Below are 124,230 nucleotides of genomic sequence, written 5' to 3'. Positions count from 1 at the left end.
TGACAGGTTTCAGAGTAACAGCCCTGTTAGTCTGTATTCGCAAAAAGAAAAGGAGGACTTGTGGCACCTTAGAGACTAACCAATTTATTTATAATGCAATTCAAAAAAGTTTGTGAAAACCTTGATTTATTTTCTGTCATACAACACTGATACAAATGCCCCACAGCAGTCTCCTCTTGCCCACAACTGATAAACTAGGTAACTGTCTAGATAAACACATACTTACAGCAGGCAGTTAACACTTCCCTCACCTGGGCAGCACTTACAGTAGCACCAATAATTGGTCTGGTCTCAGGCTGGTCAAAAGCCAGCACCTTTCCACCTGGTAATAGCATTTCCCCCTTGGCCTTGCAGATATTATGCAATACACAGCATGCAGCAACAGGAATGTGTTTTTTTTTGTTTGTTTGTTTTTTGCTGAGACCAAGCATGGTCATGAGACATATGCACCTGCTCTTCAGTTTTCCAAACACGCTCCACACCCACCTTGCACCTGCCCCGGCAATACTTAAAATCTTTCTTCTGTCCAGATACCCAGTCAATAACTTCATAAGCCAGGCAGGCAATGGGAAGTTGAGTTCCAGAGAATCACAACTGGCATTGCAATCTCATTATAGCATCGATAGGCTGGCCTGGGGAAGATGTCCCTACTTTCAGCTTGTCAAATGAAGGCCTATATTCCTACAAAAGAGCAGCCTTCTCTAACCAGCCAACTTTCATGTCAGTAAGTTACCCATGGGGAGACAGTGATTGCATATGCATGGAGAAGTCAGTCTTCAGTTTGTGTATTGAGAAGCAATGGGGTGTGTGAAAAGTTGGGGGAGAAGACAAACACCTGGGAGAAAATAGGGATATGTATCCCATATATCACCTTACCAGCTCTTTTCATTGAATCAATTTATTTCCTGCATGTTGTACAATATGACAATACTATGCAGCAGGATATACTTAGTCACCTTGCACACCTGCATAAGTGACCCCCCCCCATTGCAGATTTTCCAACACCAAACTGATTGTCCATAGCCCAACAGCAATTGCCACCCACTTCTCTACTGGCAGAGGCGCTCTCATCTTGGTGTCTGGGCACTGCAGGGTGAGCTTGGCACAGAACTCCAGAGCATGGCCTTGTGCATCCAAAAGTTCTGGAACCACTGCTGGTCATTCCAGATTTGGATCATGATCTAGTCCCACCCCTCTCCTCATTGTATAGATCCAAAGCCACCACTCCACTGTGTGCTCTCGGTCTGTGAATACCTGCAGCAGCTAGTCAGCTTCATTCGCAGTCTATCATCCATTCATCCTCAGTATCCCTGCTATATGTCCAACTACTGTGGTTCCACAAATAGAAGAGGATTACTGGCCCGGTCCCAAGATTTGTGCTCAATATATGTTTTAGCAACAAGATGGAAAAAATGTTGTGAAAAAGAACAGTACATTACTGGATGGAACAGACCTCAAAGTCTCAATTCCCTGAAAGCAATGGTAGCCCACAGTAGACAGCAGCACAATGAAGTGCCAGAGGGCAGTGCAGGGATAGGAGGATGTCTATCCACAGTGCTACAAAAAAAAAAAAGTCTGTAGGTGATACAATCAGCTGCTGTGAGGACACTGCAGTGGCAAAGGCAGCCAGATATGAACACACACTGCCAAAATAGCTGTCAGTAACAGTATGCCAGCAAAGCTTTCTAGTCAAAACATTTGTTCTCCAAGATCCTTCTGCCCCTTGCAGGAACATCTGTACTGCTATTTTTAGCCCCACAGCCCAAGCCTCATGAGCCTGAGTCAATTGACCTGGGCTCAGAGACTCTGAGAAAAATCCATGGTACAAACTATGATTTCCACCTGATTCGGGGTGCTCTGGCAATAAAGCACAGTTCAGGAATTTTGCCACAGCTGCCTACAGTTTTCCTCCAGTGTCACAGCAGGCTCCCTCAACCATCTACCACCACATAGGTTTTTGTTGTGGGGTTGTTGTTGGGTTGGTTTTTTTTGTTTTTTTTTGGGGGGGGGGCGGGAAGAGAGGAGAAGGAAGGTGCTAAATGAAGGTAGGAGCCTTAGGGAAGCTCCTCAAAGGCCAATGAATGGTATCTAATGTATTAGATGAAGCACTCTTCTTCACATTTCAACAGCCCTAAACTGCAGAATGTTAATTTTATTCTTTAAAATGTAAGAGGAAGTTTTTCACATATACCTAGATCCTTCATATAAAGAAGTGTACATCTGCAGGAATATTTTGCACACGTGTGTCAAAGTCAATACACGATTGTACCAAGATAATGTTTTTCAATTATTATATAATCCTTTCTTGCTGATTCAACACAACAGCTTTCAAAGATATCAGTATTATTTTCCACAATCTCTTATTCTGTTACCTGAGAAAAATTGTGACAGAAGTAGAATTCTTAATGAAATCTGTATAATGAACCATCAATTCAATTCTCCAGAACTAGATGCATCTGAAAATCCATTTCCTTGTTCCCTTTAAACAAAAAAGTGTTAAGAGTACAAAGTTTTCTAAATTCAAATTAAATTTCTACCTTGTTCCTGCATTTATGCTATAGATCTAGGGTGGGATTTTCAAAGGAATCCCAATCTAGATTTTAATTAATCTCAATATTGAAATATTTTCACAATCTCAAAACCTAAAGAGAGACAGAGGCAAACATTTTAATCTGAAAAGATATTTATTTTGAGAACTTTAACTTGCACATTGTACAAAAATTGACAAATTCAGCAAAAACCTATTAAAAAGTTTTTCCCCAACATATTAACATTATAATTTTAAAAGGGTAAAAGTTAAAAAACAGGCATATTTGTTCCAGTCTGTGTGCAGTAAAAAGTCCCTGGTATGCTGAGGTATTAAACTGCTAACTTTGGTACTGTTAGGAAAAGACATACTGTTCACAAAATTAAGGTTTCCTGGTCTCATGTACAATCATCATAAGATGTTCAATTAAAATTATTCAAAAAGCTTATCCTTCACTTCCAGGTAGAAATGCAGTGAAAAAGTAAATGCATGTTACGATAATACATCTAGCATCAGGAAAAAACCTTAAAATTTGCAACTCCACACTAATGACATACAGCTACAGTGTTACTTTTACCCAAAAGAAATCCGGCTGGCAATTTAAACATTACAGTGCTTAAAAAAATTGGCAATTCAGACCCCTGTCTTTCCCATAAAGGACCAAAGGCACTTAAAAATGGCTTTAGTATGTTCTACTATGGCATTCTGGATAGAAGACAGCACCTGGCTGAACAAATAGTTCCCTAAGTAAGAGAAAAGTCCAACTGAGGTAGTAGTTCTTATTGCCGCAACTACTTGGCTAATGCATGAAGGCTTTTTGTGGACAAAACTGGTAGGGAATGGCTTTTAATAAAATTTGATACAAGCACAAGGGGAAAAAAGGTTACCAAAAAACAACCTGGGTCACAGGTCATAAGCCAGGAACCATCTTGTACAACTGGAGCATCAAAATGCTGCCTTGGAGATACCAGATCTACTTTTATGGCCAAATCCATAGACTTCATAAAGATTGTTCTAAGCAAATAAGCCATTTTCTGAATTAAAAAAAAAAAGGGAACATTGAGAACTGTGTCATGAACTTTAGCAGCCTTACCGGAAGCAGTTTGTAATTCCATTAAAAAAAACAAAAAAAAAAACTGTGCTGATGAACGGCAGGTTTCAGGGGGGAAAAGGAATGCAAAATCCAACATTTAAACAAAAATAAAATACCCACAAACATACAAAAGATTTCGCAAAGTTTATAGATTTTATAACAAGGAAGACTTAAACTTTTTTGGGGAAGGGAGACTATTTCTTTAAATTAAGCCCACTGAAAACCCAATAACAAGTTTAAACAAAAGGAAGTTAGAAGTGCTTTACAGAATCACCGTCCATTGCCATAACCAGGGAAGAGCTGAGTTAGGAGGGCCTGCAGCGTTTCGTTCACCTGCATAGTATAGTTTTTGCCAAGATCATAGCGACAAGCTGGACAACTATACACATCTGCTCTGAAGGATCGATCCAAACAATCCTGGGAGAGGAAAGAAACAGAAAAGACATTAAGAGATTAAGTTGCAGAGCTTCGCTCATTTTACACAGCTCCTATTAGGCAGAGGAGAAGGTATGTGCAAAGTCCATTCATCACTTGACAAAAACCCAGATTGGATGAGGACAGCTCAGGAGTGGCCATGTGAGACAGTGGAAGTATTTGCATGTTTTCTTCTGTGAAGAGATTTGGTTAGGCACAAGGTTTAAATATACAATATGGATTGTTTAAATTTATGATTGCACTATTAAAGAGCAAGAACTGCACAGTTGCTAAGATCAGCCACTGTCTCTGCAGGAAATAATTCACAACAGTTCTCACAATCATATTTACAAGTCCGTCAATAGTTAAAAGTGGGGGGCACAAGGTGGGTGAGGCAGTATCTTTTATTACCTCACCCCTGTCTTGTTCCGCTAATATCCTGGTACCAACAACACTGCAAACAATAGTTAAGTGGGTTGAGTAAGCCTGCTAGCCAACAGTGATTAATCTTTTGAGGTCTCTTAATTGGATGCTGGCAGGACAGAACGGTGGATAGTCCATTACAGGCACTTCTGTGTCACAGAACATTCAAGTCACCATTATTCACATGACCTTAACCAAGATAGAAAGGCAAATCAAGGTGTCTGTGAGAAGAACTATTACATAATTGTCAAGCCATAATACAATTCTTAAAGGCTGTAGAGAACTTTTATTTTGGATAGGGAAATTCACAGCTTTCTTAATGAGCAACAACAGATATCCTGGCTACTCACCTTGCACACGTTATGCTGGCACACTGTTGTGACTGGCCGAAATACCACCTCCTGACAGCAAATACACAGGAAGGTTTCTTCTACTTTATTCAGGAATTTCTGCCAGAGAAAATAGAGTCATTCCATTTCTACTGCTCTTCAAATGTGCAGCACAATCCAAATGACTGAACACACCATTCATAAAACTGCAAAATGCTAGAGACTTTCTTTAATTGAAGATGAAAGCAGAATATTCTGTAGAATTCCGAAAAAGGAACCTAAATTACAACAGATTACTCCAACCAGAATATTTAGTATTCAATTTGAGTCATGCTGTGGATTTCCAGGTAGCAAAACAGCAGCTGACATAACTGAACAAAATTAGTTTCTGGAAGTTATTCTTGTCTGAAGAGCTTAGAACGTCTGAGGAAGCCAGAAACAGGATTCAATGCACAGCTGGAGCATTCTGAATGAAGACAGCCATCCCTTCAGCCTTGCTGACTCAAAGGAATGTTTCCCATGGAATTCAGCAAGGCTATTCCCCTGTAAGTAGTGAGGCCAAGAGGCACATGTCTGAAGACAAACAGGTAGCTATTGCTACTACAGTTCTGGGATGAGGAGTATCTGACATACCGGTCCATCCTTGAGAGCTTCTAGTACTTCATTCCATAGTTTTTCATTGGATTCATCATCTTTAATAAGGGCCTTTTGCTGGGATGTCAGCTTGTACGGCTCAACTTTAGTCTTCTTTGGAGTCCCTCTAGGAGAGGTGGGGAGCTTTATCTCATCACCTAAAAAGCATGTGGACCTTTTTAGAGACAAAATATTCAGCTTGCTAAAGCACTAAAAGAGCTACAGAAGGAGTTTGCCACCTTCACTTGCCTATTATACCAACCTGCTGATTTCCTTTTCCTCTTTCCCTTTCCTGGTGTTTCACACTCTTCATCACCTCTCTTGTTTTCTTTCTCCTTATCTTTGTTTGCAACAGCTTCCAAATACCCCTCAGGATACTATGGGCGGGGAGAAAAAATTCTAAAATATCAGATGCAAACATACTACTCATTGGTAGAACCTCTCAGATTAGGTTAAATCAAAATGATCTAAAGCCAGTTTAGAAAGATGTTCAAGTTTTCAACCCCCTGCCCCTCCTCCTTTCGAAAACAAGTCAGGCACAGGCTACAGAAAATGAGAAACGTCAAGCTTTCTGGCTTCCTATTCCAAAACTTTACAGAAGTGTAAAGTTACCTTTCAGTCCCTTACCACTCGAAGAAAGGGGGCTGAAACACTCATGCCAATCTAGTCACAGGCCTACTTTATACCAAGCACCACTGGACCAGAAGGATCCATAAAAACAAAAGCTGGCAAGGCTAGTTTCATGGGGATCTCTGAATAAATAATTCTACCCCCAAACATACAAATGGTAGGGAAAGTCTATGTAAACAAATGGAGCAACAAAATACCATGCTACAATTATGTCATTTAAGAACTTGAAGTTCAGTAATGGTACTTATCAGTAGATTAAAATAAACTCATTGCAAGGATTATCAGGCAGCAGCTTCACCTAGAAAACCCAAGACAAAGAATAAAATTGGCCGTCATTTGCTTGTAACCTGGGATTCTGTGAACCAGTCTCAAAAGAGATCCATTAAATAGCAGCTTCCTGGCTCCGAGAGTTCAGTTCTCCTACTGATAAATACACTGCTGACAAGTGACACTGGGAACTACTGTTAGCAAATAAATAAATAAAAATTGCAGTTCTACTCCAAAAAGTGACTAAAATTGGTACTGTGAGATTCCATGTTTATTATGCCTCAATGACGCCAGATCAAGTTCGCTTTACTAACTACCTGTTCAACAAGCTCAAACTGGCCTCTGGAAGTTAAGATTTATTCCTAATTTGTACATTGCCACCTGCAAGATTTCATGGGCCAAATTTTGCCCTGAATTACATACCTAAACAATCCCAGAATTTGGCCCTGCTATTAGAAATTAATTACCTTAAACTGTGCTGGTTCTGCAGCAATAGGAGTAAAAATGTAATGTAGTAAGGTGGACAGACAGAACTCTCAGCACTCAGATCACACTTGTGATTAAGAAGGTGCCAATTTCCACTGACCATAACCACTCACTATGACCAGCTCTGAGGGAAATAGGAAGGGGTGGCACCTTTGAGAGTTAGGAAGAGAAGATCTTCAGAGATACATTTGCTAGCAGAGTACAAGCAGCAAAACTCTATATTCCACAGAACACCAGTTTGGGATAGAAGAGTTCCAGAAGGACTAAGTACATTTTGCCTGTATTTTGGAGTAAACAGTGAACATATTCCACTGAACTAAGTTTAGTTTTCAGATACACTAATAGACTGGTAACAAGCAATTCACAGTAATAAAGGTGCAGTGCCCCTCAATCGAGGAAGTACTATACTAATTCTTAAGTTCCTCCTTCAGACAGACAAAGCAAAGAATCTTAACATCTGCCAAGGTAAAAGGACACTATAACAATCCTTGCTCTCCTCCTAGTTCTTTCAGCAGTTACTCAAGAAAAATCACATACCTGCATTGTTAGGCCAAGCTTTTTCATCCTGTCCTTCCCTTCCTTGGTCCAGGGGGCAGGCTCCTCATCATCCCTCCTAAGTAGGTAACGCCACACTAAAAAGCCAGATTTCCCCGTCTCGGGCCAATATTTCACAACCTAAAAAGGAAGGACATAAGGCCCTTAGAAGCTACGGAAACATTTCTGCCATAACCAAACATCAATCTTTATCATCCTCCTCTCCCAATTCATTCCAAGGCCTGCTTACCTTGTATATTCCATCATATCTGTTTCCCTCTCGGGGAGCATATTTGCTGTGTTTGCCTCCCTTTACATTCCTTACCACCCTGACTGGCTTCCCAGCTCTCCAATCCTTGGCCTCTGCTCCATCTTTATCATTGATGGGGGCACTGCAGTTCAGAGCCAGAGCTCTGCAAGAATAAACCAATTTCATGTATTTACTAGGGAAGAACTATCCAGAAGCAGACATGATGTAAGAAAAGCCTGGGAATAAGCCTATTAGGATATGAATATGAAGTACAGTAAGGTAGTATTAATGTTCAATACCCCTCTGAGCAGCACATATATCAAAGCCAAAGTAGGAAACACAACATGGAGTGGTATGAAGCAGAACAGAGATATACAGCCAAGAATCAACCGGTGCTAGTAGTTTCTCAGTCACTGTTACCATGCAGCCTGACATTATCAGTTTCGCTCAGACACTATTCCCTTTTCAGTAGTGGAATGTACTTATGATTGCCAGTCTATGCTTTTACTACTCTCTTCAGTAAGGAAGGTAGTCAAACTATGTTCTTCCAAAATTCCAGGTAACAGTGTGGAATCTTGCCCACCCATTTTGTTTGTTTATTCCTTTGCCCAGACAAAAAGTGAGAAATATTAACTTTCAGGGAAGGCCAAGCAATCACCTGGGTAGAAACATGATAATGGTCCTTATCACCAAATTTCCTTAGTGAGGACTATCTTTTAATAGAGTATTACATGGATTGCCTGTCCTGCCTTTCTCAGTTACCTCCCATTCACAAACATCTTCTTGCCAACAAGAGTACCTGATTATTTGGAAGAGTACTAACATAAAAGGATTTTAAAGATTTTTTAGTTGTTTTTATGTAATTTAGCAGCTAAAAATAAGGTGGGAAGAATAGTCCCATGTGACCAGTCATCTCCGCAGATCAGTACCAAGTGCTGTATGGATCATGAATGTACCACAGGCTACAGTTTGAAAACTTGTGCTCTAATTCATCCCTCTGTTCTTGGAGGTTGCAGCAAATATTAAATCTGGGGTCTAATCCCATTTCTAGTGTCCTACCGGAAATTTTCCCATTACACATTGGATGTATAACCATCATGCACAGCAAAGCCATAACTTTGAAGATCTCTCTTATTTTTGGTTTTCTGTGACAGACTTAATAGGAGAAATAGCTTTTATCAGTCTGTTATATTGCCAGCCACTAAGCAGAAAGTTTCATGAGGTACAGCGTGAATGTTTCCAACCTGTTCATGTTGGTGAGTTTTTGATCACAAGATTGTTCCGCCGTACGTTTGTTTCCAGAAAGATCACGACCTCCACTCCCCGTGTAAGTGAAAGAATTTCCATGATCCTGAAATACACATTGATTGTTTAGTCATTCATACTCACAAAAAATAGCTGGAACAAAGCAGTACAGATCTAGTGCAACAGTACAGAGCAATACACTGATCTAGTGGAGAGAACAGTGGATTCTGATTCCTAATCCCAGCTCTGCCAGATTCAGTTGTCCTGTGGGTCCTTGTGCTGGGGTAGCCAGTACAAAAGGAGCCACAGGACAGATGCAAGGCGACTCCTGGTGTACAGCACCAGTAAAAGGGGCTTGTAAAGGTGTTGGCAGTCCCTGTGCGCCCACTTGTGACCAGCTCTAGCACTGCAGGGGAGCCTCAACCTTACTTTTCCAAATGGGCATCGATAAATTCACTTTAACAGATCGGGGGGGGGGGGGGGGGGAGAAGAAGCCAACACATACTAACAAAACAGCATAACGACTTTCCATAGATTTCAGGAAAGGAGCAATTACAACAAACATGTCATACGGCCCTCACCTCAGGACTCAGAGCGCCAAAACTTAAAACTCTCAAAGAAAGTCAAGTTTGGTCAGGCTAGTCTCCTACCGCCAGAGAGAGAACCCACTTCCCACTGCACAGCTTCTGCTCCCCTCTCCTTTACCCAGCTTCCTTTTCCTATTTAAATAGCCCAGGGCAGGGCCAACAGCACAAGTTACAAGGTCTCCCCACTAGCCTGCAACAGGAACTCAAACCAGCCCTTGCAGCCCTGGAATTAGGTGGGTACAGTTTGCCTCCCCTTGGTCCTTGCAACCGTAAACCTAAATCTGCCAAAGTCTGACCTTGTGGCAAGAAAACTTAAGCCTTAGGCCATTGGGCAGTCCAGATATATTTTATGTTTTCAACTGACTATTTCATGGATTGTGGAAGCACGCATTGGGGGAAATAAGGCTGGGAAGAGGTGGAAGAATGAGAAGTATTTTTGGGCAAAGCCCGTGCCAGTTAAATCTATCCACCCCACAAAGCCAACAGGCAAATACTTAACAGTAGTGGTTCAATTGTACTTCCTAACTCTGTGCTGAACACTGTTGACACAGGGAGATATGGCAAGAGGGAAATAGGAGGTTTTCTGTGCAATTTTTGGAGTGGGAAATCGGTTTCCTAGGAAGAGGACAGTGTTTCCTGGAGAGGGGATAGGCTGCACGAGTGTCATATAAAGCTTACTTAACTTGTCCCTAACCCTCATTCCAAGCAAGAATAGCCTACTATTCAGGGTTACGGTTTTTCTTTGCCTGATTCTCCCTGTCTGAACTGGTGTTAAGTTCTTCAGATGAGAGATGGGTTGCTGAATGCAAAATATCAGATGACCTCAAGTTTTTGTTTTAAATGCACAAGTGTAATTCAGTACTCTGGGATCTTTGAGAGAGAAGATCAGTGAGTAAACAGCTCCAAGATTCACTTACTATATCGTCTTCATAACCTCCTGCCAGGACCAGGGAGTAAGCACCATCATTGCTCCTGCCATGTATACCTGCTACATGGGGCCTGTGAACACCAGATTCGCTCACCTAGAAGAGATCAGTAGAGTTTACTGGACAGCTGTTCCAACAGGCCACAAACAGCTGCAATTATTTAGCACCAACATGAATCAATGCATGTGCACAACTGAGTTGCTGATGGCCCACACAAAACTTCTTTGGTTTTTGTTTTCCCTATCCCTTTGAGAGATTTGTTCATATGTACAAAAATAGAATCTTTTCATGTGTTCCAATTTACCTGTATCAAGAAATATCTAATATTACACCTCTTACAACAGATAAGGGTCCTGACTTGTTGCCCTGCACAATGTACAGTCATTTACACCAGTGCAAAGTGAGGGTAAAATACCATCAAAACAGTCGCATTTTAAGCTTATGCTCAAATAAATTTGTTAGTCTCTAAGATGCCACAAGTACTCCTTTTCTTTTTGCTTTCCCAAGGTGTACAGAAAACAAATTGGGCCCTATAACTTCAGGTTGAAGAGAGGAGGAACAGATGAAGTCTTAAGAGTAACATATAAAGGACAAATCCACTTTTTTTCCCCTCTAACAATAGCTTGACTATGTGAGGATAAGCTGAATTTCTGATGGTTACATCTGAACGTTTGTGCTGGAAGAGTGCCAACTAAACAACTAGTAGGTATATATTACATTACAGATACCAAGGAAGTGAAACTGTTGAAAGGGAAAGTAATTTTATTCCAACTGTTCATAACACAACAGTGCGGGGTGGGGTGGGGGGGGGAACGCAAGAAAGCGTTCTGGTTAATTCAGTTCCCACTCCTCACTCCCCTCAATTATGGGGTGAGCACCCCCCCCCCGCTTTATATATCTAGGGCCTCAAGGCAAGTCTCCAGCAAGACTGTAGAAGGTTGCTTTTTCCGTCTGCTTGTGTTTGTATTTTTAAAATGTTCCATGCTGTCTTTTTACATCAAAGCATAAGACAAAACAATTCCCCACACTTTACGCTCACAATAGACAAAGCCAGTATTTTCTTCTCTGCACGTTGAAAACCTGTGGCAAGTGTGCCAACATAGCCTCTGTTTCAAATTCCTTGGGCAAGAGTTACATCATTCCCATTTCCCCCTCTGGAGGTTCACTCCAGCACTGCTATTTCATACCTGGACTCTGAATTTCCACATGGTGCCAACTGGAACCCCAGGAATTGGTCCATAGTGGTTAGAGGGGACAATGGTACATTCCCTCGTGCGACCCACACATGCCATACCCTGTTTCAGTGAGAAAGCCAGATCTAAGAACTGCCATCAACTATCATGCTTTACATATTAAGATACAAGACAAAACAAGTTTTACACCAACCTTGCCCCAGTCTCTCTGAGAGGATGAATTAGCAGATGCCATCTTTGCCTTCTTTTTACTTTCTTTTAATTTCTCTCCTGCTAAAACCACTTCACTTGCATCATTCCGACATTCAGGGCAATACCTAGAATTGCCAGTCAATAAAAATTAGCTTGTGGTAGCCCCTCAAGTTAAAAATGGTGTTTTTCTTAGAGTGTATTTGTGGATTATAAAGTAGAAATTTGGGAAGTTTATCTGAAGTTGTGTACACCCCTATACCGACAGCCTCTCAACAACAACAGAATTAAAATTGTTCTAACTACAGCTGTTCAGACAGGGTTCTTGCACAGCTTTCCTGGCCACCAAAGACAGGGCTGTGTCTGAGAAATATTATAAACCCAAGTTATGTACTATTGGAACAGAGCATGTGGAAGAGAAAAGCAGCATGTTTTAACTGACATGGTTCTCAAAAAAGGCCTGTTCGTGACGGGTAAGGCAAGACATACACAAACGGCAATGACTGTCCTACTAGCTGGCATCATTCGGACTCCACTACGGATAGGGTATGCAAGTGATTGCAACCTGTACTGAAACAAATTACCTCATTCCCATTCTGCCAAAAGGGCTACATTCTTTATCAATGAAGGCTACAAGTCAGATTAGCAACCGTAAAGATCACATTGACAAGAGAGCATTTATCAGATAAGATATCTATTTGCCCTAGTTTTAAAAAATACACCTCCACAACAATGTAGCACAGAGAGAAGATAGCCTACTACCCTGTCCCACCCCAATCTAGTTATTTGGCTTGCCCAAGTGGAGATGCCTTAAAAAGGGGCTTGATTCTCAGAGTACTGAAGACGCCTTTAAAGAGTCAGCTTAGGCAATCCCTTCCCCTCAAAAATCACTAATCACTCTAGAAAATTTAGTCCAAGGAGACCAGGAGAAAGTTTTAACTTTGAAATGTATGCGCTGCATATTTTCAAACTGGATTGGCTAGTGTTAACAGCAGCAAAGTGGCTGCTTATTTTGCTTTCCACAAATCAGCACTGTTCATAGAACTACCATCCAACAAACTTACCTATAAGAAGAGTAACAATCTGGCTGAAGAAACCCCATGCTGTAGACTTTGCTTTGTTACTAAATGTATTTTAGATTTTTAACTGAATCATAGACCTGGTTTTCATATATGTTTCTGTAAGAAGCCCAGCATATTTTTAGTACTATAAACAAATATATGTTTCAGCAAGTGATCCAAAGCTCAGAACAGTCTTAGGGCTGGTCTACACTTACCGGGGGATCAACGAGTGATTGATGCAGCGGCGGTCGATTTGGACCCGCTAAATCGACCGCCGATCGCTCTCTAGTCGACTCCTGTACTCCACCGGATCGAGAGAAGAATAGGGGGAGTCGATGGGAGAGCAACTCCAGTCAACACTGCATAGTCTGGACCCCATGGTAAGTAGATCTAAGCTACATTGATTTGAGTTATGCTATTCACGTAACTCAAATTGCGTAGCTTAGATAGAATTTCCCCTGTAGTGTAGACAAGGCTTCATTCACAGAGATCCATCCCAATTTAGAGAAGGCATAGCTTAACAGGGCTGGTAAAGTCTTACGCAGCTATGTCCCAATAGCCTCCATCAACGTACAGCCTCCATCAAAACAAATTTACATTTAGGCCTTGACTATACACAAAAAGGCCTGTCTACGCTACAGCTACTATAGCAGCGTGACGTTGTAGCGCTATAGTGTAAGCCAGTGGTTCTCAACAAGTGGCCCAATCAGCATACAGCTGCAGCCCATGTGACATCCTCAGTGCCATATGTCTAGAATATATAGTGTATGGATGCGGCCCACATAACAGAGCTGCATGTGTGTCCCACAATGGTAAAGAGGTTGAGAACCACTGGTGTAAACACTTTCTACATTGATAAAGGCTTTTCCCATCAATGTAGTTAAATCAATCTCTCCAACAGGCAGTGCTAGGTCAACAGAAAAATTCTGTAGACCTAGCCACATCTACACTGGGTGTTTGGGTGACCTAAGTACAGTGCTCAGAATGTGAAATTTTTCATAGCCTTAACCGACATAGTTAAATCAGTCTAATTTTTGAATACAGACAGGCCCAAGTTGCAGAAATGTCTCTGAAGGTGTGTTTTTAAATAAATTTTGTTAAACATGAGCAAAACCTCTTGGAATTAATTTAAAAAAAAAATTTAAACCTGAATTATAGTTATTAAATAAGGAAAAGAATTGACTTGAGCTAAAACTAAATAGCTACAATTCAGCTTTAAAATGATCTTAATATCATTCATGGGGTTTTGCTCTGGTATAACAAAATTGGTTTAAAAAAAAAACTACACCTTCAGAGACACCTGTTCAAGCGTGTGTGTGCGCACACATGCACAAGGCCTTACACTTTTTACCACCTAAAGCCTACATACAAATTACAATACTAAACAAGCATTTTCATGACTTACCAGTCCTCATCATCTGGTATGCTACTGAGGGGAGGGTTGAGGCAGTAGATGTGGAAAGCCATGTCACACTCATCACACATTAGCTGTTTATCTGGATCCTGTTTACCTCCACACACATAACAAGCACACATCCTGCAGGTCTTGTTTGGGTTGTCTTTACAATGTTTACATACTGGTCCACTCTGCCCTATGAACATACAGAAACCACAATTACTGCTGCTTCAAATTTCAGAAAATACTAGTTACGCTAAAATGGACAAAAAGCACCAACCACAAACACATTAAAAAGGTTAATTTTCTTGGGTATCCAATACGAACATAACAATAGGATGTAGTGTAAAGTTTAAGGGTTACATAAAAAAAAAAATCTCACTTTTTAATGGGCTGGAGCTAGCTGGACTAACACTACCAGGTTCTTCAATTTTGTAAATTTCATCCACAAAAATAATTCTGCAGTCATTCAAGGAATCACCAGCATCCCTAAGGGGAGAAATTCATAAAAAAAAGTCAACAAAAATCAGCCCTTAAAAAACAAAACCAAACAAACAAAAAAACCAAACAAACAAAACAAAACCTCTGCTGCACAGATATACCACAGGTATACCACCCAGTAATGCAGACTGGGAGGCAGGTACAATATATCCTGGATCACAAGAAATTTTAATGAAGCATTCTGGATCATATACAAGATGAGGCAACAGCACTGTAGCTACGTTGCTACAGTGCCCTTAGTATAGATATGGACTTAGTCTGCAGCTGGAGAGGAGCAACAGTACTAAGTCCTGGTCTATACCCGATTTTTGGGCAGCTATACGGATGTAGAAACAGATATAGTTAAAAGCAATATAAAACACCCTAGTATAGATGCAGTTATTCCTGTATAAAAGTGCTTTATAGTTATAGTGGTGCAAAACCTTTGTGTAGAGAAGCCTTAAAAAGATATGTTAAGTTCCCCAAGTCTTTGCAATGGAGCGTGAAATGGTGATTGGGTTCTGAGTGAAGTGCTAACTATACGGTTTTGTTTCTTTAAACAAACATGCCAGTAATGCCTATTTTTACAAAAGACAGGAGCTTTAATCAATTCATTCCAAGAAGCTATTTTAGTCAAGTTAGGGCTATTGTGTAACACAAAAGCTTTGTTTACCCAGCTGGTCATTTCTTCCCAGACTCTAGTGTCTGCTCCTCCACTACAACATGTCCACCCTCCCCAGCTGTCTTCTTCACACCTTCCTGGAACATGCCTGCCCTATGCCACTACCCCTCTGCCACTGGCCAACGAACACCTCTTTAACCCAGTTCCGCAGCAAATTCCTCTTCTATGAGCAGCCTCTTTATTCTAGCTGCACTTTGACTACTCCACTCCCACCAATTCACAGCTGTTTCCAGCACCTCTAGCCTGGTCTCCACCCTGTCCCACCATATTGTTCTTTGTTTTGAGGTAACATCCAGCAGCTCTAGTCATGGACCAGGACCAGGACCCGGACCCCACCTAGATTCCATACAGAGAACAAAAGACAGCCTCTGCCTGAAAGAGTTTACAATCTTTACCACCAACCTAAATTCCTTTTCACATTAAATAAATTCACCCATGAAGGGTTTAATATCCCTTAACATAGCAGACAAGATTGGTTGAAGTCAACACTGCCTCAGGTAGATTTAGGGGCTGAGCTGAACTTCGCAGAATTTGAACCTACAGCTCAAAAGAGTTAATAATTTAAGCATTGTTTTGCTGATAAAGATATCCTGTAAAGGTTGCAAACTTTTATTATGGAAACTGAGCACCTTGTGCACCACCCTCCGTTCCCCGCTCTCCTTTTTCAGGAACTCCCTGCATTTCCTCTCAATCTCTTCTGTGCCAAGGTCTTTATGTGCCCCCCATACCAGGGTCCCCCATTCTGCCCTCACACCAATGGCTCTGTGCCACTCTTATTTCCCCCCATGGCATGGGTTGTGTGTTCCCCATTCCCCCATACCAGGGATAGAGTGTATCCCCATTGCTCCCACACCTTCCATTCCCCCTTACCAGAATCTTCCAATCTCCCATCACCTACTAGGGATTCTGTGTGCTCCCCTATAACACAAAGGCCTGTTGGTGATTCACTGTTCTGTGTCAGTTAACTCTTGTCAGGCCTGACATACTCACTATACCTAACAGTGTCGTCAAGATACATACCCAAAGGTGGCATGTAACATCTCATTGGAAAAAACTAGTAGCTTACCGATGATTAATATTATTGAGTGATATGTATGTCGGTCATGTACAAAAGATAAGTATGTGCTAGAATTATATTCTTAAAGTGTGTTTGGCAAGGAATGCATAAGCACACTAAGCCTTAGTTAACGGAACATGTATTTGCCTGTTCATCAGGCAGAGACAAAGATACGTTAACACAAAGTAAACAAACCTATCAAGCTAACAAGCAGGAGAGAGAAGCTTAGCGGTGATTTACTTTTCAAAGAATACATTTTAAAGGTTGCCTGGACTATAAAAAGAAAGGGGAGAAAACTACAGTGGTCCATTACTTGGACGAGAGCTCTTGATATCACAGAACATTGGGTTCTTCAACCAAGGCAGTTGAAGTCTCTAGGGACTTAATATAGGTGAGAAACCTGCTCAGCAAAGATTGTAACTTGCTGAAGTTACATTTTCATCTTAAAAATGTATTTTCACTTATTTGTAACCCTTTCTATATTTACTCCTTATAGTTGGCATCAGTCAAGCCTCTGACTTGTTTAATAAGTGTTTTACATTTACTCTAAACCAATTCCGTGCTGTGATTGAAATGAGTGTTTGTCAAACTCATTAAATTAATGAGCTGCAGTATATTGACTCTTTAAAGGAGCAACAAACTTAATGATGTCTGTGAATGTTCCAGGAGAGGATTGGATGCTACAAAGGCAGACCGTTTTGGGAAAATTCAAGAGGAAGTGGGTGCTGGGATCACTCTTCAAAAAATAACTGGGTGGTGGAAACCAGGGTGTGACTTGCACATGGTCAGTTAGTGTCAGGGCTTTGAGCCACAACAGCATTAGCATTTAAGGCAACCACAGTTGCAGAGCAAGTCCTGACAACCCCTTATTGGCCATGGTTAAATCAGTCACCTCCCACCCCCATTCCAGCATGCTCCATTCTTCCCTCCCCATGGCAGGGCTCAGTATGAACCCTCATTACCCTCTTCCCTCACATGTAAGGGGCTGTGTGTGCCCACCTTTCCCCCCTCCCCCGACACCAGGGTCCCTTATGCTCCCTTCACATTCCAGGGACTGTGTGCACTTCCTCCTGCGCCATTCTTTTTTCTGTCTGGGAGAAAAATCAGTGTCAATATATTAAAACTATTGATATAAGCAGCAAGTTTATTATGCTAGAAGGTGTTAATGGATACCATCAAGCAGTTCTTTGATCTGTAGACAAATGCAGAGGTTCTAAATTCTAGAAATTATGGTTATGCTAAAGAGCTGGCAGAGGCTCCATTTGTCCCCCATTTTCAGTTTTCCAAATTCCCTAAAAATCAATAGGGACCATTGATGCCTAGAACATTCCCTGAAATGTTGGCATTGATTGAATGTGGCATTCAAAAAAAAAAAAAAAAAAAAAAACACACCACACACACTACTTCATTACACACAAACAAAAATGCCACTGAATTGAGTATAAGGCCTTTGAAAAAAAGTTTAACATTTATATGATGTAACAAACAAAGCAGACGATATCATGTATGCACAGAACACGGCCTCTGTTCTAGGTCAGGACTTGGTCAAAAGGAGCTTAACATGGCAACCTACACACAAAGGGATTTTTCTACACAGCATTTGTAAAGTGAAAACAATGAGTTCACTTTCTCTTTTTTTTTTTAAAAAGTTATTGAGAAAGATTTTTACCTGACTGTAGACCTTTCCTGACAATGTTCATAATCAAATCTGGGCTAGTGAATTAAAACTAGCAAGTGCCACTCACTGGTTTAATATATCTGTTGTCCAAATCAAAAATGATCCACAAAAGTAAAAAATGGCTAAGAGTTAGAATTTGATATTCCATTCAGTTTGCTAGTCTTATTAGCACCATAACCAAGTTTGCTTTTTTAAAAGTTGAAAGTAAGTGGTCTCTTTATCGAAGGTAATGACAACAAGCAAAACCTATTAAAGAAGAGCAATACTTGCAAACAGAACATTTTAAAGTAATTTTGGGACTCTACATCTCATTTTCATTCTTTTAGGATCAGGATTACTTACCCAAGCAGTATCTTTGCATACATCTCCTTGCTCATTCTGGTTTCCCGTTTTCGCAGAATCTCTGCATCATACCAAAAACCTCTCTCTTTTGGTTCATCAGGATTATAGTTGACCATCACCACTTGCCCTACTTCTAGTTGGTGCCACTCCAAAACAGTCCGTGCACGAGTACGTACATCTTTTGAACTCAGCTCTACAACTCCATTCTCTGGGTAGCTTTTTGGGGGGAAAAGAGTTAAACAAATTATTTAATATAATCTGATTTTCACATTATATTTAACCACCTGTTTTTAAGGACTGTCTATGCCAGCACGACATAAAATTGTTCAAAAGTGGATTCTCTTCTCTCCCCCCAGCACATCCATTGCTAGAATAGGGCACACCAAAATTCTCAGTGCTGCATCCCATTTAATATTTTGGCCATTTATTTAGTCTTCAACAAAAGTGACACTTATCCTCCACTCTGGTCCATTTATCCTGCAGTTTTAAAGTGCATACAAGCTGGCAGTGTTACATCCTGTCTGCACTTAAAATGGTTTAGTACTATAGATGGTCGAGCTATATTGGCAAAATACCCATAATGGAGAAGCAGCTTTATTAAAAAATTCTCCAAATGGAAGGCGCTATACCAGTAAAAGGGCTTTTTTGCCAGTAAAACTTTGTTATTTAGAGGTGTGAATTTTTTTTCCATACGCCTACCAATATAGCTATGGTGATAAAGCTTTCTAGTGCAAACCAGGCCAAAAATCTTGCTTCTCTACATGACCAAACTCTCCAGCATCACCAGGAACGTCTCTCATTCAAATGACCTTCATTAGCTACAACTCACTCTTCATATTTCACATGATATAGGATATCTTCTTCAGCAGCAGTTGATTGCAGTTCAGACTCTGTATCACTATCACTCGATTCATTTGTTGCCTTCTCTTTCCTGGTCACATTTACAATCTGGGCTTCAAACCATGCTCCCATGTTCATATCCCGAGCATCTACAAACTCGTTGATCTAAACAAAGCAAGACATGTAACTCTCCAAAATAAAATTTTCAGAGTAATCTTGAAACTCAATTAAGCTACTCTCTACTGGGCTAGTTTGTTGGAAAATATAACCGGCCACTTAACAACCTACATTTGGACTCTTGATGGTCTCACAGCACATCCTGACTTCTCTCTCTGGGTCAGGAATTGTCTTAACATTTGTCTTGTGCATCATCAAGCACATGATGGTGTTATTAAATAATTTAGGACAGCCTTACAAGATGGTCATAGTCTGTACTGGGTTGGTAAAAAACACTCATACCTTAAGTTCCACTGTAAAAAGGTACTTGTCCTGAGCATTTTACTGTTCATTTCTGTATAGTACTCTGTACCTGAGAAAGAAATCTAGTGTACACTCACCTTATAGAGTCCAAATCCCGGATCAACCCAGTCAGCCTGTGCTACTGTACTAGGCTGACACTCCAACTCTATTGCACCCTCTCCATTGTTGGAGTTCTTATCAGACTCACTCTGGCCTGAGCCACAGCCAGAGTCTGTATCTGAGAGTTCCAAGTCCTTCTCTTTATTAACAGTAGGAAGCATAGCAGGGCTCTGTCTTACAAGTAGCTGAACAATATCATTCAATCCAACATTGTAGTCAAAGAGAGAGTGCCCATCTTCCATCTACAGGATAAATTCAGAAAACAATCTCGTTAATTCCATTTATATTTTAAAGCCAACTCAGAACTACCTTTGATTACATTTGCAGGTATATGTAAAAAATATACTTGAAAAGCAGTAACAAGAATTAAGTGATATTTGTAATTTTCAAACATTTATGAGTGTCTAGTAGATTTTTATTCTTACTGTTTGGAAATTTTTGTTCATAGAACAAACTCAGATGCAAATACTGGAGGGAAAAAAAAGTGTCTATGCTATGGCAGAACTGCTTCACGGGCCAAGTTACTCCACTTCTCTCACTAGGTTCTGAATGGCAGAGTGAAACAGACCAGACTTAATTTCACTTTGCAGCTGTTCAGCAAAGCCAGCAGCAGTTGTAGTCACTGGAATCAGTCTACAGACTCAGAAGACTGAACTGTGTCAGATCACATTTTTAAAGATAAAGCTTACTTGAAGGAAAGTTAAATTAAAATTTGGAAAAGTTGCACTGCACAATGGCAGAACTCTGACCTTTGACTACATAAATAATAATAAAGATACGGATGACCAAATAAATCTGTATCTTTTAAAGTTCTTGAAGTTACTGAAGTACTACTATTCCAGATTTAAGGCACAAGACTTGATGTTGCAGCAAGTTTAGCAGTTTAAACAAGCTTCACCACATATTTAAGGTCTGACTAATAGAAATTCTACAGGAAGTCATCCCTCCTAGCCCAAACCACCAAAAAAAGTGATCCTCAGAGCTTTGTTCTCTATCAGCGGGAAACAAGTTAACCACAAAAACTTGCACTTCAGAAGAATCACTGAGAATTAATTATGATTTATGGTATAAAATAATTGTGGGGCTACTACTGGAAATAAGGATAACAGCAGCAAAGGTCAAGTTATTCTTGTGCAGAGATGAAGAATCACAGCACTAATCAAATCCATAAATCGAGAATCAGGTGAATCTTTTTATACTTACTACCAGAGTAATGGTATCACAAAAATCAGGTTCCCACTAGCAATTAATATCAGAAGAACAGCATAGAGAACATCAAAAGGATGAGGTCAAGAAAAGAGCAGCACTGGATGAGAGAACATACACAAGGAGCAGCCACAGGAGCTTAGAGTACCAGATGACATGCTGAAAGCAGCAGTATCAGCTGCAAATATTTTATTATTGGAGGTTCCCCCCCTTCCATCATTTTGCAATATGAATCAGATCACAAACTTGACAGACTTCAAATGAGGAAAGGTACTACACTGGGGAAAAATCTCACCCTAAACCCTACCCTCAAGCACTCTCTCCATCAGAGTTCATTATTCCCTCTCCGTGCCCTGAATGAGTCTTTTGTGGTCCAGTCCCTCCGATCTCATACTAGAGAATACTCCATTAAATACATAGCAAGCCAGTACTAGTATTACACTCCACAGCTCTCTTAAGTCTGCATTTTTTAAAGTCTTCTTTGGTTCCCTCATGCATTTGAGGCTGCTAAAGTCTGTGCAAGCTACATTCCCCGTCTCACCCTAAACAAGGTGAAACAAAATAAGATCCTTGGGTATTTAAAAAGCAGCACTAGTTTCTTCATAGCCAACAGTAACAATATGTTGCTTTATCTATGCTTTGCCAAAAGCACTGCAATTTGCAGTGGGAGTTTTAATACCTGTTAATAACGGTTCCCAATGCTCTTATTAATTCAAGGCCCCCAGCGTGTCAATGTCCAAGAGTCACTTATTTAAATAGGTTTCAGAGTAGCAGCTGTGTTAGTCTGTATTCGCAAAAAGAACAGGAGTACTTGTGGCACCTTAGAGACTAACCAATTTATTTGAGCATAAGCTTTCGTGAGCTACAGCTCGCTTCATCGGATGCATTCTGTAGCTCACAAAAGCTTATGCTCAAATAAATTTGTTAGTCTCTAAGGTGCCACAAGAACTCCTTTTCTTTTTATTTAAATAGAAGTATCTTGAGACACTTCACCTTTGGAAGAATTCTTGTTAACTGTCCCAACTATACTACTATCTTTTGCTCCAGTTAATATGTGGGTAATCTTGTATTTTACAAAAATCCTGCTTTGTTAAAGTTCAGCTCTTCAGGAAGCAAAATACCAGCAAGTTTCGCTAACAGACCATGCAGAAATGAGCTAAAGCAAGGGGGTAAGGAACTAAAGAGGTAGGAAGGAACCACCACCACTCCAGCCAAGAAAGCAGTGATGTTAATAATGGCTCTCACAGGAGTACCATTCAAGTTCTCTTTTTCAAGGATGATGGCAACCAAAGCTCAGACTCTCAAACCCCACCTACAATGAGAAAATTTAACAAAATATCCCTACTGGGTCATATATTCAAACCAGAGGGGATCCATAGCTCTGGTACACGTTTGATTAGGCTTGCTTTTTAGCAGGGTAAAGTTACATTAGTGGTTAAAACAATTCTGAGTGTGGGAACCTGGCCTGCATCAGGGCTACCAGTATTTGATCAGTAGGATTTTTTTTAAAATAACTTTCTCTTCTCCAGCGTGGACACTGTTCAGAGTATGTTACAATTTCTTTAGCAATCAATGCTTACTAAAAAAGCAAGGCTGGCCTGAAGCACAAGCAAAGCAAACAGCTGATTGAGCCCCAGGACCAACTCTGCAACTCGTCTTAATCTTCCTACTCTAGCAATAACATTAAAAGGGGAAGAAACAAACAGCCTGATTCCACCTACTACTCTGAAAGCTTGATTCCAAGATAAGGTTGGCCCCAATTTCTGAAATAGAACCCCAAATATTTTAGAACCACCATTATTTCTGTTAGTGTCTGTACATATTCAAATTACTTATAAAGGCACCGTGGTATTTAAGCACTGAATGAGAGCTAAAGTTCTGCATTTGTTTCAAATTTGTTCCAAAATATCTCCATCCTCTTGATTCCTTCAAAAGGAGAATCCTTCTTCATATGCTAAATATGTAGACAAACTTACAATCTCTGCAGAATCTCACTCAAACATGCTTCTGGCAGCTCACAAGGCATACAACTTGGTGCACAGTTCTGCCTGAACACAAGAAAATAACCTAACCTTTCAGCTTTCCAATGGCACCCCAATACATCAGTACTGCACTGAGAGTGCTCCACCACACACATTCTGAGAATTTAGCAACCAGCCAGCATGACAGGAGAAGTTCACATTGAACAAACCCAAGCTATTTCCCTCAGACAAGTGGTAAGTGTTCGCTTTACAACTGTGGGGTTTTTGTTTGTTAGAACAATTAACAGAAGGCAGTAACCATAATTGAGGGGAAAATTGTTTATACGTGCTGCTAAAGCAAAAACGTCAAGTAAAATAAATGGGGTTTCTTCTATCTCCAAGCACTCTAATTTCCAATTAACCCAGCTGAAGTTTGCATGAAGCTTTAGAATGTAATTTAATGATGCAAATCAGTGTAGGATACGAGCCTTGTATTTAAGAGCCTTTCAAGCTTATTCTACTACAAATTCAGCTAGTCATAGAAGTAGTAACATTCTTGTTACACAAATGTAATATCCTACACAATGTCAGGAATGTAATATTACTGAATCACTCGAGACTGTCAAGCCAAAGTTTAACTTGATCCCAGCTACCCATGATTTTTAAAAAGCTCTGTTATCAGGTTTTATGGAGACAGACTACTTCCTGTGAATCAAGATCTTTAAAACCCCTCAAAGCAGTAAAACTTCCAGAACTTGAAAAACTTAGTACTAAACCTAACAGTCTGAGATCACACAGATCCTAGTAAAAATCTGATTTTTGTGATTTTACAAACTTAGTAACTGTCTTTTTCTTACAAGTACCCTTTGACCAACTAAAATGGAGCCGTCCTACTTTGGATAAACACCAAGATGTTGAACCAGGATTAGGAATAAATCTGGTTTTTAGACAGCAGACAACTCCTAGATTTAATTTATTTATTAAGTCATCTACTTCACAGCAGTGGTCTAACTGTTTTCAGGTCTTTACACGAAGTACTTACACGCAACGTGTGCGCACAATTGCAGATACTGCAGACATTAAAACATGTATGTGACTCAGTAGACAGAGGTAGATATGAAAAATGAAAGATGACAGCCCCACTAGCTAAGTCCAGGAATGATGTCCTAGGGAGAAGCCCAGTTTCTAGAAGAGGTATTAGAATGTCTCCTAGGGTGCTCTCACTGAACGATGTTCAGGGGGCTCCATCCTTTTTATTTAAAATGTTAAGTTCTTAGCTCTCCCCAGACTACTATGATGGTGGTGAGATTCTCCACACTCCCACAGCCTCTGTTTTATATTCTATCACTAAATGAATTGAACACCACCACCTGACTTCATATCTTTTTCAAGCAAAGCAACAGGAAACTGATGAGTAACATTTTCACTACCACCCATCGGATTCTAATTAGCAGTAATGAAATTATCCAGAATTAACTGATGAAGCTCTGAACAACTAGAAGTACTGACCTGTCTGCCTGCAGACTCAGGAAAACACTACAGTTGGTTTACAGCCAATTAATTTTCTTCACAATCATCAAAAATCTTAGGACTTGCCCATACATGAACATTATTCCAGAATAAGATAAGGCGTGAATTTAAAACTGGGTATCTATTTCTGAATAACTCCATGTCTGGACACACTTATTCTAGAATAGCAAACTAAACCAGAAGAGGGCACTCTTATGCAGATATAAGAGTGTCCACACACTGAGCTGTTTCTGAATAGCTCAATATGTTGACAAGCCCTTGGATCAGTCTGTAAATCACGTCACCATGATACCTATGCAGTTAAACTGATTGAACATTAAGTTTAGGGGAGTTAAGACAAGTCATGCTCTAATTGGATAATGGTTCATATTGAGCAGACCACAACTATGTTCCCTTCCCTAAGTTCTTTGACCATGTGTGTACATATTATGTAGAAATAGCTGAACTAAAATTGAAAAACACATAGCTTGTGAAAATGACCATTAAAACCAACAATGACTGTACAAGGAAGTATCCCTTAAGTTTCGAGCAAGTACAGCCAAGCACCATCCCAAACACAAAGTATAGTAATGCGTAAGAAAATAAATAATCACTAGATGGCAGCATAATCCATAGTTTTAAAAACAAAATGATTCCAGCTGACACCAGACAAAACTTGCCACTGTACTTCTCCAGTCTGAATCACTACATTCTACTCAAATGCGCTGTTTAACTAGCCCCTTTGTCTTTACACTAATTCCTTGGTTTACTCTATTAACAGACATACCACCAAAATTAGTCACTTCTGCTAAGACAAAAACCCACCCTGTTAACACCCAATACCATGCGGTTCTCACTCATGAGAGCTAAAGAAAGGTAAATTCTTCCCTGCACCCAACCACCATCTCTTCAGTAGATCTTTGCCAGCACTGCATTTGAGCCACGAAGATAGTAAACAATAGGCGCAGGGGGGACCATACCCCTAATAGCAGGGAGGCTCTTTCATATACTAAGATATACTATTCCCTTACATTTTAATGCTCAAGGCTCACATAGGCTATGTCTTCACCACATAAATGTTGTGTTTGATTTACCCAGGGTACAATCTGCACTGATTAACAGCTTTGTCTCCTCAGTTCTCCAAACTGGGGTGCGTTTTACATGGCTTCACTGTGAGAGTTACCACTCCTGGTCTCCTCACACACAGCCTCCAGCATGTATGAGTGCTATAGCTAGTCACTTATGAATTACACTGCAGAGCAACACCAGCAAACTCCCAGTCCCAGATTTTCCCCCAGCTCTCTCCTGGACAATACAAGCTCATATAAAGTCCATAATTTTATTAATAGAAAATGATATGCACAAATCATGTTATCCCAACACTTCAATCTAAACACCCTGGTTTAGAAAAAACAAAACAAGTTTATTAACTACAAAAGATAGGTTTTAAGTGACAACAAGTAATGAAGCACAAAAGTCAGAACTGATTACAAGAAAATAGAAGTAAAACGCAACTAATGCCTAACTTAACAAGCTACATGAATTCAAAGCAAAGGTCTTTCTCACTACATGTTCTAGCAGTCTTACGAGCTGAATTCTTTCAGTCAGGATCCTTCCCCAGTCCAAAACTGTTTCCTTTGTTCTTCAGGTGTTGTGGATGCCACGGCTAGAGAAAGGGAGGAATAATTTGGGGCATCTCCCCTTTCTTCTTATAACTCTCTCTCTTCTTTGAAAAACATCTCCAGCTGAGGTTCAGGAGACAAAGTCTATCTGGACAGGAACCCCTAACTGTTTTGTCAAGATTTAGATTTTCGCCCACATCCTCTTCTCTGCCAAAGAATGGCCATGTAACCAGGTGATGGTCCATTTGACTTTGTTGGCACCTGATTTGTGGCTGCTCCTCTCAGACATGGAACATGTCTTAGTAACTCCATACGGAGGAATCCTGTAACTTTACATGCAACGTTGCCACAAGTTGTAACAGGACAACAATAATAATCAGCAAATTATGGGTTTTCAAATTATACCTCATGAGGTATACTTTGTACAAAATTTATTATAGTTCTGTAAAAGGGTGAATATGGGGTTAACATTGTGACAGCCTGTACACTATTTTTCAGGTTTCAGAGTAGCAACCGTGTTAGTCTGTATCCGCAAAAACAAAAGGAGTACTTGTGGCACCTTAGAGACTAACAAATTTATTTGAGCATAAGCTTTCATACATCTGATGAAGTGAGCTGTAACTCACGAAAGCTTATGCTCCAAATAAATTTGTTAGTCCCCAAGGTGCCACAAGTACTCCTTTTCTTTTTACTATTTTTTCAGTGAATTCAAAGCCACAGTACTTGGCCAACAAACATCAGGAGAGCAAGATGAGATGTGAATGAATGTTAAAGTAAAGTAATGACTTGTATTGTACTATTTGGTCACTCCAGTGGGGTGAGAACGTCTAATTAGTACTACCCTTAGACTTGTTACTTTCTTTGATGACAATTTAAGGCCAATTCCTTGTCTGATGTCATGCAGCCCAGGGGGTAGAGAAGGTGGGAGTTTCACCCCCCTTCGCTATGGGGAGGGAAATGTGAGGGTGTTTTTTTGGAGGCTGCCGGTTCATTACATTAATAAAGGGAACAGACCATGTACCTGTTTGCCCCGGTAGAAGAGCCTTTGCCTGTCGGGTTCCACGCCGTCGCCAAACACCTCGTGTATCCTCAGCCGCAGTTCTTCCACCTTGGTGAGTTTGGAGAGCGAGTCCACCCGGTGGGTCTCCTTGCCATCCATGGTGCGCACCTGGATCCACATGGCGGCGGCTCTGCCAAGGAAGAAGGGGGAGTGGGTGACACACCTAGCAACAGGGATGGGGGGGGGGGAAGGGGGGGCGCGAGGGCTGGTTCCACACCCAGAGCCTGCAGGCAGAGCCGCCTGGCACCAGGCCCCCCTGTTAGGGTGACCAGATAGCAAGTGTGAAAAACCGGGGGGGGGGGGGCTGATAGGCGCCTATATAAGAAAAAGCCCCCAACATCGGGACGTCTGGTCACCCGACCCCCTGCCCATCCTGGGGGGCAGGTCTCTGCGAGACCCCGCTCCAGGGAGACGTTTAACTGCCCCCCCCCGCGCCCCGCGCGCGCTTAGGGACCATCCCGCCTCAGCCCTTCCCACCCCGGCCGGCCGGGCACCCCCCGCGCCGGAAACAGCCCGGGACCAGCCCCCCGCCCCCGAGATCTCCCCAAGGCGGACATCCCCCGACCCCAGCCCTCACCCCGGGGCCATCCTCCCCTGCGCCGGCCGGACACCCCCTGAACCCACCCCGGCCCCTTCCCCCGGCCGCCCGCTCCGTTCCCAAACGCCCACCTCAGCCACAAGTTGGGGCCGAGCCAGCGGGGGCAACGCTCGGTCTTCAGCCACCGAATCAATGAGACCTCTCACCCTAACACTCCCTTCGCTCCGATCGGCCCGCCCTCTCCTCCCAAACTATTGGCTCGCAGCCGGCCGGCCTCAACGCCGATTGGCCCTGAACGCCCGCCCCTCCCCACAACCTAGCCGATTAGGCTGCGCCAGGCCGTCCCGTCTCCCTCCTCGCGGGCAGGCGCCGCGCGCCAACTGTATCTCGCGCCACAATTGAAACGCTCTCTTCAGTCTCGCGGAGTTTCCTCCCCCCTTACAAACATCTCGCGTGGTTATGTAAATAACAGGAGACAGCTGCCCGGCCTTTTAAAGAGGCAGTTCTAAAGGGTCAGAGAGAAGGGAGACAAGGGCGTAGCCCGTGGAATAAGCAACCAGAGATGCCACTGAAGGTGCAAAATCTGTCTCCCCCACTCTCCCTTTATATTTTGCAATGTTCCTTAGCCTTTATAGAGGGGCACATTCTTAGGGTGCATTTTATAGCCTGACAGGCAGAAGGACAGGTCACTCACCCACTCTTACTGCACTGCCTGCTGCCCCTGGAGGAAGGAGTCCCTTTTTTGGGCATTAGCTACAGCCTATCACAAATGAGAACTACCCAGTGCAAGCACAGACCAAGCCATTGCAAAGTAGCAGCACCCTTCTGCCAGGCTCTGAAATGCAAACCGGACCTCTCACGTTTTGGAGTTGGGGGTTTCCAAATTGCCATAGGCTGACAATTAGTGTGTCTTGCGCAAATCCGATTTCCTCCCCCCCCCCAAAAAAAACACCACCACCCCGCAGTACATAGTTTAAGAATAAAGGCAAGATTCGGAAGGCCTGTCCCACGTTTCCATCTCAGGGACCAGGGTGAGTGTCTAGGAACTCTGTGTCCGATTGTTGCTTGCACTTAGGATGAGGGGCAACTTGTCTCCATATTCAGTGGCAGCATATGGTGAATGTGGTCAGCAGATGGGTCTCCCAGCCCTCCAAGTGCATGCAGAGACCAAGTTACTACAGAAGCTGCGCTGCTGCCAGCCTCTATAATTCTTTTTCTAGCTGCAAGGGTGGCCTTTTAAAACAAACACCTGCAAACTTTCAGGGAGTCTTTGTGGGGGTGGGGACATGGGAATGGAAACTACACATTTGAGGGTAGTCTATGGCAGTTTGCAAATCCTCTTCAAGGAAGTAAGTAGGGAAGGAGGGAGAAAGAGGTGATTTGTACAGTTTAAATTTTAGAACTTGAGAACAGTAGGACATTTTTTTTTACAGTGAATTGGTCTGTGCCTGAACTTGGGAGGGAGTTCCTCGTTTGTCATACACTGCCAATGAACATGTAGACAGAGGGCTCTCTCCAAATACAACCAGAGCTCAAATCACAGGCAAGCTCTCAATGCCACCCGGGGAATAGGACATTTTAAACTTTCAATTTGTTTTTTCTCAGGGAGAGGTGTTTCCAAGTTGTGCGTGCAATGGCAACCCAATAAAAGCTGCAAACCCACCCTCCCCACCAGCCCCTAAAATGAATTTCACATACAACTGCAAGATTTCTAGTTTCCGCTTCAGCACCCAACAGCAGGAAAGGAGCGTTCACTTTCTGAAAGGGCCTGCTCCCTGCTGGCAACTGTGAGGGATTCAGGCGAAGACTCTGCCAGCTGATTACCTAAACCTATTATCCTCTCTAAAAATAGGCTTTAAAAATAAAAACCGATTGCAGTCTCCAGACTGCCTTCCCATTGCCTTTCAGGACTCGAGGCACAGAGAACTTTGTCTCTGCTTTGTACTTGGAGATGCGGAAAGGTAGAATCCGTTTATTATGCATACCTGGTAAATGTTGCACTCTATAAATAGGGGCACACAATTTACTCTGCTGATATACAACGAACTAGTTAGAGTTTGCGGGTAAGGGACAGAGCTGGGAAAAAGACAGACTGCTTAAAGACGGAGACTGTCTCTCTGAGGAGCTACTGTGTTCGTATCCCACGTTTGCAAAGCCCACAGCAGATGCTCCTTGTACGACCAAGATCCCATCTTCTAAACATCGACATTATAAACACTCTGCACGACTCAAAATGTCTCCCTGCCCGTTGGCATTTGCTCCTATGGCAAGACACTTTTTTGGCAGAGCCTTGCCCTCTCTCTGTTTGCCCTTGGGAGGCGGTCTCAGGGGATCCCCTGCTTCCTAGCTGCTGTCAGTGAAGAAGCAATCTGCAAATCGCTCCTCCCCACTTTCTACAATAAACTTTAAAAAATAAAAATGCAGAAAAACTTAAGTTGCTCCGTTCCGCGTTGGTATTTCATAAGGGGCAGGGGCACCAGGGCTTTTGCAGGGACTTGATCTCCAACTTGAGCAACTTCCCTAGAGGATACCACTTTTGACGAGATAACCCCCCGTCGCTATAAATAAACCCTTTACGAACAAAATGTAACAGTCACCCTACAACATCTGCCGCTTCCATCCCAGCTGGGACAGTTACAGGAGCCGCGATGTTTGCAGCCACTTGGTTTCTGCTGGGGAGGGGGGGGGGGGCAAAAGAGTCTCTCCCGTTTGCCGCGGGGGCTGCTCCCCGCTCTCGCTGCAAACCCCTTTCCTGCAAATAAGCCAGTGCAAATATTCACCCCCCACGGGAGACACTCACCTTTCGCAATCCCCGCAGCGGGACGGGAGCTTGGGGCAGGGCGGGCGCCTCCGTCCGCCGCTGGGGTCCCACGGCAGCGCTCCCCGGCGCTGCTGCTGCTGCCGCCACGTGCTGCAAAGCGGGCGCCCGCCGCCCCCGAGCCGCTCGCCGGGTGGCAACGGGCCGCCCCGGCTTCCCGGCCGCGACTGCTGCCGCCCGCGAACCCCGCGGCTGGCTTTGGAGTTTGGCGCGGGAAAGGCCGGGGTGGGGCGGGCCGCTGCCGATTGGTGGCTGGTGGCGGGAAGGAGGAAGACGGGGAGGAGCCCACGCCCGGCCCGAGGGATGCCGGCGTGCTGGGGAGGGGAGGGGAGGGGAGGGGAGGGGGGCTTGCTGCCGCGGCCCCCTGCCTGCAGCGAGGGGCGCCCCCCGCCGCATGCCCGGGTGCGGGGGGGTCCCGAAGCATTGCAGGGTGGGAGGTGCCGCGGCATCCCGCCTGGGGCTTGCTCCGTTCCCATCCTGGCCAGTCCCCTGAAAGAAGAATGAGGTGTCCCGTCCCCCCGGTGGTTGGGGGGCTCGTCCCAGCCTCGGGCTTGGGAAGCGGGGAGCGCTCTCCGGCGGGGGGTAAAATGCCGACAGCTCCTTTCACCTCAGCCCTGCTCAGCGCCCCCCTCCCGAGAGAAATCAGTGGGGAAATGCTGCCTCCTCTGGGGTGGAGCGGGGAGGAAGTTGAACAGCGCACAGCCACGGGGCAGGGGGTTTCTAGGAAATAAACCACAGGACGGGAGAGGGCTGGAGTTCACCCTCAGCAGGGCAGCCGGAGGTAAGGGCCTCTTGAGCACCCGTTTCCCCTCCATTCAACTTTCAGCTCCATCCCCCTTGCTTGCAGTGTATCCTGATGACAAATGCTGCAGACCTGTCCCCTCTGCCCTAAGCTACTGGCCTACCCTCCTGGGGAAACCAGCGGATTGAGTCCCTTTCCCCATTTCCGGTCTCTTCTGCAAGAACAGCCCGTCAGAGCTGCTGCCCCTGGCAAGCAGAACCCTCCACTTCCCCTCATTCATCCGATGAAGTAGGCCTAGCTCACCAAAGCTTATGCTCAAATAAATTTGTTAGTCTCTAAGGAGCCACAAGTCCTCCTGTTCTTTTTGCGAATACAGACTAACACGGCGGCTACTCTGAGACACTTCCCCTCTGGCACCACAGGAGATTTGGGGCAAGGAGCTGCTGGACACATATCATTTCCACAAAAAGGGGAAGGAGAAGAAAAAGCCCAGCAGCTCAGAGTGGGCTCTGTTCCTTCCATCCATGAAGATATCTCTGAAGCCACACCTTTGATATCATGCACTGTTTCCTTTACTCAGCTCATCTCCCAGGATTAATAGTTTAGCAAAAGAAATCAAGGCATCAAAAGCACTTAAACCTGTGCTGAACCTGAAGCACGTGCTTCATTGCTTTCCTGAATCAGGGCCAGTGCCTGCAAGAAAAGTTGGTCTGCAGGCAAGAGCCCAGCACTTCCCCTGTGGCTCATAAAAAGCACGAGAAATATGGAGCATTATTCAGTCTGAAACAAATGGTGGCAGAACAATGGACCTCTCAGCAAACAGATTCCTCATGACGCCTCATAAGACACTTGCTGACAAAAAGTAGCGCATGCAAACTCCAAGGAAACTTGGCAAAGATGAGCAAGTGCCCTCCCCTGATGGCCGTGACCCCTCAAACTGTCTTCCTGAAGTGTCCCCTCTCTCTAATCCCTAAAAGAGTCTCAGGAATCACAAGACTGGGGTTCTATTCTCTGTTTTCCCTCCCAGACTGTGTCTGTCTTGTCTATTTAGAATGTATATTTGGCCCCAGCACAATGGGTCACTGATCTCAGTAGGGGCCTTGAGGCACTACCATAATACAAGTACTAAATAATAAGGACCTCAAAAACATTACTGGGACAAATCCTGAAAGCTGGCACTGCTATCGAAGCCGAACAGAACCGCAGATGCTTAGCACTCACTGTAAATGCAGTGATGTCACAAACCTTTGACATCACAGACACACACAGATCCTTAGGAAGCACAGACAACAGCCGGCTTCTGTTCTTCCCTGATGTCGGTGGTGAAATCGATTAACCTGGTGCTGCCTGAAGATACGGTGTATTTGGCAGGCTCCAGCATAGATGGCCAAGTGATTCTGAGCCTTAACAAATCTTTGATCAATCCCATAGTGAAGGTAGAGCTCGTGGGAAGAGGCTATTTGGAGTGGAATGAAGAGATTAATGCTGACAAGGATTACAGCAGAGACATTGTCTGCAATAACAAGGCTGACTACATCAATAAAACAAAGACATTCAAAATAGCGGGTAAGGAATTGGAACCATAGAGTTCAAAGAACACAGAGTAAAACCTCACTAATTTTGCACTAGTGAACACAGAAATTGCCATATTGGATCAGATCAGTGATCAGTCTAGTCCTGTGTCCTGTCATTACCCCAACCACTTAAGAGAAAAATGCAAGAAACACTACATTAGACAGTTATGTGATAACCTGCCCACAGGAAGTATTTCTTCCTAACCTTATTGATTAGATATTGGCTTAAGCCCTGAAGCAGGAGGCTGAACTTTGGCACTTTTAAAAAAATATTTAATTTTAAACTCTGATCTGATTTTAATCTGAAACCCTGATAATGATCTCATTATCCATGTAACAGTCCAGTCCCTTTTATTTCCTCTGACCTCTTGGCTTCCATGAGGTCTTTAGTTATTTGGATTTATATTTTTTTAAAAGTGTAAATGAAAAATGGTGGCAATGGATGTCCCAACGTTAATTCTGTGTTTGTGCAGAAAAAGTATTTCCTTTTATCCGTTTTAAATGTGCTCCCTTTCAATTTCCGGGAATGTCCCCTTGTCCTTGTATTAGGAGAAAAGGAAACCAGGAGATGGTATTTTGCACATCAGAGCCAGTTTGAGATACACTTACTCTCACTTAGTAGTAGTTCACACCATGTATAGTCCCATTGAAATCTAAGGGTTTATTTGTGGGGTAAGGTACCACTCAATGTGAATAAAGGGATCACAATCTGGCCCATAGTAAGTGTGTGTACATATGTATACATATAGTTACAGTAATGCATCACTAAGACCTTGTCTAAACTAGGAGGGGTTTTCTGGTATAGTTATATCAGTATAGCTAGATGACGAAAATCCTTTAGAGTGAACACATTTATATTGGGATAAAAGTGATTATACCAGTATAACATATGTAAATCTCCCAGTCAGCATAATCTGTAATAGCATAAGCACAGTTATACCAGTATAACTCCATCTATTCTAGGACTTTTACTGGCATAGCTATGTAGGTAAAGAATCATACCCCTAAATGACATATTGCTATGCCAATAAAACCTCTAAGGCCTGGTCTACACTAGAAAATTAAGTCAATATAACTACATTGCTCAGGGCTGTGAAAAATCCACAGCGCTGAGTGACGTAGTTAAACCAACGAACCTAAATTCCCATGTAAACACCGCTAGGTCGACGGAAGAATTCTTCCACTGACCTAGCTACCACCTCTCTGGGACGTGGATTACCTATTTACCACTGAGCTGCATATGGCGCTCTCTGTGTGTTATGTGGGCCGCATCCACACAATATATATACTACCTGTATGGTCCTGAGGATTTCACATGGGCCACAGCTATGCTCTGATTGGGTTGCAAGCAGCCCCCAGGCCAGGGGTTGAGAACCACTGGTCTACACTGAAGAACTACGATGCAACTGTACCACTGTAGCGTTTTAAGTGCAGACAAGTCCTAAGTTTAGACCAGGTATCAATGTACTTTGTTCATTTATTTTGTCAACTGTCATTTTTAATTTTTTTATGTGGTGGTAAGTGTACCACAGTATATTTTGTAAAAATAATGAAATCTTGATAATATGAGACCTCGCTATGGCTTATGTTGTTATAGCCTTGCTGAGAGGCAGGGAGGTTATAAGTTACACAGAGGAGGTAAATGAAAATTAGTCAGGGTCTTACTGTGTTTTTACATACAGAATTAGCTAATCCCTGATGTTCACAGGAATATAAAAGCAGTGTGTTGTGAACTCCTCCTAGGTAGTTAAGAGTTGAAGGTTAGGCTGCATGTCAATGCATTAAATCTTGGATTTGACCTATGACCTCCAATGGTCAGACTGCAACTCCTCCTAGACTATTAGGGTTTAAAGGCTATGCCCCACCAGAAAAGTCATTTTTCCTACATGTGCAATCAAGTCTTGGATTTAGCCTATTACCCCTCACCGTGGCAAGTAAATTCCTCCTACAAGTTCAAAGTTGTGCCAGGTGTTGTTGTAAATCTAGGGTGAAATTATCTTTCTGATATTTAGCATAATAATAACAACAAGCAGTGCTTCTATGACACTTTTCAACTCTAGATCTTAAAGGCCAAATGTTTCAAAATTGGGTGCCTAAAGGCAGGCACGTAAATCCATATTTAGTCTCCTCAGTAAACAGCCTGATTTTCAGAGATACTAAGAAACCACAACTCTCAAGGTTTCTTTCACAAAATTTACCAGCAGTCCTATACCAGTGTAATTACACTACTTTAGCTATGCAGTATAACTCCCTATGTGCACATTCTCCTTTGGGATTTAGAGTGCCTTTTTCAGTTTAGCTTATGTCTCTTTAGAAGTGGTTTAAACTAAACTGAAAAAGAAAAAGGCATTCTAAATCCCAAAAGAGTACCGGTATGTGGGGAATTATATCAGAAAGATGGTCTTATCAGTTCAAAGTGAGACAAGGCCAACTTTAGCTTGGTGCGAGCAGGAAACCTCTTCATTAAATTCAGTGTAATTGCACCTGCTTACACTACAAACTGAATTTAAGAAAGAGGCAGAAGCAGAACACTAAAATGATTTTCCATGGCCTTGCATCTTGTGTCATTCACATTAATGCAAAGCGAAAGTAAAATATTATCAGTGGGGTGAGTGACCTGATAGCAATTTTACCCCCACTTTGCACGGGTGTAACTGAAAACACAAAAAGCCAGGCTGTGGAGACTTAGGCTCTGTGAGGGTTTGTTATGTCCAGTGACACCAATAAAGGAGAAGTAGGTATTCCATTGCCTGACTTCTGTAGGGCTTGAGAGCTGTTGAGCACCCTTCATGCCTAGTGACCACATTAAAAGTTGAGGGTGCTCAGCATTCGGCAGGAACAGACCCCTAAAAATAATTTGCAAGCAGCTGAGGGTTGCTACCCTCATTAAAAAAATTCCATCAAGAACGCAAGGCAGCCCATAAATAAGAGGTTATCTTTTAGCTCGGTAAGTGAGGGAGTGTCGTTTGGCTTTCAGATAACTGGCTAGGTTCGGGCACCCACACCTTTGACTTCCATTTCAACTTACCTGACAGACTTCCATCGACATTCACCAGCAACATAGCCCGTGTCTCCTACTTCGTCAAAGCCTCCTGCGCCAGTCGAGAGCTCATCTTAGCCAAGCAGAAGAAATATTTACTAGTGCAAGGGACCTCTGGCATCCTTAAAGATAAAATACAATCCCAGGTAAAGTAAATAGAGAATATTCTTCCTGTGACAGGAGGACAGAAAAAGAGTGTAAGAGTCCAGTGCTGCTCCCAATGAGGTTTAGCTAGCTATTTGTGCCAGGCCCATCCCTGTGGTATTGGAGCATCCTTACAAAACTACATAAGTCCAGACAGGTGGTCTACACACAGAACCTAGAATTGTCTCCTCGCTCCCCTTTTCCAAAGACATTTAGTTTGGCCTACGAGGCGCTTTGGCGATCAAGACCAGGACTTGGGAGCTGGTTCAAGCAAAGATGGGGACCCACAGTAAAGCCACCTGAATCAGGGCCGCGCACGCTAAGGGCATGGCTACATGCAAAAGTTGTACCATGTGCACTTTAAGTACACTGGTATACTTAAAGTGGTACACTCCAGCCCCACCCAACCCCACCCCAAAGTAGAAGCAGTTATACTGGTATAAAGATGCTTATACTGGTAACAATAAAATAAATGTCACACCCCTGATGGACATTGTTATCCTGGTACAAAAGCGGTGTGCAGGCCAAGCCTAAGAGTCAGTGCATGACCTTCTCCCACCTAATTGCTCGGCCTTGTCAGCTAAGGCGATGTAATTCCATGGAAGGTAAAGGGTAGCAATAGGATAGCATGTATGTTTGTGGAGGGCAGTTGGGGAATTAGTGGCTGGAGGTTTCCTATTAAAGAGGAGAATAGGGGAAATAGGAGATGTGCCCCAACAGGGCCATGGTGAAAGGAGGAGACACCTCGATTCCTCATGGCTCCATGGTAAGTGACACTGTAAGAGGAAAACGTCAACTTCACATTTCAGTCTGTCCCACAGGGACCCCCATGACTCTAGGCTTGGTAGCATCATCTGCCTCAGCCCCATCAGGGCTTTCTAGCCCAATCTGATATTCAACTGGCAGCCAGTGAAGAGATGGAACACTGGAGTAACGTGGTGTCATTAGCCCACATTGGTCAACAGATGTTCCCCGTGGCTTCTTTCTCAAGCATACAGGCTGAACTTTCCTGATATTTATAGGGAGGTTTAAAAAAAGAACAGGCATTGTAGGAAAAGAACTTCCAGGACTTCTCTCTATATCATAAAGCAGAAAAAATTTCATGCAACCATTATCTGTTTCCTTTGAAGATCATTGTTAAAATTACAATGATTTAAACAATGCAGCAGGTACAAGCAAAACAATATGTGCTTTAATGTAGCTAAATGTAATTGTATACATCTAGGAACAAAGAATACAGACCATACTTACAGGATGAGGGACTTTATGTTGGGAAGTAGTGACTTTGATAAAGATTTGGCGGCCCTGGTGGATAATCAGCTGAACACGAGCTCCTGGGTGCAATGCTGTGGCCAAAATAGCTAATGCAATTCTTGGATACATAAACAGGGGAATCTTAAGTAGGAGTATAGAGGTTATTTTACTCCTGACAATGGTGCAATTGCCACTAGAATACGCTGTCCAGATCTGGTGTCCACAATTCAAGAAGGATGTTGATAAACTGGAGAGAGTTCAGACAAGAGCCATGAGAATGAGCAAAGGATTAGGAAACATGCCTCATAATGATAAATAGATTGAGCTGCTTGAGTCTATCTTAACAAAGAGGAGTTTAAGGGGTGACTTGATTATACTTTATAAGTATCTACATGGGGAACAAATGCATGAGAATGGGATCTTCAATACAGCAGAAAAAGGTCTAACATGATCCAAGGGCTGGAAGTTGAAGCTAGACAAATTCAGACTGGAAATGAGGCATACATTTTTATCAGTGATGGTCAATATCCCTTGCAACAATGGTGGCGGATTCTCCATCACTGGCAAATTGTAAATAAAGATGGGACGTTTTTCTAAAAGATGTTCTCTAAGGATTATTCTGGGGAAGTTCTATGGCCTGTGTTCTACAGGAGGTCAGAGTAGGTGATCACAATGGTTCCTTCTGGCCTTGAAATCCATGCTCCATGCAGAGTCAGGAGAAATCTCCCCCTCAGCAACACTGGTTCCTGGGGCAACCAGAATCTGCAGAATCACTTGAGCCTAGTAGGATGAAACACCCAGCTCCTTTTCAGGAGTGTCAAGTGTCCCTAAGGATGTGGAGTAACAGCAGAAACTGGATTTAACACTAAAGAAGGGAAGAGCGTTGATAGTGAATTGAACCCTAAAAGGTGCAGAACATTAACATCCCAGCCAAAATGGTACAGGAAAAAAAAGGGACCCTGAATCATTCAGCATCTCAAGGCTTCCAGTACACAGCCTCCTCACACATCATTTTCCCTGAACAATAATTATGCATGTTCTTATTTCACGGCTACATTATTACATATTCCCAGAGATCAGTCTTGAAAATATTACTCACATGAGTAGTCCTATTGAACTCAATGGGTAAGTAGAGCTACTCACATGCATCAGGATTAGCCCCTTTGACTGCAAATTCATTAGGGTAGAGACACGGGGCCTGATTCCCATTTATGCTAAGGCCCCTTTGCACTGCCAGAGTGGTGTAAAAGGGCCTGAGCGTAAATGAGAATCTGGACCGTAGAGCCAAACTCTGCTCTCTCTCAGGTGTAAATCAGGATTAACTCTGTTGAAGTCAATGGAATTATGGTAGTGTAAGTGAGCTCTGATTCACGCCTATGGCCTTTTATTACTTGACTTGTATTATTGACAGCACCCAGCCCCATACACATTTATGGTGTCGTGTAAATAATACAGTGATTCCTAACCTTATTACTATCTTTAGTGTTCTGTTTTAAATGGCACCGTCAGCAAATTCTGCCATCTTCCTTCCTGACGCATGCACCAGGAGATAACTCTTCTCTACCCCACAGGGTGGATAACGAAGCTTCATTCATTCTTGTTTGTAACAAGCTCTGAGGTACATGGATGGAAGGGGCTAGAGAAGTGTGACTATTAATGTTATTCTTTTGCTTTGGGGTCTGAGCCCTTGAGTGAACTTTGCACAGCATACAATCTGCCAGCGTTACCGAAATCACCTACACTGAGACCTAATGCTAATCATTGCATCAAGATGGTGAGAAAATGCTACTTTTAATGGCCCGTTTGTGGCCTTCCCCTGAATTTGGTGTAGATATATATTGTGTGCATTTCCCTTGCTCTCTACTGGATGGAATCAGGACTGCTAAGCTGTGTGTCATATGCCCTGGACTGCTAACAAAAATTCTCCTTTAGCTCAAGTGACAGGGGCCTGTGGAGAAGAATGTGAGGTCTATTTCTCACTGCTTCTATGAAGTACAAAGGGCCACACATGCAGCATGAAGTTTTGGGTGTCTGCAGATTTCTTTCAGTGTGAAGCAGCCTCTGCTCCTGCATCTGCAGTTCCATGTGTGTAAGGAACCAAGGCAATCATATTGTATCCTGTGAAAGGCACTCACCATACTCTACCTTTCCCCCTTCCCCATGCAGTACCCTTTGGTGGTGGAAGTCGACAAGCACATAGCTTATCATTGCTGCTTCAAACACGGCCTCGTCATCCTCCGGATTTCCTTGGCAAAAAACACATTCGCCCCCGGTGAACACATCATCTTCACAACAGAGATTGACAACCAGACAGGAAGGTCCATCAGGAAGGTGGTTTTTGCCTTGTACTCCATCATCCTCTACCTGGGCTACACCGTCAGGGCAGAACGGCGCTTCTTGGAAGATCGAAACGAAGTGATGAGGCTGGAGTCCAAGACCAAGGCAGCCTCCTTTGAGGTCACAAAGATCACCAGCATATTCCCCCTGCCCAAGTTACTGTCTGTCAGCAGCATGTCCATAGCTAACGATATCATGGAAGTCCGGTATGAGCTGATAGGGACTGTTTATCTTCCCTGGTCCATGACCACAGTTGTGGCCAAAGTGCCTATCATCATAAGAACCACAGCTGTAGGCATTCCTGAGGACTAGCAGAAGGGTGCAGATCTGCACCAGATGCAAAGTGACCATGTGGATGCACCCAGCGTTTTCAGATGAATCTCTATACAGTGATCCAGGAACAAGTTTGCTGAGGTCCAGATAATAAAGGTTTGCTGTGAAACGTGTGTGCCAGCTGCCTGATTTCACAACAGGGCTTTGCACAAGAGGGTTCTGGATTGGGCCAAGGTGCCAGAATGAGTCAAAAAATGAGAGAGGGTGGGGCTAGCTAGGACCCAAGAGCAGGGTGAGAATACAAAGAGACGCTGCATACCTCCTAACTCAGGGCTGCAGTATGCTCTAGTTAGATCAGAGGAATGGTCATCAAGAGACCTGAGTTCTAAATCCAACTCCACTGCTGACTCGCTGGGTTAGTGACTTTGCTTCTCTGTGCTTCAGGTTCCCTTCCCGCCCTGTAGAATGGGGATGATACTAGAGCAGATCCACAGGTTCATTCCCCACCCACCCAAGTGTCTTGTGTCATGGTTTGTCTGGATGCGAGAAGGAAGACCCAGGTCAGTGGCCTGGACTCAGGAGGACAAATACCCTTTAAATAGCTGGCCCCAGAGACACACACACACACACACACACACACACACTGGGAGCAGAGACAACATTAGGAAAGTCTCTCCACCTAAAGGTGTGGAGCTGGCAAGTCCAGGGAAGAATGGAGGAGCAGGTCTGGGTGGAGAACTGGCAGGTGGAAAGCCAGCAGCAGAGAGAGCCAGAAGGCTGGGAAAGCAGGCAGGAACAAGCCAGCCTGCCTGCTGATTGGGCGGCATCAGGGGAGGCTGGGGAAAGAAACCAGGTTGCTGTGGGATTGCATATGGAGCCTGGGGAGGGGCAGAAGCTGGGAAGGCACTAACTCAGCCACCAGGGTGAGAAGGGGACCAGGCAGCAGGTATACAGGGAGCAAAAGATACATGAGACCCCTCTGTGTCTTCTAGTACAGAAAGGACGCTGCCAGGCATAGTAGCAATCCCCTAACCAGGAATACAATATAGGGCCTAGCTGGAGAGACTGGAGTTGGGCAAGGAGGGAATCTCAGAATTACCTTTGTTTTCAGTTTTTAACAATTTTTACCGACAAGTTCCCACATTTTACAAAAGCTATTATTGGGGTATTCCTGCTTTTCACCCAACTTTTGAACCAGTCAAGTACATGAAAAGACAGAGTAAGTTCAGAACATCCAATCCATTACAATAGGTAGATGTGTTTCTGTTAATAATACATTAGTCTTGGTGTAAATGTGACGCTGTCTGTTAAAGTCAGACAATGTAGTGGGGAAGATGCACACACACAGACATGTGCCTCCATGTGTACAACCGATGAAGTGAGCTGTAGCTCACGAAAGCTTACGCTCAAATAAATGGGTTAGTCTCTAAGGTGCCACGAGTCCTCCTGTTCTTTTTGCGGACACAGACTAACACGGCTGCTCCTCTGAAACCTGTTAACGTACAGTTCATGAAACAAACCAGAGCATTAAACTGCTTTTACTTTCAATATTCTTATTTTTCTCTATTTGTTGCTTTTTTTCCTATCCTCGCATCCCCAAATATTAACCCCGATATCTACCCAGAAAACTGTGAAGATAATTTTTTGCACCAGTTTTCACCCGTTTTTTTTTCTAATAAAAACTCATCAATTACCAGGAAATTTTAAACAAAATAAAACTTGAAAATTAAGACCCTTGTGTATCCCCCAGGCTTCTTAAGGGGCAACAGCACCTTTCTCCCTCAGGCAAAGAGAGCTTGCTGACACTAAGGCCACGTAGTGGCAAGGGCCCCCCCCCGCCAGACTTAATACGACTACTGCAAAAAAAGACTCCGGCAGCATGACTTATGCCCGTTCTTAGGGTGCATGGGCAGCTGTGGAGTGGAACTGCTACTTCCCCGGAGCCTAGAGAGGAGGGTTCCTCCCCACCATGCCCCTGAGGATTCCCAGCAGCGCCCAGCGCAGGGCTGGGAACTAGAAAGTACAGATGTAACCAGTGCCAAGTACAGTCTGTTCTCTCCACCAGGCCAGGCGGGATGACAAGCCCATGGCAGCTCCAGCACTATGTTTAAAGGCTACTGCTCCAGCAAAAATCTCCACCTACACCTCTTCCTTTGCTCTGCTCAGGGGTCTGCATACCCGACACGCTGGGGCTATCGGTCCGTTTCGGCACAAGGATGCGCCACGCTCCTTCCCCCACAGATGATGGCCTTGGCCCGTAGTCCCCAAAGGAGCGAAGATGCTGCGGAGAGGGTGGGGAATGTTTTTAATCAAGGCTGTCAGCTGAAAATATTTCTACAACCTTAGAACCTTTCTACAAAGGCGCCTCTGCAGGGGAGGGGAGAGGCGCATCAGGAGGTGGATTCTCAAGGCAGCAGGGGAAAGAAGGGTGCAGTGTTTTATTAACCCTTCGCCACCTGCAGGGGCTGGCAAAGAGCCAGGGACAGCCATGAAACTGATCAGAATGACAGCCAAGAACTGATGTAAATAATGCAATGTGTACATGGACACTGCGGCTCCCTAATTACACCGTCATAAGTGCTACGCCGCTCATGGAGCTGGAGTTATTATTTCGGGATAGCAGGCCACTGACTTTGGTGGAAGCAGCATTCTAGGGCAGACACTGACATAATGAGGTTGACGTAAACTGCCTTATGTTGACTTAACTCTGTAGCGTAGACCAAGCCTAAATGTTGGACTCAGGTGCCTAATGTAGCAACTAGACACCTAAGCCCCTTGCAGACCCCACCGTTAGCCTCTCTGTACCTTATCTCCCCATCCGTAAAGTGGGGATAATAGCAGGGGTGTTGTGCGGATAAATACATTAGATTGTGAGGCTTGGATCACCCACACTTAAGGCAATATATATATATAATTAATCATCATCATTGGGATATGCACACCCATTCCACCTGCCACTTAGACAGCCAATAGCCATTCCAATCCAGCCAGCCAACTGCTGTGCCACATTACAGTCCCACGTGCAGCACATTTAGATTGCTTCCAAGTTGCACTGCCTGTTTACACACCTTGAATGGCGTAACAGACACATGTCTGAAAAGGCTTTCACCGCCATTTCCAAAACTGGCCTACTTAGCCTCCCTTTCACACACTGACAGTGAACTTACTTCATTTACCACCTCACCTATGAATGTGACAAGTCACGTCCAGTCCAATTTTGAAAAGTGGCAACTGACTCTGGATGCCAACATTTTGGGCTACCTAACTTCAGATTTCCACAAGTGCCAGATACCCACAGATCCTCGTCATTTCAGTGCATCCTGTGGATCACATGAAAAATCAGACCCTAAGTTCTCACCCAAAAACTACGATACTCAGAATAATGGATCCACTTTAGAAAATGTTGGTCTTAACTCCTTGTTGTGACCCAGTTTTCCCCTCTGTGAAACGGGGATAATAACGAGTGCTGTGGAGGTCAGCTAACAATTGTTTGGAACAAGCTTTGAAATCTCAGGATGAAAGAGGCTACAGCAGAGAAAAGTATTCATTATGTTTATTATTTCTATCAAAGAAGCACCTAGACATGCCAATCAGGATCAGGGACCCATTATGCTGGACACTGTACAAACAAAAGTCCATGCCCCAAAGAGCTCACACTCCACCTGAGGCTCATGTCATTTCATCATTGTGCAGTCACAGGTATCAGCCCACTGCTGCTTGTGCCAATTAGGGTGACCAGATGTCCTGATTTTATAGGGACAGTCCCGATTTTGGGGTCTTTTTCTTATATAGGCTCCTATTACTCCCCACCCCATGTCCCGATTTTTCACACTTGCTGTCTGATCACCCTAGTGCCAATCTGTAGCCAGCTAAGATTTTAAAACAGGAGGGACTAGCCAACTCCTGTGTTAGCAATGGGACCTGCCCTCAGGGCAGGAGAGGACTGGAAGGTAAATATTCTGGCTTATTCAGACGATGCACTCCAGTCCTTTGAGGCACTTTGCACACATTGGATTGCTTTCATGTCTCTTTATTTATGGGGTACCGCATAACATTTGGGGTCTCTGGCTAATTTACCAGATTCTCTGAAGGAGCCAGGGTGCCCTCCTTCATACAGAGCAGCAAGGATGGGCATTGGGGTGGCATGAAATGAGCTGTAGGGTTTGGTGGCTCAGGGATTTAAGCAATGGCAGTACATGGGGGTAGAGAAGGCAGCATTTGGGGGATTGTAGCCAGGGTGGGTTTCATGGGGATTAAGCTAATTCTGGTAGTTCAGCAACAGACAGAGGAAACAGAGAGAGTGAGTTGGGAATTGCACAAATACCACCCCATGCCAGTCAATGGGGGGGGGGGGGAGAAAAGGACTCAGAAGCCCAGAAGCATCTCCTAAGACTCAGAAATACATAAAAAAGCACTGTGAAAATGAACACTGAATTGCCACAGTGCCCCAATGCCTGGTGAACGAACCTCGACATGCCGCACCGTCCCCAAGCCCTGCCGTGCCCAGGAATTCACCCCCAGCTCCCATGATGCATGATAAATGTGCCCCTGAGACGAGGCAGTTCCTGCCGCCAAATCACCCCTCAATCCCTTGCTATCATGGGGGCTTGCACCTAGAATCCCCACCATGCTTTGTGGGTGCTCTTCCTGACTAGCTCCTTCAGGACATGCCAACAGCAGCCCACCACCCATGTCCACCAGAGAGATGCTAAGAAGAACCAAAACAGCTAACTTTTGCAATTCCCCACCTTTGTTCAGACAGGCAGGGGCTGGGAGCCCTTTGAATCACTGGGCTGAGCTGGGCCTCTCCTACCTCCCGCTTCTGGAGAGCTGGAGAAATCTCCCCTCTCCTCCTGGCCCAGGGACCCCTTTGGAATCTTGCGTTGCCACTTCCCTCTCCCCCAGTTCACAGCATTCTAGCCCCACCTACATGCCACTTCTGATTGGCCAGGGTGAAGAATGCCGCTCCTGGATTGGCTTTCTCCAGCTGTCTGTCCCGGGCTTGGCAGGACCCACCCAGGCGCTGAACAGAACTTTGCCATTTGCACAGGAGGACAAAGATATCTCGGGCGCCGGAGCGAGCAGAAGACAACAGACCAGGTAAGGCCAGGCTGCAATTGTAGTATATTGTAGCCTTGGCTATACTTGGTAAGTTTGCATGTAAAATGCCAGGCTAACAGCAACCAGGAGGGAGATCAGGCAGCTCTCTTCAAGGGAAGATCACACTGTCGCCTGCCCCTACAATCTCTGCTCTGGGAGTCGCTGCTGCTGCTTTGGAGGGGAGGACCTGGAGATTTGGGGCCTGTCGGATTTGCCCTGCCCCTAGTGTAGTTATTTACACCAGTAGTGCAATGTGGGTGTGAAACGCGACCAAGTCAGAATGTCTGTCTTTTGCACTAGTGTAAAAACTACACCAACTGCAGGGGAAAGGAAGAATCGGGCCCCTGCTTTTGACCGTTTATCCCTGGTCTCTCCAAGACCATCTCCAAACTGAGAGGGCAGCAAGGCTGAAAAGTACCCAGTTAAGGCTACCCTTTTCTCATCCCTTCCCTGTGTGTCTGTGTGTGTGAGAGAGACTTTTTAAGACCTGTGGGGAGACCAGCGCTAACAAGACCTGCAATCACACACACAGACACCAATTACTTTGCTTTATGTGTATTCTTTTTGATCCCTATGGTCTGTGCATTTTTTTTTCCTTCCTACCCTGTAAGCTCTTCACAGGCAGACACATCTTCCTATGTCTGTAGAGTGCCCACTATATTTTGGATGCAACCATAATAGAAATTAGAAGAAGAGGCATGTGCTTTGCAGAAGCCCACTACTGGTAGTGAAGATGCTCCTGGAAGTTCAATTAATTCTTTGTATGATTGATTAATGCTGCAGTTCTTGAACTGTGGCCCATGGGCCACTAGCAGCCTGCAGAAGAAAACATTTTGAGAACCAAGTAATGGGGAACTGGGAGGCAATCCATGGGAGGGTTGATCTCTTATGAAGTGGGGCTATAGGCAAATAACTGACTTATTGAGTTCTGTTTACCTCTAATGTTAACACAGACTTTGTGGCTATCCAAGGGAGGTCAGCAATCCAATGACTAAGAGAAACTGATGAGTTAAACCTTAGGGTCTCTCTCCAGTTTCCAGGACCTTGAGACCTGCCTGTAACTTTTCTATAGTGGTGACCATCTGTCAGAGGCATGATAAAGACATTCAGTATTTCTGCAGTAGGATAATAGCAGGACCCGAAAAATGGTGGTAGCTATATATGCCTAGAGTTGGTGCTTTACGCACAACCTTCCAAGGGAAGAAAAAGCAACTAATAACACAAGGCTCTGCTAGAAACCTTACAGGGAATCCAACTATACTAATTATTAAACACTGACAACATGCTCTGTGCTGCACAAGATACAAATAGAGTCCCTGACCTAAAAGATTTCAGAGTAAACAAGATAGACAGTAGAATGAGAAGCCCAGAGCACAGTCTGACTCTCAACTCAACCCATACGGGTAGTTTATCTGAGGCCCCCTGGGGAGCCGTGAGCTGGTTTCAGGGGGTCCAAATTAAACCAGAAAGCAGGGCTGGCGTTAGAGTCACTGGAGCCCAGGGAAGAACGCCAAAGCCTGAGCCCCACTGCCTAGGGCCAAAGTTGAAGCCCGAACCCTGCCGCATGGGGATGAAGCCAACTTAGCTTTGCGGAGCCCCCTGTAGCGTGGAGCCTTGGACAGTTGCCCAGCTTGCTATCCCCTAATGCTGGCCCTGGCTTGTAATCTACTGGATATGCAGAAAAACACTTTTTGTGGCACAGGTGGGCCATGGAGTTTTTATAGCGGGGGGGTGAAGGGGGAGCTCAGAAAGGAAAAGGTTGAGAACCCCTGGTTTACATCATGCACAGCCTCACACCATGTTACCAAACTCCTTGGACCAACGTTTTCAAAGGCAGCCAGTGACATTTATGTTTTGTGGGTGCATCAGTCTTGGGGGGCCTCTTGGGTCTGATTGTGAGAAAAGCTGTGGAGCCCCCATCTCCCACCAATTCTGAAACTTAGGGCCCAAGGTGTCTCAAGTTGGGAATCACTGGCCACCCCGGAAAATGTTGGTCCTCTTCTTCTGATCACAACGCACTTAACAACCAGCTTCCCCAGGTGTAAAGTGCTGTCCGCGCCGCGTTCCGGAAAGGGAGTCTGAGGCACAGTGTTGCTTAGTCGCCCAGCAAGTCAGTGGTAGAACTGGGATGGGAACCCAGGACACCTGACCGAATCAGGTGCTTTAACCACAAGACCACACACCCATTCACATTCTTTCTAGTGTTCCTTCCTCCCATCCAAACTATTAACGCTAGCTGCCTCTCGTAAAAGAGTCATTAGCTATCCAGGTTTCAGAGGAGCAGCCATGTTAGTCTGTATCCGCAAAAAGAAAAGGAGGACTTGGGGCACCTTAGAGACTAACAAATTTATTTGAGCATAAGCTTTCGTGAGCTACAGCTCACTTCATCGGATGCATGCAGTGGAAAATACAGTGGGGAGATTTATATACATAGAGAACATGAAACAATGGGTGTTACCATACACACTGTAACGAGAGTGATCACTTAAGGTGAGGTTTCAGAGTAGCGGCCGTGTTAGTCTGTATTCGCAAAAAGAATAGGAGGACTTGTGGCACCTTAGAGACTAACCAATTTATTTGAGCATAAGCTTTTGTGAGCTACATCCGATGAACTGAGCTGTAGCTCACGAAAGCTCATGCTCAAATAAATTTGTTAGTCTCTAAGGTGCCACAAGTACTCCTTTCCTGTTAGCTATCCAGTCTGCCTAGTTTCATAGTTCCTATTGATCAATCAGTCCTTGCCTGTTGGAGGAGAGAGGCTGGACTTCACAGATTACTTGAATGTGGGAAGCAGATTTCCAGCCGGATGAGATCCCAGGTTCCTATTTGCATAAGAATGTAGCAAATAAAGCTGACTTAACCAACAGCAAATATGAGCAGAGCCTGTTTCCACATGTAGGTGAAAACTACTTTGCACTCAAGCCATCTCCTGGCTCACACAAGCAATTCCCAGCCAGGCGGATAAAGCAATGGTCCGTACCTTGATAAGCAGAACCTCCTGTGCTCTTGAGCAAACATCCAGCAATGTCTAGAATGTGCTGAACTGGGAAAGCATGCTGGGGTATTTCACAAGGGCAGTCTGGTCTGTCTGAAAGAGGCCCTCCTCCAGCTAGGATCAAACACTTTTTTTGCAACAGTAAGTCATTTCAAAGGGGTGCACCGGCTGCTGGTCTCCGCAGCCAGATGGGAGTTTCAATCACTGAGCACTATTGAGCTAGACAAGCAAAAAAAAAAAAAAAAAAAAAGTCTTGAGATACCAGTGGCCTGATCTTTTTCCCTCCCTAGTGGTGCTAAGCACCTGCAACATCCACCGATATCAATGAGAGTGTGTGGCTACTCAGCACCTCTGAAAAACCAGGCCGCAGGATTACAAGGGCCTGCCGCAGATACTGAAAAACCAGGCCACAGATGCTGGCACCGTAGCAAGGCCTGGTCCCACCTACGCAGGCACGTCAAACCATGTTTTAACACCCTCATGCCCTAAGCACTGTGTCACTCGCGCATTGAAAACTGTACCAAAACCAGGCCTGTAGTGTCTAGTTTAACATCAGCAGAGATCCTTTAGCTCCGAAGGAGCTGATCCTGATTTCCACCAGCGAGAGTGAGCGGAAACTCAGGCCCTGGGTTTTTCTCAGGCGGCCCAAGGAGTGAGGTGTTCTGTCCTGGCTTGTTGACACGCTAATTAGGAGACAATCTTACGGTGCAAGATTTTACCCCTAGACTAACCCGGACTCCAAGGCCAGTGAGATATAGTGCAAAAACAAAGTGCGTTTTCAGACTGGAAATGACAACTGCGGGCAGGAGCTGCCCTACATGGTGTTGCATCATATGTGTGGGGGGGTGGGGTCCCTTTGACAAATGCTGCAGGCTGACTCAGCCTAGCCTTTAACAACAAACCAGTCTCCTGAAAGTGTAAGAGGAACAACCAGTGGTTGCTAGCACGTCCTGTGAACAGCCAGTTGATTCTGGATACTGGGCCTCCACCACTCCCAGGCCCTGCCTATGTTAGGGAAACTTTCTACAAATTTCCCAGGCTGCCTAACACTGAGGTTTGTCTTCACAGCAACGTTAGCCCGGGCCCTCATGCAGATGTTGCCCCTAACCCCACTCCCGTCCACACACAATCTTCTAATCCGAGTGGGGTGTTATTTTCAACGCAGGCAAGCTGGCCTGCCTGGGTGGTGGTGGGTTACAGCCTGGGTGCTGCTTTCCCTAGGGCTGGTGACTAGCCACTTTGCAGTGAGGATGCGGGATAAACCACATGAGTGCCGACCGTCCTCCGGCACCTTCCCACTATTCCCCTCCGCCGTGTGCCCAGAAGGATAGTCAAGTTCTCCCACAATTCACTGGGAAAGCATCCTAGAGCGGCTCAGCTCAGTGGGGCACAAAGACCCATGCACACGGGGCAGCACAGCGCCAGGGAGGAGGACACAGGAACGGGGCTGGGCTTTGCTGGGATAGTGCCAATCACCAGGGCCAGCTCAGCAGTGCAGGCAGACCCTGATGCCATTTCCCCAGGGTAGGTGTTGTTTAGATTAGGGGGCCCACTAGGCACTGTCACATTCAGGCACCCTCTTGTGCAAGGTGCTGTACCCACATAAACGGAAAGCCCCACAGGGCTTACCAAGCAGCGCTGGCTGGGGCGGGTGGAGACAGCTCGCCAGACGCTGCCACCAGTGTTAACACTCTTATTATTTGTATGGCAGTGGGGCCGACCCAGGCCCAGTTCAGGATCAAGGCCCCGATCGTGTCAGGTGTTGTATGTACACAAAACACAGTCTGTAGCCCAGTGACCTCACCATGCCATGTAACTTGGCTCAGAGCCGGTCTAACTATGTGTGTTAGACTTAAATACCACAGCCCAGGGGCATGCACCGGGGGGGAGTGGGCAAGCAGGGGCACAGGCCCCCCCAATCAGCGGGGGCACAGAACTCCTCTGACCCCGGGGCTGCTGGAGAAGGTGGGGAGAGCCAGCTCCTCCAGCCACGGTGGGGGCAGGGAGGCAGCTTCTCCAGCCACAGGGGGCACAGAAAGTACCCCTCCAAAAGCAGCCAAATCATTATTCCTGTGCCTGCCGCTGCCACAGCCCCCGTCCCCCCAACAGCCCAGTCCACAAGCTCCAGGGTCCCAGTTCAGGGCAGCACTTAAGCACACTTGAGTCACCTTGACTTCAGTGAGACTTAAGGATGAGTCTAATTTGACAAAGTGCCCTTAAGTACTCTCCTGAACTGGGGCCTTGGTGCTCTAACAGTTGGTTACACACTGCTGCAATGGTTGCCATAAAACATCAACCAATAACAAGCATGTAGCTGGCTGGTAAGGACTGCTGATAGTGATATTGTGTATCTTCTTCAGTCTCCCCTAGCTGTGTGCATAGCTAGCCTAGCCGAACACATGCTGTCTTCAAGGATTCCCTTGTCCTTCTTTCCTCAGCTTCTTCCTACTGCTTACATCCAGTGGTGCACCTTGCCCTGAATTTGATTGTAAGCTCTTCGGGGCAGGGACCATCTGTCTACCCTGTAGGGTAGGTGCTACTGCAACAGAAGAACACATCACGCCCCCCCCCCGGCCCCCCCTCCCCACAAAATTCTAAGACTTCCAAAGTTGCTATTGCTGGTGGAGCTGAACAGTGATGGGAAATGTGAAAAAGAATCCCGAGTGTAGGCAGCGCTGCAGCGAGAGAGACTCCAAGATCAGAGGCCTTGCAGAGGACTGTGTTGAATGAGCCTTGACACAAAGATGGCCGTCACCGTCACTAGTTCATAAAATTGTTGATGGTGGAAGTGCCTGCCACTGTGTCAGCATCTCTGTTCGGCGATTGGCCCTTGTGTCTCTCTCTCATGGGAATTAAGGTTTTGCCAGGGTGCTCTGAGATGCTACATCCTGTTGGGAAATAGACCGAGACATGGGGAAACCCATCTTAACATCAGAATTAGTGGGGGAAATCTGAGCTTTTTCAAAGCTGTTGTTAAGCAAGTTCAGTTGTCTTAAAAATATAACTTCAAATACCATTGTCATAATGTGACAATGAGCTAACCAGGGTTCCAAAATTAGAACTCTGAAAACCTGCCTTCCCCACTCATTCCATGGCTACAATGGAATTTCTCTCTTGCAACAGTCACTGTCAAGATGGCATATTGGATTGTTAACTCTCGTCTTTACAGTTAGGCTTGGAAGGATTCTATTTTTATCAGCAAATGTCAATAAACGTCAATTCCACCGTACACACCCAAACCCATGAAAACATATTTCCATCAAGGCTGATCACAATTTACAGATTGGCAAAATAAGAAAAATGCCACTTGAGAATGTCTGAGTTTGATTTAAGGCTACTGACTTTGTATAGCTTGACATGTGATGTTGCCAGTGTGCGTTTGAACGGTTATAAGGCTTTAACTTTTTGAAGCTCAGGGTCTGCTGTCATTAAATAATTATTGTCTGAACCCCCCTAATTTCCCACAACTGTGAAAATTTAAATTGGTAAAAATAAAAAAGGCTTAAAAATAAAAATCTATATTATCCATCAAAATTCTAAAAAAAAATATATACCTCTAATTCTGGCAAGCTTAATTATAGTAAGATGAGAGACAACATGCTGTGACACAAGCCATCATCTTCTGCAGGGTGCAAGCTTTTATTCAGGTTTCAGAGTAGCAGCCGTGTTAGTCTGTATCCGCAAAAAGAACAGGAGGACTTGTGTTGTTAGTCTCTAAGGTGCCACAATTAGCTTTTATTCAAGCATCCTAGACTTTATAGCTGCAGAGAGGACATTCAGAACATGCGGCTGATGCCTGAGTGTCTCTGTCTTCTAGACAGATATAGCAGGCCTAATATGAGTAAGAACTGCGCCAGTTCGTCTCACTGGGGCGCTAACTCTGATGTCTAAGAAATTAATGTATCCACGCAATTTCAGTGCTGCTTATTTTAGTAGGAACATCCAGCTGACTTGGGATGGTGGAAGGAGGCTGGGTAGATTGATATTGCTTCCCTCCTACATGCACATTCTGATCCCTGGTAAATATTCACATTAACACATGAAATCTCTATGACTAGATGGAGCTATTAGAATATCTTCACATTCTTCTTGTAAGGAATAGGAAGAGGAGCTCTGAAGTTCCTAAGATGTGGTGGACAATAATCCAAGTGCATGTGGCATTATACTGTCCACCAGCTGTTACTGGTAATATCAGAAGGCTAACTCATAATGTTGTAACTGTTCTTTTTCTCTCCTTTCAGTTGCATCCAACTTCACAATGGCATCTGAAAACAAGACCACGAATACTGGCCCTCCAAAGGCTGAAGAAGAGCAGCAAGCGGTAGGTAAATCACGGGAAGCTATTATTATAAAGTGTAATCCTCAATTCACCTGCCAACAGGTGCTTCAGCGCGCTAACTTATGCCAGCATCCCAACATCCAGGCAAGAGAGGAGTCCAGCCACACAGAGTGCTTTGAGGCTCTAGTTTAATATGGAGAATGCAGTTTCCTCTTGCTCGGGAGAGGGCTGTAACTTCATGTGTGGGGGGGAGTTCCATAAGGCTGAAATTTGGGAGAACGATCTGCCATGGGTTCCAGTGCTAAATCCAGGGAGGGTGATGTTTAATCAATATGTGACTGACAAGAAGCATGGTCCTGAGTTCTAATCCCCGCTCTGTCACTGACTCCTGGTGTGGCCCTGAGAATCATAGAATATTAGGGTTGGAAGAGACCTCAGGAGGTCATCTAGTCCAACACCCTGCTCAAAGCAGGACCAACACCAACTAAATCATCCCAGCCAGGGCTTTGTCAAGCCGGGCCTTAAAAACCTCTAAGGATGGAGATTCTACCACCACCCTAGGTAACCCATTCCAGTGCTTCACCACCCTCCTAGTGAAATAGTGTTTCCTAATATCCAACCTAGACCTCCTCCACTGCAACTTGAGACCATTGCTTCTTGTTCTGTCATCTGCCACCACTGAGAACAGCCGAGCTCCATCCTCTTTCGAACCCCCCTTCAGGTAGTTGAAGGCTGCTATCAAATCCACCCTCATTCTTCTCTTCTGCAGACTAAATAAGCTCAGTTCCCTCAGCCTCTGCTCGTAAGTCACGTGCCCCAGCCCCGTAATCATTTTTGTTGCCCTCCGCTGGATTCTCTCCAATTTGTCCACATCCCTTCTGTAGTGGGGGGACCAAAACTGGATGCAGTACTCTAGGTGTGGCCTCACCAGTGCCGAATAGAGGGGAATAATCACTTCCCTCGATCTGCTGGCAACGCTCCTACTAATACAGCCCAATATGCCATTGGCCTTCTTGGCAACAAAGGCACACTGCTGACTCATATCCAGGTCCCTTCACCTCTCTGTCACTGCACTTGAGCAGAAAGAGGAAAGAGTGGTTTCCATAAAGAGCCTCTCTGGGAATATGCATAGCTCAGACTACAGTTTATATTCACCCACCAGCGACAGGATCTGCCGCTAATGTCACTTCTTCTTTCCCTTGCTCAGAACATAGTGAACAGGGTGGCCAGCTTGCCCTTTGTCAGCTCTGCCTACAACGTGGTCTCCTCTGCTTACAGCTACACCAAGGGGACGCATCCATATGTCAGCAACATCTGCAACGTGGCAGAGATCGTGGCTGCCATGGCAGTGGGCAGCGCAGTTGGTGGCATGCAGCCAATTCTCAGCCACCTGGAACCTCAGAGTGAGTAAACACCAAGACAGGTGATTCCTACCTTGTGCGGAGGTGTGAGAACCCTCATGGGACATCTCAGACTACACTGCGTGGCAGCAGAGCAAGAGGGCTCAGGACACAGACCAGCAGGGAAGACTTGTTTAACAGGAGAGCAGCATTAGATAGCTTTCTCATTCTCCCATCCCAGCACTTTAGTCCCATGGCGTGAACGCCCCAGCTGCTGAGAGTATTAGCGATGTGGTTACAGTCTGTTTGTGATGCCCAATATGGGGCATGAAAAGAAAAAACAGCTTCGGGTTTAACACCTTCCTACTGTAAATGCTCCTAAACTAGCATCTGAGTTATTTCCAAGTCATACAGGGATATTATAAAGAATAGCCAACAAAGATTTGTGAAGAACAAATCATGCCAAGGCAACCTTATTTCCTTCTTTGATGGGGTTACTGGCCTAGTGGATGGGGAGAAGCTGTAGGACTGATATATTGTGATTTTTAGTAAGGCTTTTGACACAATCCCACATGACGTTCTCGTAAGCAAAGTAGGGAACTGTGGACTAGATGAAATTATTACAAGGTGGGTGCAGAACTTGTTGAAAGATCATACTCAAAGAGTAGTTATCAATGGTCAAACTGGGAGGGCGTATCTAGTGGTCAGTCCTGGGTCCCGTACTATTCAATATTGTCATTAATGATGTGGAGAATGGAAATTATGCTTATAACATTTGTGGATGACACCAAGCTGGGAGGGGTTGCAAGCAATTTGGAGGACAGGAGTAGAATTTAAAACCACCGTGACAAATTTGAGAATTGCTCTGAAATCAACAAGATGAAATTCAATAAAGACAAGTGCAAAGTACTACACTTAAGAAGGAAATTCAAATGCAAAACTACAAAATGAGGGATAACAGGCTAGGCAGTAGCACTGCTGAAAAGGATCTGAGGATCACAAATTGATCACAAATTGAATGTGGATCACAAATTGAATGTGAATTGACATTGTGATGCAGTTGCAAAAATGTCTAATATTGTTCTGGGGTGTATTAATAGGAGTGTCATATGTTAGACACGGGAAGTAATTGTCCTGCTGTACCCCGCACTGGTGTAGCCTCAGGTGGATATTGTGTCCAATTCTGAGAGTCACACTTTAGGAAAGATGTGGACAAATTGGAGAGAATCCAGAGGGGAGCAAAAAAAAAGTGATAAAAGGCTTAGAAAACCTGACCTCTGAGGAAAGGTTAACAAAACTGCCATGTTTAGTCTTGAGAAAAGAAGACGGAGGGGGAACATAATCAGTCTTCTGTTATACAGAGGATGTTGATCAATTGTTCTCCACGTCCACTGAAGGCAGGACAAGAAGTCATGTGTTTAATCTGTAGCAAGGGAGAATTAGGTTAGATATTAGGAAAAACTTTTGAACTATACGAGTAGGTAAGCTCTGGAACAGGCTCCCAAAGGAGGTTGTGAAATCCCCGTCACTGGAGGTTTTAAGAACAGGTTGGACAAACCCCTGTCAGGGTTGGTCAAGGTTTACTTGGTCCTGCCTCAGCGCAGGGGACGAGACTTGATGACCTCTCGAGGTCCCTTCCAGCCCTACATTTCTATGATTCTATCTTTTCTCACAGCTGTATTTCCCATCCACCTTAGCTAACTCTTTCCAGCAATTGCTGGGCTTGCTTGGCACAGACCCAAGGAACCAACAGTTCCTCCATTTAACTTCTTTGCTTAACCAAAGCACTGCTGACTCCTTCACCCTGCTGCCCCATGTATTCAGCCAGATCCTGAGCCCAGTGAAATTAATGGAAGATTTTGCCATTGACTCCAGTGAGACTGGAATCTAGCCCTTTACAGCCACTCTGTTCTCTAACCTGCTTGACATGTTTGCCCTCCAGATCTTGGGAAGCCGTGTATTTCACCCAGGGGAGTACTGGAGCCTGGTATTAAATGGGAGTCCGTGCTGCCTACTGCTCACTATTCCATTCTTGGGCAAGAGGGGCTGTTTAGTCTTTTTTGCCCCATAGCTTGAGGCTTTCTTCCTACCCTCCAACCTTCTGGTGGAGGACCAAACAGGATTCCTTCCTCCCAGTTAATATGGCTCCCAAGTGGCTGCAACTGAGTAATAAAGATACCCCCTCTGATGGAGAAGTGTGCTACTTCCTGCCATTACAGGGAGTCGGGTTCCCAAAGGGCATGACCGCAAGGCTGCTTGAATCAGGCCGGCTGTGTTGCCTTTGTGCTGGTTCCCTCTGCCTAGCCTTGCCACTGCGAGCAGGAGTCAAACTGTAACAGATTCAGAGAACTAAGTCTGTGCATCTCCCGCTCTTTAGTCAGATCGGTAAACGAGTACGCCTGCAAGGGACTGGACAAACTGGAGGAGAGCCTGCCCTTCCTTCACCAACCAACGGAGAAGGTATCCAGCATCCTCCCCCAGGAGGGGAAGTTACAACTTGCTCGAGGGCCAATGCTATGGAGAGGGAGGCATAGGCCTGCCCTAGGGAAACAGATGGGTTGCAGCGCTTAGTCAAGAGGGAGCGACGGCGCAATGTGAACCCTGACTGAAGAGACATTTGCTTTGCAGATGTTTGGGCTAGAAAAGGAGCTGCCCGCTGACAGAGAGGCTAAGGGCCAGATCCTTGGCAGATGTAAGTGGTGCTGATGTCATGGAGCTACACCAATTCATGCTGCCTGTTGGCCCTACAGCGGTGGGAACTAATGGATGACATTACCGAGCCATGCCACTATTTATCTAGAGAAGGGCCATTTGGGAAGGAAGGGGTATCTGATGTCTCCCCACTGGAAAAAAACAACCTCAGTCTTTGAGTGAGTGTAATATAATCTTTCCTCTGGCTCTCCCCTCTAGGTCATTTCAGACACCAAGCAGATGGTGTCTACTAAAGTGATGAGTGCTGTGGATGCTGCCTATGGCGCAAAAGATGTGGTGGCCAGCAGCGTGGCCGGAGCTGTAGATGTAACCAAAGATGTTGTCCAGGACAGCGTTGAGCTGACCAAATCAGTGGTGTCCTCCACCGTCAATACTGCCAAGGAAGCTGCCTATGGTGCCAAGGACATTGTGACCAACAGGGTCACCGAAGCAGTGGACCTGACCAGAGGGACTGTCCAGGACAGCGTTGAGCTGACCAAATCAGTGGTGTCTTCCACCGTCAATACTGCCAAGGAAGCTGCCTGTGGTGCGAAGGACATTGTGACCAACAGAGTGACCGAAGCAGTGGACCTGACCAGAGGGACTGTCCAGGACAGCGTTGAGCTGACCAAATCAGTGGTGTCCTCCACCGTCAATACTGCCAAGGAAGCTGCTTGTGGTGCAAAGGACATTGTGACCAGCAAAGTGAATACAGTTGTAGGGCGGAGCAGAGAGGCTGTCCAGGACGGCGTGGAGATGACCAGTTCCGTGCTGACCAACAGCCTGAATAAAGCCAAGGCAGCGGGCCAGCTGGTAGCAAGTGGAGTGGATGCTGTTCTGGAGAAATCAGAGGTGCTGGTGGATCATTACCTCCCCATGACAAATGAGGAACTGGGTGAGAAAGTGCTTAGACATTCTACAGCAGTGGTTCTCAACCAAGGGTACACGTACCCCTAGGGGTGCACAGAGGTCTTCCAGGGGGTTCATCAACTCATCTAGCTATTTGCCTAGTTTTACAATAGGCTACATAAAAAGCATTGGCGAAGTCAGCATAAACTAAAATTTCATACAGACAATGACTTGTTTATACCGCTCTATGTACTATACGTTGAAATGTAAATACAAGATTTATATTCAGATTGATTTATTTTATAACTATATGGTAAAAATGAGAAAGTCAGCCATTTTTCAGTACTAGTGTGATGTGACACTTGTATTTTTATGTCTGATTTTGTCAGCAAGTCGTTTTTAAGTGAAGTGAAACTTGGGGGTACACGAGACAAATCAGACTCCTAAAAGGGGTACAGTAGTCTGGACAGGTTGAGAGCCACTACTGCATAGCATGTGCTAGCAATAGAAAATGCAGTCCCCGCTCCTCCATCCAAGCTCAGACACTATTGCTTCTGCTAGATGGCAGAGGCCTTCTCCTGTCTTGGACAGGTAAGTTGCGTTAGACTTGTCACCCCAATGACTTTCTCTCAACATTAGGAGCTGGCATGCGACACAGGGAAGAGGTTCCGACGTTCGCTAACTACTGTTTTGTCTTAGTTGCCTTGAAACTGGTGGGTAAAAGCAGGTGAGCTCTGTGGGGAAAGAAAAATCAGTTCATTCTTCATCCCTTCAGACAGCTGCTGTCCTCTCAAACCTTGTGTCTGAGCTCTCATAATAACCATTAGTTCTTTCTTCAGTTGATCTTGAAGTGCTTTATAAAGGCGGTCAGTATCATTATCCCCATTTTACAGTTAGGGAAACAGTGGCACAGAGACCAGGAGTGGGGCAGTTAGTGTGTCGACGACCTTGTGCAATGGGCCCAAAAGGACCATCGCTGGGGGCGGGCATTCCTGCTGATAACTTGACCCTTATACGATTGTTCCCTTCAGTTGAACTTGCCATAGCCGTCGAGGGCTTCAACATGGCCTCCGTGGAAGAGCAGAAACAGCGGCAGAGTTACTTCGTGCGCCTGGGTTCCCTCTCAAACAAAGTCCGCCACCGAGCCTACCAGCACTCCCTGAACAAGCTGCAGCTTGTCAAGCAAAACACCCAGGATACTCTTTCCCAACTCCAGCTGGCAATAAACCTAGTAAGAACACCCCCTTTCCCACCCTGGGGATGCAAAGCATTCCACCGCAGTGCTAAATCGCTCTGTTCCCAGGCTGCCCTCTGAGTCTCACATCTACCTACGCTCCCATCTCTGCTTGATGTGCAGCAGCTTCCTTGGTGTGGTACTGCCTGTTTCCTGTTCTCGGACCCCACTGTGTAAGAGGGACTTGGGCATTGCAGAGCTTCTTGCTGGTCACAGGTATCTGCAATGATCATTCTTGTCTCCCTGCCAGATCGAATACATAAAACAGAGCGTTGGTCAGAAGCTTCAGGATAGCCTGGAGAAGCTTCAACAGCTGGGGATGGAGTGGAGCCGGACCCAGCCGAGAGAAAACCCAGCTAAAGATGCTTCCCAGCCAGAGGTATCTCTAGTGGGAAGTACTTACATGGATGGATGGTGCACTAAATGCTGGTTTCACATTGTATGTCTTACCCACTACTCTCCTCTCAGCAGGTCGAGTCTCATACTCTAGCCATGGTGAGTATCATCACCCAGCAGCTGCACCCTGCCTACGTGAATCTGGTATCCAGCATCCAAGGCCTCCCCAGCAGCATCCAGGAAATGGTGCAGCAGGCCGTTAACAACATGCAGCAGCTCCACACTTCCTTTTCCAGAGCGGATTCCTTCCAGGACCTCTCCAGCAGCTCCCTGACGCAGAGCCGGGAGAAAGTGATAAAGACCCAGGAGTCTCTGGATGCTCTACTGGAGTATGTCGCACACAACACTCCCCTCAACTGGCTCGTGGGCCCCTTCACTCCGTCAGTCAGAGTGACCCAAGAAGCAGCAGAGGAGCCGAAAGAAATTATGACAGAGATGATATCACCTGCACGGCAAGAGGTGGCTTCGGCACAGAAGAAGGTGGCTGAGGTCCTCAAGGCACCAGAGAAGGAGATGGCTGTGGCACTGAAGGAGGAGGAGAAGATACCTAAAGCATCAAAGGAGGCAATGAAAGCACTGAAGAAGGCAGTAGAGGAGTTGACCAGGGCATCAGAGAAGATGGTGGCTGAAAAAAAAAAGGAAGATCCTTGAAATGTTCCAGCTATTGCAGCCAGCTTCCTTGGAAAGAACAGAACTTCCCTGTAGGTTTTAGTCACTCCTATACCTGCCAGACCCATCAAAGGGAGAGTGATTGCCTCTCTGCACCTACCCCTGACACACTATCCCATGCTCAGAGCTAACATACAGTCAGCTCATCTAGCTGTATCTTGCAGGAAACTCACTAACCAAAGTGGCTTGACTGTCTGCACCTACCGCTCTTGCCTTATTTCTGAAGAACACTGTACTGAGGTGGGGGAGGGGGAATTCTCCGTGTTGGCTGTAAGAGCTGCACATCTGTGGCAGTCCCTGTGTGGATTGCTACGCCTCACTGAGGACAGATGTAGAGGAGAGCAGCAGTCTTGCAAAAAGTCAAGCATCAAAACTAAATGCATCCAAACTGTGGACAGCTTAACACAACAAAATGATGCCCTTAACTTTTGATACTGTTTCCTCCTGTTACTTGTTATAGCTGTCCATCATATACACTAGAATATACTCCCTTTTTTCTGATTGTTCTGCTCCCTGCAGGGCTGAGACCATCCAAGCAGGACAGTCGGCAGCAGCTGTGGATGTCTCCAAACCTTTCTTTTGCACAGGAATAGTATCAAGGGGGGGGTGTTTTTTTTTTTTTTTTTAAGTGCCAGTGTTCAATGGGACTTGTGTTCACAACTTATTCAGTACTTTTAAAAATCCCACTCAAAAAACTAACTCTGTGCATATCAGATACACCCCAGGTCCCAAGCACTCTGCAGCCACTGAAAACAATGGCTAACGGCATCTTTTCCAGGAGTTGCTCAGGTGGATCCAACATTGCCATTGTGGTGGGATTGAGCTATAAAGTGGGAAGGATTGGTGCTGGTGTGTCTTGGTGATCAACTCCTAGTGACTCCTTTACTGCTGATGCTTATTCCAATAGTCCCTCCAGAAACAAAGTGCTGAGCTTGAATTTATGGAGAAATGGCAACATGGTCTTTAAAATAAATCTCAATTGCTTTCAAACCACGAGAACCATTTGCAGTATGTGTGTGTGTCTCTCTCTCTCGGCATATTTAAATCTGAAGGTGAAGCACTTCTGATTAGAAAAACAGAGAGCAACCCAGAGCATCCTCTTCTCACCCTAGCAAGAGTCCGGAGGAGCTCTGCTTTTAGTTCTTTCGAAGGAATCAAGCCATCTTCTCTAGGTAATGCTGAATTTACTTTTGGTCTTTCACGACCGGTTCCTTCCTGAACTCTTTCCCAAAAGCTGCCCCAGGCACATCTCAAACTCTACCTCCAACTTCTAGTGAAAGCATCCTCTACTCCACTGCTCCTGTGTGTTTTGCCCTGGCCACTCTGCACAGGGGACCCTTACGGTCAGTTCCAGCTCCGCCCATGACATTAACATTGTCACCTTAATCTCTTAGCCCTAGTTCCCATGCCTGTCAGCTGCAAACCACACCACCATGTATTTCTTACTCTAACGATGCACCTCAGTCCCTTCAATTCTCTGCTTGTGGCACATAATAGCTTAGTCCCCTGAGGGCTGCACTATTTTGGGCTAATTCTGGTTGTTGGGCTTGGTGTGCAGGTGCTGGTTGGGGGTTGATGGACTGGGAGATATGGGTCAGTAATTTGAAGGTCCCTTCTAGCCTTAAACTCTACGACTAATGTCTTAAAGACTGAAGTCCACCTCTTGATTAAATATATATACAGTCGAACCTCAGAGTTATGAACACCAGAGTTACCACAAACTCTCATTTGGAACCAGAAGTACGCACTCAGGCAGCAGAGACACCAAAAAAAGCAAATGCAGGACAGTGCCATGTTAAATGTAAACTACTAAAAAAAATTAAGGGAACGTTTAAAAAAAGATTTGAAAAGGTAAGGAAACTGTTTCTGTGCTCGTTACCTTTAAGTTAAGATGGTTAAAAGCAGCGGTTTTTTTTGTCTGCATCGCCGCGTTTCAAAGCTGTATTAAGTCAAGGTTCAGTTGTCAACTTTTGAAAGAACCACCCTAATGTTTTGTTCCGAGTTAGGTACAACCTCCATTCCCCCAGGGGTTCCTGACTCTGGGGTTCCACTGTACCCACACATCCTGTTTGGAACGGGCGAGGCCCACCATCTCCTGCAGGGTACCTGGTGCCCTGGCCGCAGGGAGCCCTCAGGGTAGCAGCCTGATGAAGGGGAGAAAGGGAGCGAAGCAGGTTCTGTGGCCCCCAGCGAACTGGGAGCCTTGTCCCAGGAAAAGAGCAGGCTGCAGGTTACCTTAACCCTTCTCTGCGCTTGGCACGGAAACCGCCACAATTGCTGCCCGACCCTCAGCTTGCCAGAGACAAACCTGGCGCCCCGGGAGAAGGTGAGAGTTACTCGTGGCAAGCGCGCCCCCTGCCTTTGGCTGGCGGGAACAGTGGGGCCTCACCTTGGACTCGAAGGCGCATCACTCCAGCCCTCTGGCTGGTGCGGGGAGGAGAAGGGGGATCCCCCATCGGAGCGCATGAGCCCCCTTCCCCGAGGCTGCACGTGGAAGGGCTCTGGATTGAATTCCCTTGAGCAGCCCTGGCCTGCTTAGGAGGGGGGCATGGGAGGGGGAGAGTCCTCTGAAGAACTTCTCCAGCTTCCCTCACCTGCTGGGAGCCAGTTTCCCGCACAGCTCCCCCCGCTGGGGCAGGGATTCCCCCAGAGCTCCCCCCGCCTCTAGCTGGCGCAGGGATTCCCCCAGAGCTCTCCCCACTGGGAGAGAGCCACGTCCACTCACCTCCCTTTGGGAGTGGGATTTCCCCACAGCCCCCCCCCCCGGGGGGGCGAGATCCCCCTCTCCTTCAGTGGAGGGGACACCCCCCATTAGCCCCCCCTTCTGCAGGGGGGTGAGAGCCTCATAGCCCCCGTAGGTGGAGTCCCCATGGGGCTCTCCGCACTCCAACTGGAGGGGGGGGACACCCCCCCCATCTCCTTCCTGCTGGGGGGCGAGATCCCGCCCCCAGCCGGGCCTCCTCCTCCAGGGGCTGAGTTCCCCCATAGCCCGCCCCACACCCCAGCAGAGGCCGCCACCCCACCCTCACCCCGGGGGGGGGGGGGGGCGAGTATCCCCCGCAGGGTCCTGGAAGCGCCCCGCCCCCCTGTGGAACGCGCTGTAGCCAGCCAGCGACATGTAGCCACTTCCCCGTGTTACGTCACCGCCGCCCCGCCCCCGCTGCTGGGCTCCGGCTGCTGCTGCCGCGGGCGGCGACAGGGCGACCCCGGGGCCGCGGCTCCTCCTCCGCCTGGGCCCATGTGAAACAGGGCCAGGCTACTTCCGCCTCCCCGCGGCCAGCTCGGAGCCGGGGGCCAGTGCGGCTCGGGACCTGGCTTTGGAAACGGGCGCAGAGCGGCTGAGGACTCGCACGCTCAGCGCACCCACGCGACCCAGGTACTGGCCCTCACGCCCCTGGTAAGGGCGCCTCTCCCTCCTGCGCCCGCCGCTGCTGGAAGAGGAAAGTGACAGGTGGAGCCAGCCAGCCATGCCCTTCCCAGGGGGCCAAGCAGGTCCAGGCAGCCAGGACTTCCCTGCCAGCAGATTTTGGGGTGCAGCTAAAAGCTGGATCCAGCCAGCGAGCCCGTTTCATTCATCCCATGGCTGCTGACAGCTGGGGCAACAAATTCCAGCTTGGCCTGCTCGGAATGAGGCGCCCGCAATCCTGTTTTGTCTCCTAAATACAAATTAATCAGATGCCTGGACTTTAGCCAGCAAAGTTGGGAAAAAAGTCTGGCCTTGGTACTTTTCCAGGCCTGGTAAAGAACAGCAGCAGAGGAATCTTGGTTCCAAATACCCTGGGAAGGAATTGGTAAACTGGTAGGGAGCAGATTTCAGAGTAACAGCCGTGTTAGTCTGTATTCGCAAAAAGAAAAGGAGTACTTGTGGCACCTTAGAGACTAACCAATTTATTAGAGCATAAGCTTTCGTGAGCTACAGCTCACTTCATCAGATGCATGCCGTGGAAACTGCAGCAGACTTTATATATACACAGAGAATATGAACCAATACCTCCTCCCACCCCACTGTCCTGCTGGTAATAGCTTATCTAAAGTGATCATCAGGTGGGAGCAGATTCTCAGCTGGTGTAAATTGGCTTGACCCCAGTGATGTCAGTGGACCTATGTCGATTTACGCCACAGGATAGTTGGGGGATAGGGGAGGATGGCAGGCAAGGGACTCCTAGGAGAAGCAGGATTTTACAATCCTTAACTTCTGGGCAGGTTTCCTGGCTCTGAACTTTACTTCCCAGTTCTAAAAGCTTCCACTGGAGGATGTTTAAAAATGCAAACAAAAAAATTGTAAGGGGGGGGGGGGAGAAATCCCAATTTTATATAAATTTGAAAGAGTGAATGAGGAAAGGATTAGCAACAGAGCCCTGCTCGCACACATCTTCTTTGCTTAAAGTGACATTTTTATTGAAGGACCCCCCCCCCCATGACAGAACAAAAAACCAACAGAAGAATAGAAAGGTAAAGTAAAGTAATGGGTGTAGAGGAACGGGGGGTATGGAGTGGAAGGAGACGGACATCTCCAGTTTCACCTGCAGGAAGTATTCAAAGGTTTCTAAAAAGTGAGACCAAATCTTTTAAAATTTGACTGAGGTCCCTCTTCTCCAAAACATCACATGCTCTTCAGCTGCTAGCTCAGCCACTGTTACTTCCCAAGCTTCTATCCCGGGAGGCAAATGATTATTTTTTAAAAAGTCATTTCATAGAGCACCATGAACGTGTTCAAAGTGCCAGTTCTCCCTTGCAAAAAGATAGTTTCACCTGGTGCCAAGTGCATAAACAGAGCAAACAGAACCTTGGATGACGAATGCAACCTCGATCTGACTCACCAAGGAAAAGGGTTACAGAGATGCACGTCAAAGTTCTGGACATTTGTTGGACCTGTTTTGAAAGGGAAGTTTCCGTTTTGTTTGTTTTTGTTTTTCAAGAAGTTTCGGTGAACCAGAATATTTCATGGAAGGGGAGGACAACTTCCTTAGATAGATGTCTGATCTCACACATGAAGCAATTGGAGGGTTTCTGTGAGATAGTAAAACTAGTAGCTAGGGTGAAATTGTAAATTTCCCCCCAAAAGCTAGATTGTTGTGGAGTTTTTGTTTTGAGTTTTTTAAAGGCACTCTTTTCAGATGCTCCTTTAAATACTGGAAGATTTTTCCAGAGGGTCAGATATTCTGTTGGTCCTCTATAGCCAGTATTCCTCCTGAATGACAGACACATCAACCTTCCACTACTGGTCTGGCCCTCTCCACCCTACTAGAGTGAGTTCTGATACTACATTAAACTTGCTGCCAGAAGACACTGGTAAGTCCCAAGATCTTAACAAGATTCAGAAGAGGGATTAGATATGGATATGGATAATGTGAACATCCACAATTTTATGAGATTGTATCTATGTAAGGGATATAAACCCTCATGCTTAAGGGCATAAACTAACTGAAAGGACATAAGCCTGGAGTTAGGAAGACGCTTTCCCTATGGACAACTTATTCCATAACTGCCCATTAAGAGGATTCGTGCACTTTCCATCTGGGATAGGTGACTGTTGGAGACAGGACGTTGGATGACATGGACCATTGTTCTGATCCACTCTGGCAATTTTTATGTTTCTAAATATGTCAATAACTTAGCACTGATTATACATTTACAATGCACACTTTAAAGTATAGTAAGTGTGTATAGCTTTGCCATTTGCTTAGAGTTATATATACTTGCAATAATGTGTGTAGTAAAGATGCATAATACCAAGCAAATGGCAAAGACTGTCTACATACCAAAGAGGAGTGACGTTCTTTAAAAAGGTGTGGTGTAGACACAATGCCAACAGCACAGTGACCTTAGGCCAACCTAGCACGGAGCGCCCAGACTCTGCCTGGCACGTTTCTGTAACTTCCCATTCTGTTTGATTGCAGATCCAGCTGGTGAGCTTTAAAGAGGATGAGGATGGCAGCACTACCCCCCGATCCTAAAAGTATTTGGGAGAAGAGCCGCTGAGCACAAGAGGATTTATGTATTACCAAAGTGTGCCCGGTGCTTTACAGAACACAGAAGGGACACAGGCCTTTGCTCCATCCCTGCATCCAGAGGCTGTAATATGCTCTTTTCATCACCTGCTTCTTCAGCAAACTGTCTGGATAACCAGTTGAAGAGATGGCAGAGGCTGGCGGGGCCCAGCCAAGCTTTGAGGGGGTCTTCAGCATTTTATCTAGGATCCCAAAAGAGAGACTCGTTAGCCTCAAACATAAGCTGAAGCACATGAGATCCTGCACGAGCAGCTGCAAGCTATTGCAAGCCATGGTCCTGCTGACTTTGGGACGAGAGGTAGATGCAAGGATATGCCTGGACGCTTTGGGTGATGAGGAAGGAGCCCTCTGTATCCGGAGGAGCAAATGGGGTACTGCAGGCAGCGAGAACCCGCTGACTCCCCAGCAGGAGGCAGGTGCCCTTCTGGCCCTGGCACGGATCTACTCGCTGCTGGTAGAGGAAAATCTGTGCACTTACCTGGCCAGGGACAATGCCTACAAAGCTGCCCTTGCGGCCTTCAGAGCCAGCGAGGATCCTAGGAGAGACAGACAGAGCAGCATCTTAGCCGAGGCTCAGGAAAAGTGTGGGATCGACTTCAGCCCCACAGAGACGGGTAATGGATTTAAGACACTGAGGTCCGACCCTGGGCATTTCCTGACTGCTAGCCTGGCTCCAGTGGTGAGGAGCCCCCGAGTACAGATCAGGAGCAGATCGGTTCCTTCGGGGCCTCAGACTTTGCGTTCCTCTGGCAGCCCGGCCTCCTTCATCAGCCACTTTGAGATCAGCCCGTCCCCCACAATGGAGTTTCACACCTGCTCGACTCACCATAACCACATCCCGCAGCCCAGCAAGCTTTGTGGGGGTGCCATGAGCTGCACCGTGCAGCCTGGCGGAGGGAGAGTCAGCCCTGGCCCACGGGACACCGGCCAGTTCAGCAGCTCCACTGCACTCCCTCTGCAAAGCCAAGTACGAAGCCACCCATCTGAGAATCCCCTGGCTGGTAGCTTCGTTCCCCCATCTCTTCCAGTTCCCGAAACCCCACTTCTGCATCAGAGTGCTGTGCACTGTCCTGTGGAATGCACTGACCCGCCCACCATGGTGACAGCAGAACTGCAGGAACTAGGAGAGCGCATGGTCCAAAAGCCAGAGCAAGAGTCACCTACTGAGCTCCCTCGCTTGTGTACCCCAGGGCCAGCCGCTGGTTCCATCCGAGTGCCAGTAGAGGATTCCTGTGTCCTAACAGAGAAAGCAGACACGGCATCCTTCTCCTCTTCAGGGGGCCGCCCTCCTCCTCAGGCAGCAGCCGCCCCCACACCGGAGCTGGACTGTGGCGAGAAAAGGTTCTTCAGTTTCGTTGTCCTGCACGCCAGCGAAGATGTGGCCATTGCCTGCCGGGTTAAGGAGATGCTGGAGAGCATGGGGGTGCCCGACGGTGCCACATTCTGCGAGGAGTTCCTCATCCCTGGCCAGTGCCAGCTGACTTGCTTCCAGGATGCCATAGAGAACTCTGCCTTCACCCTCCTGCTGCTGACCCAGAACTTCCAGTCCCGCTTCTGCGTGCACCAGATGAACATGGCCCTGATGGATTCCCTCCAGCGGCGGCCCAAGTACAACTCCGTCATCCCTTTCGTGCCCAAGGAGAACTCCTCGAAGAAGTGCCCGATCCCCAGCATGCTGGTGGGGGTGGTGCCTCTGGACGAGAGCTCCCCTGTGTTCTCCAGGACGGTGAAGAACACCTTCCACCTCAGGAGAATCAGTGAGCAGAAGGCAATGTGGAGCCAGTTACAGCACATCCAGGAGCACCACAGGAAACAGCAGCAGCATCAGGAACACCTCCAGATGCTGCAACAGAGCTTAGCTGGTCTGAACTGGGGGTCCCAGCCTGGCTATCCACCCCAAATGCCTTTGCCAGGACTGTTGCCATATCCTGCAGGAATTCAGCAACTTCTGGAGCTTGTGTCTAGTCTCCAACTCCACACACCCTCTCTTCCAACGTTTGCCCCCCCTGCCATGTACCAGCCTCACCCAGCTAGTCAGTTCATGCCCACCCAGTCGGCTCCCTCCCCTTCCCAGCACTTCATCCTCCCACCAAGCCACCAAAACATGATGCAGGGGCCAGGAGGCCCCCAGCCCCTCATCATTCAGAATGCTCAAATGGTGCAGATTGGGGACCACAATCAGATGCAGGTGGAGAGGACCAGGCTGCGGGCTGAGAGCTCCGATGAAGAGACCAGCGAGGGTCACTGATTGGAGGGGACGGAACTCAACATGGTCTGGAGAAAGTAGCACTTAGTTTCATAGCTAAATTGCAAGCTGTCTAGGGCAGGGGCTGTGGTCTTTGTTACTTGCCTGCCCAGTGAGGACAGGTCCCCCTCCTCGCCTCTGGTAGAGCACGGAGAGCGTGGAAGGAAGTGACCGTCCGTCTCTTCTGCTGGAGGAAAGAGAATGAGAATGAGGAAAAGAAAGCCTCAAATTCCTGGGAAAATATTTCCCACAACTCTTGAGGGACTCAAAGGTTTTTGAAATAAATTTTAGTTAATTTATTCCTCTTCCTCTACGTTCTCGCCTTCTTGCCAGGGTGGGAAGGGCAGTCATTGGTCTTATTCTTAATGCTTCCTCTCTAGGACCTGTCCTGGGTGCCAACAGCTATGGGGAGACAGTGTGGCCCAATGGATAGGGCCAGGGACTGGGACTCCTGGGTTCTATTCCTGGCTCTGCCACTGATTTGCTGCATCACCTTGGGTGAGTTACTTAGGCCAAAGTTTGTCCCCCCTCCAACTGAGATGCATGGTGATCCCTGCACTTCAATACCCAGCACCTTACCTGCTGCCAAGAGCTTGACCAGCACCCTCTGGTGAGAAGCCAGTATAAAATGTTGAAGTACCACTCTCTCGGTGGCTGTATTATCCCTGAGGCAAGGAGGGGAGCGGGTTATCAGAAGCGCCTGAACCTGGGAAGAGGTCCTCCCCCTGTGATAATGGTCAGTAAAAAACTTAGATAGGAGGTGCCCGTGTTTGTGTGCACGCCTACGTGTGTGTGTGCAGAAGTGGGTGTTGATGTGCAACTTCAGATGGAAAAAATCAAATCCCTGACTTGTCTACATCAACCCCACAACACAGAGCTGGGGAGCCCTTGGCAGGAAGGTAACAGAACAAGTCCAGTTGTGTGACAGCACTGGGCCCAGCACAAAGTCAAAGGGCAAGTGTCTTTCCTCCCCCTTGGAAGTGTGAATGTCCAGGCATTGCCTATGCACGATCAAAAGCAAAACAACGTGTCAGCACGGTTGACAAAACTGATATTGCACTACCGCTTGCATTTAGAAACGGGTATTAATCTCCCATTGTGCACTTGACTCCAGCTGTTACACCAGATTCTTTGTAGGGACCCTTAATCTGCAGTCAGCTATTCTGGTGATTAGGCACATTCAAGGGCCCGGCTCTGTCCTCAGTGAGACACACATCTCGCACTGAAGTCAGTGGGAGTGACACCTGTTTAACGCGGGCTGATTTGGCCCCAAGAAAATAGCGGGCGTGAGGTCTGTATTTCTGGACGAAAGGCGATTTAGCTGAAGTGCCTAAGCCCTGTGGAACTGGCTGGCCGTAGGTAAGCCAGCCAACTGCCCAACCAACTAGCAGGCTTTGAAAGACCTTTGTCTTGAAAATGTACCGGCCAAGGCACAAAACCTCTTTGCTCCAGATTCCAAACAGTGCTCACTCCCCTGCAAATAACACTTTGCACAGCTACGGGCACTCTAATGATCAGGCTCCCTGGAGCTCGATCATTAAAGTCCCCAGAGCTTGTACCCTTCAATATCCAAAGATTAGTGGTGTCCCAACAACCTTTGGGCAACTGAGATTGTACCATAGTTTTAAAGCACTCTGTGAAAGCTCAGAGCAACCTACAGCACAAGGGTCCAGACAAATTTACAGTTGTATTAAGCAACATCTGCTGTATGCGTCCACGGAATTAATCAATGTGTGTTAAACGGGGACTGAGATGCCACAGGGATGAATGCTTTAGAAATGCCGAGATAAAGGGCCATTCACAGCACCTGTGATGTAACTGTCTGTTAATTAAGATGGGATTTATCAATTTCCCTATTTGCAGAGGACATGTCTATTCTCCCCTATGTATATAACAATAAACACTCCCAACAGGACAAGCTAGGATTGTCATTGCACCCTTACATTTTGGATTCAACCTTCAAATTACGGTGAATGTAGTTTTTATATGTGTTCTTGCCCTTCATCCTCCCTGCAGCATGAGGAGAAACAAACCTGCAGCATCATCCCTCTGCAATCAAACATCATGAATCAGCCCCCCCCCCCCAAAAAAAGAGTTATGAGATTGGCTTAAAAGTCATGGGACTTGAATGTTGGGTTCTTTTTATCTCCCTTCTGGGCTTGAGTCTTGGGGGGGTGGAGTTTGCTGCAACCAGGAGGGCTAGAAACATAATTTTTTTAAAGGAAAGCTGAGATTCTTATATAATCACTTGACTCCAGGCGCTGGGATTTTAAGGCTAAATATTGCAAAGACCCCATGATAGGCCCAAAAACAGGCCAATACTCACAATGGTGGAGGCCATAAGGGAAATCTCCCATGTATGGCTCTATTCTGAAAAGCAACTTTATGAAAATGGCTGATGCGGGGGGGGGGAGGGAATTGCCCATTTATTATTACATCTCTTATAGTCGTGTTTAAAGGCCCTAAAGTGAGAACAGGGCCCCACTAGCTGCTGTGCAAACACAGATGCTCCTTGCCTATTGTGGCCCACCAACTGCCAGGGCAAATTTTGCCCGAAGAAAGAATGGGAATGGTGGTCATGGTGCAGTGTGTATGCAGTGGGGAGGCTGTTCCATCTATCAGTACTGCAAATTCATCGGGCTCAGCGAGAGACAGAGAAAATTGCCCCGGGGTTGAGCAAACCCAAGCGGCGGACTATTAGACAGCTGATACAAAAAGGCTCTTTCATCTCACTGAAGCTACATGAAAAGCCCGAGGGGGAAAGGTGGAACTGGAGAACGCAGTTGCAGAGCTGGCTTTTTTCTTCCTCCTTGAGTTACAAAAAGGAGAGAACCAGACACTTCCTTAGGGGAAAAGCTCTTTACCTGGCCGGAGCTTCCTGTACGCCCAGGTGAAGCCACCACTACATCCTTCCCAGTGGACCACTCCGTTGTCAAGTGGCTACTGTGAGCGCGGCTCTTTATACCCGCTCCCAGCACTGCCTGGGACTCAGACTGCACCACTGCAACTTCCTGTGAGGGGGTGGGAAAGCGCCCAGTATTCGGGAATGGTTTGTTCTAATTCATTCTGTTGGGAGACCCTCCCTGACACATTTCTGGCTGCAGGGAGCTAAAGAGGAAAACTGGTTTCATAATTCAAATAAAACAAAAACACACAGTAAATAGAAAGAAGGTGGAAAGGGCTGATTGGTTGAAACTAAAAGGGGATGAAGCTGGGGGATTGTAAATTTGCACTCCAGGAGCTGGAAGGTCAAATCCAGGTCAGGACCCAGTGCTGGTGGGGGCGGCTGGTTAGAACGGAGCCTGAGGCATGCACACGCCTATAACTGGCCTTTCTGAAAGGGTGACTGTTACCTGGTGTTAGGATACAGATATTCAGGCCTGTCTGTAAAGGCCTATACTCTAAGAATGTAGGTATATGTTTATCATTTAGCTAGTTATAGAGGTATAAAAGAAAGAATCAAAATCAGTCTGCCTGTGCAAGGGCCTTCTCTCACTGTGACAGTCTGAGGCCCTGTGCTTAGGCTAAGGTCTTTGGCTAAACAGTAGCGGCAGCCAACAGCTGGGAAGCGAACGGGCACCAGTCACACTGACATAAGGCAGTTTGAGGCTGTTAAAAAGGTGATCCAATCTATCACCTCCAGAGAAAGGGAAGAGTCTTGAAGATTTAAAGAAAACTTATGCTCTAATAAATTTGTTAGTCTCTAAGGTGCCACAAGTACTCCTTTTCTTTTTAAAGAAAACTTAGTTTGATACCATCCTGCCTGGCAAGAACTCACTTATCAATAGCTGGGGTGAGAAATCCCCATTTCTGTGTTGTTCTATCACTATAGTCCCCATTTTCCTATTGTTTGTCTGTATAATCTCTGTCTGGTTCTGTGATTGTTTCTGTCTGCAGTATAATTAATTTTGTTGGGTGTAAACCAATTAAGGTGGTGGGATATAATTGGTTAGATAATCATGTTACAATATGTTAGGATTGGTTATTTAAATTGAAGTAAAATGATTGGTTAAGGTATAGTTGAGAATATTACTATATAAATTAGGGGCAAACAGGAAGTAAGTTGGGATTTGAAAATAAGGAAAAAGGAACTTGGATTTAAGCTTACTAGAAGTTCAACCCAATAAACATTGAATTGTTTGCACCTTCGGACTTTGGGTATTGTTGCTCTCTGTTCATGCGAGAAGGACCAGGGAAGTGGGAGGGTGAAGGAATAAGCCCTCTAACACCTGAGACTTTCAAAATTCATTTTTTTTTTTACTGCTGCTCCAAATCAAAGTCCCCCGACTTCTGAAATGTACAGCAGGTTCCTGATTTCTTTCACTAACTTTGCATGTCTGGGATTTGCATCTTCCATACTACAGCTGTCATGCAGCAGAGTTGAGCTGGTTTCTGTCTGGCTCATGTCTTATCACCATGACTGGCTTCTGCTGGCCGAGGTGTGCTACGCCATGAAGTTGTGTGTGTGTCATTTGAAGAGAGTGGGGTTGAACAGGTGGCCCTGCCACTAGAACTCAGCCAACAATTTTGCAGATGATGCATGAGTCTGAAGAGACTCCAGCTCATTCCGCCAGAGCCTCAGGGTGGAGAGCAGTAACAGCAGTGTCTGAAGCCTGCAGCTCTGGTTCTCCCTATGCACAGTTCCGCCGAGTAACATTCTCACACAGTCAGAAAACCCTGCTTTGCCCACCGTCCATGCTTCCAAAGCTACCTGCTGGCTATTGAGAAAATAGTGCCAGTACTGTGTGAGGCCTGTTGGGAACCACCAGAATGGATTTATCAATGTCTGACACTGTAAGATCTAATTGCTGCCTGGGGCAGGCAGGTGGACCATGATCACAAGCAAAGTTCATAAAAAAAACAGTGCCAGGAGTGGTGCCTGGGTGGAGTTTCTATGGCTCTCTTGTCTCCATCGTTACCAGAGCTGCTGCTTCATGTGTTATGTGCACTGTCATCGAGCCTTTTTTTGGGTGTGAAATAGCAAGAGCCTTCCAAGGAGCTGACGTGCCCAACGTTCGCCGTGTCACATCTCTGGACACAAGCAGGAGAGCAAAATGAGAAGTGGCTGTGGCAGAGCCTCAATGTGGGGCCACTCAGCTCCATTAGCTTCCCCCAGGAAGAGCTGCCGGGCTGAGTCACAGCCAGAGAAACATATATTCGGTATTTAGGGGAAATGCTCAGCAGAAAGGAAGTTCCTGGCTGTGATGTAAAATATTTCAAAACGCTTGATACTTTGCTGCGGCTTCCACCTCCTCCAAGAGGGACTTTTGGGCCAAGCAGAACTGTCAGTTGCATAAGCAGATCCTGACTCCCACCTTCCCCCCATCAGTGTTTTTGCTCCCAAGGCTGGATTTTCAGAGGAGCTCCACACCACCCCCAGCTCCAAAGTCAATGAGAACTGGGGGGTGTTTAGCATCTTTGGAAGCAAGCTATTCAGACGGGAGGGGTGTTTTTGTGGTTAAGACGCTGGGAGGGGACTTGGGAGAACTGGGTTCAGTTCCTGTCTCCGTCACAGGCCACCTCTGGGACCTTGGGCAAGTCACTTTGGCCCAGATCCTCAAATGTATTTCAACTCCTACCTCCCACTGATGGGGGTTAGGAAGCTAAATATCCTGGAGGCTCTGGGCTTTCATCTCCTGGGGTGGGTCTCAATTCCACACCTGTAAAAGAGAGAGAACACTTCCTTTTGTCCGTCGTTTCTATTTCAATCGCAAGCTGTTTGGGGCACGGTCTGTCTCTTACCATATGTCTGTACAGCACCCAGCGCCACGTGGTCTGGACCTCAGTTGGAGCCCCTTGGTGCTACTGTAATACAAATAATAATGTGGGTGAAGAAGGCTTTCTCCCAGCCCAGTTTCTCTGCTTTGATCTTGCAGTGCTCAAATGGTGACAGTAGAATCATCGCCAGGGCAAGAGTTAGCACAGCATCAAATGAAAGTAACTGCACTGCAGGATGTAGGGGATGGTCTGGGAAGAAGCATGACCTTTCGTGTCTTCTGTAATAGCAAAGGGAACACGGTCAGGCATGGGCGGGCCAGGGCCATTTCTGTCCGGTCCAGGCCCTGCCTGGAAACAGTTTTAAATCAGTGTTGTTACCAGAAAGCGGAGCTAGAACCCAGCCTCCACCCATGCTTGGCCCTGGTAAGTTGTGTTAGTCCATGACAGGGTTTAGGCTAACCCACTTGGGGGGAAAAAAATACCCTGTGCCCACTGCTCCCGCCAACTGTCAGGGAGTCATGTGAATACCACTAGCCCTGGGGGTTGGAGGATGCAGCCCAAGCCAGACCCTCTGTGGATGGACAAAGCACTTTTCCTGGTCCCTCCGCTTTGGTTCCCAAACCCAGGGGCTGCAGAATGCGGGCTAGCACTCCATCCCTGCCCTCACAAGACCCTGAGCATGCCTAGGCTCCGTAAGAGCAGTGTGAGTTAAGGATGCAGTGGGAGGATTTCCATTGGTGGGCCTGTGGGAGTTGGAATCAGACCTTCACCTTAAGGGGGATTTACAATAGCACAGATATAGATACTTTTGAGTAAAATATCCATCACCTCTCTGGTCATTCGTCTCTTGACATTATCTCAAGCTGCAGCCATTCAGCAGGTCTGGCAGTAGGGGGCTCTCTAGTGCCATGAAGCCATCGAGTAATTAGATGGCTCACAACAGGGACAAGGGAGCCAGGGAACAACCCAGAGGCCCTTGCCTCTGTCCATCAAGCCACATGGCAGCACCTTGCCTGTCTTCAGAGGGGTCATGGTTATCCTGCAAAGGGGCACGGATCGAGAGAGCCGCTGAATCCCCGTTCAGATAAAGCTGCAGGGATCAACTATCTGATATGTAAGCAAAGGAACTGCCCTTAACGTGAGAGTCACAGCTCAGGGGGAGAAACATCTCCGTTTGCGGCATCCCGCCAGCTCCTTCTCACTGCATCACGCAGCCCCTTGCACTGTCATAGACACATAGCAGGAGGTGGTGCCTGCTGAGTTAGTCCAAGCCTGTATCAGACTAAGGGTGCATCCACACTTTGGGTTGGAGGTGTAATTTCCAGCTCGGGTAGGTGTAAAATCCCTTCATGAGGTTTCTAAAACAGCTTGTGGCAGGGTCCAGCTGGAAGACAAGCTGGGTTATAGAGCTCTGGGGTTTGGTGCAGTGTTGTTTGAAAACTCTCGGTGGGGCCTGGACAGCGCTGGACGTGGCCCTGGCTTTGATCAAGTGAAGGTGCTAAAAACCAAAGCCTAGCAGCCTGCAGAGGAAGCAGGATGGGCTAGCCGCCCTCACTTCAATCCCACCCAGCCCCACGGGACATATTTGGGCAGCAAACCTATCCCACCGCAGCTACACGTCCACGTTTAGTGCACTAGCTCAATCAGAGCTAGCGCAGGTATGTCCACCCGCCCTGGGAATCACCTCCAGCCCCAAGCCGATACCCCTTAAGAACACGTGGTCTAGTAGTTAAAGCACAGGACTGGGGGGCAGTAGCACTGAGCTCTGTCCAGCACACTGTGAGCTTGGACTAGGCACTTGCCCTCTTTGTTCCTGTCCGTGGAGGTAATTCCCTTCCCCTGAGGGATGGCGTGAGGCTTAGCTCACCTGGGAGCTCCTTGGATGAAAGAGGATGGGTGAGACAGCGAGCGCCAAATCACACACTCCGACCCCCTGCACAACCTGCCCCTCCCAGCCAGACCAGGGCCTGCACCCCACTGCTCCTTTATAACCAACCCCACAGGCTGTGGCTTCCACTGTCAGAACAGCTCAGCTTTTATTTTTAGCTGTGTAGCGGGACTTGGTAGTGGCAAGCGTGACTTGCTTTTTATAGCGCTTGCTCAGGGCTTCCAAAGGGAATGGCAGGAGCCAGGGGCCTGGATCCAAAGAGTTTCCTTCTCAGCATTTCCCCTCCCCTTACATAACCTTCCTTTGCCTAGGCATTGCGTTACCACTCCAGGCACACAGCTGTGGTGCCTGTTCTGATACCCAGGGCCACCTTTTCCTAGGGAATGGAATATGTAATACCTCCCCCCACCATGTTTTACATGACACATTTATGGAGAAGCAGAATGGACTGCTCAGGTGAAGGGGCTGACAACTCAACAACAGAGTGCAGCTGATGTAGTTTGTGCAGATGGGACCCTCTTACTGGGCTCAAATTGTTGGGATGAGGCACATTGGGAGGGGAGGCCTGGCCTATAGAGTTTTGATTGTGTTTTTTTACACTTTAAATGTACCAGGAACGTCAAGTCTTACCCATTTCTGCCATAAGTCTCCGGGCAGGACCAGAGAACTGGGAGAGCAGCTTTCTCAGCTCTCAAGTGAAAGACAGAGGAGGAACAGAACCTTTTACAAGACGCTTTTTCCTTCCCAACACTTTTGGCTTTGAAGCCAATGGGCGTTATTGTCAAGCAAGACCCCCAGCATTTTAACCAGAATGACTCAAAATCCCTTTGCCCTGTCAACCGCTCAGCTTTCACTTGGTACCAATGAGATCCTCATGTCCCTAGCTCTTCAGCCAACCAAAGACACAGCCAGGAAAAACAGGGCAGAGAAAGGGTAAAAATTACAAATAGGTGACTTTTGAGAATGGAATTTAGGTGCCTAACAACCACAGGTGCTTTTGACATTTATTTCCAAGTCCTGAATTTCTGGTGTAAAAACCAAGCATTTGTTTTTTAAACGCACACATACAACCCACCTGTCAGGAAAGCAAAAAGAGACTAAAGTCCCATTTTTGTCTTTTACAGTTCACTTTTAACACCTTTTGCCTGAGACTCCCACACTAAAGTCACGCACTCTCCCTTTGGGGTGGCAGATTTCCTTAACTAGGGAGCATACAGGCTGGTTGTGGAGGGCAGTCAGGACAGAGCTGCGTGTGTGTATATTTCAATGCACATTTTTAAGGGGAGGTACGTGTTGTTTTAAGACCCTCATTAAAATTTACCTACAAAACTCTCAACTATGCCATGCTAGGACACTGCTTATCACCAGGCTCTAACAGTCTGTTACCTTGTACTCCTCTAGTCTGTTCTATCTACATGTTTTCCTAGCTTATCCAGCTCTTTGTTGTGTGTTTGTACAGTGCTTAAGTCAAGGGACCCCACTCTCCTTGAGGCACTACCTCCATACATATAACAAACAATGACTATGGGGTCTGTATGCTTGTGGCCAAGCTACAGAACTGATCCTGCAAATGCTCTTTGTGCAAATAACCATGCTCACAGGAGTGGTCTCACTGGATTCAGTGGGACTCGTGCCACAAGCAAAGGAGAGGGGAGACGGATTGCTGAGGAGAGAGAGGAAAGGATTTTACTGTGTGAAGGGATTAGGAGTCAGGAAGAATTCTGCTGTGTGTTCCTCTCTCCCAACCCCCCCCAGGAAGAGAGAGGACTTTGCTGGGACATTTACAGTCTCACCCAGGCTTGTCTAAGCTCTAGCAGGGCTAGTTTTAAACAGGGGGTTTTCTCCATCATTTTGGCACCTGAGCAGTCTGTGTCATATCTCTCTAGTGCGATATACAGTATAATTCCAGTGATCCAAATGCCCTTTATCGAAAAATCCAACTTGACTGAATCCATGGTGCACCCCCTCCTCCCCCGTTAATTAACAGCACTTCCATTTCTCTGCACACCAGCTTCCCTGAAAGTTTCAGCTGTCCCCCAGGCCTGTTGAGTGTGCAGTAACAGGAAACCCCAATGTGAGCTGTGCCCTGTGACCGCCCAAGAGGAAGCGTATAACACTATCTCTGACACCCCCAAGGCTTTCCACACAGGTCCTGTCTTCACCAGAGATATTTTTGAGCATTTGTGACCCTCTAAGTGCTCCTGCTATGCCCTGTGAGCCAGGGAAACACTGATGCTATCCCTATCTTTAAACTCCAGGCTCTGCCCTTTGTAAACACTGATCATATAACATGAGCATGGGATGATCCAGGGAGCCTAAAAGATCTCCATAGAAGGGCACTAGCAATTGGCCCCAGCAAAGCCTCAGGTGAATCTTTCCCTCTTTGCATTTCTACAGAGACCCGCACAGTAGCCATTTATTGGTCCGGGGAGCTGAGTGTGGGAATCAGAGCTGGCATTTAAAAAATAAAGTGAGAACCAAAAAGAAAGAGAAATCTGTGAAGGGAGAATTTGCAGGATCATTTCAGGAGAGCGACATAAGCCAGGGTTCATGACTGTCCTCGTAAAAAATCTCTACCCTCCGCCCCAGCTAATCATCCAGTTAGTAACACAGTCCCTAAACATTTCACGGCGCCAGGCAACTACCTGTTCTACCTTGCACAGCAGTCAGCCCAGCCAACACCTACAGTAAATAATGGCTGTTATGTGGTAATTATACTTCAATTCACACAGTGATTTCACTTACCCAGTAATTACCATTAACATGTAATTGTAAGGTGCAAAATAAATATGGCCTTTCTGCCATGTGAAGCTTCCCCTTTCATGAGGCTCCAATCAATGGCCAGATTCCACAGTTACCTGATCACATGGTCACAGCTTCAGATTTCTTACTGCCCTTTAACGGCTCTCTTTATTACTAGCCTCATGACTGCTCTGGGTACAAGAGGGGAACTAATCAAAGGATGTCCTGAAGGGGCCCATGGCAGTTATAATGTCCCAGTATGAATGGGGCCCTTTCAAAAACAAAAACACATACCACATCCAAGATTTCTAAGTGGCTATTAATTTGGATATCCAACCTGAGACACCTTAAAGCAGCCTGTCTTTCAGAATGCACCGAGCACCTGCCCTATGAAAGTCAGGGCACCTTTAAGGTCACTTAAGTTGGCCATCCAGCAACCGAAGCATCCAAGATCTGTAGGCACTTAGGACAATCTTCCCAGAGCCTATATTTTTAAAATCAGCACCCATAGCTCCACTGACACAGATGGAGTTACACTGATTTACAGCACCTGAGGATCTGACCCAAAAGCTGTGACTGACGAACTCCATAAACTCAGGGTGCAGGGACAGTCAGCTAGTTTAGGCCTGAAGTTTACAACTTATTGAAATACACTTAAGAAGTTTTACAGAATCTCCCAACAGCGAATGTTTTCATTCATTTTAAATGCTGATTAAAATAATGCATTTGCATTTAAACCTTCCCCTGCAATTTTTCCATCCCAATGACAACAGCATGGTGCTAATGCAGGAAAGCCAGAAAGTGAGCCTCACTAGAAACAGAAGGGAAACTATTTTCAGTGACAAAACAGAGAAATGTAGGTAGATGGGTAAACAGACAATGTAGGCAGCTAATCTGTTTTTTTGCTAAATTAAGATCCCTAAATCCAGCAACACACGATGATAGCATGGCCCACTGCGCTCTTGTGGAGATCCACTGACTTCATGGAGGATAGGCCCAACAATGGCTATTAGCCAGGATGGTGTCCCTAGCCTCTGTTTGCCAGAAGCTAGGAATGGGCAACAGGGGATGGATCACTTGATTACCTGTTCTGTTCATTCCCTCTGGGGCACCTGGCATTGGCCACTGTTGAAAGACAGGACATTGGGCTAGATGGACCTTTGGTCTGACCCAGTATGGCCATTCTTATGAGCAATTCCTCCCATTTATTGCTCAAAGAATTTCACTCTCTCCTCCTCTGCCCCCCGACCCCAATGAAACTGAGATCCTAAAAACACAGTCCTAGCATCAAAGAATTCCAAGGCATTTGCATTCCATCAGCATTTGTTTTGTTTTATTATTTAAAGTTAGGAGCACTCATCAGCTCACAAAGTGAAGTCATTTGTGCAGTTTAATCCGTATCAGCCACAAGGAGGAAAACATTGTACCTAAATTAACCCTGCACTTTACACCTTGATAAGAGTTAAACCTTCTTGCCTCATAAATAAAACATTTAATAGTTAACACTGCAAAACTAAATGGCAGCTCTACAATATCCTTACCGGGCAGAGAACACTGGATTATTGAGGTTTATGGTTCAGCTGGCCTGTAAATACTAGTAGAGCAGCTTCGTTAGATCACAGTGCATGGGCATTTATCAAGAGTTCTGCTCTCCTGAAAGCTCAGAGGGGCAGCTGTTTCACCTACAGCTATGCATTTCGCTCCAACTGCTAAAGCAGTCATTCCTGCTGAGACAAAATAAAATGCAGGGACTGCATCATGTTTGCCAGCACCAATTGCTCAACACAAAGCAGGGCTCTGCTGAGGTGGACAAATATCTGCCCTGAGGCAATGGGTAACAAACTTCTGTCCAGGTCCTAATTAAACAAAACCAGCTCACCCCAAGAGTAGCCAGATGAAGTCAGATTTTTATTTCAAACTTTAAACTAGCACCATACTTAGTATAGCTGCAGAAAGAACCAAAAGCCAAAAACAGCAAGAGTCAGTGGCCCTTTCAAAGGAGGTTCGCAGAACAGGACACTTCAAAGCCCAGTGGATCAGTGCCATTCAACTTTAAAAATAAAAAAAATTATCCTTCATTAACATTCCTTGTCTGCTCTTTCCTCCAACCCTGGGTCACCCCACACTGCAACAAATGCTCACCTGCTTTAAAGAAACCTCCAAGCTCTGTCCACCCTGCAAACATTCTCTGATCCTGGAATGGCTTGAAAGAGGGGATCTCAAGCACCAGCTTAAGTAACATGGTTTTGGCCTGCAGACCATTCTAGATGGGCCAACCCCCACTGAGTCCATGAAGAGCTAAGTCTACGTAGGCACAGGGGCTGGCCCCTGCAAAACTGGTAAGATCGAGGCTCTTGCCAGCCACAAAGCCATATTGATTAAAAAAAAAAAAAAAAAATCAGAAGTCCCCTCCTTCATATAAGCCAGTGTTTGCTGACAAAACCATGTTATTAAGGTTGGCCTTGAAATGGAAGTACAGGATTGGAGAAACCTTGCAGAGCGACCAGGGCCTGGCTCTGGCAGGGAAAAAGAAAACCCAGCTTTGCAAACAGCAGTCAAAAATCTCACAATTTTGCACCACTTGTTACATGGGTATTTTTCTTGGGGAGGGGGAGAGGGGGGGTAATCACCACCCCCAGCTGGGAAGTTGTGCAAATGGTAACTAGCCCTGCTGGGCACTAGCCACCCAGCTTTTAGGCTTATGTGCCAAATGTGGGAAGGAAAAAGGGACTAGATTAAATTGAAGATGTGGATATTTTATTCCTTTGCTTGCATTACTATTGGTTCAGTCCTTTGGGGTGGGGTGCACAGAAGAGGTGCACATATGCGAATTTGTAGCAACCCTAAAGCATAATGACCGAATTAATTCAGCACTTATGGGAAGGGGACAGGTGGAAGGATACAGGGGAATCTCCTGCAAAATCTCCCAATTGCCTTCTCCCTTGAGGATGAGATGGTTAGCGAAGGGGAAAGGCAGCAGCTGCAGCCTCCTCTTGGTTCGGTTCAGTGAAGGCTTCAGGCACCTGGGGATGAAGAGGAAGCAAGACAGCCACAGTGACAAGCTCTTGAGTTTCCTTCCCCTATAGGATAAGCTCAGTGATGGGAAAGAACAATAGCTACAGCCTGTCTCAATGCAACGAAGGCTTCCAGCACCCAGGGAGAGGATCTGCCCCCAGACCTTGGATTTCCCTCCCTCTTAGGGATGATGAGCGGGTCTGTGGGAAAGGCTGCTGACTTCAGTCCTCCCACCCTAATGAAGTTCAATGAAGGCCTCCAGCTCCTCAGGGATGAAGCCCTTGTAAGGGATCTTGTGCTTGTCCAGGGCACGGGCAGCAAGGCACTGGAGGGTAATGTAGTTAAAGGGCTGCATCATGCTCTTGGTAAGCAGCTTCTCATCCAGCAGCTCGTAAGCTGTCTGCTTGAAGGCGTTGGTGGCGTCCATGTGGGCCCCGGCCTCCATCAGGGCACTCATGATCAGCGGGCAGTTGTTCTGGGCAGCAATGTGCAGCGGGGTGTTGTTGTCATAGTCACGGCTGTCTGGGTCAGCCCCACACTCCAGCAGCAGGTTCACAACATGGAGTGATGGGAACTTGCCCACTGGGTAGCGCCCCACTGTGGTGGTGTCCTTGTCCACTGCCATGTGCAAGGGAGTGAACCCGTTCTTGGCCCTGGGACTGCACTTGAGCAAGCAGTAGATGGTCTGGCGCTTCTGGTGCTCCTGCTCAGGGGTGCATTCCACCTTCTCCAGCAGAAAGACCAGATGGAGGATGATGGCTAGTGCCTTGGTGAACTGTGCAGAGTCAGCCACCGGGTCCTTGTGAAGCAGAAGCGCCCGCTCTACCTCCCGGACCCCTTTGCTCAGCACTCCCATGAGGTCGGAGAAGCCCAGCTGAGTAGCTAAGGTGCCCTTGGAGCGGTCCTGAAGCACATAGGAGAAGAGCTCAGCAAAAGAAAGGAAGCTGCTGGCAGTCATGGGGCTGAGGGGCTCCAGATTGCCTTGCTGCATGTCCAGGGCATACTTCCACAGGTTAATACAGCGTTCAAAGTTGCCCGAGTCAGCATAGACTGCCCCCCGGTAACGGATGTAATACGAGGTGTCTGGATGAGAGGGGCCCAGGATGCGCTCTCGGATCAGAAGTGCCTGCATGCGCATCTCATCCGGGTCAGTGATCAGGGCTTCTAGTTCCTCCAGGGTGCTCACCTCCCGAGAGTAGTCATAAGCCAGCACCAGCTGCCGGGGCTCAGGCTTGCTCAGGTACTGCCCCCCCTGGTGCCGAAGCTCCATGGCTCTTCGCCAGTACTTGAGAGCCCCCAGCAGGTCACGCTTCTTATCCACAAAGGTGGCTCCTAGCAGCTCCAGGGCTTCTACAGCAGCCCCCCGACTGCAGCACTCAAAAGGGCCCTGCTGCTCATCCTGGCTAGTGGCACAGCATCCCTTCCGGCCCTCTTGCTGCCCTTCCTCGGGGCAGCACTGATGCGTTTCCTGGCCACTACCACAACCCCTCTGCTGCCGCCCCCTGGCGGTGCAGACCCCGCCCTCATTCCCCAACATCTCATCCCCCTCCTCGTTTTGCAGCCCTCCTTGGATGAGGTACTCCACGATGTTGGTGTGCCCGGTGACGCTGGCAGCCAGCAGCGGGGTCATGCCGTAACCATCCCGCTCCATGCGGGCCTTGGCGCGGAGCAGCAGCTGCAGGATCTCCAGGCTCCCGGACTCGGCGCAGTCGTGCAGGGCGGTGTTGCCCTTCACGCTGCGGCGGTTGACGTCCGCCCCCTTCTCCAGCAGGTAGCCGGCGATCTCGCGGTGCCCCTTGTAGCAGGAGATCATCAGGCAGGTGTGCCCGTGGCGGTTGGCCACCTCCAGGTCGGCCCCCCGCTCCCCCACCAGGTAGCGCACGATCTCCAGGTGCCCGTCGAAGCAGGCGGCCCGCAGCGGGGTGGAGTTGGTCAGCGTGGTCTGGTTCACCGAGGCCCCCCGCTCCAGCAGGCAGCGCACCACGGCCAGGTGGCCGGCGGCCGAGGCGGCCCACAGCGGCGGCGCCCCCTCGATGGTCTCGCCGTCGAAGCTGACCGAGCCCCCCTCCTCCACCCGGGCGCCGCAGTGGTCCAGCAGGTACTCCACCACCTCCCGGTGCCCGTGGCGGGCGGCGATCAGCAGCGGGGTCCCCCCTCCGCCCGGCCCGGCCGTCAGGGCCTCCAGCTCCTCCCGGCTCCGGCTGCCCAGCACCTTCTGCAGCAGCTTCAGCTTCCCGTCGCGGGCCGCGTTGTAGACGGCCGTGCGCAGGTCCATGGCCACGGCGAGCGGCCCAGGCCCCCCCTGGCCATGGGGCGGCTGCTCCGCCGGGCCCGGGGCAGGGGCGCGAGAGAGGGACGGGGACCGCCCAACGGAGACCCCGGCCTCGGGCGGCGGCGGCGCGGCAACCTTCAGTGCCGCTCCCCCGCCGCCATCTTAGGGTCTTAATACAAAACAAAATGGCGTCCCCGAGCGTCTGAGGGGAGAGCGGGGAATTCTGGGACGCGTAGTTTATCCGGCGCCGCCCTTCCGTGGCCTGCAAGGAGGAGCCAGGCGGCCAGGAGACCGCCTTTCCCAGCAGGCAACGGGAAGGAGCTTCCGCTGTCGGAGCCCGCGGGCGACGCCGGGCGTGTGCGAGGTGGAGTTTGGGAAATGGAGTTCTGCCGTCGCCGCCCTGTCGCCGCCAGTATCGGGGAGCCTGGCCCGCGGGAGACTACATTTCCCAGCAGTGCAATGGGGAACGTCGCCTCTCCGAGAGCCGGCCGGGCCGCTCGTGGGCGTAGGGGGTTCTGGGAAATGTAGTTGTCTAACCTCAGCGTGGCGTGAGCGTCTACAGAGGTCCCAGTTCAGCCCTCCCGCTCCGGGGCGGGTTCCCAGCATTTAGTGCACATGAACACCTGCTGGGGGATAGGTGGTTTGGGTTGCCAACCCTCCAGGATTGTCCTGGAGTCTCCAGGAATTGACGATTAATCTTTAATTAAAGATTATGTCATGTGAGGTAAACCTCCAGGGATTCCTCCAACCAAAGATGGCAACCGCACCCAGCATGCAACGGGCTCTGGTCAGTGGATGTAACAATGCAACCTCCCCGTCTTCCTCCATCACCCATCCACCCCATTCCATAGGCGCTGGTCCTGGGGGGGCTGCCGCATCCCCTGGCTTGAAGGGGTTTCCGTCATATACAGGGTTTATAGTTGGGTTCAGTGGCTCACAGCACCCCTGCACCGTTCCCCCATCCCTCTCCCGCACTATCCATCCAGCATCCACTCTCTACCCATCCCATCCCATCCCACTGTCTCTCCATCCATCTCTCCTCCCAGCTTAGATGTGCCTATAGCACCTATCGCTTTGTGTAGTGACATCAAACAGGACTCTGTGGAAGGAAATGCAGCCACTTCGGGTCAGTCAACTGGTCCCAATGCACATCGGGGTAGAGAAGGCAAATGTTTTCCCAAAGACACGGTGGCTTTCCACGAGCCTTGCAAAAAGTGTTTTGTATCTTCATTCAAAGCAGACAGGACCTTGGCTTTTTGAGATTTCTGCTGTGACTTCATCATAATATGTATAAATTGAATCCGATATCTTTATTTTTAAAAATGTCTTGAACTGGTTAAACTCCAAATACAGTAGTTACAAGGAGCAGCATCACAAAAACACAGCTGTGCCATGCACTGTGCTTTGCACAGCCCTAACTCGGTATATTTTACAAATGTAAATGCAGCAGCTGTAATAGATCTATGACACTTTTTTGTTTTTCAGGAGGGTCCCATGAACTCCTGGCTGGGACAATGTGGTCTAGAGATAATAAACATCAGAATGTGTGTAACAGTAGCCACTGGGACCAGTGTGTGCTGACTCCTGCCACGAGACAAGGAGCATAATCTTTTGTAACCCTGACTTATATTGTGTGACTGGAGTCAGGAATACATAATTCAGCCCTTGGTGAAAGTAGCTACAACTGCACTGACTTCAGCATAGCGGCACCTGCTTGCACCAGGGTTGAATTGGGCACTGCGAGCTTGGCCTCTGAAGATCTTCTCAGTCTCTGGTGAGCAGAGAAGCACATGGGTGACAGCAGAGATCATCCCCAACTTGTATTCTTTGTGCAGAGGCACAATTCCCTGCTTGTAAAGTTCTCTTAGAGTGTTTCATTAATGTTATAAAAGCAGGCTGGCCTTCCTCAACTGAACCATTCATTTCCACGACTTTGTCCTGGCTGCATTGCTGATGAGTGGCAGAATGGATCACAAGTAGGTAACCAGCTGCCACCCCAGTGGACTGGGCGATTAAGGAGATTGGCCAAAGGACGTTTCATCTGCAGAAGTTGAAGTTCAAGGCGTTTAAGTTCAGCCCAGGTGCATAGTGACCTCAGCTCCCTACTCTCTGACGGCCTCTCTGAAGTGAGTTGCTGGGTCTCAGTCCTAATGGGCAAGTGTCCACAACTCAGAAACCACCATCTTAATTGGCTCATTTGAAATCCATGGGAGTTAGATGCTTAAGTACTTTTGAGGATCTGGGTCAAAAATACTGTCAAACCAAATGAGAGCAAAGCAATTAAATTAAATCTCACCCATACATGAGCATCTGCAGGATGCTCATGTATGGGTGAGATTCAGCCCTGCTCAGAGGGCCAGCACAGTTAATGAGACCTATTTTGAGGGCTCAGATGCCTCGTGCTGGGCATCTGCACGGGGTGAATTTTACTCGTTCTGTTTTATTTATAGCTGCCCCCATTAGCCTGATGTTGTTTTGTCTTGTCTGGAATTACCTGGGATTATCCTGCTAACGGGTGTTGCCTTTACAGAGAATATGATTTTAGTTGCTAAGAAACTGCTTTTTGCATAACAAACAGCATTAGCTGGATTTCCACCTCAAGTCAGTGGGGGCAGCAGGTGCTCCACGTCTCTGAGAATCAGGGCTGGGGGGGAGGGGGGTCTGTGCCTTAACTCCCACGTGAGGTGGTGATTGCGCATGTGAGACAGCAGGATTTGTGTGTGGCAGGTGCCAAAGTTCTGAGTGGCTTAGTGCGCAAGAGTACGTGGATGTTTGTAAGTGAGCACGAGTGTCCATGCATCCTTGGCATGGGTTGGCGTGCACCAGTACAGTTCTGGGCTGAACGTGGGTGTGCAGGATACAGTGGCTGTGTAGGGGTGTTTATGTGAGTGTGCCCGTGTCTCTTGTGCACACAGGAGAGAATGCATGTGCCTGTGCACCTGTGTTTGTATATGTCTGAGAACAGTGGGTGTGCATTAGCGTCTGTGTGTGCACGAGTGAATACATGCCGGAAGTCAGTGTGCGCAGGTGTGGGATGGGGTCACTGTATTCCCTTAAGGGTTGGGGAGTCTCCATCTGCGTGCACGTCTGTACGTACACGAGCAGATGTGTGACAGCATGGTCTGTGTGGGCATGCCTGGAGGCGTGTGCATACAAGTGAGAATATTCTGTGTGAACACGTGTCCTTGTGTGTGAGCATCCACACGGGAAAGCTGGGGTACTTAAAAGCCTGGATGAGTTGCAATTTCAAGGTAAAGACATTGGGGGAAGCACATTTCCTCTCCTCCCTGCCTCTTCATGTTGCTATAGTGATCAGATGCACTGACACTTTAATCTGAAGTGTCCATTAATTTATACTCCGTCATAACGCCCTTCCGACGAGAGGCAGGTGGCATCTAGGGGAGCACCCTACAGGCTCCTTCAGGCCCACAACTGGGTACTTACACCAAAGCCTTACTCCAGCTGCTCCATCAAAGGCGTCTGGCACCTTCCATTCATCTTAGGGCAGTCGCAGCCTCTAGAAACATCTGTGCTATGAATAAAGAAATTGGCTTAGTGGCGATGCTGAGAACAAGCGAAGATATAATGAGGGACCAACGCGGGGGGTGCTCCAACTTCTTTCCATCCAAATCCCTCCATGTCCTCACTCCTTGCTCTCAGAAGCTCCTTCCACTGACAGCATCAGAAGTGCAACAACTGCCCAACGCAAGGACAATAAAGTTGCTCCCTGCAGGCATCACATGTGGGAAGCGTGTATAGTCCCTGTCTCCTTTAACTGACTGACTGTAGACAGATGCCATTGAGGGCACCCCCTTGTGGCCCGAGGTGGTCCTGCTTGCACGCTGCCTCAATTTTCTTCTGAGCCCCAAAAGAATTCTCATATACTCAGAGTCTTTAAAACAATATTCCCCTTCCCCTAGGGGAAGGTGGGGTATAATTTATTCAAATTACTCACTTCCCCTTTTATTTTTAAGGTTTCACAGCACACCCCCATGGGGCCTGTGCATTCCCAGTCCATGCCTTCCTAGCCTGTACACTCTTCCCTCAGGGGCAGTCCTGCCTCCCCATCGTGCGGCTCAACCCCTCACATCTAGGGTGCCACAGTTCTGATTCTTGGGACCGTGGCTTTAAGTTCTGGCCTCACTGGACTGTAGCTGAACCCCTCAAAATCAGGGGTTGTTTGCACAGTCTTCCTTCCTGAGGCTGTTTCTCCCCCCTGAGCATCTCCCTATGTGGGGGCTTGGAGCCTCCCATGCCTACTCATCTAATCAGTCTCTTAATCCTTCCCAGGTGGGTCTAATAACCCCAAACACTTGTCTGTGCTTGACTGGGAGAGAGGGGAGCCTTGACCTGCTCACACCTAGATTCCTAGACCTTAAAGGACCATCATGATAATCTAGTCTGACCTCCTGCATGCTGCAGGCTACAGAACTGCACCCACCCACTCCTGTAACCTCTGGCTGAGCTACTGAAGTCTACAGGGCTCCTGGTTCTGGGCCCTTGAAGGAACAGTGATCTGGGGTTTTCCTACATCTTTCCTCTGCCAGACACTGACTCATCCCCAGGACCAACTTCCTCTCTCTAAATGACTGCTGTGAGGCCATCATCCACTTTCCCAGGACCCAGGAACTGGGTGATTATTCCTCTGGCCATAAGAGGCCACTACCTTGTTACACTGACAAAGGGCATTTCTTCCCTCCGGTCATTGGAGATGATTCTGAATGCCGCAGCTCCCACTTCTGCTGGGCTGGAACCCTGCAATGAGGGAAGGGGACAGCCAGTGAATAGCACCTGGCCCAGGAAAGTGTGAGCAAATCTCCTTGGGATAGGCACAGGGAGCCACCTCCGCAGCTTCTGATTCCAGGACCAGCAGCCACGGGTCAAATTTGGCTGTGGTGTAAGCAGGTGCAATGCCTTTGGCTTTCGGAAATGAGCCGCCTCTTTAGCCTAGCTATGGTTCAGGGCAGAGGGCTTTCTTGGTGGGCGTACTTCGTGTTGTGGAGGTCTGTTGTCAATGAACTCTGTACCTCCTGGATAACTTGGACAAGCATCCCTTCTTCAAAGAGATTCGGGACGAATCAGTGCTGACCTTGCCCATGTCTCAGTGGCCAAGGTCACAGGAAGTAACCAGATTTGCTGGATGTGATGGAAAAGCTCCAAGTGTTGGGACTTGGTCCATGAGGAGGAGTCACTGCCCTTACAGAGGAGGGGTACGTGCGCCTGTCCTCCCTTGGAATGTGATCAACTCATATATAGGGCAAACTGCTCTCTTATCTCAGCTGTGTGAGCAGTGCTTCATTTGTAATGAAACAGGTCCTGGGGCTCAAGCAGTTTTTTTACTTTCATACAGAGGTGCCAAGGCTATGAACTGCCAAGCCCAGAGGTCCCAGGGCTCTGCCCTGGCACAAATTAAGCGCCATATGTGGGCTGAAGCTTTACGTACAGTTTGTAACTTCCTAGGACAGGTCTGTTGCCTGATCATCTCATTTCTGCCAGGCTACCAAACAACGTTCAGAAGCAACTTTCGTCCATGGCTGGCAAGGGGCGGATTTGAACCACTGACTTAACAGAAGGCTCTGCGGTCTGAGCTGTCATGCCCCTGGCAGGTAGGATGCTTGCAAAGTGCTGCCTAAGAGATGGTCACTATGGTGCAGATAAAACCCTCTGCAGTGCTCTGCAAATATACCGGGAACTCAAATACCAGAGGGGATGAAGAGAAGGTGAAAATGAGACAGTTCGACAGGGCTGTGTGCCCGGGGGGAGTTAATTTCTCTATATTGCCGTTTCATGTTCCCTTTCAGACAAGCTGAATTACACAGTACCAACTGCGGGAGTGGTTATGCAAGCGCCTTCACTGGAATAAAGACAGTGCTCTGAAAAGCAAATGGAGGGCTGTCCTTGTGGTTAAGGCACTGAAGTGGCACTTAGGAGGTCTGTGTTCAGTTCCCATCTCTGCCATAGAGTCCGTGTGCAATCTTGGGAACTTCACTTAATCCCACTGGGCATCGGTTCCCCACCTGTAAAATGGGGATAATAATCTATGCCTTCTCTATTAAGACTTCCAGCTCTCTGGGGGTACAGCCTATGTCTCACTCTTTGTCTGTAGACAAGACAAAGAGTGTGCTGGGGTCTGGATCCATGGTGGGGCCTCTGGGTGCTACCATAAATAGATAATAAAAGGGGTTGGATGTCTGATTCAGAACCACGGTGACATGGTGCGATCATGGGTCTGGAACCCCTCATTTCCACTCCACTTTCCCCAAAGTGTGGAGGGGTTTGGATCTGGGGTCAAATTTCCAAAAGCTTCTAAATGATTTAGGCGCCTAAGTCCTTTGGCTTTCAGTTAGGCTTGTTAAGTGCCTAAATCACTTTTGAAAAGGGACTCCTATGTCACTTGGGATAAAATTGCCAAACGTGTCCAAGTCTTTGTATTCAGCTGGTTCTAGTGTGAACGGTTGAGGCTGATGACTGGGTCTGGCTGAGAACTTTCCCGCAGTTTGGCTGTGGGGTTGCAGTCAGGTTTCTCTTTAGTTCATAATCTCAGTCTCCAAGCAGCTTTCACGGCCATGGCCAATTTCCAGGAGCCAGTGGAAGCCAGCCTGTTGCTACTAGGCTGTTAAAGGACAACATCCCCTGTGCTTTTAAGCAGCTGAAGAATAAATTTGCTCGACAAAGGGGAGAATTCTAAAAATACCAAGAAATGGCAGTGTGACATTAGCAGGGAGAGTGACCCAATATCCAACTCACCGCAGGGGCTTTTGTCCTATAACTACTTTAATCATTAAGGCTTGCGATGACATTATTCCCTCTGCTTAAATAGGGCACTGAGGCCACAGCTACCTGTGAAGAAGGGTTTTTGATCAGCCAGTGGCAGACAAGGGAGGTGGAGAGGCACGTTGGCTAACGGTAAATGAATGTTATTTCCTTTCCATTAGGCACAAGCCTGGCAATTTTGAACATTAGCGGCTGAATTTTTGCAGACTTAATTTCTCATGACTGGAGTGAGAGTTGCACGCAGCGGGTGGGCACGGGGGAACAGGCCTGTCCTTTGGTGCATCATCACAGGCTGCTGTGTTATGGAGCTGTTGAATTTCTTTGGCACTGGGTTTCCTGGTGTAAACGTTGCTTCAGCTTCCATCTCACTGCCCTTCCAGAACAATAACAGCAATGGGTAAGAAGCCTTCCAGCTGAGGATCAGAGAACCCAACCCTCCACAAACAGGAAGGACCGATTAGTGGGTGGAAGGAAGAATGGTGTTGTGGACAGTGTACCAGACTGAGATGCAAGGAGTCCCTGGTTCAGCTACCATCTTCCTGTGTATCCTTAGGCGAAGCACTCAGTCTACCCTGTGCTGTTATCTGTCTGTAGATACCACTCTTGGGACTGTGGGGATCAATATATTAATGATTGTGAGGTGCTCAGGTACTACAGTGATGGGGGACAGAGACATATTTAGCTAGATAGCAGCATATGTGACATCATTACTGTAAGAGGTGGAAATTGTTATCTTTAGTTTACAGATAGGGAAATAGAAACACAGGCAAAGGGAGAGACTTTCTCTCCAAGGTCACACAGCAAGTCAGTGTCAGAACTGGAAATAGGACCCAGGAGTCCTGAGTTCCAATCTTGTGTTCTAAGGGCTAAAGAATGCTTTCCATTCAGTACCAACCGCAAACAAAGAAACATGGGAACCCCCGACAGCCTGGAGTTATGGACTATGTGGCTGCTGGGAGTGCAGTCTATGTTTGTAACCTTAAAGACAGGGATTAGGAGATCAATGGACTTCTTTTGTCCTTTCATACATGCTGTATCGGTTCCCTATAAAGTCTGCATAGGTATCTATATTTGTAGGGTAACATTTTCAATAGCCCTTAAGTCTCAACAAAAGTCAATGGGACTTAGGCTCCTAAGTCACTTAGGTGCTATTAAAATTCTTACCCTCTATCTTTTAGGTTTTCAAAACCCCAATAAAAATTAAGGGCCAGCGTAATGGGGTCTGCCAGGCCTTCTCTGCCCATGACTGGAGGAGTCAGCATCTGGCATTAGCAAGCAGAGAGAGACCCTATCACAGCCAGAGCTCAGTGTCCAGTCAGGCACCTAGATAAGACCCAGATTTTCCAAAGACTTCAGCACCCAGAAGCTCTTATTGTTCTTAAGGGTTCTAGTCCCAGCTGTGTCACTGACTTGCTATGAGGCCTTGGCCAAATCACTTTGCCTTTCTCCATCTGCAAGTGGGGATGAGGAAACTGCCCTTCCTTTTCCAAATGCTGTGAATGGTAGGGATGGAAGGTGGGAGTGAAATGTTATTAGCAATAACAGGAACAGAACTCCTTAGTGCAGAGAAGTAAATGTACATGGCGCTTTACCAAGATACTCCTGCTATCATTGACAAAACTCCCACTGACTTCCCAGGGAACAGGAGCGGGGTCTTAGAACAACTCACAATGCCTGCCCTGGAGAGTTACAGTCTAAAGCCCAGATCCGCTGAAGCACTTAAACCTAAGGTTAATTTTCAGCATGAGAGTTAACATGGGACTGGGACTGTATGGCGGCGTGTTCTGCTAATGGGTGGTCGGGGTCCGGTCCGTATGGTGGCTAGAGTTTGGGCAGTACAGTGGCGTGTCCTGTCGGTGGGCAGCTGGAGTCCGGGCCGTATGGTGGTTAGATTTGTGCTGTATGGAGACGTGTCCTGTCGGTGGGTGGCTGTGGTCCGTGCTGTTTGGCAGGCTATGATTTGTTGTCACTTTTATAAGTCAGAACAACAAAATCACTAGTCTTCCACACAGAGCCAGACCTTGAGTGTCAGTGCTTCTTCCTTACGCCTTAGGAAAAGCTCTTTAGTTTTTTTGTCTGTCACCTTTCCCCACCTCCTGCAGGCCCTTGCTTGTCATTCTGGGGACAGATCCTGCCCCCCGTGGGCCAATACCCTCTCCACAGTGCTCTCCATGGGTCAGTCCCACATCTCATTGTAACCTGTCCTACGTCAGGGGGTTGTTCACTAAAACTTCCCGCTCCGTTCTCGCAGCAAGGGGCCCACACCCCCTAGGAGGATGCAGATCACATTGTTTCAAGCGCACGGGGGCTCGGCAGGACCTCCTGCTCACGTAGCCCCTCCACCCCCAGCTTCTCCTGGTGGTGCGCTGCTGTGCAAAGCACTGTCAACTTGCCCAGCTCCCGGTTGTGTCCCAGGCTGACCGAAGTGAGTCAATGGAATACGTATTTGGGAACGCTAGAAGGAAGCAGTCACGTAGAGAAGAGAAAAACAAGATAATAGGACCACTGGAGTTTCTTGGCGTCTCCTTGAATCCAGCCTAAGCCTACTGAGTGAGTGAAATTATTGTGGTTTGCTTACTAGTGATGCTCTTTCCTCCCCTTCGTCTTCCCTGGATCTTCTGGGCATGATCATACTTTCTCTCCTGGTTCAGCTTCGCTTCCACCTTCCAGCTCTCTTCTCTTAATGTCTTGCACATCTCTTGGACAGCATATGATGGGGCAGTGACAACTCATAAGGCAAGGCCTACAGCTATTCTGTGCCAATGCTACCCTTGGGGTGAGGCTGAGGCGGACGTACCTGAGCCGTGGAAAGGTCAGGTGGGGGCATCTACCCTGCATCGTTCTTCCCTTCGGTCTGATCTTCAACTGTCCCTGTGTGAACACAGTTAACAAGAGCAGGTTCATATTTTTTGTCATCTCCCCTCATCCAGAAACCCAGGCTGCTCTGGCCTTAGCTTTGCAAAGCCGTGTCTGTTACAAACTCTCCCTGGGGGAGGAGGAAATGTTCTCTCAGTGAAGAGTCAGATTGCTGGTGCTGAGAAAGGTCACGCCCTTAAACAAGCAAACAACCCAGTCACTGAACTCAGTTTTTCCTGGTGGGCTCTCTATGGACTTTTGAGTCTGACTCCAGATGGGCATTTTAATCTGGGAGTTTGTGCTGCTTAGGAGATAAGTCCATTGTACTAGCCCGGGTAGTGCAAGTGTTTGCAATGGCTAGAGCTGATAAAGATATCAGGCGATGCCCAGGTGGTCTTATTTAATAGTGAGAATAGTCCTGCCTGCATTGTCCAGGTGACGGGCTGGAGCTGCTGTCCAGGTGTTACTCGACACCAGGTTGATGTAAGGACCTCACCCGATGCTGGTTATTACCTGGATTTTGCGACTGAAACGACCTTTCTTTGTTTCATATGCTGCTACTGAAGACTGGGAAATAGGCTCAATTCTGCCCTGACATACGCAGGTGACTTCAAAGGGAGTAGCTGGCTAGTGCCTGAGAGACAGACATGAACTAGACAGCAGGGAGTGCATGGCTGAATGCCTATTCTATGGCTAAAAAGGCCAATTTCTCTCAACCGCCTAAAGTCCCTTGGGAGGCGGCAGTCAATGAGCACTACACTAGTGTGAAATGGAGCATTGAGGCAAAGCCAGAGGGCTTCCTTAAGGCCAGAGCGACCACCCACACTCACATCATGTAGCACCTTCCTCTGCAAAATGCTCCATCAATTTCATATCCACTTGTTGTCTTTTGTCTTACACAAAGGGTATGTTTATGGTGCGATCACCGGGTGTGGCTGCAGCTCGGGCAGGCATCCTGAGCTAGCTTTAAGCGTGCCAGCTCGGGCCCCAGGGCAGTGAAGCCCAGGAGCGTGTCCTTCAGTGAGAGCTGTACAAATTCAGCTGCCGTGGCTTCGTTGCTCAGGTACCCAAACTAGCTAGACGAAAGCTAGCTTGGCTGTATCTACGTGAGCTGTAACCACACCCTGCGATGACAGGATAGGCAGGCCCTTAGATTGTGAGCTCTTTGGGGCATCTTTTTGTTCGGTGTTTGTACAGTGCCTAGCACAGTGGGATCCAGGTCCACGACTGGGATTTCCTAGACACTGGAGCAATACAGATAAAAAATAATTATCGTGAAGGAGTAAAGTACTATTCATAGAACATAACGGCCAGACTGGGTCAGACCAAAGGTCCGTCTAGCCCAGTATCCTGTCTTCCGACAGTGGCCAATGCCAGGTGCCCCAGAGGGAATGAACAGAACAGGGAATCACCAAGTGATCCTTTCCCTGTTGTTCATTTCCAGCTTCTGGCAAACAGAGGCTAGGGACACCCTCCCTGCCCATGCTGGCTAATAGCCATTCAGCATAAGATCATCAGAATCTGGCCTTTTTTTTTTTTAAAACACAAATTCCCTTTTAAATCAACGGGTGTTTGACAGAATAAGGACAAAACACACAGCCATGTGTGGGCTAGGCTTGTGCCTAGCTTTCAAGCCAAGTGACTTTAAGAGGGGAAGAGAAAACTCTTTGAAGACGCTCTCAAACTTCAGGGCTGTGCTTTTCAACTGGCTGGGGGTGGCGGGGGGATGGGAAGGGGGCTCCATAATTAAAGCGGGTCAGGAATCTTTTGACCAAAAGTGTTCTTGTTTAAAAAAAAAAAATGCAGATTTGTCAAAACGGAAACTGTTTGTGAAATAGGGTCAGTTTTAAGGCTCTTCCAACTTCAAAAAATGATGGAATTTAAATTGTTTTTTTATCAGGATGCTTTGTTTTGGCATTTTCAAAACAAAAAAATGTCCGGTTTGTCCATTCCAAACTGCCATTGTTTGGAAATTTAGTCTAATTACATTTTAAAAAGTTGAACAAAAGTCAAAAATCAAAACAAAACATTGCAATGGCCCTAAAACAATTTTTTCCCCAGTTCACAAAAAAAAATTGAGATTTCCACCTTGCGCTCTGATTTGGGATGTTTTCAGACTCTTGAAAATATTGGCAAAACTCAGGAAAAACCACCTGAGGCAGGGGAATCCCCCTTCAGGTCAGAGACTGGGAACCAATCAGAAATCCCACTTTAATTTGATCCCCAAAGGAATCAGTGCTGGCCTATCAGGTTGCTAAATTCATGCACATGTTTAGGGGAAAAAAAGGTCAAATTGCAAGCAGTCAGAAGCCAGCTTATTCAGAATTTAATAGGGTGGGGGGAAATCAGAGTGCAGTAAGTAAATACTAATTTGGGAACAATTGCCTCTCTACAGCTGTTGCAAGCAATGGCGCTGGAGTCCACCATAGCTTCCCTTGAAACTTGCCACAGATATAGACAGGATCTAAACTGGGCTGCGAGCACGTTGGAAATGGCCCAGTCAGAGAGAATGGGGATTGAGGTGCTTAGCTGCAAGCGATCATGGAGGAGGCTGGCTTTTCCTGGAGAGATCCCCAGCTGCGCTTCCAGGCTGTAAATTAAACAAACCGTATTTCCTATATAGCAGACCCCGGGGGTGGTGGAACAAACAGCATGGCCTTACTGCTGTTATTTCCTCTGAGTTAACTCTTCCCCCCCCCCCACTTCAGACTGATGGTCTCCACTTCACCTGATCTGTTATTTATTAAAATGATTTAAGGAGAGACGGGGGGGTGGGGGTGGGGGGACATGCTCAGTGCAAATTATATTTTTAGCTGTTGTGCTTCGCCAGTGTGACAGAAAATAAATCTCTCTGGCACCGCGTCTCCGTACGGGAGTTGTCATTAAATGCAATTAAACAGACCCTGCAGGTGGCCTGGGTCAGGCCTGCAGCAGCCCATTCACCGCAGCAATGTTATTATCATCCTGACAGCAAAACACCAGATATTTCCTGAGCTGTTGTAATCAATGAGATTTGCCTGGTTTGGAGCTGGGTGGTGGGGAGCAGGGAGACCGACCTTGTTCAAACCTGCTCTTTAGAGTTACTGATGGAAAAGTCAAAGAGCTGCTCCGCTGCCAGGAGGATGGAGGGACATGGGATCTGGGAGGAGGGGAAGAGAGGGATGTTTGGGGAACAAAAGAAGAGGGAGAAATGGAGGGGGTACAACATCATTTCACAAAGTCTCAGGGAACCTTAAAGCAGAAGGCTGGGCTTGAGGACCAGGCACTGCCCTAGTACTCGGGAGATGAGGGTTTGATTCTGCCACGGACTCCCTGTGTGTCCTCAGGCAAGTACCATAGGGTCAGAGTTTTCACAAAAGCTTAGTTCCCTTTTAGGCACTAAAATAAGCAGCCTGATGTCTGAAGGAACTGCACATTGGATACTGAGATATTTTACAATCTGACCCTTGTTTCCTTCCCACCTCTTTGTCTGTCTCATCTATTTAGCCCAGAAGTCCCCAAAGGGTGGGGTGCACTCCCTTAGAGGGGCACAGCGGGAACTTCAGAAGGGTGCAATGGGTCTGGACCAGCTCCATGGGGGATGGGGAGGGAGCACCACCCAGCCCCTCCCCGCACCAAGCTCTGCTCCAGCCCCACCCCCAGCCACAGGCCCAGCTGCCAGCCCCCACCGCAGCCCGGTTGCGACTCCACTCCTGACTCCATCTCCATCCCTGTAGTCCCAGCCTCGGCCCCCTTACCCCATCTGCACCCCTCCCACAGCTGTGCCCTGCTCCCAGCTCCAGGGGTGTGTAGGGGGGTGCACAGACAGGGGTAAGGGGAGACGCAGCCCTAAGAAGTTTGGGGGCCACTGATGTAACCTATGAACACGTTGAGGCTGGATCTGTCTCTGTGCAGCACCCAGCACAATGGGTCCCTGACTTCAGCTCGGGACTCTGGACACTGTAATTACTACGACTAATAAACTGGAGTGACTCCTGATTTACACCAGTATAAATGAAGAATCAGGATCCAATTCCCCTACTGAAAAAATAATCATACTATAGCAAGCTCTCCACCACTATGGTGTCCATTCACAGACTGATCCTGCAACCATTGAAACCCCCAAAGCTCTCCAGTATCAGACCCTAACTAGCATAGTTACTCGACTGACTCTGGTTCCATGGTGGCCACACTTCTTATTCCCCTTCCCCACCCCCACTGCTAATTGCAAACCCTGGGTCTGCTCTCACACCAACATGAATCCAGAGTGAGTGCACTTTTAGTCAGTGGAGTCATCCTGGGGTGAAAGCCATGTAGGATCAGAATCAGACTCCTAGGGAACAACCGACTGGGCCAGACTCACTTTCATTTACACCACTGTCAATCCAGAGCAACTCCACTTGAATCAATGGAGCGGCTTTTGTTTTTCATGGGTTTAATGGAAAGCAGAAGTTCATTCAATGGGTATTTCAGCCTCTATTCTCCCTTTCAGATCCTTCTCCCTTCTGTGCTCCCTGCTAAGGCCCAGGAGCATTGGAGGGTAGGGAGGCACAGCAGATCTGTGCCCATGTCTCTAGCCCCTGGCTTTCTCCTGTGGTTATGGTGCAGTTTTTAGGGGAAGATATACACCCCACAACTCCCTTCTGGAGCAGCTAAAGGACAGAAATCTGGAAGAGAAAGGGGGAGAAGTCTATGAGAATTAGAGCTGAGTGAATGACAGGATTTTTGGTTCAGGGCCCGAACCAAAAAATCCCCCCCAAATTCTGGTTTGATTTGAACCAAAATGACTTCAAAATTTGTCAACAAATTGAAAAACACAAAAAGGATTTCCTTTTGAATTGACCAACATGAATTGAATTGACTTGATATGAGGGGTGTGTGTTTCATTTCAATGCAGATTTTTGCAGTGTTTTCATCCTGTTTTTTTTTTTAAACCTGGCCAAATATGAAATTGAAACGCCATTTCGAATAAAAAAGTCTACACGAAACATTTTGAGTTTTTAAAAAAAAAGTATTTTCATCCAACACTATTTGCTGAATATCACCCAAATTCAATTAATAGCTCCCCCCCCCATGCATTTTTCAATGAAAAACAATTTGCCAAAAAAAAATATCCCCCAGCTCTAATGGGAATCCTGTTTCCATAGTGGTGATGTCTCTGCCTGCAACTGGGCAGAGACAAATATCCACCCACATTCTTAAAGGACTTTGTTTCAGCTACCCTCAACTCTCTAGCGCTCACCTCCCGTGAACGTACACAGGGCCAAGAGTCCTGGCATGGACGTTGGTGGGGAGCAGGATTCAGAAGCACAGGGGCCAGCATTTGCAGAAAGCAAATGTGACAACATTCACACCGGGCGCACTTGCATGCGCTGACAACCAGGGATCAGGAACAATATCACGTGGCTTAACTCATGGATCCCAGCCAGCTGCCCCTGTAAGAAGGTTGGGTACTCGCAGCAGGCTCTTTGCTATCAAAACCACCGAGACAGAAACATTTGCAAGAACTATCTGAATTATTGGCTCAGCTCAGCCTCGGGCTGCTTGGAGAATGAATCACTCCAGTCCCAGGGAATCCCAGCCTGTAGCACAGTGTGGTTTCCAACCCGTGGTCCGCAGTCCCCTGGGGTTCACAGACTGTCTCTAAGATTTCCAAAGAAATCTGCACCTCCATTTGAAATTTAGTAGGGTCTGCAAACAAAAAAAGGCTGAAAGCCTCTGCTGTAGCACGTGGAGGATTGCAGTGCTAATAGCTTACGCTTCTAGAGTGCTTTTTACATATATACACACGCAGCCCCACTGACATGCAGCCACCTCTGGGGTGGAAGGCGGTAGCCAGTTAGGCATGCATCAGTAGTGTGTGGGGGGTGGGGAGTCAATTGTTGGCAAAACGCACAGGGAATCATCACCCCCATCCCCGTTGTTACAAGAAGTATCAGGAGCGTCTGTAATCTCCATTTGGAGCAGACAGGAGTTCTTGTCTGAAACTCCCACACAGAGCAGACTGCATGGCCCTCTGTTTATCAATGTCCGGGGATGAAGGGCAGACTTGACCCTATGACAATGGGACTCAGGATTTCTAGACCTCCCCTGCTCCTGCCTCCATTCCTTGATGCCTCTCAGGAAGGCAAATCCACTTGAGCATGGACCTGGCTAACTACCCAGTGCTGTTCCTTGCCCTGGGGTGGCAGGGCCAGTAGTCCTGAATTCTACACCGAAGGGGCTCTTCTCTCTCTTGCCCTCCTACCCCACTCAGAGGTCTGGAGTTCTCACTGCCATCTAGGGTATCCTTCTGCTGTTCTGTCTGATGATCGAATTCTGGCCTCACCCCGTTCTCCATAAGCAGCACAGGTCTATTGGCGTCCGTAGAACTGCCACCAGTTTATACAGCGCAGAATTTGGTCGTAAAGGCCTTGGCATTCTCAGCTGGCTAAGGAACATCTAGTTCCTAGGCAAAATGTTTTATCAAAATACAGATCTCTTTTTGGTTCATAGGTTAGATTCTACTCTCACTAAAGTGGGTGTAAATCCAGAATAACTCTGTCTTCAACTGAGATGCTCTGGATTTCCAGGGGTGTAACTAACAGAGGAGAACGTGCCCCTTTGTGTCTGTTTCACAGACAGACAAACCAGAGGACAAGAAACTGCACGTTACAGCTGCAAGTGTGAAGAGCCCAGCGGCTGATAATAAGTGTCATGGAGACAGAGCCTCAGCGGATGTAAATTGGCATAGCTCAGCATAACACCACATGGACTTTAATGAAGCAACGCCAATTTATACCAGCTGAGCACCTGATCCGGTGTCTGGAGTGCTTAGGGACACCCCCTGGAGTTTCCATCAGTGGGTGAGAGAGTGCAGGAGCGACTGGCCACATGTGAGCACCGGGGTCAGGAGAGGAGATAGAACAGATCCAAAAGGAAGCACGTTTCCCAATTTTCCCTGTGCCTGCTTTCTGTTTCTCATAGGAGCGCCTCTCTCTTTTCCCTCTTCCTCCTTCTCTTCTTCCCGCCTCCCCACTCACTACTCCTTTCTTTCTCTGCTGCCCCATCCCTCTTTGCTCCCTGCCCCTGAAACGTATCAGTTAGACTTACCAGCATACTCCCTTCTAAACAGGTGCAGTCACCACTCAATGCATTTTAATTACCCCTTCAAGGGCCCTTGTCACAGTGCGTTGGGAGTTCCAAGATGAATTTTCCTGAGGATTATGCGTGCGTCTGAGCTCTAGTTAGTCAGATTGTAGCATCCTTGTCAGGAACGGTCAGTTTGTCTGTCTCTTTGGAGCAGCTGTCTCATTCACTTCCCATCTCTCTGCTTGCGCTAATAGAAAACAAACCTGTTGATAAAGAAAACATGGCCATTAGGTAGCTTGGCTGTTGGGCGGAAGAAAAAAAATGAAGGCCAAGATTTGCAACCATAGGAGACTAAAGTTAGGCTCCTAAATCATGATTTCAGTTCCTAAATCAGAAGTGCAGAGAACCCAGCAACATCAATTGACTTCCCTGGGAGGTGCTGGGAGTGGGATTTTCAAAAGACACGTAAGTGACTTAGGCGCAAAAATTCCACAGGGACTTGTGCTTCCAAATCATTTAGGCACCTTTGAAAATCCTGCCTTATGTGCTCAGGGCTTGTGAAAATCAGGTCACCCATTTAGGAGCCGAAATGTGGACCTAGTAGTGTAACTTTTAGACTCTTATTTTTGAAATCCTTGGCCTAAGAGAGAGAGATTTTCAAAAGGCATACATGGCAGGTGCCTAGTTCCCATTGCAAGTCAACAGAAGTCAGGCTCCTCACTTACCATTGTCACTGCAAATCTCCCCATAATGGGGGAAGTATCTGTGTCCAGGTCTGGAAAGCACCTTCATGCCGACAGTTGGCTGGAAAACAAACCTCCATAGTCACAAAACAGCTCAAACATTTTTATTACCATTTTCCCCCTCAAAAAATATTTTTCTGTCGACAGTTTCTGACCAGCTGCACTCAACAGGCTGGAGCCCAGTGCGGTCCATGTAGACCTACTGGCTTCACTGGGTGGTGGATCTGCCTCTGTGTGCAGTTATAGAGGGTGAGAAAGCTGCTTTTAACCATTTTGCCTTCTATTTTGCATTGTGCGCCTCCTGTCACATCTCAAATTTCCCGTTAACAAATCCTTCTGGTCCTGCAGGGGATTCCTCAGAAGGTTCATTGATCCATCTCTTCAGACTCGCTTGCCGGGTTATTCCCGATGTTTAGCTCGTCAGATTGTTTTTATTATAAATATTCTTTTCAAGAGAATCTGCAGTCACCAGGGTTTGGGTCTCTCGGATTGTTTTGCAAAGCATGTGTGGATACATGCCTGCGTACCCACCCACAAACCTGTGAAACATAAGAATAACGTGTAGCTACGTGTTAAGGGTTTAAAAGCATTGCACTGTCTCTCAGGGCCAAAGCTCGGGTTGCCAAGTAGCTTTGAATGGTTATCCTTGCATGGCTCTAAACAGAGCTGGGTCTGGGCATATTCACCCTCTGTGTGTGTTACAGCACTGTGCCTGCGTGCTTCCATTAATGTTCACGTGGGTGGGGCACGCCCTTTGGCATGGATCCTCGTGGATACCTTAGCTCCATGCCCCAGGACATGCCCTCTTCACTGGGCCCTTGCATTTAGTGTGCATGCAACCAGGGCCAGTGTGCACGGCGCCCTGGCACATGCATTCATGTCCTTGCAACGCAGCAGTCTACATTGGGTCCTTGCACGTCAGGTCCATGGCACGATCTGCACTGGGCCCTCCTGCTTGTGTTTGTGCCCAGCTGATGAGGCACGGTATGCACGGGGCATTATTATCCATGCAGCTGGACCCAAGCATTCCACTGGGGTTTCATATGTGCCTTAATGCAGCATGCTGGTGTTAGTGTCCCTTTCAGCAATAGACCCTCTTCCATGCATTACTGTCCATGAGGGAACTCTCCTAGTCTCCCTATCCCAGGGCACCTCCACACCGTGAGACCCAGCACTGCAGGCCCTCTGCTTCTCCCTCCTCCAGACTTCAGGGGCCTGTACAGTGACTTGGCCCTGCAACCACTTCAGTGTCTCAGCCCTTCCAGGGTAACAGTGTCCAAGCTGACAGGAATCAAAACTCCCCCAGAGCACTTCTGGGGCTCAGTCCCCCACCTACTCTCCATCCCTCTTGCCAGTTCTGGTGAATTTCTCCTCACTCTGTTCCAGAGGGTTCCCTCCCAGGGCATTCTCCCTGCACCCCCGGCTCCTCCTGAGCCACTGACCTACAGGACTTCTTCCCTAGAGTCTCTCTTCTCCTTAGGAGTCTTCTTCTGCCCTTTCCCTTCAGGGACAGTCCCAGCATACAAGCTCACTCCAGCAGGCTGTCAGGAACCAGAGAGAAGAAATTCCCATCTCCCTCTCTCCTAGGTCTCTTCCCCCTCTTGTCCTTCCTTTATAGGAACCACCCAGTCTGCTTCTCCCCAGCTGGGTTTAATTCTTAATTACCCACCCCTCCTCCAGGTGCCACAGAATAGGCTAATTGGTCTCTCTGCTTCCCCAGGACCCTGTCACTGCCAGTGTGGGGTTTATACATGATCACAGGCACACGCTCAGCGCTGGGCTTGTATAAGTGTGTAGCCAATCATTTTAGTTTATTATTTATTGATTGTGTGATGTTATAATTAATTAATACGTTATAGGATGTATATTTATTGTATGTTAATTAAAGTTAATTTGTAGGATTATAAAAGTATAAGGTTGATCAATATTTAAAGGAACCAAGTAATAGACATAAGTAAGACAAGCTGAAATGTAAGAACCTGTAGGTTGAGGTCTGCAAGACTTTAGCTTAGCTATTTTAGGCCTTGGAGACAAGAAATGATGACATAAGTAACCGGAAAATAACCCGATGCCCTTAAAGTATGGGAAAAGAGGTACAAAATGGTAATATTGTGCAAAATTGCCCAGAAGATTAATATTAGATCATAAAAATACTGTAAAGGTGCATTTGTCTCCCACGTGTGTCTTAACCACAGGATACAGGTTGTGTGTCAATGCTAATGAAAATAAAGGGAACTTACACAGTTTATAGAAAGTTGGGGTCCTTAAGTTTCCAGGGGACACAGACCAATCAGAGAAAAGAGGGTTGACACTTTTTATGGACATGCGCAGAATGTAGCTACAGACAGAATCACAGTATAAAAAGGGGGTGCCCAGAACAGGAAAATTGAGCTCCCTAGGGGAGGCTCCAGCATGAACCATCCCTCTACTGATGATCAAACCATGAGAGACCCATCAGACCCTAACCCTGCTATTAAGGATGTGAGTAGAACTATATTTGTAACTTCTGAATAGGTCTGTATAGAATTTCGATATGCTTGGGTAATTATAACTTTCATTGTAACTTTAATAAAACTTGTAAAACAGACGAGACTTTGTACTGGTGAGTGTCTGTGTGGTCACTACCCTTGATCTGTCTGTGTTCCTAGAGACTCTAACTCTAAAACAAGTAGCAGGGGTGACTTTCCCTCTGCTAAGATTGAAACTGTAGCCACCAGAGCCGAACCCAGGGTGGTGTAATACCACATTCCAAAATTCACTTTAAATAAACTAAAAGGCCACAAGCGTCAGTGGGGTGGAGATGCCACACCGATAGCAAGGGAGACAGGGATGGAAGCCGCCCCGATGAGACAAGCAGGTAAAAAGCAAACTAGCCTTCATTGCCTGTCACACTGCTGAGAGGCTTTATTTCAGGCTCCAAGTGGGATCATCATAATCTTCCCTTTCTCCTGGGCTGTTTCAAAGTGATTGCAACCCAGGGTTATCTTGTAAGGCAGTGCCACCCACTGATACTTTGTCAGCCCAGGGAAAGAGAGAGACAAGGTGAAATGGCACCAGTATAGACTCCTGTCCATGCAAACCCCACAAATGTATCCCAGCTTCCCTGGGTTGGCGAGCAGGAAGTGCTCGGGTGGATGTCCCACTCCTGCGGACAGATACACGTGTCCGCATGCAGACGAACACGCATGTCTACCCACCCACACATGTACGTGCCCATGATTTCATTGTAAGGGAATTTCTAGCATGTGTTTTGGAACTAGATATTGATTATTATTATTATTATCATAATGACCATGATTTATCAGTTAGGGCTGGTTGAAATGTTTTCTCAAAAAATTTTTAAATTGAAAAATGGCACATTTTCCCCATGGGAAATTAATGTTTTGGTCAACAATTCCTTTTTTTTTTTTTTGGACAAAAGACTGAAACCCACAAAATTTTTACATTTATCTGCCCGCCCCTGCTTCTCTCCATTCAAAGGGAAAAAAGGGAAGAGGCACTTAGGATAAAACTGAAAAACAAAATGTTCATTTTTTGTTGAGTGGAAAAACTGAAAAATTCAGAGAAGGTTTTAAACAAAATGAAAATCTGTTGTTTCATTTGATTTTTTTGCAGAAAATATGTAGCATTTATAATCTGCTCTTCTATTACGAATGATCAATCATCACTTATTAATTAGAGTCCAATTCCTTAAGAAAGGGGCAATTGATTAGGATTTTCCCGCTCTCTTACTGTTACAGATTCATTCATTCAAGAGAAGTTATCAATGATTTGCTGTCAAACTGGGGGTGTACCTAGCGGGGCCATGCAGGAGTCAGTCCTGGGTCTGGGACTATTCAATATTTTCATTAATGACTTGGATAATGGAGTGGAGAGTATGCCTATAAAATTTGCAGATGAAACCAAGCTAGGAGGGGTTGCAAGCTCTTTGGAGGGCAGGATTAGAATTCAAAATGACCTTGACAAATTGGAGAATTGGTCTGAATTCAACATGATGAAATTCAGTAAAGACAAGTGCAAAGTACCACACATAGGAAGGAAAAATCAAACGCTCACCTACAACACGGGAATTACTGGCTAGGTGGTCGTACTGCTGAAAAGGATCTGGGAGTTACACTGCATCACAAATTGAATGTGAGCCAACAATGTGATGCAGTTGCGAAAAACACTATTATCATTCTAAGGTGTATTAACAGGAGCGTCGTATGTAAGACACGGGAGGTAATTGTCCTGCTCTACTCAGCCCTGGTGAGGCTTCAGCTGGAGCATTGTGTCCAATTCGGGGTGCCCCACTTTAGGAAAGATGTGGACAAGCTGGACAGAGTCCAGAGGAGTGAAACAAAAATGATAGGTTTAGAAAACCTGACCTCCGAGGAAAGGTTAAAAACACTAGACATGTTTAGTCTGGAGAAAAGAAGACTGAGGGGGGAACCAATAACAGTCTTCAAATTCGTTAAGGGCCGTTATTGAGAAGACGGGGATCAGTTGTTCTCCATGTCTACTGAAGGTAGGACAAGAAGCAATGGGCTTAATCTGAAGCAAGAGAGATTTAGGTTAGATATTAGGAAAAGCTTTCGAACTACATTTCTATGATTACATGGTAACACAGGACTGCACCTTGGATGCACAAAGGTGAAAGGGGAGCGTAGATGAAAAAGGCATCTGGGAAAGTCCTGGCTCCATTGAAGTAAATGGCTAAATTCCCATGAATTTTAGTGGGGTCAGGATTTCACCCACTGAATTTACCGAGCCATTGACAAGCAACACAGATGAGGAAGAGACTGGAGGCAATCAGGGTTTTTCTAGGTGAGGGAAATTTGCACCCATGCAAATCTCTAACAGACCCACTTCTCTGCCGCAAAACGGGACTTACACTGGTGCAGTTTACCCTGCAGTCTGACTGCCCTGCACTGACACTGTGTAGGCCCCATCTTACCCCAATGCAGGGTGTTTACCCTGGACACTCACACTCGTATAACTACAATGGTGCAACATGTCCCAGGATACACAAGGCCTTAGAAGGAGAGATTACAAGAACTGAAGATGTAAGTGAATGGTGGGGCAGGACAACGGTCCCCAAGTACATAAGAACATAGGAACGGTCATACTGGGTCAGACCAAAAGTCCATCAAGCCCAGTATCCTGTCCTCTGACAGTGGCCAATGGCAGATGCCCCAAAGGGAATGAACAGACAGGTTAGCATCAAGTGATCCATCCCCTGTCACCCAATCCCAGCTTCTGGCAAACAGAGGCAAGGGACACCATTCCTGCCCATCCTGGCTAATAGCCATTGATGGACCTATCTTCCATGAGTCTCTCTAGCTCCCTTTTGAACCCCGTCATAGTACTGGCCTTCACAACTCCCTCTGGCAAAGAGTTCCAGAGGTTGACAGTGCGTTGCGTGAAAAAATACTTTCTTGTGTTTGTTTTAAGACTGCTATCTATTAATTTCATTTGGTGGCCCCTTGTTCTTGTGTTATGAGAAGGAGTAAATAACACTTCCTTATTTCCTTTCTCTATATGACTCATGATTTTATAGACCTCTATCATGTCCCTCCTTCGCCATCTCTTTTCCAAGCTGAAAAGTCCCAATTTTATTAATCTCTCCTCGTACGGAAGCCGTTCTATATCCCTAATCATTTTTGTTGCCCTTTTATGAACCTTTTCCAATTCCAATATATCTCTTTTGAGATGGGGCAACCACATCTGCCCGCAGTATTCAAGGTGTGGGCGTACCATGGATTTATATTGAGGAGAGGGAGGAAGAGCGATTGTGTTATATGCAGGGATCTGGGTGCAATTAGGGTGAAATCTCAGGAGCAGCTCCCTGACAGCGAGAGCTGAGGGCTGTGGCGCGCCTCCCAGGGGAATCAGAGGAAGGCCCATCACTAGCTGAGACATTTACACTCAGACTGGACAAAATACTGGCTATTATTCTGTAGGGAGGATACTATTTTAGCTGGGGGAAATGAGCCAAATCACCTCAAGGGGCCTTTCTTTTGCTGAGCTTTTTGACTTCCAGTAATGTCCAATCTCCCAGGAATTTGCCCCAGGGTGATGTTTAAGATGGAGAAGGGCCTGGAGCAGGACACCAAGTCTAAGCACCTCAATGTGTTGGGGGGTTCAAAATCTGGAGGTGACTCGGAGCCAGCTGGGGGTTTATTAAAACCACAACAATGTATGTCTGCACCTGCAGTGAAAGTCATCAGCCAAGATTACTTCCTCTGGGTGAGGGGAAGATGATGCCTCTCTTTCTTCAAACCTGGGCAGTGCGTCAATGTTAGGTGGGAGGTATCCATTTCCAAGCATGGAAACAAAACAGCCAGGGGCACCTGTGAGTGGTAAGGAAGCAAGAATGGGCATTCAAAGCTGGAGCTGGGGCGGACATGGTTGTCCCATCCTGTGATCATCGAAAAATGTTCCTGTCCCAAATAGGAGGAAAAGTCGAAGGGGTGAACATTTTCCCAGAACAAAAATTTGAAAAACATTTTCAGTCTGGATCAATTGAAACATTTTGTGTAGATCATTTTGAAACATTTCATGCCCATCTCTTGTCTTTAAAAAAAAAAATCCAAACATTTTAGTCCAAATTTACTAAAATTTCAAAACAAAAATCTGCGTCAACTTGAAAAATCAAAACTTACCAGTTCAATAATGTCAACACTTGATGTTTTGACAATTCCAAACCCTTTTCCCCGCTCCCCCCACAACATTTCCGAGTCGGGAGATTGGTCAACATCAACCCTGTTTTGCAAACAGTTTCCGTTTCAGCAATTCAGTATTTTCCATCAAAAACAGGTTGATTGAAAAATTCCCGACCAGCTTTGTTCGGAGCGTCTGGTGAGAATCAGGACAACAGAGCAGCGCTGGAGAACTATGTTAATTTAGGGTGCAGGGGATCAGAGAGATGGAATCCATGCCCTAGCCTGGGATCAGTGCACGGGTCTGCAATGCCAACACACAACTCACCCACCGGCCACATCCCCTGCTCTGTGTACTGGCTGGAGTAGCAGCTATAGTCCCTCCTCACCATTTTGCAGTGTGTTGGGGCCACGCTTCTGCAGCTGATCTGGATAAAACTGGGTGCTGTCCAGTCTCCATTACCTGACTCAGAGGGCCGTTTGGATGTTGAATTGCTGCCTGGTTAAAGGACCCCGCAGCCCCACTGAGCCTGTACTATTCTCCAGGCACAGGCTTTCCTATCCAGTCCACCTCCCCTTGTGATCTCCCTGTGGAACATCTCTCTCCTTTCTGCAGCTGCCCTGAAAATAAACGTACCCTGGTCACTTTTCGGGGCATGCTCATAAGTAGCGTACAAAGGGCTGCTACATGATTGCGAGCTGTTGTCATCAACGAATAATCAATTGTTATAGAGTCCAGCAGGTCAAAAGGATGCTTATAACTCTCTCTGACACCTGCTACTGATGTACAGAGCCATCTTGAAGTATACCACTCCTGTCTGCAACATGCTTATAACGTTGGTCAATCCTTCGGTCATTGCTTATGAACTCATTATAGGTGGGCCCTTCATATAAAGTCTGACCAGCTCCCTCTTCTCCCCAGTCCCTCCGGGGCCCCACTCAGTGACTTAGGAGTGGGCCAAAGGGTTTCTCCCCAATACATTGTTTGGGGACTGAGCGTCTTTACTAGAGGGCTGAGAATACAATTTGCTTTATTGCCCCCGGGCTCTGATTTGTAAAAATGGAAAGTCTCCCCTCCCTGATACCTTTCATCCCCACTTGAGATCTGCCCTAGGGATCCTCCAACCAGCCCCTCTTCCGTCCTCAGGAAATCTCCAGTCCCCCACTCTGCCCCTCCCACTCCCTCAGAGATCCATCATTCTCCTGATCTGCCCCGCCCTCCCGGGATCTTTCAACCCTCCAATCAGCCCCTTCCTCTCCCTCAGGGATCTTCCAATCCCCGAATCTGGCCTTCCCACAGGATCCTCCATTCCCCTCCCTAATGGATTATCCAACTCCAACCTCCCCCGCCCCCCCCCCCCGTTTTCCCTGGCCTCTGGAGACCTGCTAGCCTCCTGATCAGCCACTCCCATTCCAGTCCTCCCAGATAGTCTCCTCCAGTAACTGATGGCTCTCTGAGCCTGTTTCCTTAGGCCTCTAGTTTGCTTGCTTTTTGCAGTCCTCATCCTTGTTCCCTCCCCTCCTCCTCTCTTCTTTCCTCTCCTCCTGAGTATCTCTCCCCTGGCCCATCTGCAGCCTGCAGTCCTGCCACTCTTATGCAGGCCTGGGCTGTATGTTGCTCTCAGTCATCTCAGTGCTCCCGCCTTCCCAAGGAGCCAGTGGAAATGTCACTGGTGGGATAATCAGCATGTTGCTCACGTCCCTTAATTGCTCTCCAAGTGCCCGGCAGCAGATGCGATGCCTGTTTGAAAGGAAGGTTTTGGCCTTTGGCACATTATTGATGGGCTGCTGATAGGCCCCTTTGTTGACAAGCAATTTTATCCCCTTTGCTGTACAATTTTCTTTTTTAAGACAGCCCTTTTGGAGACAGTCGATTTTAAAAATGGAGCTGAGCTAGGTGAATAAATAGACTCCAGGCTTAATCCTCAAAGGCATGCATGGGGGGCTAAGAGTGAGCAGCATTCTTCACTACATTTAACAAGACTACACACAAGAAACAAAAGCTTGCGGGATGAATGGGTTGGGGGTGGGGGTGGGGGGAGTCCTTTTGTTGCCCTTCTTCCTAGTCCCAGCAATGAGATGTTGACTTGCAGTACATTGCAGTACTTGCAGTCAGCCACTAAGCATCTCTGTGTGTGCTGTAGAGCTCCAGACAAGATGTGGTCCCTGGTTAACAAGTAAGAGAAAGCTGGGACTCAAGCTGTGTGGAAGTCCGCTTGTATCGATCGTTTGTAGTTCTTTTATTTAATAAATAACTCCTGTTTGAGATGGACTATGATTTCCTGCATCGTAGCAGTCCCCATTCACCGTCTCAAAGGCAATACAATAATAAAATGTGGTTGCTTCTTGCTGTCCTGTGTGCCAGCTGAAAGGAATGTCTAAGAAGAGAGTGAAGCACTTCCTTGCTGCCCACCAGTGCCAGAGGTAGAGATTCTTAGAGCCCTGCGTGGATACAAAATTTATGTCCGCATCCGATGCACAAAAATGGTGCCTGGATATCCACGGATTTGAAGGGCTCTAGAGATTCTCCATGAATAATATAGGGCCTCTGATGCACAGATGAGCAGTTTTCACTCCCTCCAGTAGAGGGCAGTGGTGCACATGCACACGGAGTCAGATCCCTAAAACAGAATTGAGACCCGTACGGTCTAATTATTTATACTATGGGTCGTGTCTTGAGGCTTCAATCACGTTGTGCCAGATACTGCACATACACATAGTAAGAGATCGATCCTACCCCAAAGAACCTGCAATACAAATCTGACTTGTTTTTGGCAAAAATAGCTGGGTTTCTATACTCTGGTGTCAAAACATAACCAAGCCTTCAACCGAACCCTATCCAAACCCTCAGTCTCTCTATGACCAATGACCAAGCATGCTGCTGAAAAGGAATGAATTTCTTTCCTCTCTGAAACAGTGTCCCCTGGAATGGTTTTGTGATTTAATGAACCCCAGCCAAGCTGCTTTGCTCAAGAGCTGGGGGTGTGCTCTTTCCTTGTGGGTAGGTGGGCACCAATATAGCTGGCTAGCCCCCCTAATGGATGCCCGTTCAGCATTGTAACTCCTGCATTAGGCAGAGACTGCACCTGTGAGAGCCCAGGGAAGTTCTCCTGCAATGGTCTGAATGTAATGATCTCCGCCAGGCTCCTAGCCAGCCCTAGGTGAGGACGGTTTGCAGATCTGTGCTGGGGGGCTGCTCTGAGGAGCACAGGGAAAAGCTTAGACTCCGAGCTTAAGGGGGAGGGATAGCTCAGTGGTTTGAGCATTGGCCTGCTAAACCCAGAGTTGTGAGCTCAATCCTTGAGGGGACCATTTAGGGATCTGGGGCAAAAATTGGGGATTGGTCCTGCTTTGAGCAGGGGGTTGGACTACATGACCTCCTGAGGTCCCTTCCAACCCTGATATTCTATGATGCGTTCACCAGCACCGAAAGGGAAAATGGACACAGTTTGATTGCAGAGGAAAAGTAAAAATCCAAGGGGGGCTGATCTCCAGAATACTCCCAACCTCCAGTGACTTGATTGTTCGGCTCTGCAAAAGGGGCTTGCGGGGTGGGGGGGAGGTCCTCAAATTTCATAGTGCTCTCTGAGCCAGTACGGCAAAACCATAAGCCTCACTTGAAAAAGCTACTACACCTGTTATATTCATTTTCACAGTGTCCTGCATGATCACAACTATGCAACTAGGTCTGTCACACCATTGAAACTTATTACATACATTGCATCCACGTAACTCCCTGGAGCTGTGTGTCACATCCCCGTATTCCTCATGCGGTGGAGTATACATGCACCATATTGATCCATGTATGTTACACACAATGGGGTCCATTCTCTCGCTGACAGCAGGACTCTGATGCACTACAATTCTCATAAAAGGTAACAGGAGTTGTATCCAATGCCTTCCTTCACTTATATACTGGCAGAGGAATAAACGCCCTGGTATGTACAAGAGTTAGGTGAACGGAGGCGGGAAAATCATATAATTTATTTTTATAAGTCATGAAATTAATCAAATAAATTATTCAGCAAATATTATCCAATCAGCTCCAGTGTGAACTATCCCGGGTGGCATGAAAAAAAAAGTGTGAATAAATAGGCCTATATCTGAAATCTAATCAGCATGTCATGGTGAGGAGTGCGATAAAAAAAAATTCCAAGCTAGATTAGATTTAATATATTAGGAAGATAAAATAAGATAATAAATAGATCAGGTAAGATAGAGATAGATAGATGGGTGTGTATAGATAGATAGATGTGTAGGAGGGTGATAGATTGATAGATAGATAGATAATCTTCCTTTCAAACCAGACATGACAAGATAATAACAGTTTGAACTTCTCTGGTCCCATTCACCCCAGGATTTCAAGAGCTTTACAAGTGTCAGCTAATTAAGTCTCCCAATCCCCCGGGGTCTGGGAACCGGATAAATTTAGCTATGCCCATTTGACGGTAGGGAACGGAGGCACAGAGATATGATCCACTGCCAGGATTAAGATTAAAAACAGCATTGGAAAACTCTATCAAGCAGTTCTGCTTTCTTGGGTTAGTTTTCTGCTGCCCTGCATCTGGGCCATAATTTACACCAGCGAAAAACTCTGATAAAATCTAAAGAGCCACGACCTTATGCTCCTTCAAATCCCTTTTCATGGCACATCTCTGCTGTGTTACCTTCGCAACTCAGCCTGATGATCATGGCTCAGAAACTGGCAAGCTGCAGCTCTCCCTTTTCTTCTTTTCTCTTCATACTCCCTACCTCCACACCCAGTGGAATAAAACAAATAAACTGCAATACATGTAACTAACAAAGCTGGGCCAATTCTTTCCAGGCTAGTATGGTGTATTTCCATCCCCCACACCATTCCTTATGTCTTTATATCATAATCCCTTTGGGGGGGGCAGCATTTCTGTTTTCTGTTTATGCAGTGCCTGGCACAATAGAACCCCAATGTTCAGGATTACAATACGTCCCCCTGAATTCAGGGTATCTTTCTGGTCGGAACTCTGTGGTTCCTCAGGAAAACTTCCCATTGATTTCCTTGAATTCAGTGGGAGTTCTGAGCGCAAATGCAGAACTGGGCCCCTAACTGGGATTTTTACTTCCCAGGTCTCAGGATTATACTGAACAGGGGGCTCTTAAATAAAGCTTGGTCCCTGGGTTTACATTGCTTTGTGTCACTGATTCTCAGCCTACCTTTAGCTGGCAACACAGAGTGACGGAATAGTTGATTAGCTAGAATTACAGACCACAGCATTCATAATTTTGGGTGTTTAACTGAAAAGCCTTGGAATTGCCCTCCCCAAGGACTGTGCAATTTTATCCTTTCTTTTAAGGGAACTCTCTAGTTTAATGGCAGGGTGCATTGTCACCTCTGGGTAGCAAGGGAGAGCTGATGCTGCATACTGCTTCTGGCTTGGAAAGTCGGAATCCATGCAATGTTGATTTGTGTTGGGTTCTTGCAAGTGAGTCATAAACCATGCCTCAAGATTTTCAACAGACGTTCATAATTTGGGGTGCCTTAGATTTGTGGGTACCACCCCTGATTTTCAGAGGGGTAGGTTCTCAGCACTTTCTGAAAATCAAGGCCCTATAAGGTGTCATGTTGGGGACCCAAAATCACAAGTCACTTTTGAAAGTCACAATCCATATTTCTTATATGAATTGGCCATACTGTACTGCCTGGAGAAATGCTTGATAAGAGAGAGGGGCTTCTGCAAAGCATTATGGGACAAATCCAGCCTGCAGCCCTGATTCAGGAAAGCACCCAGCTGCGTGTTTAACTTTAAACACTTACTTAGCTCCCACTGAAGTCACTGAGTACAGGCTTAAAGTTATGCACATGCTTAATTGCTCTTCTGAATCAGGGCCCTAATGCAGCGTGGGGAATAGGATTTAGGCCTCATGTGTGAAACCTCCAGGGTCCATTAAAAAAAAGAAAAAAAGAGAGAGAGAAAGGAAGGATTGAAAGTTATTTATGGCATAAATTTGCCCCTTTGCCAAAGGCCCTGTGCTGTACTCAAGTCCTGCTAATAAGGGGTTAAGTGGTGCATGGAGTTAGTGCTGGCTTTCTGAGCAGGGATGAGTTTCACCCTCTGAGAGCCAGGCAGTGCCATTAATTGTTGTTATTTATTATTTGTTTTTCCATAGCAGCTAAGAGCCCCAGTGATGGGCCTGGACCCCAACATGCCAGGTGCTGTACAAACACAGAACAAAGAGTCTCCAAAGAGCCTGCTGTCTCCCACTGCCAGGCTACCCGCAGTGATGACATGGAGACCACAGAGTGGAGATCAGGGCAGGATTTAGGTAGCAGAACATCTGCTCCATTTTTTCCGAAAGCAAAAAACCCAAAAGATCATTCATTAAACAATCCACTCTAAAAATTCTTGTTCAGCAGCATTGTTTTGGCCCTCCTGAATGAAAAGACATTAAAGGGGACAATCCCTTTTATCTATGAACATTCCATGCAGTCACACGCAATGATATACCAACCGGTGAGATCCTCAGTGGTCTCTATTCGTTTTATACAGGCTGTTTCCTGAGTGGGGATGGAGCCTGAGCCTATCATCAAGACTCACGGGACACCTTTCTCTGCCAGTGATGTCAGGGTCCGATCCTGCCAAGACTCAAGCATGTGGATAGCGCTGCTTGTCTCACAGGAGCAAAATTACTCCCATGCTTAAGTCTTTGCTAGCTCAGACCCTGAGTGAGACTGCTTGTGTGAGTAAGGATTGCCCCTGTGACTAAAGGCTGTAGAATCACACCCGTGGCTGCGGGGCTGAGATTCATTTATTTTTCCTTTTCTTTTGTGTTTGTCCAGCATCCATCATCATAAGGTCTCCATCCCGCTCAGGCTTTTAGGCATTCTAACGACAATTTCTGGAGCTGCCTGGATACTGATTCCCATTCATTTTAATGGCAGCCAAGCCCTGCAGATCTCCTCTACAGCTTTGAAAATCTCAGTCATTAAAGTGAATACTTAATAATGTATTCTCTGTTCTTTAGTTGTTATTTTTTCCTTTTACTCCTTTTGTCTATGTGCTTAGATTAGCCTAAGTTATACATTAAAAGAAAGAATCTGTGTGGCACCCAAAATTACTAAGGGTCAGATTTACAAAGGAATTTCAGCAGGTAAAGATGCAATAGGCACCTAGCGTAATTTACACAAGTGCCTGAATGAATGAGGTGCCTAACTCCCATTGACTTTAATGGGAGGTTGGCACCTAACCCACGTAGGCACTTTTGAGAATCCCACTAGGTGCCAATCTGGATCTTTTGGCCCTGAAGACCTTTGTAAATTTGGCCCTAAGTTCATTCAGTTTTAAGGACAGGACTTAAATAATGCTTCACCTGCAGATTTCACTACTAGATGATCAAAACAAGTAGAAAATCATTCCGGGGAAGGTAAAGCTAACTCCCACGACATTTTCACCGCTTGCCTTTTAATCTGTTCTGTGCCTTTTAGCAAGATCCTAGCATAATTCAACAAGATTATTATTATTTTTGCTTCCTTAGCAACAGAGTTCTCTGGAAAGGCCTGATTTACCTGTCCGAACTCAGGGCAAACTCCCATTAACGTCAGTGAATAGGAAAGCAAGAGAGGGCTTTTTCTTTATTCAGTATTATTCCTCCAGCCCATAAGGATCTAATTCCTGCCCTGATTCAGCAAAACACTTAAGTGTGTGCTTAAGTCCTGTTGAAATGCTTTGCAGAACAGGGGTGGACTTACTCACATGCTTAAAGTGAAGTGTGCAGTTAAGTGCTTTGCTGAGAATGGGGAGAATCGGGGTGCCTAGGGCTGTTTCGCAGTGCGGCATGTGCATTCTGTGGTCCACCACGTGTGTCTAGTGCATGTGAATGCAGATACTGGAGATGCACCTGGAGTTAAAACAGGGCCCTGTTCATCTCTTGCATGTGAATGCAGGTGTCTGTAACAAGGCCGGTGCCCAGGTCCGCATGTCAAGTTCAGGTGTCTGGGGTTGAACAAGCCTGCATAAAGGGGAGAGGATCGTAGACCTGCTTATCCAGGACATTGAAACTGTTGCAGACCTGGTGTCTGCAATCTACTCCCTCTTTCCTGCTGAGATTCCCAGCCACCTACCCGTTACCCAGCTACACACAGCCTGAAACCCCTCCAGATGCCATGATTGCAGTGGAAAAGAAGCGACGCACAGACAAATATTTGTGCAACGCACACAGAGATTGGAACAAGCTGTCTCTCTGGTGTGTGTAGATTTTGTCTGTAACAAAATTAAATAGCATAAAGGCATAGAATGATTCTCCGCCTAAGGAAACTTACATGAATTCTCTCCCTTGAAGGCTATATTGTAATATCACAGCTGGGCTTGATTTTCAGCTTACACCTTTTGCTAAATATTTTAGGGGAAGAAATCAGGAAACATTCAAGTTCAGATCTTACCCTGGATCCCCTGCTCTTCAGAGAGCTCTCTGCCTGAGCTTCTTCAGAAGAAAGGCAGGACTGAATCCCTCTGTGAGATGCATTTGGTTTGAGAACTAAAGAAAATTGCTTGTCAAGAAATAGCTGAAGGAAAAATGTTCCAAATGAATTGTAAGTCCACTTTGGTTTAACAATGCACTGCATACAATAAAATATACAGTTGAGCAGCGGGGTGTTATAGCATCTCTCCTTATAGTTTTCTTATTAAATCTCAGATTTGCTTAGACACTTACGCAGAGGATAAGAAAACAATCCCCAAAAATGCAGAAAAGGGGATCTGATGCAATATAATTTTCTAACTTCCCTCTTCTTGACTGTGTGCGTGCGTGTGTGTGTGTGCGAGCACACTCACTCATGCTTGTGGTTGGCTGTGTGGGGGGGATTGGTGAACAGATTTCTTGCCCCCGTTTATGCAGCCAGGCTTCTGCTGCAGGAAGAGAAACTGCAATGATGTGATAGATTAAATGGCTCATTAGGATAAGTGAACCCCAAGACTGTGCCATATCAAAGCAAGAACACTCAGAGGATCCAGGCACTATGTGAAAGTGGAACTGATGGGGAACAGCACTGGTGAGATGCTAAAGGGCTTTAGCAGGGAGACATTTCCCTATTCATGTTCTAGAGAAAGAAATCCCTGCAATTGTTTGTTCAACGTGCATATAGCTGCACTTACAGGAAGGCTGCAAGGCCATAACTGAAGTGCCATTCATTTTCTTTTCCAGAGGCTATTGTTGTTTTCAGGTATGTCATTCAGAAATAGAAATGTCCCAGCAATGGAGGCTAGTGAGTTGGTTTCTCAGTAAAGGTGCCCTGTCCCGCCTTTAAGAAACAATATTAAAAAAATACACTGGGGGTCTAGATGTAATGATTCAACAAAGTGACATGCTGAGCCTTGGGTTATTCTGCAGGTTGGGCCTCTGTTCAGCAAGGTATTTAAGCATGTGCTTAAATCCATCCCTAATCAACAAAATGCTTAAGCACATTAAGCACTGAAGACAATGGGACTTAAGCCCGAGCTTAAATAGAAGCACGATTTTAAGGGCTTAGCTGAATAGGGATGAGCTACCGAATATATGTTTTAGCTCAGGGGCCAGTGAGGAATTCATTCTCCGCACCAGCTCAGGAGTGACAGATTCCTGAAATATACAACATCCCCAATGGAGGGCAAGCACAGATCAACTTTAAAAGCAACTTCACAGATAGAAATTGACATCAAAACACCCGAGACCCCATGTAAGCTACATTTTTAAAAAAAGAATTATTTTAACTAACTCAGTATAAAGTTTTCAGCTCCGGGTATTCGGATGGGTTAGGTGAAGATCACAGAAAGCAATGCCTTTCTTTTCAGCTTCATAACATGCTTTCATATTTCCTGCACCCGGCCAGATCACACTGAGAAGACCCAATAGCTGGGAACGCTTCTTACCTTGACTGGTTAGGCATATTCGGCAAAACACAGCCCACATTTTCACTCTCTCCTTGCACCGGGCGAGCCCCTGAGTCCCAGCCAGATCCCAATTCAGCTAATTACCTTCTACTTCTCCCGCGTCCCTTCTAGTTTCAGCTCGATCATTTTCTCACCACTTCCCCTATTTACTTTTTGTAAAGACTGTCGCTGGACCTCGAAACGTTCATGGCAGCTGCATTTCTGAGCCCAGTAAGGGTGCAAAAACATATAGAAGAAAAAGAAAAAGAAAAAGAAAAAGAAAGAAAGAGGCACACTTTCGTATCACTTGCACGGGGAGGTGCTGCATAAAGCATATTGCTAATGAATCATCATTTCCCTTATTAACACACCCTCCCCGCCATCTCGGAGCTATCCCTCCAGCCCCAGGGGTTAGTCCACAGCCCCCCTCTAGTGGCCCATTCGGACCAATCCGTGTCAGCCCCAGACCCGGAGCTCCAGCCCTGACCTCCCCGCATCCCAGCGCCCGCCCCGAGGACACTCCCCGCCCGACACTCGCTCCAGCTCCCTCCCGGAGTCGCAGGGAAGAACCGGGGCGCTCGGGGAACTTTCCCCCGTCCCGCGGGGAGCGAGCAAATCCGCCCCACCGCCCCCGGACCCGCCTTCGCCCCCACCGGCGCTGCCAGGAGCTGTCCAGCCCCGCTGGTTCTGCCTCGGGGGCTCTGTCCAGGGTGCTGATCGGCTCCCAGCGCCTTCTTGCGGCTCCCGGGAAGCTGCCCGCCCCCGACGGCTGGAGGAGGAGAGCAGCCCCCCGCCCCCCACTTCTCGCCCCCCCCCCGGGACAGGTAAGTCCCAGCAGCGCCCTTTACCCCAAGCAAAAGGAAACAGGATTTAGCCAGTGTCTCTGCCCCACAGCAAACCCAGCAGAGTCCCTCCCTCCCTCCTTCCTTCCTTCCAATTGTCTAATGTTAGTGGACTTCATCTCCCCTTCTCCCCCCTCCTCACTGGGGGCCGGGGGAAGGAGTCAGCGACAGAACTACACGCTACAGGTGGCTGGGGCTGCACCCCCCCCCATGGCTTCCCTAGCCTGGCCCTGCAGACGACTCGCCCAGCAGCTCCCACCCCTGCCCCGGGCTCTCCCAGGAGGGCGTTAGAACCCCGCGGAAGCACTCACCTGTCCCTTAGGTCACCTGTGCAAGCCCGGGGTCCAGGAAAGCTGCCCTGCATCTGGCTGTGGGCTTTTATAGCCCGTTGGGGAGGCAGCTGGGCGGAGTGCCCGGGTGGGGGGGCTCTTTATTCTGGCCAATGAGATCTTGCTTTTTATTGCAAATGCACAGATTACATCATAGATAGTAGCCTCTGGCTTCGGCATAATAGTCTCCTCCCAGGGTGAGGGGCGGGGAGGTTGGAATGATTGCAGATAGCAACAGGTCTGTCTGTCTCTCTCTCAGGGAGGCTGAGTCTGGAGCCTCTTGCCATTGGTACAGGCTGGGCTGTGATCAGGAGCAATCTCCTCTCCAGGAAACTCGGGTGTGTGCAGGGAAAGATACACATGCAGGTAGTGCCAGGGAAGTCACTGAGGCTGTCCCTGTGTTTCAATTAAAGCAAGTGCTTAAGTGTTTTGCTGGATTGGACCAAAGTGCTCAGCACCTGGCAGGATCAAGCCATAGACAGCTAGATGAATTGATAATCCCTGTTTCTTCCACTGGGCCACCACACTTCCCAGACATGTGCCCTTCCTCCCTCCAGCATCGCGGAGTCTATGCCCCCCCCCCCCATTCATCACTGTGGCCTACTCTCATTCTAACACCCTAATCTGTAGACATAACACTGTCTGTGCTTATAAACTTATCCATCCCTCCATCTCCTCCCAGAGCCACTGGGCAGGCTTGCAAAATCAAAGCTGAGGGTATCTAATCCATTTGGTTCTCTTATAAACCTCATGCAAAAAGGCAAGACAGCTGTTTCTTAGAGTCTAGCTGCAGGACAAATCACCCCTCCAGACAAAATCCTTCCAACATGTAGCACGCACACCTCTCAGATGGTGCCTGTCCACGTTTTTCTGTATTAAGAATAATAATTAATAGTAAAAATAAATGGTTATTGATCAAGATGGTCCTAAGCCAAAACCCCAGGTTTGGTCAACCCCAAACTTTTGGAGGCATTTGAAATCCAAATCCAGATCTGAATTTTGCAACTGGCACCCTTGCTAACAATGGACTGAATGAAACTCCTGGAGTAAAAATTGTGCTCTTCTGATCTGGGTCTAGTGCAATGAGCTCATTTCTGAGTCGGAATAAATGCTATTAATCCTGATTAGAATAAAGCCAGCCACTCTGTCTCCTGCTTCTCTGTTCTGGCCTTCAGTGCAATCAAGGACTAAGGGCCAAAGCCTCAGGCTGATTTTACACCTCAGAATGTGGGTTTTGTTGCTCCCTGAAATAACAGATGGCTTTGTGAAGCGTGTGCCCTTGCTCAGACATGATGCCGTTGGTGCCCTAAGAGGCACAGACACTGATTTTCTGAAAGAAGACACGGAGGCTGAGCAGTACCTGGTCCCTGCCTATGCATCAGTCATAGCACAAAGAGTGGAGACTTGTGTGCTGGGTGAAGAAGAGGTCACAGCCTTGTCACTGTGTGTGTCCGGGAGTGATTCTCATTCAGAGGGAGCCGAATCCTGATGGCCATGACCAGTCTTCACCCAGGCAAAACCACCACACGTTTCAGGGGAAGCGGCTCAAGCTGGGATTTTCAAAAGGCACCTACAGGAGTTAGGAGCATTTCCAAAAGCACCTAAATGATTTAGGAGCATAAGTCCATTCCCTTAGGTGGCTATGCAAATCCAAGCCCGAGTATCATATGGAGTAAGAATCTCAGGATTTGGTCCAGAGTCCATGGCTATTGCTAGCCTAGTCTGGCCCTTTTTAACCTTCCCTTTGTTCCTCTCATTGCACTCCTACTCACCAGCACCTCCTGACAACCCAGCGTGGTATCGGCCTTCGCACTCTAATTCTGAGCTATAGCTAAGAGTTCTGCTCTGATTCCCCTCCAGCTTCTGGCATGCAGTGTTCTGCTCCTGACTCAGCAGGAAAAGGACCCTGCTGGGGGCGGTGTGAAGAAATGGACCATTAGGAAGCACTAGGAATAAACCCACCAGCTCTGTGTCTGTGAATGATGGCTATAGCACACAAGCGGCTGGGCCCCCAGAACGAATAAGGGATGTGGTAGCCTAGCAGGTGCTTCCCTGCCGGCTCATTTGGTAGAAACCTGAGCTGTTGGATCAGGGTTCTAGTTGTGGGTCCCCAGCAAGCAATTTAATTAGTGATTCTGGCCAGTGATTCTGGGTGCTAAACCTGAGACAGCAGGGGCCTGATTTTCAAAGGGGCTGATTCATGGGTGCTCGATATCTCTGAAAATCGAGACCAAGGTGTCTCAAGCCAGGTAACCAAAACCTGAGGATGACAAATCAGAGGTCACTTTTGAAAACGTTGACCTATGTTTTGCAACAGGCAGGACTTGTTGCAAACAGAGACCTGGAAATTCATTGCATCAGTGGCTTGAATTAATTTCCTCTGGGCTTTCTTGCTTCTCACCCAATGTTTGCTCTGGGTGAAGTTTCCTTGGCTCATTTGCATTCAGGGTCTGTCTCCATGAGGGTGAGGATGGGACAGATTTGGTTTCTGAAGGGAAAGTCTGGCGTGGACCAGCAAAGCCACAACAGGAAAGGTCGCTGTTTTACTGAATTATTTCAAGTTGTTTTCCACTCCCCGCTCAGAACAGCCGTGGAGGTAATTCAGGTAATTAGCAACCAAAACTGGGGGCGGGGGGAAGATGGGGAGAGAGAGCAAGCTGGACTTTGGCCCCAGCTGACCTGATTCATACAACATGTCTGATTAATGCACCTGGTCACATGGCAGCTGCCAGCGACTTGTTGCTGGGCATCCAGAGGTTTCCAAGGGAACCGCTCCTTCTCCCGCAGAAGCTCCTCAACAAGTGAGGGAGAGCAGCAGTTCAGAGGGCCCTGTAAACCCAGCCGAGTAGGAGAGCGGGGAGCAAAGGAGACATTCCCTACTACACAGAGATACCCCCAATGGAGAGACCCTGTGCATGGAGGTCCCCAATGCAGGGAGACTCTGACACACATAGACCCTGGACACAGAGAAGCTCCCAGACACACACAGACATCCCTACACATATACACTGACCTCCACCCCCCCACTCCCTCCCTGTACACTCACAGAATCTTTCCCTGCACACACACACACACACAAATATAAGAACGGCCATACTGGGTCAGACCAATGGTCCATCTCGCCCAATATCCTGTCTTCTGACAGTAGCCCGTGCCAGAGTGAGTGAACACAATAGGGCAATTTATCGAGTGATCCAGTCCCTGTCATCCTGTCAGCTTCTGGAAGTCAGAGGTTTAGGGAAACCCAGAGCATGGGGTTGCATCTCTGACCATCCTGGCTAATAGCCATGGATGGACCTACCCTCCAGGAACTTATCTAATTTGTTTTCGAACACAGTTATTCTTTTGGCCTTCACAACCTCTCCTGGCAAGGAGTTCCACAGGATGACTGAGTGTTGTGTGAAGTCGCACTTCCTTATGTTTGTTTTAAATCTGCTGCCTATTAATTTCATTGGGCAACCCCTGGTTCTTTTGTATTATATGAAGGGGTAAATAAGACTTCCCTATTCACTTGCTCGACACACCATTCATGATTTTTTACCTCCATCATATCCCCCCCTTAGACGTTCCTTTTCCAAGTTGAACAGTCCCACTCTTTTCAATCTCTCCTCGTATGCAGGCTGTTCCATCCTCCTCCTCATTTTTGTTGCCCTTCTCTGGACTTTTTCCAATTCTAATATATGCTTTTTGTGATGGGGCAAGCAGAACTGCATGCAGTATTCAAGGTGTGGGAATACCGTTCACTCACACATACACACACCCCTTCCCTGCATGTGCTCCCAGGTCTCCCCCGCCCCAGACCCTACACACTGAGAGACCCACAGAGACAGAGACAAGCAGAAACCCCACAAGCTTCATCCACTCACAGAAGCCATCTCCTCCTCCCTCACACACATGCTCGGAAACCCCCCTCCCTGCACTCACCCACTCAGAGCCCCCTCCATTGCATGCCCGCACACAAACACATACGCAGAGACGCCCCTCTGTACACACACACACCTGGAAACTTCACTCAATGCGCGTGTGCGCACACACACACACACACACAGATCCCCTTCCCTGACATACAGGTAAAGACTCCCTACCTCCCACACAGACCCTCCCCTCCAGAGAACTCCCTCCCCTCCTCCACAGACACAGAGTCCCCCTCCTCCACAAACTGGCACAGAGAGCTCCCCCACAGACGTATACCCTGGCCACCCAGAGGCCCTCTTCTCTCCTCCCACATGCTGATACTGAGATTTCCACATCACAGCCATCCTCCCGTACAACTGTGCACTCTTGCAAGACACCCTTGACTCCACCATCCCCCACACAGACCCTCCCATAGAGAGGCCTCCCCCCACTGTAAACACACACACACTCTCCTATGCACTGAGACCTCCATTGCACGCATGCACACGCATGTGTATACACTAGGGCTGTCAAGCAATTAAAAAAATTAATCGGGATTAATTGCATGATTCATCACACAGTTAAACAATAATGGAATACCATTTATTTAAATATTTTTGGATGTTTTCTACATTTTCAAATATATTGATTTCGATTACAACACAGAATACAGAGTGTACAGTGATCACTTTATATTTATTTTTTATTACAAATATTTGCACGGTAAAAAACAAAATAAATAGTATTTTTCAGTTCACTTAAACAAATACTGTACTGCAATCTCTTTATCATGAAAGTTGAACTTACAAATGTAGAATTATGTACAAAAAATAACTGCATTCAAAAATAAAACAATGTAAAAACTTTAGGGCCTACTAGTCCACTCAGTCCTACTTCAGCCAATCGCTCAGACAAACAAGTTTGTTTACAATTTTCAGGAGATAATGCTGCCTGCTTCTTATTTACAATGTCACCTGAAAGTGAGAACAGGTGTTCGCCTGGCACTTTTGTAGCCAGTGTTGCAAGGTGTTTACATGCCAGGTATGCTAAACATTTGCATGCCCCTTCATGCTTCGGCCACCATTCCAGAGGACATGCTTCCATGCTGATGATGCATGTTAATTAAATTTGTGACTGAACTCCTTGGGGGAGAACTGTATGTCTCCTGTTCTGTTTTACCTGCATTCTGCCATATATTTCATGTTACAGCAGTCTCAAATGATGACCCAGCACATGTTCGTTTTAAGAACACTTCCCTGCAGATTTGACAAAACGCAAAGAAGGTACCAATGTGAGATTTCTAAAAATCTCCACAGCACTCGACCCAAGGTTTAAGAATCTGAAGTGCTGTCCAAAATCTGAGAGGGACGAGGCGTGGAGTATGCTTTCAGAAGTCGTAAAAAAGCAACACTCAGATGCAGAAACCACCAAAAAGAAAATCAACCTTCTGCTGGTGACTTCTGACTCAGATGATGAAAATGAACATGCGTCGGTCCGCCCTGCTTTGGATCGTTATTGAGCAGAACCCATCATCAGCATGGACGAATGTCCTCTGGAATGGTGGCTGAAGCATGAAGGGACATACGAATCTTTAGCACATCTGGCACGTAAATATCTTGCAGCACGAGCTACAACAGTGTCTTTTTGGTGGTTTGGGTTTTGCAGTTTCCGCATCTGAGTGTTGCTTTTTTACGACTTCTGAAAGCATACTCCACGCCTCGTCCCTCTCAGATTTTGGACAGCACTTCAGATTCTTAAACCTTGGGTCGAGTGCTGTGGAGATTTTTAGAAATCTCACATTGGTACCTTCTTTGCGTTTTGTCAAATCTGCAGGGAAGTGTTCTTAAAATGAACATGTGC

At 46.8% G+C, this 124,230-nt stretch overlaps 5 protein-coding genes and 1 long non-coding RNA gene across 19 annotated transcripts; 3 read left to right on the top strand and 3 right to left on the bottom strand.

Annotated features, from left to right (window-relative positions):
* Positions 1–2,665: 2,665 nt before the first annotated feature.
* Positions 2,666–79,304, bottom strand: UHRF1 (ubiquitin like with PHD and ring finger domains 1). Of its 8 annotated transcripts, none has more exons than XM_073324078.1 (20): positions 73,471–79,304; positions 67,834–73,388; positions 35,900–36,033; positions 32,519–32,753; positions 27,161–27,329; positions 19,820–20,083; positions 19,252–19,427; positions 18,423–18,638; positions 14,566–14,672; positions 14,193–14,379; positions 11,731–11,854; positions 11,532–11,639; positions 10,336–10,440; positions 8,831–8,937; positions 7,587–7,749; positions 7,340–7,477; positions 5,682–5,796; positions 5,420–5,577; positions 4,808–4,906; positions 2,666–4,037 (listed from the first exon to the last, which is right to left on the bottom strand). In XM_073324078.1, the coding sequence occupies exons 5-20, from the start codon at positions 27,317–27,319 to the stop codon at positions 3,891–3,893; spliced, it is 2,373 nt and encodes a 790-aa protein (XP_073180179.1). In that variant the 5' UTR covers positions 27,320–27,329; positions 32,519–32,753; positions 35,900–36,033; positions 67,834–73,388; positions 73,471–79,304; the 3' UTR covers positions 2,666–3,890. The 8 variants fall into 8 exon arrangements, with proteins under 8 accessions (XP_073180179.1, XP_073180180.1, XP_073180181.1 ...); XM_073324079.1 differs by having other exon boundaries at positions 32,543–32,753; positions 67,834–68,453; XM_073324080.1 differs by having other exon boundaries at positions 32,543–32,753; positions 67,834–67,912.
* ARRDC5 (arrestin domain containing 5) lies at positions 32,256–39,958 on the top strand. Its single transcript, XM_073324687.1, has 3 exons — positions 32,256–32,863; positions 35,849–36,044; positions 39,466–39,958. The coding sequence occupies exons 1-3, from the start codon at positions 32,611–32,613 to the stop codon at positions 39,956–39,958; spliced, it is 942 nt and encodes a 313-aa protein (XP_073180788.1). The 5' UTR covers positions 32,256–32,610.
* LOC140903193 (perilipin-3-like) lies at positions 44,915–60,466 on the top strand. Of its 6 annotated transcripts, XM_073324090.1 has the most exons (8): positions 44,915–45,019; positions 52,256–52,335; positions 53,501–53,696; positions 56,011–56,093; positions 56,544–57,219; positions 58,205–58,404; positions 58,658–58,786; positions 58,876–60,466. In XM_073324090.1, the coding sequence occupies exons 2-8, from the start codon at positions 52,273–52,275 to the stop codon at positions 59,452–59,454; spliced, it is 1,926 nt and encodes a 641-aa protein (XP_073180191.1). In that variant the 5' UTR covers positions 44,915–45,019; positions 52,256–52,272; the 3' UTR covers positions 59,455–60,466. The 6 variants fall into 6 exon arrangements, with proteins under 6 accessions (XP_073180191.1, XP_073180190.1, XP_073180192.1 ...); XM_073324089.1 differs by lacking the exon at positions 44,915–45,019 and having other exon boundaries at positions 52,121–52,335; positions 53,572–53,696; XM_073324091.1 differs by lacking the exon at positions 44,915–45,019 and having other exon boundaries at positions 52,203–52,335.
* Positions 62,644–70,134, top strand: TICAM1 (TIR domain containing adaptor molecule 1). 2 transcript variants are annotated; one of them, XM_073324086.1, is made up of 2 exons: positions 62,644–62,848; positions 65,373–70,134. In XM_073324086.1, exon 2 carries the CDS (start codon positions 65,611–65,613, stop codon positions 67,729–67,731), a length of 2,121 nt encoding a protein of 706 aa, XP_073180187.1. In that variant the 5' UTR covers positions 62,644–62,848; positions 65,373–65,610; the 3' UTR covers positions 67,732–70,134. The 2 variants fall into 2 exon arrangements, with proteins under 2 accessions (XP_073180187.1, XP_073180188.1); XM_073324087.1 differs by lacking the exon at positions 62,644–62,848 and adding an exon at positions 62,885–64,764.
* An 83-nt stretch (positions 79,305–79,387) lies between the features above and the next one.
* Positions 79,388–83,543, bottom strand: FEM1A (fem-1 homolog A). Its single transcript, XM_073324088.1, has one exon. It carries the CDS (start codon positions 83,364–83,366, stop codon positions 81,327–81,329), a length of 2,040 nt encoding a protein of 679 aa, XP_073180189.1. The 5' UTR covers positions 83,367–83,543; the 3' UTR covers positions 79,388–81,326.
* A 16,546-nt stretch (positions 83,544–100,089) lies between these two features.
* LOC140903217 (uncharacterized) lies at positions 100,090–117,495 on the bottom strand. The gene is made up of 3 exons (XR_012156186.1): positions 117,411–117,495; positions 100,769–100,847; positions 100,090–100,306 (listed from the first exon to the last, which is right to left on the bottom strand). It is a non-coding gene; the product is annotated as an uncharacterized lncRNA (long non-coding RNA).
* Positions 117,496–124,230: the final 6,735 nt, after the last annotated feature.

Source organism: Lepidochelys kempii, chromosome 25, assembly GCF_965140265.1.
Source record: "Lepidochelys kempii isolate rLepKem1 chromosome 25, rLepKem1.hap2, whole genome shotgun sequence".
NCBI lineage: Eukaryota > Metazoa > Chordata > Testudines > Cheloniidae > Lepidochelys > Lepidochelys kempii.
This window is presented reverse-complemented; position numbering and strand designations above follow the sequence as displayed.

Coding starts and splice junctions, on each gene's coding strand:
- UHRF1 (XM_073324078.1), bottom strand. CDS start 27,319: ATGTGGATCCAGGTGCGCACCATGGATGGCAAGGAGACCCACCGGGTG. Junction 19,428..19,819: donor CGGGATTTGGACTCTATAAG/GTGAGTGTACAC, acceptor TGCTTTGTTTAG/ATCAACGAGTTTGTAGATGC. Junction 7,750..8,830: donor AAACTCACCAACATGAACAG/GTTGGAAACATT, acceptor TTATTCTTGCAG/AGCTCTGGCTCTGAACTGCA.
- ARRDC5 (XM_073324687.1), top strand. CDS start 32,611: ATGTCGGTGGTGAAATCGATTAACCTGGTGCTGCCTGAAGATACGGTG. Junction 32,864..35,848: donor AAAGACATTCAAAATAGCGG/GTAAGGAATTGG, acceptor TTTGGCTTTCAG/ATAACTGGCTAGGTTCGGGC. Junction 36,045..39,465: donor TCTGGCATCCTTAAAGATAA/AATACAATCCCA, acceptor CCTTTCCCCCTT/CCCCATGCAGTACCCTTTGG.
- LOC140903193 (XM_073324089.1), top strand. CDS start 52,142: ATGTGGTGGACAATAATCCAAGTGCATGTGGCATTATACTGTCCACCA. Junction 56,094..56,543: donor TTCACCAACCAACGGAGAAG/GTATCCAGCATC, acceptor TCTCCCCTCTAG/GTCATTTCAGACACCAAGCA. Junction 57,220..58,204: donor CATGACAAATGAGGAACTGG/GTGAGAAAGTGC, acceptor TGTTCCCTTCAG/TTGAACTTGCCATAGCCGTC.
- TICAM1 (XM_073324086.1), top strand. CDS start 65,611: ATGGCAGAGGCTGGCGGGGCCCAGCCAAGCTTTGAGGGGGTCTTCAGC.
- FEM1A (XM_073324088.1), bottom strand. CDS start 83,366: ATGGACCTGCGCACGGCCGTCTACAACGCGGCCCGCGACGGGAAGCTG.